This window comes from Vipera ursinii (genome assembly GCF_947247035.1).
Source record: "Vipera ursinii genome assembly, chromosome: 10".
Taxonomy (NCBI): domain Eukaryota; kingdom Metazoa; phylum Chordata; class Lepidosauria; order Squamata; family Viperidae; genus Vipera; species Vipera ursinii.
This window is the reverse complement of record NC_139520.1, coordinates 10193013-10337191: the sequence shown is the minus strand read 5'-3', so window position 1 is coordinate 10337191 and position 144179 is coordinate 10193013. Positions and strand designations below refer to the sequence as shown.

Genomic DNA, 144179 nt, shown 5'->3' with positions numbered 1-144179 from the left:
ATCTATACAGATAACATACAATCATCAGACACAATCCTGTAACTAATACCTTTTTTAAAAAAAAATCTGCTAGTTCACAATCAACAGCAAGATGTATTTGTAGTGTGGATTTAGTCTTCATTTCGGTTTTGCAATTTTCAACTGAGTTAACCTTTTGATTCTCACAAACATTTCTCCCAGTTTCACAGAAAGTTTTAGAGTGTTCGCAATTACTAGCAGGCAATTCATTTGTCATCAAATAATTTTCTAATAAGGAGCAACACCAGCCTGAGAGAGACATTCTTCCAAAATTCATCCCATCCACATTTTCTCCTGAATTTTACAGTTTCACTTTAGCTTATTCTGGGCAGTAAGAGAGGCATTAAGGATCTTCCATTATTCTCAGGGGTAGCCATTGTTGAGTAACTGACAAGGCCATCACCCTACAACCTTTACTGACGTTCTCTAGAGCCTCCTGGCCCTGCTTCTTCTCTTCTTTTATTATTGCTGTCTTTCACCATTTTTCTTCAAGCTACCACAAAATGAAAAGCAGCAGGTTTCAGACCCTTAGTTCTTTCCTTTTTTTTCTTTACAATTTCTCATGAAGGGGGTAAAAATGAGCACTGAAGAAGTGAGTGAATTAGCAGTGAGAACAGTGGAAAGAAATGAGCCAATCAACCCACTTTTCATCCCACCCCACTTTCTTGGGGTACTCATCTTTCCAGAGCCTCCCACTCCAAACTTAGAATTTCAGTCTGGTGGATTGTTTGTCACAGCTAGATTTTGTATACACTAAACATTTAACAGACTAATAGGCAAGCAGGGATGTCGCTTTAATCTAAATTACATTTTATGCATGTGTAAGAGGCAAGCAAGCTTTTACATGCTAACATATAGGATATGGACAGATTTTGTATGTTGTCTTTGAGGATCCCTAGTCAAATTCCATTAAATCAAGGCTTTTCTGCATTTATAAAGTTTGGCTGCTTTGGGGTCTTGCCATTTAGTTCTCTCTCAACTGTTGAATTATCAACAAGAACATGAGCAATGAAAACTGCCTTGATGTGCTTCTGGAATTGATTACATGAAGTATTAAATTGCATTGGCAAAATGCCATAGACAATATTATTGCTCACCTGCCTCACAGGCTGGGATAACCTCATATGAAAATACAGAAAAGGTGACCCAAGAACTGTAGCTTGTCAGAAATGGAAATTTAATTTAAGCTTGATAGACCATGAGGCTGGAATGTTACAACTCTAGAGATTTTAGAACACAAGATCAAGGGAATCCTTAGCAGAATGCGGGTCAATGATGCTTCCCAAGATGACTACAATCTTAGCTAGCATCTCCAAAATGGAGTGTTCTGGAATTTCTAAAAGTCGCCCTTAGATTCCCAGATGTCAGCTAGTGAGATGGGACACATTTGCAAAATTATTCTTAATGTGCCACATAAATTCATTTCTGGTCCATCCCAGTTTGATCTAAATCACATCAGATCTTGTTGGCTGTAATGTGTTTTTATGGGGCCCTCCAGTTTAAAAATTGCAATTAGTTGAAACCTAGGTTGCTAATTGGTACAAGATTCAGGACTGTACAATGCAACCACTGAAAGTTCTGCTTCTGGTTGCCATCCCTTTTTTAAACATAATTTAAGGCATTAGTGTTTAAAACTCAAAATTCAACTATTTGAGAAATTGCTTCTCCAAGAAAGAATCTCCATGGGCCCTAAGATCCTCAAGTTAAAGCTTCCAGAAAAAAGTTCATTGATCTTTCATAAAGAAAAGTTCTTTTTTCCTTGTAACTTCCAAGCACTGGAATGCTAGTAGTCACTATCAGGATCCACAACTTGGTCATTAAACAAAGCTATACCTAACTGAAACTATGATTGTGCTTACAATCTTATTTGCCTTTCCTTTGCTTTACAGACCTGAAAAGGTTATAAATGCAAGGATTGGTGCTAAAGTTATTTTTTTTCATCACCATAATAATGGAAAATATTTGCTAAATTAGGCAGTACAATCCCTAGCGATTTCCATTTAGCTCCTACTCTTTCTACCATTAAAAGTGTAGGCAAGGTTTATTTTTTCAGAAATTACTTCAGCCGTTAAAGAATAACTTTATTTATACTTTTAATTATGTTTTTTGTTTGTAAAGAGTTTGTTAGGAAAAAAAAGACTACCTAAAATGCATATGGACTTGACAGATATAATTTTACAGGTTTATCTTCAAACCATAACTTGGACCTTTACAATTTTGTATTCATTATTTGATTGGCTACTGAAAGCTAAAGATCCCCTGTCCAGAATTCCAATCTTCTACTTTCTAAATAGAGGGGGGGGGGAAATCTGAATTTTCTGAATTGTGACATGTAGAAAGTTTTTCAGATAGATGTGAACTTTTACCTTCCCATAATGGAAAGATCTCTGGGCCCCTTTGAAGACAAAATTACATTTTTCACTCTCCAGGCAGGTGGTCTCTGTTCCCAATGAGTTGTAGTTGATTAAAACTTGACCTTGTTCACAGGAGATTGGGCAAAACTGGATTGTTACTATATGTCCCACCAGCACTAAATACAACGTCTATTTGGCAACGTTTGGTGAGAAACAACAATGTCACAAAGCTTGCCTTTGTTTCTGCCAAATTTGACATCTTTCGGAGCACAATTCTCTGAAAAAGCAGATACATTCTGCCAACTGCACCATTTAGCTTTTCCCTCAAATCCTTTTGATTCAAGCCTCTTTCTAAAGAAAAAAGCAATCTTGCTTGAGGATTTCACTGCCCTGTTGGATGCCCACTCCAAGATCAATCACCTGTTCTCATTCCGTATTCCAGCTGTATTTTGATCTTTTTCAGGAACTTGCCTGTTTTATTAGAGCTTGGATTTTAAAAAGCCAGACAAGATAACAGTATTGTTTAATGCTACCATCTTTCTAAAGCAATAGAAAGCCAGAGTCAGCTGGAGAGAAATAATTAGAAATGTACAATGGATTTTTTTCCTCCTGTTTTCTATTTTTTATGCACTATTTATAAATCTATAGATCAGCCATATGGGAGGCAAACATGCATAGAGCTGGCATTGCTTTCCAATCCATCTAACATAAGCTACCAATATGCTACAAGATTTATTTACCTTTGGAGGAGGTGATGATGGGGATGGATGTATTCATAAACCAGATTCAAATGTACTTTAAATAATTTTCTGTCTCATATCATCCAGACATACTGGGATCATTTCTCAGGAACAAAAGAACAGTCTCACCCCATGTTAGTCATTATATTTCAATTAGTATTATCCAGATAAAACTTCTATTTTTATAGGCCTATTTTCATTCAGTTCAATGAATAGAAATTTTCTTTTCATGTTTTCTTTTCTCTTAAAGGAGAAGACAGTTTTGGAGAAATTTGCATGGGAACAGTGTGCTCCTCCTATGCCTCCTTGGATATATGGAGTAGTCAAGTCCTTTGTTTGAAATTCCTGGTTTTCATTGCCCCATCATTAATGGACGTCCTGTGTTACTTCTACAATTTCTCACCCATGTAAAAATAAGAGGATTTTTAGTGCACTATAAGAAGAATAATCAGTGTGAGTGGGGATTTAAGGATCTACTAGCCTTCTTAATGTAAGCCCTTTGTTGATCATTGGCTGGTTCTTCTTTTTTTTTTAAGTCCTCTTATTGTGAATCCATCTTGCAGCCTCCTGTGGTGAGATATCAAAGGTGGTGCTATTACAGCTCAGACCTGTTGGCACTTCTTCAACTCTTTGTGTCCCTTTTCTAATGAATGTAATTAGATCTATGAAGGGGTCAATGCATTATGACAATATCAGAAGTGAAGGTACCTTGCCCAGGCAACTGGCTCCTTGGGAGTTACTCAAACACATCTCAAATAATTTCATCCAGGCTGTTGTATTTTGGAAAAACCCAAACTCATTACATTAATCAACTTTGCCTATCCAGTTTTTCAAGAAAAAGTTTTGGAAAGAGAAAGTGGATGGAAAAAAAACTAGGCTTCCTATTACAGAACTCTCTTGAAGACCCACAACAATGAACGTGCTTCTTAAATAATGACTACTTACAGAGACAAAGCCACCATTATTACTCCCATCTGTTTGGTCAACAAGGACTAGTGAGGTCATAACGTTTTGCCAGTACAGTCCTAATGCAAAAGCTCATGCAACATTTTTGGGAGATTCCCCAAATATTGTTTTTTGAGCCAATTAATTTAAGTAGATGCTCTAATCTGTGTCCTAGAACAAGAAACAGTTTCTCTGCAGTTGTTCCTGAATATTTTTCAGTGCCAGAAATAAGACTTATTAATCCAATTTTAGGAGGCTATCATGAATATTAGGACATGCACTTGAAAAATTCTCATATGATTGCCAGAATTGAGTCTCCCAAGAATTGGTAGAAAACCCATCCAAAGTATATCAAATGTATATAGCTTTATATCAATTTTAAACTGAAATTAGTTCAGTTGCTGAAGTGTTTTTGCATTCCTGTTCCATCCATCTCAATAAATCTTAGTAACAAGAACTTGTGAGAATTATGATTGGAAAACATTTTCGCTGTAGGAACTTGCCAGAGAGTGGACATTCTTCTTCCCATACATACTGACCTAGTTGGAAAATCTGAATAAGGCAGGCATGAGATGCCTTAATGGTGATTCATCCCATGACATTGAGGTAGACAGCATTTAGCAATAGCACATAGATTTCTATATTGCTTCATAGTGCTTTACAACCCCCTCTCTAAGTGCTTTTACAGAGTTAGCATATTGCCCCCAACAATCTGGGTCCTCATTTTGTCAACCTCAGAAGGATGGAAGGCTGAGTCAACCTTGATCCGGTCAGGATCAAACTGCTGGACGTTGGCAGAATTAGCCTGCAATACTGTACTCTAACCACTGTGCCACCCTGGCTCTAGATGAGGAGTGTCAAACTCGCAAGTCACATGATGTGCTGCAACTTTTTGTCCATTGCTGGCAAAGGGGTGGGTGCAGTTTTGGCATGATTCATCCAGCCCGTGTTCAGGCAGTTTGACACCCTTGCTTTAGATGGTCAATAAGCTGCCTTTTGAAAGTGTTTCACACTATACCACATTCACAGCTTGGCATTTTTCTCAACTTAAGTTGGCTTGAGTGCTAAGCATGCAGGGAATCTCATTTCCTCCAGTGAATTATGCAAAGATGGCTATGCCACTCTTTAGAAGTGGGAGCTACATAATTTCACAAACTGGTTTTGAAACATCCTTTCAAATGTTTGCACAGTTCCCAAACTAATGAATTTATTTCATGTATTCTTCAATGGTCATTTATAATCCATTTATAAAAGTAATATTGCCATAAGTCAAATGACTTGAGCAGATTTTAAACATGGAGTAATGGAGTCCATATGAACTATTTGTTTTTCCCAGTCTAATATTATAACAGAAATGTAATTAAACTTCATGGTGTGGTGCCCAACATTTGAACCATGAACAAGCAATTATTAGAAATAATTTGCAAGGGGAGGTCCAATATCAAATATTTATTTATTTCTTAAAAACTCACTTCTGGATGGCCTATAAAAATGATAGATTATCCCTATGAAGTATGACCAGAAACCCAGTAAGTTAATTAAAATCTCTTTCTTCTAATAGCTCCTGTAATGAGAAAGAAGTTTGCTAAATTAACCATACCAAAGTTGTGGGCATTTTGTCACCAATTTGAGGCACCTTGTTGCCAAGCATTTAATATATGAGGGGGGGATACTTGTGTGGTTTTTAAGATTTGCATGTGTGAACATGAATCTAAACCAAGATTACCAATTTAAATCCTAAAATGCTATGCATGCAATATACACAGCCAGAAATAGTTACACAAACCATTTGTCATCCCAAATATTTTGGGAATATCTGATTACAGATTTCCCATGGAAAAACTGACACATTAATGAGAGAATAAATTACATTTAGTACAAAAATTTCAATTCAGCTATTCAACAGGATTCTTTCCGAAATCAGGAGGTTTTTAAGAAGAGATTGGACAGTCATTGGTCTGAAATGATATAGGGTTTCCTGCCTGAGCAAAGGGTTAGACTAGAAGACCTCCAAGGTCCCTTCCAACTCTGTTATTCTTCAAATCAAGCTTTAGGCAAAACAAGCTCAAAATTATCCACTGTACTTGAAAGCAGAAATAAATGGGAGATCAAATGGGAGACCCACCAAAAAAAGAAAATTTTGTCCCTGGGCCAAATCTCATAATTAGTACCAGTGAAGCTTTTTTCCTGTTTTTTTTCCAGATTGCTTTTCTTTTTCTCTCACTCATCTCCCCAGTTCAGATGACACAATATATATGTATCCGCAGGCTATAGTCACAACTTACGACAGTTCATTCAAATCTCAGATAAAGGGTATGACTGACTGATGAGAACAAAATAAGTTCGAAATGGCCATATCAGCCTCCCCAATTCTTTATTAGCAATTTGAATAATTTACACAAATAATGAACTGTCGTATGTTGTGACTATAGCCTGCGGATAGCCTTGGGTTCGGCTGAAACAGGAAAGAAAGATTTAACTAGCAAGGTGTTCAAAAGACTTGACAAATACTTCACACACACACACACACACACACACACATTTGTTAAATATATGAATATTTATTCTCATACATATTTAGAAAAAAAAAATCTCTGACTTTTTTTCTAGAGGATTGAGGAAAAGAACCCAACAAATTTCAAAATTATGTCAGGGCAGAGAACGGCTTTCCAGTAATTTCAGCTCTAATTCATTCTAATCTCCATTCCTTCTGACAATCACTTAATGTCCTTACCTAGCTCTCAGTTCTGGCCCTGGATGAGAAAGATGAATGAAGGCACAAAATGGTGGTCTCTTTCTGCCAATTATACAGTGGCATTGCCAACAGGAATGGCTCTTATGAGAATTCTGGATGCCAGCCGAGCTATTACACCAACATAAGAGTGAAAGGGGGAAAGAAAAGTGCAGAAATTACTTCAGTGATGATAAATAAGCAGACATCATTAATTTATCTCTTTTACATAGCCATTTCAATATCATTCAATATTTTGTCGGTGTTTTAGGATGGATTTACACAGTTATCAGTGGAGACAGCACATATTTAGCCATAAGCCATGAAACATGATGGCCAGACAGGTTGTCTGCATCAGTGTGGCAGGAAATACTCTACTTATTCACATATTATTTCCAAAAGGGGATAAACATGGATCAAAGCATAATCATATCATCTGTTTAATGTTCCCTAATGTTCTATGCTATTTCTTTCAGTATCGTCAGTGTCATGCTATGTATATTTCCTGAAGCAGATATTCATGAAAGGTTATGCTCTAATAAATTTCACTGTCTTTAGGTTGAGTTGACTTCAGTCACTTGTCACACTAACCACTCTTTTTTTAATCATGATTTATTGCAGGTGACCATTTTTTTTAAAAAAAAAAAGCTGGGGTATATTTTTTATTTTTGATAATACTTGTTCTTGAATGATCAAAAAAGACTATAATGTTGATGAACTGATTCTGATGAAAGCAGTAGGACTGAAATTTTTCAGGCCATATTTTGCAAGGTTTATTTTATTTTATTTATTTATTTTAATTCCATTTATATCCCGCCCTTCTCCGAAGACTCAGGGCGGCTTACAAGCTTAGCAGTAGCCTTCATTCTATGTATATGCCTGCTTATTAGGGCTTTCACACACACCCCAGCGGCATTATTACAAAGTCAGCTTAATTGCCCCCAACAATCTGGGTCCTCATTTTACCTACCTCGGAAGGATGGAAGGCTGAGTCAACCTTGAGCCTGGTGGGATGCGAACCTGCACTAATTGCAGGCAGCTGGAGGGAATCTTGGAGGAATAAATAAAATTAAACATACTAAGCCTTGTAGAGGATTCACATACCTCTTTCCAGTTTTATTCCCTCAAAAATACAACCCCCAAATTATTTTGGCAATGTGATCTGAGGTTTCAAGGGGCTCTGGAAAATGGGGACTCAAAGGTACCTACTCTTTACCTATTCAACAAACCACCACTGGCCACTTTGCCCAACAGATATAGCTTTCAGTCATGGTTTACGATTCATCGCACACAGTAGAGCCAATGTAGGACTGATATATTGTGCGATAACCAACCTCTTTGGTGTTGAATGATGAAAATAAGATGCTACAAAAGGCAAGAGGCTTGTAGGTTTGGGGCGGATTGAAAGGAGTTGCAATTTTCTATATAAAAAGCAAACATAGCATTATCTGATGCTGTATCTCTCATCGTGTGTCTTAAATGCTGTCACTTTACTTACTAGATGTTAATTTAGCTTTCACCTTAGATATTATTTTATAGCAATGATCACAAACCACCTCAGGTATAAAATGCTGAACAGGTTGTTGTTGTTTTTCTCCTTGCTCAAAAAGTATACTTTGTTCTCCCTTGCCAGTTTCCCCCTTTTAAAAACTCTAGTTACTAATGTCTTTGAAAAAACTATGATTATACAAGATACTGACAATATTCTTTTGACATTTATGCAGAAAATCTCATGACTGATCTTTTCCCTTATAATTAGTTCCAAATGAGATTAGATTTAATAAAGGCTTCTATCCAATTAAGAAGAGAATTGGATAAAATGGATTGTACCCCAAGTCTTTGAAAAAATTCAGATAGTCTTCACTTATAAAGGAGAATATTTGTAGCTCAGGATGGAAGTGAGGGATCCAGAGTAGGCAACATCATCAATGCTAGTAAGGAATGGGGTTTTCTACCCCATTCCTTACTAGCACTGATAATTTTACCTAGTCTGGGTAATGGAACATCTGCAAGAAAACAACCAAGAAGAGACCATCAAGAACCACTTAGGACCACTCATTCAGTTCAAAAGTAATAATAATAATAATAATCAGAATAGAGCTGGAAGGGACCCTGGAGGTCATCTAGTCCAACCCCCTGCTCAGGCAGGAAACCCTATACCATTTCAGACAAATGGCTGGCCAGTCTCTTCTTAAAAACTTCCAGTGTTGGAGCATTCACTACTTCTGGAGGCAGGTTGTTCCACTGGTTAGTTGTTCTAACTGTCAGGAAGTTTCTCCTTAGTTCTAGGTTGCTTCTCTCCTTGACTAGTTTCCATCCGTTGCTTCTTGTCATGCTTTCAGGTGCTTTGGAGAATAGCTTGACTCCCTCTTCTTTGTGGCAGTCCCTGAGATATTGGAACACTGCTATCATGTCACCCCTCACTCCACCCTCTCAAATACTGGAAGACTGCTATCATGTCCCCACTAGTCCTTCTTTTAAAGTAATTTATGAAGGGTCCTCACACACCTGTTGCAGCATCCCTTTGGTCATGTGACTCTAATGTGAACTGTTGGGAAGTGATATGTATATACAATGTACCAGAAATGGCATGAAACTCTGCCACAGATTTTTGGCAGCTAAAATACTAGCAGGTCTTTACTCTGGCGTGATGCCATACCTTCTCCTCAGCTGTCTATCAAGGCTGATACAGGAAGAATCCTTATCCAGAGAGGCAATGCCCCTGTGACTCTGCTGGTTATCACCTATAAAGCCCTACATGGCCTGGGTCCGGGATATCTGAGGGAACACCTGCTGCCGGCATCAAACGCCCTTCGCCCAGTGCGCTCCCACAGGGAGGGTCTGCTCAGGGTCCCGCCGGTAAGAGATTGCCGGCGGGTGACACCCAGGGATAGGGCCTTCTTGGTGGGAGTGCCTGCCCTCTGGAACCAGCTGCCGGTGGAGCTGAGAACTGCCCCCGACCTCCGATCATTCCGCCGGGGCCTGAAGACCTGGCTCTTCGAGCTCTCGGGCCCAGACTGAGGAGAAATTTTTAATTTGGGGTTCTTTTTAATTGAGTACAGGGTCAATTTAATATTTTTTAATTTGGTTCTTAATTTTTGTATTTGGGATTTTTAATTCCCTGTAAACCGCCCTGAGTCCTCAGGGAATAGGGCGGTATATAAATATAACTAAATAAATAAATAAATAAATAAACCTAACTATTACAATATGTGCTTTCCCAGTGCCTATACTGCAGAGACATTGGACTAATCCCACTGTTAAATACCTAAAGCACAGAGGACAATTCTGTAATTCTCTTCCGCTTTCAGATATTAACCCTAGCATGCACTGTTACCCGGTTTTGCTCAAAAATGCTCAACATTTATGGGATGGTGGCCTGTGCCTAGTTTGCCATATTAGAGTGCTGTGTCATTTGACGATAGTCTTGCACATGCTAGCCTTTATGTTACCCTACACCAGACATGTCAAACTCGCGACATCACGTGACGTCGCGTGACTTATCGGAACTTTTTCCCCATTGCCGGCAATGGGGTGGGCATGGTTTCATCATGACGTGTCCGGCCCGCGGGCCGGCAGTTTGACACCCCTGCTCTATACCATCTAATGCTTCCTATGCTACTGGAAGTGAATGCTCCAATACTGGAAGTTTTTAAGATGTTATAAAAAATGTTATAAGGCTTCCTGCCTGAGCAGGGGGTTAGACTAGAAGAACTCCAAGGTCTCTTTCTAACTCTGTTATTCTGTTACCCCTACTTTTAGATTTTTTTAGACCTTTGTTTTTTATATATTTCTCTGTTTCAATACATATATTTTTATACCTTCCAGCTTTTTGTATTTGTTGTTGTTGTTGTTATATCCTCATGTATTTTCTATGCATTTTGACTGAGTGTACCCCACCCTCTTCATGCTGGTCTATTGCCATAACAAAAATTTCATTGATTACCAGAGGTGATTCCAGTCTGCACCATGTAGTCTTGGAGACCGCATATAGCTCTGGGCCTTCTGATTATCTAGATGAAAATTGGACAATATAGCCAAAGACTCAGGGAGTCCCTGGGTTGCTTCATATCCCATCTGAAATAAATGCATTCATTGTTACAAAGTAAAGCACCAGCCTAAAGGATCATCTCGACTTTTAAAAAAAAGTCTCTGGGCCCAGTGTAGATATTTTCAGTAAATAAAAAGAAAGCTCAAAGGCTTCAAACCAGTGCTCTGGTTAGAAATATGGGCTATTTTTTATATAAAAATAAAATACAACATAGGCTAGCAAAAAGCATCCTAAAAGATAAGTACAATAGTGAGTTACATCACTAATTCCCTTTCTTGTAAACAGGTAATATTCATACTGCCGACAGTGGTGAGATTTCTGGAATAGCACCCGTAATATATTCTCAAAATGTTCAATGTGCCCATTGCCATTTGCAAAATGCACTGATCTTCTCTGATTAAGAACTAAGATGATCTTGTTGGATTAGGATTGGGAACACCCTGGATGAAGCCTGTTCTTAGTTTTAGAAAGTCACTGAATAATTTGTGCTAGACACTCTCTCAGCCCAACCTGTTTCAAAGCATTATTGTGAAGATCAAACTAAAACTAAAATATCCACCTGAATGATAAAATAATTTGTGTATGTTCTCACTTTTCTACAGTGCTAAAAATATGTTCATTTGATGCCCTAATGTTCCTCCCATAATGCCTGAGAAAATTGCCAATGATAATGACAGAAAGTGGTGCCCAGGCTTTTGACAATGTTGGCAATTTAAAAATAAGTTCCAGTTCCATTATTAATGACAGACTTTATTCATTCTTCCATATAGTATCAAGAAAAACACAGAGATTTTTCTACTTACTGTGGGAAGTTTTATATCAATATATATTTTATTCTTTATAGTGTTTCCATCTCCCCTTAAAACATTAACAGAATCCACAAAGGACTGAGAATCAGAATCTCCACTAGATAATTTAGAGTCAAGCTGGAACTAAGTTAATCAAGTAAAAATGGGGGAAATGTTTACTCAGACTTCCTCAAAACCTCAAATAAGTTATCCTGACCTAATCCACATATCAAAGGATGAGGTTCGTAATCACAAATAGAGTTAATTAAATTGGTCTCCCATAGGAACTGCATGTTCACAAGAATAAACATAATAAATGACACATACAGAAGTGTCCTCCTAAAATCAGCACGTAGACACTTCAACATCCAGGACAAGCTTCCCTATGAAACTATGTCACTTTGCTTCATTTCTCTGCAGCTATCCCTAAGGCAAACCCCTTTGCTTTCGGGAATAAATATTTCTCCTTTCCTCGCAGCTGTCTGGATTTCATTTATTCTTGCTCTCATAATCTCATTTCATTCCTTAAAAATCATATAAAATATTTCATTTCTAGCCACATAGAAACCTCTAACATTTAAATATTGGGATCTACCTTGACTCTAAAGAATTGTTTTCTGCATTATTTCAGAAAAAGGATCTCATAAGTAAACATACTAAATAAAATAGTTAATGTCATTCATTTGCATCTATCTCCTTCCTCTTCCAGAAGGAACAGTCATAAAATTACTTTTTAAAAAAGAGAGAGCAAGGTGGAGGGGGAGTATTCATGTGTGTATAATTATTCCTTGCTTGTTGATCATCGTTATTTTAAATTTATGGTTGTTAATCAGCCCTTGTGAAGCAAATGAAATACAACTGTCATAAATATTATCTGTTTGGTAAATGAACGAGCAAGAAATAATTTTAAAGGTTTATGCAAACACATGAAGTTATAATAAAAAGCTGTGCAATGATTATCTCCACTTTACCTTAAAAAAATTCCTCCTGATAGATGTCAGAGTGACAGAAATTTAAAATATAGAGCCAAGCAGAAAATTGCATGTTTGAATTAAACATTGGAATCAATTATGGTATGATCATAAAGGTTATAAATAAAAGACAAAATTGCCAGATGTGTAATACTTTTCTTTCCATTCCCACCCTCTCTCATTTGATATACATTTGCATTTGCTGCTTTTAGAAGGGCAAAATGAGGATCTTCCATTAATCAGTGAATTGCACAGATTCATGTAACAATAAAGAAGCAGGACCGTAGTAGCTATTTTTAATAGGACAGTTTTGCAAGGCAAAAGCGTTCAGAAATGTATCATATTATGCTCTGGTCCAGTTTACTTGTTCATTCAAAATAAATTCATTATGTCTGCATGCAAATAACTTTCAGAATCTCTCTTAGTTTGCAGCAACTTCAAATAAATAAATCAGTAAATATGGATAATCCTCAACCTACAACCATCTCTGAGAACAGAATTTCCATTGTTAAGCAAGGTCATCATTAAGTGAATTATGTCCAATTTGAGTACTTTTTTTGTTACATTTAAGCAAATCACTGCAGCCATTAAGTGAATCATGCAACTGTTAAGCAAATCTGGATTCTCTGATTAACTTTGTTGTTGGGAGTTCACTTGGAAGGTTGCAAATGGTGATCACATGACCCCAGGATGCTGCAACCATCATAAATGCAGGCTGGTTGCCAAGTACCTGAATTCTGATCACATGACCCCGAGGATGCTTCCATGGCCATAAGTGTGAGGACTGGTTGAAGTTAATTTTTTTAAAATGCCATATAACTTGGAATGTTGTCTAAACAAATAGTTGCAAGTCAAAGAATATCTGTAAGTAAATACTGTGGCCTTTTATAACTATTGGAATTTGTGTTAAATTCAAAGGCTGGAGAAGCACATTTCTTCAAGATTTAACAACATTCTTAAGGACGAATTTCAACAGCCACATATGCTTCCTGATGTCTAAATTTTTGGTACAGATGAAATGTAATGTCCAGTCCTTAGCAGCTCCTTGCAACCAGACAAGACTTATTGAAAGGGAAAGAGAATTAAATTACAGAAATATTAGCCATTCGATATATAGTTTAATCCCCCCCCCAATTGATCACTTAGATTTTTACAGTGATACCTTTTTAAATCTTCTTACTAGTCACTTGTTGATGCACTGCAACCATGCTTACCCATTTCCCTGGCAAAGGAAGAATGCAGATATTCTCTGCTTGTAATATTTTACAAACAGTCTTTCCTTTTCCCAGGCTCTTAGCAGCCCATTACATGTAGGCATCATTATCCCAATATATTGTGTTCATTGGAGCAAGCAACCAGAAGGATTCTCTCTTCTGAAATTTACATTCAAGATTAAAGCCTTCATCTATAGTCCAACTGAGGGGTTTAATTGTCTTCCTTTTTCCTCTGAGGCAACCAAATGGATGGTTGCCAGTGAAGATGATTACAGCAGCTTCTTTTCTTCACTCTCAGAGACAAAGTCATGCTACTAGTAAAACTGGCTTGAGTACAAGCAAATTGGAGTCTCTATTAAGGGTAGATGCCTACAGACTTTTGATATTCTCTGTCAAAGTTTTGAACAGAGAAAACTGTGTGTAGATGGTTTCTCCAGGGGGAAGAAATTCAACCATTTTCCAACCCCTAACATCATTATACCTCACAATTGGACTGAATAAGAAGCTATGGAGGCTGCCAACTGTTGATCAGATAATTGCTCAATAAGAAAAATCAATTTGCACATACAGTAGGCAGCCACCATATTGTCAAAGAAGTGTAAGGATGCCATATTCTGCCCATGACCTCAGATCCGTTTCTCTTTTAAAGTAATTTACACATGAAGTTCTCTTCCACTAAAGCGATAGAATGCCTACAGTGGAGGGAATAATAGCCTCTGTAGCCAGCACTAGTTTAAATACATATCCATGATTGTAACTGTAATTCTCTTTCCAACTAAGCTTGCAGGTTTGTTTATAATCAACTGCATTATTTGCCCAACACAATCCTGGAAGTACAATACACCAGGCTGGTAAATGAATAAAGATATTGATTGGATACATTCTCTTCATTAATTCATTGTTTCAACCATTATTACAAGTGATTTTGTTTACACATAATGCTAAGTCAGAGGTTATGAAACAAAATGGTTATAATATTCTAACTTGCTCTGTCAAACCTTGTTTTAACTATTATTTGTTGAATACAATAAACTGGTTTGTACAACACGCTGAACATCCGTTCCTGGTTTAAACAGCCCAATAATGAAAAACCAAAGAAACCACATTACAATCTAACACAATATATGAATTCATCCATATTAAATTGCCTATGGACATATTGCAATGAAGCTACAAATGTGACAAATTCATTTGCCTAAATAGATTCTTTAAATGCTTTTTGTTAGTAACTTGTACTCTGTCTGCTAAAATGTTAAAATTGTAATTTTGTTGGCTATGTCAAATTATTACTTACTTTCATATACCTGCCATATCACCCTGAGAGCAACCAGCACGGTGTACCATATCAATATAAGACCTTTAATATTACTTTCATATACCTGCCATATCACCCTGAGAGCAACCAGCACGGTGTACCATATCAATATAAGACCTTTAATATTCATTCTGGGGCTATCAGCGCTATTATCCCTTGTGTAAAAAGGAATCTTAAAAAGGTATTTTTTATGTTATTTGATTAAAGAAGAAGCTAGAAGGAAAGTGTCAACCTTTCTCCACCATCTATGATCTCAACTCACAAACAACACATGCTTACGGTCTTTAATAAAAATATATCCTAAAGTACCTGGCAAACAAAATATGTTTTTTTTTACATTGCAATGTCAGGCTAATAAATCCACTTTCATAATGACTATCTCAACCCACCCACCCACACACACACACACACACCTTATCTTCAAAAAGAAAGCTGAAGTAAATGATTTGAATATTTCATTCAAAACATATAATTTTTTTCAAAGCTTTATCTTTGAATAAAATATGGCAGTCCCACCGAACCTTTCTCCATGAGTTAGCAACTGTTCAGCTAAACAGCTGAACTGATTCATGAGATTTACACTTTTCTGCTGTCTCCAGAGAGCAATGCAAGACAGGAGAATTGGAAATTTCACAAGCTATTTTCTATCGCTCATTATAAAGACATCAAAAAGTAATTTCTATGGAGAAGTTATTGGCATAACTGAAAGAAAACTTCTAGAAGAACCCTCTGAAGATTAGGAAACCCTGTATGAATGGTTGCTTATATTTAAGTGTCACAGTGCCTTAGTGCTTTTGTAATTATTATATTGCTGTAGTAGCCCGTCTTTATTATTGTGATAGCATGCAGCAATATGCCCCATACATTGTTTCCTGACATGAACTCGAGGTTAACTATAATTGCAGCTTATCTATAAAATGTAAGATTGACCTTAGCAAATCAGGGATTTAGAAAACTAGGTCTTTTTATTCCTGGACTGCAAAATAACAACTTAGGTGCCCCTATACAGTAAGTCAAATTTTTTATCGAGTGATTAAGTACTACCAGGAAGCAATGCAGAACAAGCTCTTTGAAGAACAGAAAAGTAGCAGTAATATTTCCAAATTGATTCACCATCAGTTCAACTCTATTCTATAGATACAATAACTGTCCATATACCTACAGTCATTTAGAAGCTCTTAGGTCATCAGAAAACACAATGATTGGACACCATCAAAGCTGACACCAGCCAAAGCATAGAACAGCTCAAAGAAGTAATGCAAGATTAGAAGATGTGGAGAGACCTGGCCCATAGAATCAAGAGTCAGACACAACTGAATGGATATCATCATCAACATCATCATCATCATCATCACTATCACCATCTTCTAAGGATCCATTCTTTTAGTTTCAAGTGCTGTTGTGGAAAGACTGATTGCTGTAGTTAAAATTGGGAAGATCTCACTCTCTCCTTCTAAAGAAAGTTGTTGCTAGCAAGAGCTCATTGATTCCTGAGTGAATTTGCCAGTTGCAGTTTTTCAAGCGTTACAAAGCAGAGATCATAACATTTCACCATATGGTTTCAGTACTGCCTGTGCTGATTCACCATGGGTCCCCAGAATTTTACCCAAAAGCAGGATCCTTCCATTCTTCTTTAACTGCAGATGCCAGAAATCCCTAAGAATGCTTTTCAGAGATGAATTTGATACATAATGCCTTAATCTAGATCTTACTGACTGCAAAGAGGGAAGGATAAACATTCTATCCTTGGGTCTCAATGCAAATCTGTGCTCATATTAGAGCAAATTAAGAATTTACTTAATTCAACACTAGCTATACCTTTACAAGAATAAATTTTATTACCCTTTTTTAAAAATCCTAACAGAAGCTGTCAAAAGAGAACTGGGGAACTTTTGCATATAGTGGGTTTGATTTACAACGCAAGGAACTGCTATGGAGCAAGGCTGTCAGCCTGGTTAAGATCCAATTCAAGACTAGGCCTGTGGGCAAAAATATCCCAGGCTCCTGATATCTGAAAAGAGTTCAAGAACTGAGTATATGCTTTCTCTGTCCCATCCCGCCCTTGCAGAAACTGAGGCTACACATATCAAATGAAACTAATCCGTCGTTCCTTCCTTCCTGGCACCATTGTTCTGTTTTGCTCTTTCTGTGACATTTGAGTAGTGCTGACAGTTTCTCCCTGCCTGGCTGCAAAAGGAATTGTCTAGTAGGAGCATCTGGTTGCTTGGCAGATGCCATTGTGATAGCAGCTTGAAAGCTGCTCTTTAGGTCTGTCACAAGCCTTTGTTACCAAGAGAGTGAGCTGGCTTTTGCGTCCTTAGGTCTGCCATTTGCTATTTGAGGCTGTCTAGTTCACAAGGATTTGCCTATTGGGCTAAAGCTTTAATTCTGGGAAATAGAAATGGTCCCATCTCCTTTTTCAACCAGAAAGATTTTGTCTTCAATATTTTCAACAACAATTGATAATAACTTCTTCAAGACAGCAGCTGTTAGTGGAAATAATAAAGGTCAGGAATGGGAGGCTGAGGTTACAAATAATTGCACTGATTCTAGCATCTTTTAATGTAAAAGCGTGGACAAATTCATTTAGTTTGGTTTAATGGATTAGCAACTCACTTTTTACTCTCAAGAAGGGACAATTTAAAAGGTACAAAATGTATCATCAGAACATGAAAAGCAATATTCAATAAATAATTCATAAAAAGAAAAAAATATATTAAATGAAAGAGCAGAGGGAAAATGTCATCTTAAAACACACAGCACACCCAAATTAACTATATACAGACCAGGACAAACTACACTTAATTTTTTGCTCAAGGCTAGCAAAAACAATGTGGTGCATGAAGCCTTGGAAATTGCAAATACTTGAGGCTATCCCAGAAAAAATTTGTTGTTGTTAGCTGCGAAGGCGTGTCCAACCCATCGCAACCCTATGGACAACATTCCTCCAGGCCTTCCTGTCCTCTACCATCTTCTGGAGTCCATTTAAGCTCAGGCCTCCTGCTTCAGTGACTCCATCCAGCCACCTCATTCTCTGTTTTCCCCTTCTTCTATTGCCCTCGATCTTTCCCAGCATTAGGCTCTTCTCCAATGAGTCCTTCCTTCTCATTAGGTGGCCAAAGTATTTGAGTTTTAGCTCCAGAATCTGGCCTTCTAAAGAGCAGTCAGGATTGATCTCCTCTAGGACTGACCGGTTTGAAGTTTTCATTAGCCAGAGTTTGGTTCATCTTTAGTGGCTGGCCACACAATCAGATTATTTGGCTTCAACTGCACAAACTAACAAATAGCCACTTCTTGCTTTCTCCCAACTAGAGCTACAGTTAAAGTATATTCAGAAATTTTCACTGCAGTTTAGTGACAATTACACTGAATTTCTCAATGTGAAAAGGCACATTGAGGGACATTCTTCATTAGCACTTAGCATGTCTTTTTTTTTTTAGTAGCCTGAGCCTAATGTTGCTAATGTCATGCCCCCAACCATGTTGGACTCTTCTTCAGAAAAGAAATTGGAATCCCTTCAGTTGTGAGATCATAGAACTGAGCTGTGCTTTTAAATCCTAGAACTGATTAGGGAACTTCCATGACTTCAGGACAAATAGCTTTGGATCAATATTGTCTAAATGAGGATCTCTCTCTCTCTCTCTCTCTCTCTCTCTCTCTCTCTCTCTCTCTCTCTTGAATGAAAGCCAGTCAAATTTGGCATCTGCCTCCCTGATGCACTCTTAAAAAAAAACCCAAAGAAATACAGGAGTAAGACATGAGGACATTGTTCAACTGACTCAACTAATCCAGAAAAAAAGCTGAAAAACAAAAACATGGGATCAATAGAGGGAAAAGGAGGCAAAAAAGAAGAGGAAATGAAAGGAAAAATGGTAAACCTGATGAACAGAGACTATGGAACATACCAGGCCTATAGAATGGAAATTCATCACTGTTGCTTTAGATCACGGGTGTCAAACTCGTGATCTCACGTGACGTGTCATGACATATCGCAACTTTTTTTTCCCATTGCCAGCAATGGGGTGGTGCGGTTTTGGCGTGATGCATCCGGCACACGGGCTGGCAGCTTGACACCCTTGTTTTAGTTTAAGAGCAGCTCTATGCAAATTTATACAGCTGGACTCATTTTCTTTGGATCACATCATCAGGAATACACTGATGCATTAAAATACATTCCAACATCTAGGCTGGGATGGGAACTTGTAGCTGTCTAGATGTCAAACCACAGTTTCTAGCAGTAAATAATAAACCTTTATTGTCAAAGTACAACATGTGTACATTGAGATTAGCTGAGCCTCCCCCCGTGCTCCCTCCCCCCAACACACAGTGACAACATACCCTCCATCCCACCACACCATGTGAACCAACTACACCAGACACCGGCCTCCCAGGTCCATTCTGCATAAGTTCACAGAGATTGTATCCCATTCAAAAGCCTAACAGCCCACGGATAAAAGCTATTTTTCAGCCTGTTGGTACGGCTGGCTATACTCCTATATCTCCTACTGGGTGGTAGGAGAGTAAAGAGGTACCGTCCAGGGTGTGAGTCATATCAGTTGGAGTTACAGTTCATCAACATATGGAAGACCATAGGATGCACACCATTTGTCTAGACAAACCTGAGTCCTCCCTGGCCATACATAGTTCCTGAAAGTCTTAGATGAGCTTCACACAAAAGAATCTAAAACTATTTTATATATGATGGAAAAGAAAATAATTTAACTATATAGCTAAAGTTAATTAATTGTACATGGAAAAATGATTAAATTTACTTTTTATTCTGAACTCACTCGTCCCTGTCTCTAGCATATCATTCTTCAGTTAACTTCAGCAACGATAATTTGGTTTCCTATTTCTCAAAAATAATTTTGATTCTGCTATCCACTAAAGATTGGTGCTTAAGCAATTTTCAGCAGAAATGTTACATAGAAATCTTTCATCTTTCAAGCCTATGGAATGCATTTATTTTCTTGAAATACACGTTATTGCAGGCACTTTTCATGTCTGTTAAACTTTATTTTTCTACTCTGCTGCTGCTAATATTTCCCATGTGAAAACCTCTCAAAAGTGTTTGCGTTATTCGAGTAGCATGTATTCTGTGTATGTGTATAAATGATATACAATAAAATAATAGGAAAGTTGTCTCTCATAAATATATGACAGACAGCTTGACTTTTACTATTTCCTTATTTCAAATTATCTTTCTTTCAACATATCAAACCGCAATTTGTTTTCTTAAGAAAGTTGAACATTTTCCCCAAAGTAAATCTTAATTCCTTTAACACTTTTGGAAAATGCCATAGTCAAACTCAACAGCTTGAAAAGATTTCAAACATTCTTTTTCATTCAAGATGATGTTTAAAATATATATATACAGTAATACATACACACACACACACACACACACACAATTCATTTCAACAGCAGAAATTATTTTCATAGAATTGATTCACATGGGGCAAAAATGTCTATGTGTCTAGTTGCTTTGATGTGCAATGGTCTATAGCGCCATCCAGAGGGGAGGAGTTGAAACCATTTATGTCCAGGTTATGAGGGGTCTGTAGATATTTTCTCAGTCCTCTTTCTGGCTCGCACAGTATACAGGTCTTCAATGGAAGACAATTTCCTGATTTGTAGCTTTGCCTTTTAACTATTTTGCTCTTCTTAATCATTGCCATCTGAGAAAATACTTTGTGGAAATAAGTAAAGCACAAAGATCTGGCTCTATTTACAGTTGGCGGTAGGAGACTAATATTTTCAAGTTAAATACATTATGTTACTCCATCCCTTAGGGTACATCATCTCTCTTGCAGTCTAAGTTGCAACTGCTGTCTATCAAAAAGAAGAATCTTTCAAGAAAGCCTATAAAGTTCATCCACATCCAAATAATGGGGTTCTTTCTACTGAATTATGTCAATAATACTGATATAGTTGGAATAATTACCCGTTGTGACAATTATTTTGTATGGTATTGTTTGTCGCGGTCAGCCAGGTTGCACTTGGCATTTATGTCCACCTATCAAGGATTTGGGATAGATAAATGTCAATATTTGATGATGTTAGAAGTATCGCTGTAGAATGTAACCTGTTCCAAGTAAAGCTGCCTTTTGCAATTGATTGATGGTGAATTTGTCAATGTTTGGATATTATATTTGCATTAATTCTTTTACTCAGAAAGCTCAAGGTGCTAAATTTGATTGAGGTACTGTCACCAAAAAAGGCACAAATTCTAATAAAGCTCTTTAGGGCCATAGTTCAATAGTAGAATATTTGTTTTACAGACAAGAGAATCCCATGCAAATATGCTAAAGTCTTTTTTTACACTGTTTAATAGCTGTAGCAGCTATAAATTCACCTGGCAGGGAACATGTTAGTTTGGCACTAAGAACAGCCAAAAAAGCAATAGGCATAGAGATGAAAACAGTTTATTAAACATTAGTGTCAGTAGCCATGTTCTAGTTCTTCAAGCAATGGCTGAATCTAAAGAGGCAGGTAAAATGTAGACATTGTAAGATGGTTTTGGAGTCACAGGGTGAAAAATCAATATGCAGTGAGCAAAGCTTCCTGTTTTGAGTAACCATGACAGGGGACTGTAAGTTCCTTGAAATCTCCATGAAGATGAGGGGGGGCGGAGCCAACTGTCAGAGCGGGCGGCTGTGTGAACGGAGCTCTCTCCTCGCACAACCTCTCACCCAGTGTTCGCGGGGGCTTTTCGGAGCTTCAGGAGGTCCTGTAGGGACATCCGAAGTTGCAGGCAGCCCGGAGAACCTTCATGAGCGGCAGTTCGTGTTGAAGATCCGGAGAAAGTCTGATGCGAGCGAACCGGGGAGAAGGAGGCCAGTAATGGCCGACATGAAGATCTGACAGAGGGACGGAGCTAGCACGTAAGCAGCGGGACAACGGTAGAGCGGAGCTGACGGAGAGTGTATCCGAATATTAAATAGGAAGCGCTTGTGAAAGAGGTACTGGTTCGAAGTGGGAGCCTCACGGAGAGGGAATAAGCGGCGATAGAAGTCTTGAGGGAGGCGTTTGGCAAAAACAGCAAGGGAAAGAAAGCCGAAGACTATATGACTGTATTCTAGCTGGAGAAAAGCTACAACAGGTCAAAGTCTGAGCTTTGGAGCCTTAGAGACTGAACTCTGGATTGTCGGGCGTGGAAAGCGATCAGCTTGGTCTAGTCTGGTCTATCCTGGTAAATTTTGAATTTGTGAACTTTTGAAACTTTTGAAATTCTACTCTACTTGTCACGGGCGGCCATTTGATATAGCAATTTAGTAACTGGAGGTTTGTTTAGTGGGACACCTACTGGTCTTTGACAGCAGAGGAAGACGGAAAAGGTGCCAATTTCTGCGCCGGAAACGGGGGGGGGGGGGGGGAAAAAAAGAAGAAGAACGTGACTTTGATTATATTCATACTATAGAATTCTATTATATAAATTGCTTAGTTGGTAATAAGTATCTGGTGGTAACTGTTTTATATATCTTTTGTCATAGAGTTAAAAGGTTTATATAAGACTCAGGGTATTACACATTGATAAAACGCTGTTATAATTGGGGAAACATGACAAGTATCTCGGGAGCAACTAAGCCTAGCGCTGGCAAAAAGGCAGCAGCACAGGGACAGGGGATGGCCTCAAGTCCCTCCAATCAGAAATCTATAGAGGATATGCTGCAAAGGGAAAGATCTAACTCGAATTCCTTTAAAGATTTACATGCCCTTTTGCAAAACCTACACGAGGCAATGGCCAAAAACCACGAGGAGATGAAGAGAGAAATAGGCCAAATAAGAAACGACACTGGTGAATTAAAGGGGAAAATCCAAGCGATAGATGATAAATTTGAAGGGATTCAACAGCAATTAGTCAAAAATGAACAAAGACTTCAAGATATGGAAGCTAGAATGGAAAAAGAGGAAAAGAGAGTAGATGATTTAAATGAAACACTCCTTCAGGCTAATAAGGAATTAGAAACAACAGTCATTTTTCTGGAAGCAGAAAAGGCTGCTCATTATCTACGCTTCCAGAACGTTCAAGAAAAAAGAGGGGAAGATCTGTTGGTCATGATGGCAGAACTGATGGCAAAGGCACTCGGTGTAGGGAAGGAGGAAATGCTGGCGGAAATTGATGAAACATACAGGGTCCAAACTAATTATGCGAGAAGGCACAACCTCCCAAAAGAAGTACATGTAAGGTTAGTTAAAAAATCAATTCGGGATGAGCTTCTGCATAGATCTAGAGAGGAACCATTAGAATTTCGGGGCCAACCAATCACCATCCTTAAACAGATACCTAAAAGGATGAGGGATCTGAGACGCGGCTATCAATTCTTAACATCCAAACTAATAAGAGAAAATGTAAACTTTAGATGGCTAACTCCAGAGGGTATTCTTGTTACGTGGCAGGATAGAAGGCATAGACTGGACACGATAGAGAAGGCAGAAGATTTTTACAAACGCCACTTCCATAGCCAAGAGGAAGTAGATTTAGAAGATCAAGATGGAAGGGAGGTAAGAGAAAGAGATACAATACGTGTGGCAATGGATGGGAAGATCTTAGCTACAGAGGATAGAAGGAACAAATCCGGTGAGTTAACAGAGAAACATGGAACTAGAGACAAGGAAGAGAGAGAGCCCCAAATCACGAGATCCACAAAAACCAGAAATAAGTAAGATGAAGGGAGGTGAGTGTAGTATTATGTCTGTGAATATTAATGGATTGAATTCGCCAGTGAAAAGGCGGAAATTTTTTAATAGGCTTATTCACCAACAATTGGATATCGTGGCAATACAAGAAGTCCATATAAAGGAACAACAAAAATATTTGTTAGTACAACCAAGAATAGGGAACCTATTCGTTTCCTTAGACCGACACAAGAAAAAGAGAGGAGTGGCACTATATGTAAACCCAAAATTGACTGCAAAACAAATTTATAACGATAAAGAGGGTAGAATACTGATAGTCGAGGTTATAATAAATCACAGGAAGGTCATGATGGTAGAGATATATGCCCCAAACCATAAACAAGAACAATTTTTCAAAACACTTCACAATAAGATATGTAGCATTGATTATGAGGAGATTTGTTTAATAGGAGATTTTAATGCTATCCTAGATATAAATTTGGATTATATGGGAAAGACGCTTAGGAAAAAGAAGAGAAGAACTCTACCGAGATCTTTTCTTAACTTGGCTGAGGAACTAAATATCCAAGATGTCTGGAGGGAAAGAAATCGTAAGGCTAGACAATATACATATTACTCCAACCGACATAACTCATGGTCTAGAATAGACATGGTATGGATGACGAAAGAAATTAGTTCAGAAATAGACGAGGTACATATAGCGACAGGTACTTGGGCAGATCACAATCCTATTAAACTTATCTGGAAAGGTTCCAAAAAAATACCCAGATGGACGCTTCAAAGAGCAATTTTAAAAGAAGACGAACTCAAATCTAAGATGGAGAGAGAACTAAGTTTTTTCTTTAAGGAAAATAAAGCTATAGACACCTCAGTACAAAACAATTGGGATACAGCTAAGGCAATGATGAGAGGGGTAGCGAGGGCATATATGGTATATAAAAATAAGGGGAAAAGACAACAACGGGAAAGATTAGAAGAGGAATATAAGAGCTTAGAAGTTATACTCCAACAAGATCCACAAAAAGAGAATATCAAGCAATCTATGGATCTGATTAAACACAAACTTAACATTCTAGACAAAGAGAAATTGGCACAACAATTGAGAAACACGAAACAAAATTTTTTTGAAAATGCAAATAAACCGGGCCGGTGGCTCGCATACAAATTGGGAAAACAAAAGGGGAAAAACTGGATTCACGAACTACGAGATGAGGAAGGGAGAATATTCCACCAGGAGGAAAAAAAAAATTATAGCCCAGGAATTTTATGAACGTTTATACAAAGAAGATAGTCAGGCAAGTGTGGAGAAAATGGAGGAATATTTTCAAAGAGCCAAACTACCTAAGGTCACAGAAGATACCAGAAATATGTTAAACGAGGAAATTCGACTATCTGAGGTGATAAAAGCTATTAATGCACAAAAGAATAATAAAGCATCGGGACCCGACGGTCTTCCATCAGAGATTTATAAAGAATTACAAAATATCCTAGCTCAACCCCTAGTGGAGGTATTTAACGCAGTATTAGAAGGCGCAAGGACGCCTAAATCTTGGCTAGAGGCAAACATAACCCTTATTCCGAAAGATAACACAGACCATACATTAATCCAAAATTACAGACCCATATCACTTCTTAACTCGGACTACAAGATATTTACATCAATTATAGCGGAACGATTGAAACGATTTCTGAATGATTTCATACACGCAGATCAAAATGGTTTTCTCGCTAAGAGACACACTAAGCACAACATTAGAATAATATTAGATACATTGGAGTACTATGAATTACATAGCGAACAACAGATGGCATTACTTTTCTTAGACGCCCAAAAGGCATTTGACAATGTTAAATGGTCTTTTTTGTGCCAACAGCTTAGCTTTATGAATATGGGAGAAAAGTTTATAAATATAATTAGGGCAATTTATGACAATCAGGAAGCAAAAATAATTATTAATGGGGAAGCATCTAGCAAGTTTCAAATTCAAAAGGGAACACGGCAAGGCTGCCCCTTATCACCGTTGCTGTTTATATTGACTCTTGAAGTATTAACGAGAACTATAAGAAACGACCCAAAGATAAAAGGATTAACCATTAAAAAGGAAACCTTTAAATTGCAAGCTTTCGCGGACGATCTAGTTTTTATTATGGAGGATCCATGTCAGACGGGACCAAAGCTATTGGAAGAATTATCTAAATATGGTGAGGTTGCCGGACTGCGAATAAATAGAAATAAGACCAAGATGATTGTTAAAAATATGACCAATAAACAAAAAGGTAATCTGGCCGAAATCACGGATATAGAAATAGTCAAGAAAATAAAATATTTAGGGATTAACATTACGGCTAGATGCACTTCACTCAAAAAGGATAATTATGATAGTGTAGTGAATCAAATAAAAGGTGACCTGGAAAGATGGGGAAACCTAAAACTCTCATTATTGGGAAGAATCGCTGTCATTAAGATGAATATTCTGCCTAAAATCCTGTTTTTGTTTCAGAATATCCCAATTCAACTCGACTCTAAATTTTTTCGAAATTTGGATAAATTATCACTAAATTTTATTTGGCAGGGGAAAAAACCAAGAATTAAATTGAAATATTTACAAGACACGAAGGAAAATGGGGGTTTTGGATTGCCAGACTGGGAATTATATTACCACGCCGCGGCCCTGAGCTGGATTAGAGAATGGGTAATCTTGAGAAATAGAAGACTATTAACTTTAGAGGGTCACGATTTGCAATATGGCTGGCATGCTTTCCTATGGACGGAGAAACAAGGTCTTTTCTCGCATTTTCAAAGACACCGGATCAGGCAAGCGCTATTCAATACTTGGAAAAAAATTAGATCTCACAATTACACCAAAATACCGGTCTGGCTATCCACCCTTGAAGCGATAGTTTACCCAAATCTGTTTGATTTGGGTAACATAATCTCATACAAGGATATTCTGAATGAGGAGGGGGAATTGAAACTTAGGAATGAACTAGAATTACAAGGTATAAAACTCGATTGGTGGGCCTACTTACAAATCCAATCGAGATTTAGGAAGGATAAAAATGAATGGGGGATATATACCTCTGAAACAGCATTGGACAAAATATTATTGGGACCGGACTCTAAACAAATAAGGAATTTTTATAAATTACTTTTGGGATATAAGCTGTTTGAAGAGCAAGTGAAAGACCCCATGTTGATCTGGGCTAACAATTTAGGACATAACATCGACCTAGATACTTGGCAAACAATTTGGGATAGGAATAAAAGGATAACACTGGCCTCATCGTATAAAGAAAATTTATTTAAAATGTTTTACCGATGGCATCTTCCCCCAGCCCGCTTAGCAAAAATGTACACAACAGCATCTCCCAAATGTTGGAAGTGTTCTGAAGAGATAGGCACATACTTCCACACGTGGTGGTCTTGCAGTAAAACACAAAAATTTTGGAGAATGATTTGGATTTGGCTGAAAGAAATATTGAAACAAGATCTGGAGTTTAGTCCAGAACTTTTCTTGTTGGGAATCACGAAAGAGAAATATCCTAAAGATGTGCTATACTTAACGATCCATATTATCACAGCAGCTAGAATATCATTTGCGCAAAAATGGAAAAAGAATGAGATCCCAGGACAAAAAGAGGTTATTAGGAAAATTTGGGATTGCGCTGAAATGGACAAATTAACTTTGGAATTAAAGAATAAAGATCAATCAGACTATTATAGAATTTGGAACAAATTGTATCTTTGGATGGATAAAAAGAAAGGTCTCTATTAGGTTTTACAGACTAGCTCACTGTTTTAAATATTGTGGTATTTCACCGATTTGTAATCTAAGTGTATTTAAGTGTATTTTTGATGTACATATATACATGTATATATATATATTTAAACATTGTAGACAAAAAGGTTTGTCAGCTCGCTGGTACTGTGTCCAATGTTTTTAAATAATAAATTTAATAAAAAATTTTTTAAAAAATTTAAAAAAAAAAAAGAAATCTCCATGAAGATGATATCCTACCACAGATTCTGCTTAATAACTCAAGTGGATCAGTCCTGTTCCTGACATTTCTTGACCTCAGCTGCATACTGTATCTTATAACTCCACTTCAGGAGGAAGGAGGAAGAGGAGGAGATGGATTTTCCAGTAGGTCTTCATTAGAGCCTTGGTGGAGCAGTGGGCTAATGCCTCCTTAAGTAACACCAGCTGCCTGCAATTAGTGCAGGTTCGAGTCCCACCAGGCTCAAGGTTGACTCAGCCTTCCATCCTTCCGAGGTAGGTAAAATGAGGACCCAGATTGTTGGGGGCAATTAAGCTGACTTTGTAATAATGCCGCTTGGGAGGGGTGTGAAAGCCCTAATAAGCAGGCATATACATAGAATGAAGGCTACTGCTAAGCTTGTAAGCCGCCCTGAGTCTTCGGAGAAGGGCGGGATATAAATGGAATTAAAATAAAAAAAAATAAAAAAAAAAATCTCCAGCTGTTTTCCCTTCTGGAGAAGAATTTGACTCCAGCTCTTCTCCTTTCTGCTATCAGTAATGATTATGAAGAAGCTCCTCATTAAAAGATACTTGGGAGACCATCCTGAGAGTCCGGACAGCTGTTACGAGTCAGTCTAGATAAATGATCTGATGAGCTAAATGATCTGCTTTATTATAAGGCAATTTTATTTGCTCTTATTCCTGGCCTACTGTATTCATGCATTTGCTTGTAGACCCACAGATGGTTAATGATGCATATAAAGACAACCTTATTTCCAGAGTTTGTAATTTGAAATTTAAAATATCCATCACTGTTTCACTTCCCACCCTTTTTTTTTTGCTAATGGTCTTCTTTTTGGCTTTTAACCAAGATGTTTTTCTGTGATGGTATTTAGGAAAGTGACAGTTTCATGGGCTCTTTGTCCCTTCCTAATCTCATTGTCTCCTGAGCAGCTTCCTTCTGGAGGTGTTCTAAAGGAGGAAAATGTCATGGAAAAGAAATGTGTTTTGCAAATTTAGAGGAAGCTTTTCTTTTGAGGCCCAACTCTCACTAGTAAAGTCAAGAAAGTGAACTTGAAGACACCAACAGTTGGAAAAATAAAATGTTTTCAACAATATACTTATTTCTATTTCATATGAATGTGAACGTAAGAAGTGTTGCCTTCTGGAAGGGGAAGGAGTTGAGAAATGAAATCCCTTTCAGAAACATGGGTCACATACTGTGAGACTTTACTTCTGTTCCTTTGGTTTTTATGCTAATCTGAAGAATTTACATTGAGTGAATACCCTGGTGCACTAAAAACATAATCTTCAAGAATTGCAAATGAGTATAATAAAGTGGAGGGGGAAAGAGTAACCTCGTATATTACCAACTGGAAAGATCATTCAGTGTTTTGGATTTGAAGAAGAAACACATTTGGGGGAATTACACACCTGTTGACACCTCAGACTTAAGCATGATTTTCCACCACTGGAAAAGCCTAGAATGTAAGCCTAGAAAAAGGCATACATTTGCAGATAAATCCATATTTTATATCACCTTTCTCCCCTTGCACTCAGATTGCTGAAAAGTTCTTCAAGTCATATTTGATCTAGCTGACATCTTCTACAGGCATGTCAAACTGAAATCACACCCACCCCATTGCTGGCAATGGAGAAAAAGTTGTGATATATCACACAATGTAACATGATGTCATGAGTTTGACATGCCTGCTCTAGCATCCTAAAGCAAGACAGTACTAGTTGACACTTCTAGTTCTACCACAGCTGAAGAATGACCAGTAGACTCTTAAGAAATATTTTGCACCGTATATCCTACAAATAAGGTCTCTTTTGAATTGTTCAACTCCTGGTGACTTCATGGCCACATTATCAGGCACAAAGAATCAAAACCATTGGTTAGACTGAAGTGTAGATTTATTCAAGCTTATACACAAGAATCTAGTCAACTAAAATTCAATAATAAATTGGTGGCAGGTAAGGGTCAATAGTTTCAAGAGGGGCTGGACTTGGAACATTTGTGGCAACATAAGTTCTCTAAGCTGATGACACATTTAACTCAATTTCCAGCTTTGCCTGCTCTTCTCCTATACACATCCAGGTTAAGATTTTTGGTTGTTGTTGTTGTTGTTTTAATCATTGCCTTCTTTCACAAATGCTTGACCATAGTTCACTTTTATCATTTTTGCCAGACAGAGGAGCCTGTATCCTCAAAAAAGGAATGGGCTACCATCACCTGCCATTTTACAGTCTAAAATCTCACTGGTGTTTTGATGCTGGAGGCCAATACCTTGTTCTACAGGATCCCAGCTTTCTATGTACCTATGTTTAATTAAAGGAACATGGAATGGAAAATCATAATGATTTTATTTGGTTGTATAAAAACAGTTTGCCATTTATTTTTGAGGTATGCATGAAAATTAATGTACATAAACTTGTCTAGCTCTAGCATTTTCAAAAACATTTTTTACTAGATTGATAGAGGAATGTGAATTATGAATAGCAAGAATACAATAAACCACAAATATCTGATCTGGGAAGGGTCCCCAGAAGTGCCAATGATTTCCTTTTGGAAGGCATTTGTTGTCCTATTTGAATAACAATGACAGCAACACTATATGCAGTTGCTTTGATGTAATCAACATTGCATCTATGTATGCCTGCTTTCCATTGTAAAACATTGGGGAGCGTGCAGTGTGCATGATATTAAGAACATTTATAATTCAATCTCTATTGTAAGATGATAACTAAAAGTGAAATATGAAAAAAAAAATATGGGAAGGGGCAAAAGGTGTGTGGCTATTCAACAAGAATGTACATTTGTGGAAGAGAGACTGTGCATGAAAACTATCATAGCTTTCAAGGCCACTTATGCACAACTTAATTTTCACAAACACCTTTCTGAAATATGATACTCCTCTATATGCAGGACTCTGTAGGTAGGTCAGTTCACACATGAGACTTTTTACCTAGTCTGAAACATATTGTATGACTGTAATTGAGTCCAGAACTATGATCATAAGTCAAGCTAGTTGTTAAGCAAGTCATCACATGACTGTAGCAGTTGTTAACCAAACACGGCAATCATTAAGTGAATACATTGTATTTAATGGTTTTTGCTTCTTCTTCTTTTTCTGGAAACCAGAAGTAAATGCTCATTTCTGGTAAAAAAAAAATATATCTTAAATCACAGACACATGAATGCAGGATCCTGCAAATGGCTGTAAATGCAGGCTGATTGCCAAGTACACAAATTTCTAAGTTCCAACAGTCTCTCTTCACATTTACAAAATGCAATCATGTAAACGTGAGGAGGGACTGTTGGAACTTAGAAACTGGGTCCTAGGTAGCTCTCGGGAAGTCTGTCATAACTTCAAACAATCATCACTTGATCAGTCGTAAGTCCTGTAAATGTTATCAGAAGTGATACAGGTCTAAAATTGTGCAAGAGTGAAATTAAGTCTATGTCACATATAGAACAGCAAATCTGACTCACTCCTCAGTTCACAGATAATATTTGCTATAGATACAGCTGACACTATGAGAGATTTCCTTGTGTTTGTTAGCAATATATTTTTGAACCTCATGACAAATCCTTGGATTTGTATTCTGTCTGCTTGAAAACTTTGCTTTGTTTGTTTCATTGCATCCCAGTGCTGAAGATGTGTGGCAGAACAACCTGCAACACAATAACTCAACAGCATGCACAAATATAGGTTTGTTTCATTCAGTTGTTTGGTCTAGTTTGTTCAGAAAATGAATAATGTTGGATAATAACAAAATTAGCAAAGGTGTCAGGAAGACATTTTATGAAAGCAATTTATCAAATAACAAAGGAAGAAGAGTAAAGGAAACTTCCAGTAGAGTATTCTAATCAGAATTCTGTATATGTTTTGTATTATTCTTTTTCCTACATAGCAATTGATAAATTACAAATCTCTAATTATGTTTATGAATGATTTATTTGACTATTATACAAAGGCTAGTCCAGATGTCTCTGCTGTACACTTTTACTTGGTGCAAAGAAAAGAACATATAAATGCATTAAAATAATCTTGATGTGGCCATATATAGAATTAGAGGCAAGGTGTTGTTCCTGCAGAGTTTTATATTTGTATATATGTGTTCCTGAGCATTGATTAAACAATGCAAAAGTAGCACTCAGAACTAATCTCATTTATCTCATTTTATTAAACCCATTTCTACCCTGCTGTAAACAAAACGATTCTCGGTGGTTGACAAAAAGTACAAACGGAACAAAATAAAATCTCCACAGTCACGCAGAAAACAAAAAAAACAAACAAACCACCAACTAGCAACGGTTAGAAAAAACAATCAGCCAAACAAAGCAGAACAAAAATAAAGCAATAAAAAGGAGGAAAAAAGGAATGAAAAGATGGCATCAGATATAAGCTGAGGGGAAAGGCATCTAAAACAATTTTGTCTCTAACAATTTCCAAAAAAGGAGATTCAGCGAGGGAGGGAGGGTAGCCTGACTTACGGCAAAGGCTGGAAGAGAGAAGGCAGAAAGCAAAATCTTGAGATCATGGGTTTTGTGGGACTCTTTGCTAGACATTCTAACAGGTGAGACAGTGGTGTAGAGAGTAAGGTAGGTGACCTTGATAGAGATCTATGCAAGAACCTAGGGGAAAGGAGCTGGAATTTGTTTGAGGTCCAGAGGTAACACTTGAAAGTGATTGATTGATCCTAAAAAGCAGACACTATCCATCACTTTGCAAGCTTTGTTGGTTTATTCTACCTGTTGTCATTAGTTTCATCTTTGTTATATGTTAGGAGCCAACGGTTGGAATGCAGTATTGCAGGCTAACTCTGCTGACTTCCAGCAGTTCGATCCTTCCGAGGTCAGTAAGAGGAGGAGCCAGATTGTTGGGGGCAAAATGCTGACATTTGTAAAGCGTTTCAAGAGGGCTGTAAAGCACTATGGAGTAGTATCTAAATCTAACTGCTATTTTTAATTTTATTTTTTTATTTTAATTCCATTTATATCCCGCCCTTCTCCGAAGACTCAGGGCGGCTTACAAGCTTAGCAGTTTGCTATGTAACTTTAGACCCCTTTTTCATGTTGCTCTTTACATCTTTCATTACCAGAGCTTCAAGTAACATTATTACTTGAAAAATCCTTTTCATTTTTGGCTTTTAGGGTAACGTCATCAGTACTGTGATATATACAATCTAATGTAAGGCTTGAGTTTTCATGCCCATACTAAACAGATATGGCCATCTAATCTAAGGCTTGAGTTTCCCATCCCATGTTAAACAGGTATGGAATGGGAAACAGGTCAGCTCCTGGTTAGATTTGCACCAAGGTCAGGTAGATATTGCAACCTGTCATTAGTCTTACCTAAAAAAGCATTCCTTTTGATGTTTTTCAGAAGCCATAACCACTGGGTGACAGCGCTATTTGGACTGCTACTGTGCACTCGAACTGGGACTATCTTTGAAGACTACTCAGAAACTAAAACTGGCACAAAATTTAGTGGCCCATTTGCTGGAAAGTATGTGCTGCTCAAACATTTTACACTTAAAGCCCTATGCTTTTCAGTGGTTTACAGGTACAATTTAAAGTAGTGATTTTACATTATAAGGTTGTAATTATAAGGTTGGAAGGGACGCGGTGGCTCAGTGGGTTAGGACACTGAGCTTGTCGATCAGAAGGTTGGCAGTTTGGCGGGTCGAATCCCGAGTGCCGCGTAACAGAGTGAGCGCCTGTTACTCGTCCCAGCTTCTGCCAACCTAGCAGTTCGAAAGCACGTAAAAATGCAAGTAGAAAAATAGGGACCACTACGGTGGGAAGGTAACAGCGTTCCATGTGCCTTTGGCGTCTAGTCATGCCGGCCACATGACCACAGAGACGTCCTCAGACAAGCGCTGGCTCTTCGGCTTTGAAACGGAGATGAGCACCGGCCCCTAGAGTTGGAAACAACTAGCACGCATGTGCGGGGGAACCTTTACCTTTACTAATTATAAGGTTACATTATAAGGTATAGATTATAAGGTTACGTTATAAGGTATAGATTTTAACCTTCTTAGTTCCTTCAGAAATAAGTTTTCCAGACATAATCCCTTTCCTAATACATGCTTTTAGATGTTCCTTGTGTAGCCAACTTTCATCAGGCAGAGTCTAATGAGCCCATGGATGTTTCTCAGGAATAGTTCCCAATTTATTGAATAGCCTTCCTCCAGGAATTGTTAGCCCCCTATCTTTTAGCTTTCCAGAAGTTGGTTAAAACTTCTGAAGAATGTTTAGGGAATAGTTTGAGATGATGCTGTCTGCTGCCCTGTATTATTGTTAATTTCACCATTGATGTTTAATGTTTATTTACTTGGATGCTTTTCATTTGTTTCGACTGCCAGGAGTCCTTTGAGATGACAGCAGTAAAAATAAATAAAAATAGACTGGAGACTTTGGGCAGGAAGTGAGAAGTAGTCATATGTCAAAGCTGCACATTTTTATTCAGACGTACCATAATTCAACAATCCCTACATAAAACACTTTTACTGAATTTATGATTGAAATAGGAAACAAAATCAGCACATCTCTTTATATGTGTGACACTTCAAGTCACACAAGAATATATTGCCAAAAGATTAAATAACTACCGTAGTTTCTATTAACTGATCTGTTTTCAATAATTCTAAAGATCTTTTGAGAGAGTGCATTAACTTTCTGCCATGTAACATACACAACAGAACTACTACTAAACAAAAAATGTTAAAGCCATTCTACATTGGCATGACAGCTCACTTTTGTACTTTCCATAACCTGGTGTTACAAAAAACAAGAATATTCTTGTAGATACTTGTGTCCCAGCAGAATCAAGTCCTTTCTTGTCTTTTTCTCTTTACCAGCTTTAAATGACAATCATACCAGTGTCTACTCAGCAGACTGCATGACCCAAATTTAGATCTTGGAAGAAGCCACTAGACCTTGAAAGTGAAGAATGAAACTCTTCTAATTGAAAAGCTATCAACACCCATCGTCCCCTAGCATGATTCCATAAAGCATGACTCCACAATGATAGACCCGTTCATTTTATGGTCACTGATCAATTCCAGGTAATTTACAACCTTTTTTCCCCCAGATTCTGGTGTAGTATCTTCCTCCATTGCTACAGGCACTATTGATAAATGCATTACTTAAAGCTGGTCCTTTTGACAGAGAAACCTCTTCAGGCGTGGCATGGCATGCTTAGTCCCAATTCAGAATTCTATAAACCTTTGATCAGATTTTATTTAATCTTTGGCTAAATTAGAGTTCAGTGACAGTCTCTTAAGATCTGGTATGGAACCAAATGAAATAATGTATCTGACAGTTATTGAATTTTGGCGTGGTAGCATTTTCATTTTATAGTTCACCCTGGCTACCAAAGGCTTTTCAAACATGGGAGTTGGAAGGCAGGGAGAAGGGGTGGAGGGTGGGGGGAAGAGATTTATTTTTTTTTCTTTGACCCCCACCCCCCATTGCTATTTTATATTGTTACAGTTCATCTTGAAGCACAATGACACCAAAATGACAATGTGTGGATCATGTTATCATGATGCAAGCTCTGTGCTTTCCTACTTGTGTCGCAGTGTGTTGTTTTGCAATTACAGTTCAGGTTGCAGGTACAGTTCAGGCCTCCCTTCCACTGCTATAGATTGCCTATGAAATAAGATTGATACATCTACATGTGCCAAACAGAAGAATTCAGATCAGCTTATCTCCAATTATTATTATTTATTTATTTATTATTATTTATTTATTAATTTAATTTGTATACCGCCCTTCTCCCAGGGGACTCAGGGCGGTGAACAGGGCAATACATAAAAACTAGATACAAAAATTAAAATTATTAAAACATGATTAAACAATGCCCATAAATACAAATTTAAAATTAAAGTCGTTTATAAAAATCCCACCCCGTCCCATCAGGCCAGGCCAGCTTGTTTAAAGAGATGGGTTTTAAGATCGCGCCAGAAGGAGCAGAGATCGGGCGCCATCCGGAGCTCAACCGGAAGATGGTTCCATAAATCCGGTGCACCCACAGAGAACGCTCTCCCCCTGGGGGCCACCAGTCGGCATTCTTTGACCGGTGGCACCCTGAGGAGGCCCTCTCTGTGGGAGCGTACTGGGCGGAGGGAAGTTGACGCCGGCTGCAGGTGCTCCCCAAGGTATTCTGGACCCATGCCATGAAGGGCTTTGTAGGTCATCACCAACACCTTGAACCTCACCCGGAAGACAACTGGTAACCAATGCAGCTCGCGGAGCAAAGGTGTGATTAAACACAAGCAGAAGCAAAATCTTAAGATCAACAGATGGAAAGTCTTGGTTTCTAACATCCCCAGAAAAAGCACATGGCATCCCTTTTACCCATTTGTCTTCATCTGCAAACAGAAAGGGGCAACAGGACATAGTCTACTGCTATGTAGTTTTCTTCACATTAGTTTGCCCCTGACAGTAATTGTTTCTTGTATAGAAGACACGTCCAATGATATTATCCATTTTCATTTCCTACTAAACATTTCCTAACACTTTACAAAAATGTTTTTCAATCTCAGCAACTTTCAGATGTGTGGACTTCAACTCCCAGAATTCCCCAGGCTACATCTATGTATTATTTCAATTCTCTCTTTCTACAATTCATTTAAGAATTTAACTGTGATGTGGGAAGGCAGAACCTGTCTCTGAACAGGTAATTATACAAAAGGATACTTGCAGACATGCATCCCTGGGTCACCATGGAGTAAATGCAAAGTTTGCACCCAGCTCAGAAGAATATCATGGAATAATTCTTTGCAAAAATGAATAAAAACAAGGTGAAACCATCATATAATAAACTTTTGCAAAAAAATCTGAGTATGCTGACTTCTGATCTTCAGAATTCCCGTTCTGATAGTTTGAAGTAAAGCTCCAGATATTTACTCCATTGTTTTAGTAGATGTGTCACCTCTCATTAACACTGTTACATGTACACTAAGGCAAGGAAATCTGTCTACAATTTCATGAAAGTAATGATGTTCTCTTTAAAGTTTTCCTTTAAGAACAGAGCCCATTTAATTTACTAAAACTTTCAGCTCAAGAATAATTGTCCAGAATGTGATTACTAACAAGACAATTTTAATGAAAGACATTTTCAGAGCTGTAAAATTATGTTATGTCACAATCACTGTTTCATTATAAGAAGTAGCCTTTTACAGATTTTAAATTAGAATATCATCCATGGGCCCAAGACAGAAGCTGGTGAAGAACCACAACAGGCACATGTCATTATTAGGTTTGGATGTAAATAGGGGGGAAATGTGGAGGATTTTTGTGTGTGTGTGACATTCCTCATGTTCATGATGTCCAGAGAATAGTTTGTTGATAGTTTCTATATATTTTTTACTCATTCATCTTTATTCAGTAATTAAAAAAGAGAAAAAGACATCACATCCAAAAAGCCTAATTCAATCATCTCAAGAAATCTCTACTGAGCCGTGCTGGAGCAATGGTTAGAATGCAATACTGCAGGCTAACTTCTACTGACTGCTGACTGACTGAAGTATGGCAGTTCAATCCTGACTGGCTCAAGGTTGACTCAGCCTTCCATCCTTCCGAGGCTCATAAAATGAGGACCCAGATTGTTAGGGGCAAGATGCTGACTCTGTAAACTACTTAGACAATGCAGTAAAGCATGTGAAGCAGTACATAAGTCTAAGTGCTGTTGCTAGTGCTAATGGCTTCAGAAAAGATTGAATAGGGCTACAGTGCATGGGCTGCAAAAATCTAGGTGACCAAATGGTGGTAACAAAGAGTTTATTGTACCCCATTAGCTTCTATTTGATGATTATACATCTTTCTTTAGCCCAGGTGTGGTAGCTACTGCTAGAGAAATTCAGCTTTTAACCATGAATGAGAATGATTGAGGAAAGTATATAGCAGAATCTTTTCTTTCTGTTTTTTTTCTTTCTTTCTGTTTTATATATATATATATATATATATATATATATATATATATATATATATATATATATATATATATATATATATATATAGATTACTTCATGGATTACTGCCTTGTCGTGGCGAAGGGGCTTGCGTAATTCAATGAAGCTATGAGCTATGCCGTGCAGGGCCACCCAAGACGGACAGGTCATAGCAGAGAGTTCTGACAAAACGTGATCCACTGGAGAAGGAAATGGCAAACCACTCCAGTATCTTTGCCATGAAAACCCTATGGACAGTACCAAAAGGCAAAACGATATGACGCTGGAAGATGAGCCCCTCAGGTCGGAAGGCATCCAATATGCTACTGGGGAAGAGCAGAGGGCTAGTACTAGTAGCGCCAGAAAGAATGAAGCGACTGGGCCAAAGCCGAAAGGACGCTCAGCTGTGGATGTGTCTGGTGGTGAAAGGAAAGTCCGATGCTGTAAAGATTTTTTCTCCATAGGAACCTGGAATGTAAGATCCATGAATCAAGGAAAGTTGGACGTGGTCAAACAAGAGATGACAAGACTGAACATCGACATCTTAGGTATCAGCGAACTAAAATGGACAGGAATGGGTGAATTTAATTCAGATGACCATCAGGTATACTACTGCGGGCAAGAATCCCTCAGAAGAAATGGAGTAGCCTTCATAGTCAATAAAAGAGTAGGAAAAGCAATACTGGGATACAATCCTCAAAATGACAGAATGATCTCAGTTCGAATCCAAGGCAAACCATTCAATATCACAGTAGTCCAAGTCTATGCCCCAACCACCAGTGCTGAAGAGGAAGAAATTGACCGGTTCTATGAAGCCCTACAGCACCTTATAGAACTAACACCCAAAAATGATGTCCTTATCATCATGGGGGATTGGAATGCTAAAGTAGGAAGCCAAAAGATAACTGGAATAACAGGCAAGTTTGGCCTTGGAGTACAAAATGAAGCAGGGCACAGGCTGATAGAATTTTGTCAAGAGAATACGATGGTCATAGCAAACACTCTTTTCCAACAACCCAAGAGACGGCTCTACACATGGACATCACCAGACGGTCAACACAGAAATCAGATTGACTATATGCTCTGCAGCCAAAGATGGAGAAGCTCTATACAGTCGGTAACAACAAGACCAGGAGCTGACTGTGGCTCAGACCATGAGCTTCTCCTTGCAAAGTTTAGGCTTAAACTGAAGAAAGTAGGGAAAAGCACTAGGCCACTCAGGTATGAATTGAATCATATCCCTGTTGAATATACAGTAGAGGTGACAAATAGATTTAAGGAATTAGATCTGATAGACAGAGTGCCTGAAGAACTATGGACAGAGGTTCGCGACATTGTACAACAGGTAGCAACCAAAACCATCCCAAAGAAAAAGAAATGCAAGAAAGCAAAATGGCTGTCTGAGGAAGCTTTGCAAATAGCTGAGGAAAGGAGGGAAGCGAAAGGCAAGGGAGAAAAACATAGATATGCCCAATTGAATGCAGAATTCCAGAGAATAGCTAGAAGAGATAAGAATGCCTTCTTAAATGAACAGTGCAAAGAAATAGAAGAAAACAATAGAATAGGGAGGACCAGAGATCTTTTCAAGAAAATTGGAGAGATGAAGGGAACGTTTAATGCAAAAATGGGCATGATAAGGGACCAAAATGGCAGGGACCTAACAGAGGCAGAAGAGATTAAGAAGAGGTGGCAAAATTACACAGAAGAACTATACAAGAATGAGCTTAACGTCCCAGATAATCACAATGAGGTGGTCACTGACCTCGAGCCAGAAATCCTAGAATGTGAAGTGAAGTGGGCCTTAGAAAAGCTGAGCAACAACAAAGCTAGTGGAGGTGACAGTATTCCAGCTGAGCTATTCAAAATCTTAAAAGACAATGCAGTAAAAGTGCTACACTCAATTTGCCAGCAAATTTGGAAAACTCAACAGTGGCCACAGGATTGGAAAAGATCAGTTTACATTCCAATTCCAAAGAAAGGCAGTGCCAAAGAATGTTCAAACTATCGCACCATTGCACTCATTTCTCATGCTAGTAAAGTCATGCTTAAAATCCTACAAGCTAGACTTCAGCAGTATGTGGATCGAGAACTACCAGAAGTACAGGCAGGATTTCCAAGAGGCAGAGGAACTAGAGATCAAATTGCCAACATACGCTGGATCATGGAGAAAGCTAGGGAATTCCAGAAAAACATCTACTTCTGCTTCATTGACTATGCTAAAGTGTTTGATTGTGTGGATCATAACAAACTGTGGCAAGTTCTTAAAGAGATGGGAGTACCAGACCATCTTATTTGTCTCTTGAGAAACCTATATGCGGGTCAAGAAGCAACAGTGAGAACTGGACATGGAACCACTGATTGGTTCAAAATTGGGAAAGGAGTCCGGCAAGGCTGTATACTGTCGCCCTGCCTATTTAACTTATATGCAGAGCACATCATGAGAAAGGCAGGGCTAGATGAATCAAAAGTTGGAATTAAGATTGCCGGAAGAAATATCAACAACCTAAGATACGCAGATGATACCACTCTAATGGCAGAAAGTGAAGAAGAACTAAAGAGCCTCTTGTTGCGGGTGAAGAAGGAGAGTGCAAAACTTGGGTTGAAACTTAACATTAAGAAAACCAAGATCATGGCATCTGGCCCTCTCAATTCCTGGCAAATAGATGGGGAAGAAATGGAGGTAGTGACAGATTTTATTTTCCTGGGCTCCAAGATCACTGCAGATGGGGACTGTATCCAAGAAATTAAAAGACGCTTGCTCCTGGGGAGGAAAGCCATGGCAAATCTAGACAGCACACTAAAAAGCAGAGACATCACCCTGTCAACAAAAGTGCGTATAGTCAAGGCTATGTGTTGTGACTCAGGGCCAGCCTGTGGGTCCGACAGCCGGGTCCGATGTATCGGAGGACTCAGATGAGGGGGAGGAGGGAGACGAACCGGCTGATGATGGCTTGGAGGCTTTGCAGAGCCCTCAGCCGGGGACCTCTTCTCAGCTGCGTGAGCCCGATAGTGCGGAGGATGATGACCCACAGCTGGCCCTGTTCAAGGACGCCCGACGCAGGAGGCAGTCGAGCAGGAACAAACAAAGAAAGGCTGTGGGACTCCTCGGGAGGAGGCACAGGGAGACCACGCCCTGAACTCTAAATAAAAGGAGTGTTTGGGGAGGGGCTGGTTGCTGAAAGCAACCCTTCCGCTTGAGGATTCAAGTTCCAGTGTTTTTGTTTCTTGTTCTGTTAATTGAGTAATAAATCTTGGCAAACGCTTTTCAGCCTTGGACGCTCTCCAGTCTCTTCTGTTTGAATAGGGGTTTGCCTTACTACAAGGCCGGAAGAGGGCTGGTTCAGAACACTATGGTTCAGAACACTATGGTCTTCCCAGTTGCAATGTATGGCAGTGAAAGTTGGACCATAAGAAAGGCTGAGCGCCAAAGAATTGAGGCCTTTGAACTATGGTGCTGGAGAAGACTCCTGCGAGTCCCTTGGACTGCAAAGCGATCAAACCGGTCAGTCCTAGAGGAGATCAATCCCGACTGCTCTTTAGAAGGCCAGATCCTGCAGCTAAAACTCAAATACTTTGGCCACCTAATGAGAAGGAAAGACTCACTGGAGAAAAGCCTAATGCTGGGAAAGATCGAGGGCAATAGAAGAAGGGGACGACAGAGAATGAGGTGGCTGGATGGAGTCACTGAAGCAGTAGGCGTGAGCTTAAATGGACTCCAGAAGATGGTAGAGGACAGGAAGGCCTGGAGGAACATTGTCCATAGGGTCGCGATGGGTCGGACACGACTTTGCAGCTAACAACAACAACAACAATAGATAGATATATAGATATAGATAGATAGATAGATAGATAGATAGATAGATAGATAGATAGATAGATAGATATAGAGATATAGAGATATAGAGATATAGAGATATAGAGATATAGAGATATAGAGATAGAGATAGAGATAGAGATAGAGATAGAGATAGAGATAGAGATAGATAGAGATAGAGATAGAGATAGAGATATATAGATATAGATATATAGATATAGATACACACACACACACACACACACACACACACACACAAACACACACGTGGTGGCTCAGTGGGTTAGGACGCTGAGCTTGTCGATCGGAAGGTCGGCAGTTTGGCGGGTCGAATCCCAAGTGCCGCGTAACAGAGTGAGCGCCTGTTACTCGTCCCAGCTTCTGCCAACCTAGCAGTTCGAAAGCACGTAAAAATGCAAGTAGGAAAATAGGAACCACTCCGGTGGGAAGGTAACAGTGTTCCGTGCGCCTTTGGCGTCTAGTCATGCTGGCCACATGACCACGGAGCTGTGGTCATGAGTAATGGGTATTAACATAGGAAGAGGTTGGAAATGGTGGACTCCCAGAATTCCTCAGCCAGGCTCTGGATGTACACAGACTGCTGTTCACAGAATTTCCTTACCAACATAAACCATAAAACATCTGAATGAACCAAGCTGAAGATTAATTTAGTGACAGGCAAGAGAAATGACATTGATGAAAAGTAATGACCCATGCATCAAAAGAAGAAAAAAAGTAGGCAAATGAATTACACATAATAAATCTAATAAGTTAAGGCGGGGGGGGGCAAGAAAGTTTCATAATAAGATGCTTGGTTTTTCAGCAAGAGTGAGTAGCTTTTGAGGAATCAGGGACCCAGCTTATTTCCCCCAAATTCTGTAGGACTACAGGAAGCTTTTGAGAATGTTATGATTTCACTGAAAAGGACATAAACCGTCAGACTTTGATTCTGATCACATATACTCCTGCCCTGTCTCTTCTTCCCTTTTCATTTCAGAAAATTTTCAGCTTGGGAGCCAGAATGAAATAGCAGTTGATTGTGTTTTCACCGCAAATGGAAGAAGTCAAATTTGGATCCCACTATTTTTCTAAGATGGTAAACAGATCTGTTTTCTAAATTCCAGGACATTTCCTTCCTGGAATTTCTTAGGATGGTTTCTGAATTTACCTTGCTAAGGCCAAACACCAAAGATTGATCTTCGTGTGTATTTATGTGTGTGCCTATGAATGTAAAATTCTCCATCATTCCATTTCTTCTAAAGCTATCCCATATTTCTTGCTCTGAAAAAAAAATGTGGACCTTCTTACTGGGTACTTGTCATTACTAGCTGATTACTAGTCGGTTGCCATTAGTCTGCATCATGATAAAGTGGTGAAAAAATTGGAATTTTAGTCACTGTGATTCGGCTTCTTTTTCCCTTTTCTCCCTCACTATCCCTATTTCCTGGTGTTCCCTAGTTCTCATTTTGTCTACTGATGCTCTGAAGCCATTGAGATTAAGAACAGGATTAAAATGTTTCAGACACACAGACATAAAAAAATAAGACATATACATGGTTGAAGTTACTAAGGACCAACAATTAAAAAAATAGGCTTATCATGTTTACAAGTCAACATACAGCCTGACATTTTCCATAAATCAACATCAAAAGTCCTGCTTTTTTCTTTAAGGAAAACACAATCAAGAAAAGTTGATTACTTATTGCCCAGCACACAGGATATGAAATTGGAGGTGATATATTTAGGTAGATGATGTAAATAGCATGAACACTTCTGATTGTAGGATTTAGTTTTCCATGTTTTTCAATCTTTTCTTCTGCTTCCCGCCCCGCCCCCCTTCACTGAAAGCTCAGCTAGAAGATTTTGTTTGTGTATTTTTATGTCAGAGCTTCACATCCTAATGGGTTTCAATTTTTGACAAATCTATTTCCCTATGTTGCCAGTCTGCTATCATAAATCCATCATAATTTCTCTGGCTGATGGTAGTTCAACTCCATCGAGATTTCTTATCTGCCAAATATTTTTTTTTCTATCCCTAAAGTAAATTCACACTTAGTCTGGCTCCTATACATGGGGACGTGCACAGTCAGAAGAGTTAATATATTTTACATACACTTGCAGTTAATTTCTTTTTAAAGAAATTACCTTGGAAACTGCCCTCCCAGTGTTAATCAGAAATCGTAAAAAAAAAAAAAAGATAGATAGGAAACCGGAACTTATTTGAGCCTAGATTCAGAACAATTGTGGGAATAAAAATATCCATGCCATGACCGAGACATATGTAATCACACATTAAGCCTCTGGATAATGAAGGTCCTTTGATGGTATGACATGTTAATGCAGAGGCTTGTAACAATTTCTCTCTCCCTCACAGCATGTTATAATAAGAATAAGGCCTCTAAATACAGGAGTGGACAGTCCAGGGAGGGGAGAGGACGTGAAATAAAATCCTATTTTATACCAAATTCTTGAGAAGGTCTTTGCTGAAAGTTAACTGACAATTACAGATTCTTTTTCGGATTTCTAGAGTTCGTGAATGTATTTGTTATATGCCATTAGCCATCAGGTGAAGCCCTGCACTTACAGCCTTCGGTTTCAGCTCGAGAGAATCTAACAATGATTGATGGCGAGTCACCTGGAATTGGTTGGCAGAATTTCCAATTTTCTGTGGGGAAATTGCTTATTTCACTGAGTCTCTTCTCATTTTTACAAGCGGACAGCAAGCTGAGATTATACATTATTACGTGTCTGACTAAAATGGTGATGGATGATGTCACATGGTTAAGGAGAATTAAACATTTCATTTAGGGCTAGGTTTCAAAACTTAGGGAATGTGGCTTGGGTTGGTCTCTATGATTCTTGCTTTGTTTCTGTTGCTTCATCCAGATGTGGAATGACATTACTCTATTTTCAAATGATGCTAAATAATGAATTGATGCATATATTGATATTTTTTCAGCTTGTGACCTGCTTAGAGGTAAAATGATTGAAGAGGCATAATAGATTTTGCAATAAATATGTTTTTAGCATATTCATTTAAAACAAAACATCTTTATACATATATTATGTTTCCTCTTTTGAAAAGTTTTTTTTCAAGGACTGCCTGGATACCACAGCTCTGTATATTTTTATCCTGATTTTAATTAAGATGCAATAAATTAATCCTGTTTACAAGCTCACAAGGGAGAAATACACTGTAAAACTGTTTGGTTGTGTTTGGTAGTTTGGAATATTGATTTATGTAGCTCAGTTTTATCTTTAGGATTTCAGTCTGCAGGTAAGGATGTAAAAAAAAGAAACGGTGGATCTCAAAGAGAGCATATTTGTGGTCTCCACTGAAATAGATTGTCATGACCCCGATTCCAGCATCAGGTAACATCTACATTCCTATTGCCTTTCTGTCAAAGAACTACAAAAAACCCCACATCTGAAAAAGAAAGGTGTGTCTAAGGGGGGAAAAATGGAAAGATTGAAAGGACAGGTTATAAAAAGAAAAAAGAAGGTTGCGCATGGAATTAATATTTTAAAAGATTGCATCAGGGATAGGGAACATAAAATACAAGCGATACAATGGTATCAGGAGAAATTGAAGTTGATATTGTATGCTGCAGAGGAGGTTTGACACAAGAATTCTCTGTGTTAAGAAAAATTTTAAACAAAAGCAGTCATGGATATTTTTAAGTAGATTGTTTTGAAGTCATAAAATACTCAAATGACATAGAATAATGTCCTACTAACGTGGACAGTAATATAGATAAGTTTTTTTTACTGATTTTCCCTTTCAGGACTCTCCTAAGCATGTCTGTAACCTACTGAACTCTTTGGGGTTCTACTCAAGATCTGTGGATACTTAAAGCATCATTGATTCTGCTTGGTTTGAAAACAGACTCAGTCATAAATCAGAATGATTGACCAGCACTCAATCACAGAAAATCTGCATTCACCACTGAGATATAGTCACTTTTCTGGGTGGCTTCCATCTGAAGCTGATATATTCATAATGGTCAATCTTTCAGCAAGTTCCAATTTAGGGACTTAAATCCTGATAGGAGTTAATATGAGTGATTCATCGGGATATCGTCATACACTGGTACATTGTGAGACAAATGTTAACCTGAATGAAATCTCTTAGCATTTACCCTAAGCCAACATAATATCTCTTGTTTCATAAACTAATATTTACATGCACCCAATCTTCAGATTTCCAAGATTGACTGTATGACTAAGCATGGAATTAGTCTGCAAAATTTAGCTACACTAACTTGATTTGCTGACAAATGTAACTTTTAAATGTGGTTTTAAATACTTGTTTTAAATACCTGGATAATGGGTTAAAGAGAATGGCATATATATGTTACTTTTCATCAGAAGATTTGACTCATGTCAATAAAAACTTTCACCTGCCTGTTTTATTAGCAGGGCTTGCTTCTGTTCTGTCCTATTTCTTGCTGCTTCTCTTTTATTCTCTTTTGATAATGATGATGATGATGATTAAAAAACAACCTTTCTTTTTTAGAACAGTCACAACAATTAAAGCAATCAAAAAGAAAGAGGGGAAAAAATAGATTCCAGCTGCAATCTTCTTTCTAACAGTGTAGTAAGGTAAAGGTAAAGATTCCCTCGCACATGCGTGTTAGTCGTTTCCAACTCTAGGAGCCGGTGCTCATCTCCGTTTCAAAGCTGAAGAGCCAGCGCTTGTCCGAGGACGTCTCCGTGGTCACGTGGCCGGCATGAGTAGACGCCAAAGGCGCACGGAACCCTGTTACCTTCCCACCGTAGTGGTCCCTATTTTTCTACTTGCATTTTTACGTGCTTTCAAACTGCTAGGTTGGCAGAAGCTGGGACGAGTAATAGGCACTCACTCTGCTATGCGGCACTCGGGATTCGACCCACCAAACTGCCGACCTTCTGATTGACAGGCTCAGCGTCTTAACCCACTAAGCCACCGTGTCCCTCTTAGTAGTACTCTTACTCAAACTTAAGAAAACAAATTTCCTTTCAAAAGTTCCTGATAATATTATTTCTTTCCTTTTGTTATGAGAATATTATTTCTAAAAGTTCAGGCTTAATGAAATTGTAGCTCTGCAGGGAGGAAGAGGCAGTTACACATTTATCCATTTTCATCTCTTTTGTTAAGATATAATGAAGGTGAAGGTGAAGGTTCCCTCGCATATGCGTGCTAGTCGTTTCCATCTCTAGGGGCTGATGCTCATCTCCGTTTCAAAGCCGAAGAGCCAGCGTTTGTCCAAGGACGTCTCCATGGTCATGTGGCCGGCATGACTAGACGCCAAAGGCGCACGGAATGCTGTTACCTTCCCACCGTAGTGATCCCTATTTTTCTACTTGCGTTTTTATGTGCTTTTGAACTGCTAAGTTGGCAGAAGCTGGGACGAGTAACAGGCGCTCACTCTGTTACGTGGCACTCAGGATTCGACCCGCCAAACTGCCAACCTTCTGATTGACAAGCTCAGAGTCCTAACCCACTGAGCCACCGTGTCCCCATTAAGATATAATATGAGGCATGAAATGTGAAATTAGGGTTTGGGCTCAGATGTTTATTATGCTTCCATCTTGAAGCTGAACACAAATGTGCTTTCAAAATTCTCTACTCAGTCTGAATGCCAAGAAGTTGAGCTAGGAATTTTTCTAGGGAAATTTTTTAATAATTTCTCAAGGACAAGACCCTCCTTTAGCAATTACAGTAACATCATCACTGCTGGAAAAAAGATAAGACATTCATCCTGAGCCATCTTGATGATAAGTTGAAGAAGCCTACTACATATGTGAGAATCTCTCTAATCTTAATTAGGCTGTTGCATAGTTTGTTTGGTTGTCTGAGTTGGTAGTTCCTTAATGGAGATATTGTTTATTTCTTGATTATTGGTTTAGTACTAATCTTAGTGTTAATCACTGCTCATTTGGGTATTGATTGCTGGTGTTTTGGGTTGTTGTTGTTGTGGGTTTTTTTTGCTTTCTTTATGGCTTTTTGATTGAAGTTATCTACACTTAAACCATGATGGTCCTTCCTCACCACAAGGTCAATGGTAATTTTGTCACGCTTGTATTTACATGGACCAGCCACACATTCTCACATACCAGCAGCTTTTCTCAACTATTCACTTCAGTGGTACTCTATCAAGAACCTTTTGATGTACCAACTGATGCTTCAGCTGGTACTTCAGAGCTAAGAGCTACTTTCTGTATCATGCTTTCAACAGCATGTGCTTAGGAGTATTTAGCAGCAGAATGATCTATGAGTCAATAATAATTGAACATGCTTATTAAATGTCACTATTTGAACACTTAATATTTTGATTTGCCACAGGTTATTTTGATAAACGTTAATTATATATCTGCACATTTCTTGCAAAGTTCACACACTCATAAGACCAAAATAAGACAATTTTGCTTCCTGTATTTTGGGAGCTAATTACATGAATAGTAGATTTATCTGCAAAATGTCCAACAAAATATGTGTGCATGTTTTTATGTGTATTTGTACAGGGTGGCTGAGTATTGACTAGAGTAACCATACCTTCCCAACACCTTAACTGCTAGACCACCCTGGATTTCATCACCTTTAATAGATAACTATAGGGATTCTTCTGCTTGTTTCTGACCTAATTCAATTTATTGTGCAATTGTGTATTGAAGATATTATCTATGATTAGGATGCAGGTTTCTAGAAAAGCTTCCAATTATGCCATCTAACAACCCCCCCCCCCAATGTAGCATATCTTTGATCTGGCAAAATGATATTTTCCCAGAGCCCACAATAGTCAACTGGGCTTCCCTCCATGTAAAGACGAATAAACTGAAAACAGTTTCCTTTCTCTTTGTGCTTCAATACAATGACAGCCAGCAAACAGTCAACAATTATCAATTTGAACAGGCAAATGTTTAAAAGTCTATGCTTTATAGATCACAGTTCTATTATTCTTTGAGAAATTTCATTGGAGGCTTCTGAAAAGAAAAGGAAAAAATGCTATTAGCTGTTTTAAATGGTGTGTGTAATATGCTTGGTGCAGTATTATATGCTGGCTTAATAAGTCACTGTTTCATAGTTTGGCTTCTAGTGTGCAGAACACTAGATTATGTTTTCCGTTTGTTTGCGATCAACAGCACTGTTTCTAACCTAATCACAAAAATCTAGCCAGCTACAATTACTGTTTAATTTGCCACAAACCCCAGAGTTGTTTTATTTGCATAAGTAAAACTGTTCTCTGAAGCATAATAAATGTTGTAGAGAGATGAAAGTGTCGACAGAAAGAGAAATGAAGGCAAATGTTGCTTGAGCACCACTAGATGAAGAGCTCAGTGGAAGCAGCCAAGTGTTAAATGATGGCATAAATATTTGCATCCATTTTCATTTGGGGTGAAATTTAACAGTGTATTGTGAAGAATGGAGGAGCCTGAAATTGGCAGGGACATGATGGCTGAAACGTCTTGTTGGCAAATTGATATACTGGATGATGATGAAATTCCTTTACTTGGCTTCTGTTCATTTGAGTAGGCTTCCTTTTACATCTTAAAGCTTAAGTAATAGGAGTTAAGAGTTTGCAATGGGAACTCCTACAACTCAATGGTTCAAAATGTAGGGAGGTCTGATTCATAAGTTAAATTGAAAGTCACTCAACATGATCCTCACTGAGAAGAAACATTATTTGAAGGACTGTATTTCTTCCTTTGTTTCTGCCCACTGGTAATTTTGGTCAGAGTGGATGTGCTCCAGGTCCCTTCTATTAAAGTTATCCTCTTATGAGACCTAGAAATTGTGCCTTCCATGTTTATCCCCCAACCCCTGGAATGTTATCTTCCCAGAGATGCAGATAGTGCCCTCTCTCCCAGGGTTCTGAGAAGCCTTAAAGCCTGGCTTTGGCCCCAGGCAAAGGGGGATGATATGTTGGACAAGGAGGTGAAGTTGTTATGCTTGGTATTAATAATTGTTTTTAATCAAAGCTGTCTTGTTTATTTTGGTTATTGCTGGAAAACACCCAGCAGGCCAGGATTAGGGCTCAAGCATGGAATTAGTCTAGAATCATTGCACAACTATGAGACCCAGGACTCACAGAGAGAGAGAGAGAGAGAGAGAGAGAGAGAGAGAGAGAGAGAGAGAGAGAGAGAGAGAGAGAGAGAGAGAGAGAGAGAGAGAGAGAGAGAGAGAGAGAGAGAGACCAGGTTTCATGGAACTTTATCTATCTGTTCCTAAGAGAAGACAAACAGTCTGGGGAGATTCCTGTATTATAAGCAGAATACAATAAAATAGTTAGCTTGAATTCTACATGCTGGATCTGGTTTCGTGAGTCTGACCATTATGCTTTTAATAATAGTGATAATTATTATAGCTTGTAAGCCACCCAGAGTCCACTTAAAACCATATCAGAGTAATCTTTTTCACTTAATTATGTCCCTGAGTGAATCCTAGGAATTAGTAGACTTTTGGTTCCATCTTTGAATGGAGAAGGGGGGGTGTCACAACTTCACCAGGGGCATGACCATAATTCTTTGAAGGACCACTTTCACAAGCTGAGTACAAGATGATTCCAGAATATTTATTCATTCATTCATTGAATCATTCATTCAATCCATGTTTAGTAGCCTCCTGACTCCAAACAATTTTGGATAGCCTACACCTTCAAGAAACCAGAAAAAGGAAGAAATAGAATATGTGCATCTAGATAGGAAGATAATTGCCTTTTTTGTAGATGCAAAAAAAGAGTTCATGCATTGGCAAAGATCAGCTATGAATGTATTTACCTCCTCCAAGGGTTAAACCCTTCTCTGCCCTTCTTGGGATAATGGGCTTTTTGCCACCAGTCCCCCAGCCTTAGATATTGAAAGTATCTGTGTGGTGTTTCAATAATGGTTTTGTCTTGATTCTGTTTCTGGCCCTGATGGCTTCTCTTCTGACAACAAAAGGCTTTCTACAGCTCATGGAAGTCAATCCAAAAATTTCTATTTGTCTGGAGGCTAAAACATATAGGGAACGGTTGCTGGAATTGGGTATGTGTAGTTTAACAAAGAGAAGAGTGAGGGGTGACATGATAGCAGTGTTCCAATATCTCAGGGGCTGCCCCAAAGAAGAGGGAGTCAAGCTATTCTCCAAAGCGCCTGAAGGCAGGACAAGAAGCAACGGATGGAAACTAGTCAAGGAGAGAAGCAACCTAGAACTAAGGAGAAACTTCCTGACAGTTAGAACAATTAACCAGTGGAACAACCTGCCTCCAGAGGTGGTGAATTCTCCAACACTGGAGGTTTTTAAGAAGAGACTGGCCAGCCATTTGCCTGAAATGGTATAAGGTTTCCTTCCTGCCTGAGCAGGGGGTTGGACTAGATGACCTCCAAGGTCCCTTCCTCCTCCTCCTCCTCCTCCTCCTCCTCCTCATTATTATTATTATTATTATTATTATTATTATTATTATTATTATTATTATTTTGGGCTCAAATGCATCATGGTAGCTTCAGATCTTATTCAAGATAAGAGACTTTCACAAGAGGGTTTTTTAGAGATATAAAAAAAGAATAATCCAAAATCCAAAAGAAATTTTTCCACATGCCAAAAGGATTTAGAGAATGTCAGGAGTAAGTAAGGAATTTTATTGTAATAAATGTGGAATTCATATAGGCAACTGCAGACAAGACAGGGCTAATCCCTTAGACTGAGAGCAGCCAGAAAACGCTGGGGAAGTCAGTGGGTGGCAGTTGAGAAAGTGGAGAAATGAAGAGTCTCTTGGGGAGAGAGAGAGAAAGGGTTTCAAAACAGGAATATAAACTTAATCTTTCTGAGGGGAACAGGCAGTCGAGTTTTGACTTTAAAAGTTTTTTAAAAAGTGACAATTCTTTCCTAAGAAGAGACAGAAAAAAATGGAATTTATCTCCCTGGTGTTTTAGGAGGCCTAATCTCAAGAAGGAAAAGTTAAAAGGGAAAGCTTAAGAAACTCAGGAATAAGAGAGTTTGGATTATCATGATATTGTCAAGAAACCAAGTGCTGGAGAAACTATAGCATAAATTATCTAGGGTTCTCATCCATAAGAAAAATAAGCAAAACGATGCATACCCCTGCATATCTCTTTTTTGGGGGAAAGGAGTTACTATAATCTTACTGTTCTTTACTCCTGATACTGTATGTTTCATTGACCCTGCTAGATCTGAAAATCCATGTTGATATATAGACTCATCTCTATTTCCTTCACCACCAGAGAAAGTCAGGCATTAATGAACAGCAGTAAAGGTAGGACAAGCAAATAGGGAATAAGGTTTTGAGGGGAAGTTCTAGTTCTAAAGAGAACAAAATTATTGGGTTGCCACCAGTATTTGAAAAGCTGGCTTAGATCTATCTATTGGACATTCACTGCTCACACAGATTTACTTCTTTCCTAGCCCATTATCCTGCAGTATTGAGGTAAAGGTAAAGGTTCCACTGCACATGCGTGCCAGTCGTTTCCAACTCTAGGGGCTGGTGCTCATCTCCGTTTCAAAGCTGAAGAGCCAGCGCTTCTCCGAGGACGTCTCTGTGGTCATGTGGCCGGCATGACTAGATGCCAAAGGCGCACGGAACCTTCCCACCGTGGTGTTACCTTCCCACCGTGGTGGTCCCTATTTTTCTACTTGCATTTTTTATGTGCTTTCAAACTGCTAGGTTGGCAGAAGCTGGGATGAGTAACAGGTGCTCACTCTGTTACGCCTCGGGATTCAACCCGCCAAACTGCCGACCTTCTGATTGACAAGCTCAGCGTCCTAACCCACTGAGCCACCACATCCCTTAGTATTGAGGTAAGGAAGCTAAATTAAGAGGCTCCTCCCTCTTGACTGGTAACCACTGCTTACCAACTGCTCATTCCATAACTGTTCAAAGTCATGGTGCTTTAAAAAGCAGGTTTATGACCAGTCCTTGAACTTGCTGTGATTGCAGATTGTGATCATGTGATGATCACCAGGTGCTTAGCGACCAGTACACATGTACAACAATCATAAACCGCTCACTCATGCAATTGCATTTATGAACTTCCTCACCCACTTTCGACAAGCAAAGTCAATGGGGAAGTCAGCAGGAAGTAGCAAGCCGTTGTCATGTGTTTAATGAACAAAGGCAATCTGCTTAACCACTGCTGTCAAAACAGATGTCGGGCATGGTGGAGTTACTAGTCCCAGCCACAGTCAACACTACCTGTAAGACATTATAACGCGTGAAGCTTTCCCTCAGTTTGAACAGGCTGGCTTCCAAATCTAAGCAAAATTTGGACCTCAAAATCACTATCTAAATTCAATAAGCCAGTACAAAAAGAGTTTCCTTGCAAGCTAAACTGATGTCCTATGCTTCCCAGGATAGCAAGCCAAGTGCCCCTTACATTTATTATGCATTAATGGCTCTCCCTTGGAAGAGAAGAATGTAATGTTTCAGAGCGATAACAGTGAGCTCAGCCCCCAAACTATCTCACATTCTTTCACAAAGAAGGATAAGCCAGCTCAGCTCTCTGGAAGCTGCCGATCTGTAGACTCAAATTGCCTGCCTTGAATTTCTCCCCGTCTCTGCCCCCTCTGCTCCTCCTTTCTGTGCAATGCTAAGGAGCTCATCAAGATCCCCACGTGCCTTAGAAATTGTGGCAGTTATATCTGACAGATGTTTGTTTCTTCTCTGAATCCCCAGGTTGGTTGAGATTATTGCTACTCCAGGAAAGCAAGGTCAAAAGGAGGCAGCTTTACATTTTGTTTGGAAAGCAATGAGATTTGTGGTCATTCTCATCCCTTCTGGGAGCAAAACTGCAGTGTTCCCTTTCAGTGTGTTAAAGAGTTTTGCAAAGAGGAAAGTAATATGTTTAGATGAATAAGGAGCATCACACGGAGAAAGCAAAAAAAAAAAAGAATATCCCTTTTTCATAGGTTTGGATACAGGGTTTTTTTCCTACAGGCTTGACATTATACAGTCTCTTGCCCTACACTGACACTGCTTCGGTGCAAACCTTTTGGTGATTTTCAGGCCCATTAAACACCACACAGCAAAGAGTCTCACTGCATTACCAGCACAAAATGAAACATCTGAATCAAACTGCACGCATTTGCCAAAGGTCTCTTGCAGGTCTTGTTTATGGGTTGTGGCTTTGGAATGATGGTGTATGTGGGGCTCCACCCTCATTTCATCAAGACACGGCCTCATTTGCTTTTCATTAGGATCTCAGCAACATTGTCGCCCTGATTTGGGTTGTAGGGTTCATTCAGACAATGGAATAAAATAATAAAACATCAGGGTAGCACTGGGATCAGATTGTTCTGTACCAGCCTACTACCGGCCCTGCAGAAAAGGCAACCCCTTTATAAACGGCAAGAGGCTGGAATGATGTCTGCCAAATTTATTACTACAAAAAACAAACAAGACACGTACCAAGATACAGGAGCTTAGAAACACTATCTGAGCGGTTGCTTTCAGCAAACCAGCCCTCCCCAAACATTCCCTTTATAAAGAGTTCAGGGCGTGGCCTCTCTCTGCCTCCTTCCGAGAAGCCCCACAGCCTTCCTCTGTTTACTCCTACTTGACTGCCTCCTGCGTCGGGCGTCCTTGAACAGGGCCAGCTGTGGGTCATCTTCATCCACACTGTCAGGCTCACACAGCTGGGTCTCCATGGTGACCAAGTGGGAGGGGCCTGCCTGAGGGCTATCATCAGCAAGATCTTCAACCCCCTCAGCAAGGTCTTCAACACCCCCTCCTCCTCTGATTCGTCCGACCCAACTGCTGAACCCACAGGCTGACCCTGAATCACAACACAGATTGTTAAAACAGAAGTGGGGAGACCCAGATTCAAGTCCACTGTCAGTCATAGCAGTGTCCTGAGTCATTTTGGATCAGTTCCTCTCTCAGCCCAATTATCTCACAAAATTATCGTGAGGAATAATGGGAGGAGGAAGCTTCCTTGAGTTCCTGGAGGGAAAGTAGAATAAAAATCACATAAATAAGCAAGCAGGAAAACATGGCCTGAAGTAAATAAGGTTTGCAGTGTATTAAATCAAGATTGAATAGTAAGGTACAGAGGAGCTGTTCTGACAACACACTAACCTAAAACAAAACAAATTATTTTATGAACTCCATTCCCAGCTACAGTCAACCCAGAATCAAACCACTCATCCATTTAATTATTTATAGTCTACCTTAAACTGGTTCACAATTTTTCATTCATTCATTCATTCATTCATTCAATTTCTATAGCCGTTGAACTCAGTCAAGTGACTTTGGGCAACTTACAATTCTAAAATTATAAAACAATCAAAACAATTAAAAAAACAGTAAAAACATCCAAACAAAAAAAAAACCAAATAAAACAAACAGGAGCTGAGATAATTAAGCAACTAAAAGTAAAAGTAAGAAACAGGGTCCTTAACACCTTCCAAGCCCCAGACCTGGGTACATAGCCAAGTTTTTAAACCTTTGCGAAAGGTTAACAGGATTGGGGCCATTCTAACCTCCAAGGGGAAAATATTCTACAAGGCAGCGCTACAACAGAAATGACATATACTGAATGACTGTTTTGTATGGAAACATAGTCTGCATTGGTTTATTTACAATATTCATACTGAATTTCAGTTTTCTATTACGCCAATGAATAGCATTGTTATCAGAGTGTGGAATTTCTCTCTTTATAACACAGTGTGGTTGGAGTGCAAATGGATTTTTGCACGACTGTCACAGAGCTCTATAGTTGGGTGACTCCAACTTCTACATCAATCTCAAAAGGTACAGTGCAGATTTTAACCCAGTTGTTATGGTCTTTGTAAGAAGTTGCGAACATCTTATTGCTAAGCACATTGATTTGTGCTTAGATTGTAAGCCGCTCTGAGTCTTCGGAGAAGGGTGGGATATACGGTAAATGGGATTTTTTTTAAAAAAAAAAAGTACATCTTAAGGGCAATCAGCAAGATTTGAAAGTCTTTTTTCTACCATTGTCCCATTATTAGTTGAAAAGTACTTTAAAGACATGCCCTGAACTCAGTTCCTTCTGCAAGAAAAAAACATGTAATAAGGAGGAGGAGGAGGAGGAGGAGGAGGAGGAGGAGGAGGAGGAGGAGGAGGAGGAGAATGGAGAAGACAGAGGAGGAAGAAAGAAGGAGAGGGATAGAAGGAGGAGGAAGGGATGTAGTTTTATATTTAAAAAAAACAACCTCCCACTTATCAATAATATACTGCATAATCTGTGAAAGTAAAAGACAAGGCTAAAAGCTATAGCAAGGATACTTCTGTTCTTGAAACAGATAATCCAGAAAGACTACTTTGAAGCACCATCTTCTCATGAGTTCAGAAGCAAAATCTTGTCACTCCCATATCATTTTCCCCTAGTAAATCTGCCTAAAATTAACACCATTTATTAATCCCCAAATGAATGGATCAAATCAAATAATACCACAGCATTTTGATTACAACTGCTTATATTTAATATGTTTCCATCATCTTTTCTTAAAGGATTATAAATTATTCAAGCCTGATTCAAAAAATATTCATTACTTAAGCAAATTTTACATATTTCATTGATTGGCAAAATCTGCATAGTGTTGAATAGGAATAACACATCGGAGATTTATTGAGTTATTAGAAATTACAGTGACCTTTTCTTCTTCAAGGGGTCAGTGATTACAATGGGCTGTCCAGGAATCTGGGGATGGGGGTGGGAAAGGTTCAGGGTGGGTTATTATATTTTAATCAGGTCCATCGTATTGTAGGGCATATATTTTAGTCTGTCTGTTTTTCTGCTTCAAAATGCACTGCCAATTTTGGGCAATCAATGAGCTGTGGTGATGTGGTTAGAATGCAGTACTGCAGCCTAACTCACTGCCCACTGCCAGGAGTTTGATTCTGACTGGTGCGAGGTTGACTCAGCCTTCCCTCCTTCTAAGGTCAGTAAAATGAGGACCCAGATTGTTGAGGGCAATATGCTGACTGTAAACTGATTAGAGAAAGCTGTAAAGCACTGCAAAGCGATATGTAAGTGCTATCGCTATTGTACAAATAGCATCTATGAAAATTTAAGTCACCCATTATCATAGCTTTCCCAATGTTTCCACAAATAGCTACTTTGTACAAAACTCATACTCACCTGGCAGTGATAGTCACTACAGCTGGATTAGCAATACTCATTTCAAGTGCAGAAATGTACCAGAAGTCAATTTTCTTCACAGTGAGCATGCAGTGCTATCACCCAGTTGTGGAGGCTAAAAGAAAAAAAGAAAAAAAAGGTCTTTGCATTCTCTTCCAGTGAAGCTTTTTGGACCTGTAACTCATACACTTCACATTTTATCAGAAAGTGAAACCTCAGGATGAATTTGCAAGTTTTCAGGGTACTTTTCTAGGTTTGTCAAGGAAAGTGGAAAGTGTTTCTAGGAGAGGGATGAAATTTCATGGGAGTGGTGAGCGTGGCAACTTGCCCACTTTAGGTCATGGGTTGGAATAATTTGTCTTTTGAAGAACATTTGTAGTTTAGCTGCGACAGGAAATGATGTGGTCGCTTATTCAGCATTGAATGCTGAATCAGAAAAAAAATACAATTCTCTTGAAGGGCACAGCTGCCATGAAACTGTCGTGGTATCTTATTTAATACAACATACAACAAGGAGCCTTGGTGGAGCAGTGGGCTAATGTCTCCTTAAGTAACACCAGCTGCCTGCAATTATTGCAGGTTTGCATCCCACCAGGCTCAAGGTTGACTCAGCCTTCCATCCTTCCGAGGTAGGTAAAATGAGGACCCAGATTGTTGGGGGCAATAAGCTGACTTTGTAATAATGCCGCTTGGGGGAGGGCGAAAGCCCTAATAATAAGCAGGCATATACATAGAATGAAGGCTATTGCTAAGCACATTGTGCTTTATATTGTAAGCCGCCCTGAGTCTTCGGAGAAGGGCGGGATATAAATGGGATTAAAATAAAAAAATAAAAATGAAAACATTAATAAAATTTATAAAGCTTTTAGAAGACCACTCTTTATTTGGGTAGGTGTTTAACCATAGCTGATAAACAACCCACGACTGAGTGCATGCATTCACTATGAAGCGGTATATAAGTCTAAGTGTTATTGCTATTGCTATCACTTTGTTGCAGTAAACCAGGGATGGACAACCTCAAATTTCATAACGAACCTTAATTTCATTGTGAGTTACAAAATGACAATAAATATGTTCTATTCTATTCTATTCTATTCTATTCTATTCTATTCTATTCTATTCTATTCTATTCTATTAAATACATTATATACTACTATTTCAATCACCTATCACTGTTTCTTTAAAAAGTGCTTTTTTTCAAAAGGCAACTGGACTTTCTTGGGGGTTTTTTTTGAAAACATTTCCCTTCTTTTCCAAGAAGCTTCTTCAGTTCTAACTGATTAGAGCAGTGTTTCCCAATCTTGCCAATTTTAAGAAGCGTGGACTTCAATTCCCAGAATTCCCCAGCCATCAAGGATGGCTGGGGAATTCTGGGAATTGAAGTCCACATATCTTAAAGTCGTCAAGGTTGGGAAACACTGGATTAGAGAGGAATGGAAGGGAATAGAGGGTTAGAAGTTCAGTTTGAACGAAAAAGCTTCTTGGATGAGAAGTGAAACATTAAAAAAAAAATAAGAAAGTCCAGTTGTCTTTTTAAAAAAAAGCACCTTTGGGACAACCATGGCCTGGATGATTAAGAATCTCCACTGAAATATCTCTATCTATATTTTAATTAGCATAAACTCCTTTTCCTGTTGACCCTTCATTCACGACTGAGCTCTTGATGATTTTATAGATAAATCCCAGTACTGCAGAGTTTATTTTTGGTTTTGGCAACCTTAGAAAAGTGGTTTATCATTGTCTTTTCCTGGGATTTTTTTTCTCTCCAGCTCTTCCATCTTGCATCCAGCCCTGGATTCCCTGGTGAATTTCCATCTCCATCTTTTAAACAGCCAAGGTAAATTGTTCCTGAAGATGTGGACTTGCCTTACGTATGGTGCAATTAAAAATGAGTTACATTTCCGATTCCAAGAGAAATTGCTTTAGAAAACTGAATCGTGGTTGTCTTTTATCTCTATTTGGAATATCACTGTAAATTGGCACTCCTTCGTTGAGCTGTAATTGTTTGTGATACAGAAAATGTGTGTCCATGTGTGTGTGAGAAAGAAAGAGTATGAGGGGGTATTGTCGTGGTCACGTTTTTTCTCAGAAACAAATTAAGGCAGAAAGCCATTTAAATTACTTGGATATTTCTTTTCCCATCAGCCGCTGAATTTATATACCCTAGAAGCTAATATAACTCTTTGATGGGAATTGCTTATTTTCTGTTGACAGGTTTTTAGTGAAAAGATAGAAATCAGATTGAATTTCAACAGTGAGAAATGGAGAGCAGCCTCTAGCAGCAGGAACCTCAAGACTCTTAATTTGGTCTCGGTGAGCAAAAGATAGAACAATAAGGAGTGTTGCATATAATATGTCTTACTATAGCAAGAGAAATATTTAAGGAAAAAAATAGAATCAAAATATTATAAGAATAAAAACCTGGGATCTGTAAATTTTAAGGGATTTCCCCCCTCTTGATTTAAAAAGAATCTACAGTATATGGCTTTCTTCCTAAAATTCTTTTAAAAATATTTATATCTCTGTGTGTGTGTGTGAAATTTTACCCAAGTCACATACCAACGCACACAATTCAGAGAAACAAGGAATGGTTGCATCTCACACCTCTAAAACCACAAAAACAGTATTCCTAGTTTATTTCATGCCCTGGTCAATAATTTAGGCCAGAGAACAGTTTTGGTAGATGCATTAAAATCATTGAAATTATATAAATTATGTAAAGTTATCTAAGGGACTCTCAGATATACAGACCATCTTTAGACCGCAAAAAAATCACTGCTTTGGTCTTTTAGGAAAAGCCCAAATCCCTAGCACAGTGATAATTTGAAATATATATTTTACTACAACTATACCATATCTTGATGGGATGATTTAATCCTACATTGTTTTGATCCAATCACCCTAATACACTGAATTGTTAGTAGGAAGTGACAGTTGAATCAAGTTGACCTCCTTCAAGGTTTTGATTCAAGGCACTGAATTAGATCATTTTATTATTTGCATGATAGCAATGATACAAATAGGATTAGACGTCTTTGCATAGGCTTCTGTTCTACATTATTATATTTTGATGAGGTAGGCATAGGTAATCTTCTATCCAGACACAGAATTGAAAAGACATGACAAAGATACCAAAAGGATTTTTAAAGAGCACAAATTTGCATAATATTTGAATACAATAACACATGTATATGTATAAATAAAGAGTTCAATATAATTATGTCATTTAAATAGATGTTGGGCAGAATGAGTTTGTTACTCAAATATTAATTGCTGATGGATAGCATTAAACAATATTCTTTAAATGTAATTTAGATGAGGCAGCCCTTCAACAACTGAATATTTCTGTAAAAAGTGAAGACATTTGGATATTCTAGGATGATTTTTTTTTGACATAAGTTGTATCTGAATTATGAGTTTATATTAATACAAAGTATACCTTGTGATATATTTCGTGTATTTGGCTTATACTTATACGTAGATTTTCATCATAAAATATTTTAAAGTATTTGACTTTTTAATTTGTATCAAGTGATTTAAGATGAAATGTTAAACTTGTTGAACAAGAGTCATCCTATGCAGGTTTTACTCAGAAGAAAAAAATATGTTTGTGCACTGGGATTTAGTCAGTTGTATGCATAGTTAGGATTGTAACTTAAAGTTGAATTGTAGGAGGTTTTTCCTGGTGAATCCAGCACAGGCCAAAGAGAATGTTTCCTTTCCTCCAAATTACTGGAACCAGGGGTCATCCAATTAAACTGAATCCTGTAGGACGAGGATTACAGTATTTTTTATTATTATTTATTAACATTTTATGATTCTCATCTTCCTTACAAGGTGACTCTGGGCAGTTTTCAAAATATAAAACAAGTAAAAAATAATTTAAAAAAACATTAAAAGTACAGTATTAGCCTTGATAATGCTGGGAAAGATCGAGGGCAATAGAAGAAGTGGACGACAGAGAATGAGGTGGCTGGATGGAGTCACTGAAGCAGTAGGCGTGAACTTAAATGGACTCCAGAAGATGGTAGAGGACAGGAAGGCCTGGAGGAATGTTGTCCATAGGGTCGCGATGGGTCGGACACGACTTCGCAGCTAACAACAACAACAAATTAGCCTTGATGTTAATGTGCCTGCTCCTGCCATTTTCTGGATGGCCAGTAGATTTCCTTCCAAAGATGACTGGCTACCGTGAGAACAGACTGCTGGACTAGATGTTATCCAGGAGAGCATGTTCTTAGTTTCTTAACATAAAAAACATGGCAGAGCTGACCAAGTTAGCTTATTCTCATATAATTAACAACCTTCACATACCACAACTCAAGTCATATCTTGCATCCAGAAAAAAAATAGGCCAAATTTTAGAGCTACATAAGTGTGTGCTATATGTACCTCCAGAGGAGAATAGCTCTTCTCCTTCATATTATCCTGTTTTCTCCTTGGAGTCTGATAATCAGCCATATTACATTAATTTCTTGCTGACCCATCATCCCATCCTATTGTGTTTTCTGTTATTACTCCTTCAGTTTCCTCTCGTTGCCTTTAAACTTTATCAACTCCTATCTTCATCATATTGCTTTATTTCTTTTAATGGCATCTTTCTTCCTGTTGGATCGTTCTATCGCCCAGCTTTTCACAAAGCTAGACGGCAAGGTTGCTTCGCAACTCATCTCCAATGAAAAAAGTACCTCCATAATTTAATCTAAGCACTTTATAATCATATACCTTCCCCTCTCTTGATACATTGTTCATATTGTCTTGGCCATGAAAATATAGTTTCAGTTCTCATAAAATCTTTGTTAGCTGTGAAAATAGAAATAAAATAAAATATCAGAACTCAGCCGAACACATCATATGCCAGGGATGTAGACGCATTTCCTCCTTTAGCTTCTCAGTTCAGAGTTAGCTTTTTGGTCACAGAGCTTCACTCTGGGCATGGCTATAAATCTCCTTTTAGAAAAGCAAACATGTTTTGCTCTGGAAGATTCAAGAGTGAGGTTCAGCTGCATGGGTTGTTTTTTGTTTTTTTTTTGCAGTTGTGACAGAAACTTGTTGAAACAAAGATATGGTGGACGAGGGGAAGAATGCATGGATTCCCAGAATGCTGTTTATTGTTTTATGGTCTATTAATAGACTCTTGAAAGCCTGTCCAAAACTTTCACTTTTGTGAAGGACAATAAGATCAAGGTTGCGCTGTTCTCTTTCTTGCGGTTTCTATTTGCCCAGGATTGATCCACCTACTTGGATGATCTCCAGTAAGATGGAGAGACAGACTATGAAAATATCTCAGCCCAAATTGGAACATTATAATCAAAGACGGAACAGCACGGAAGTATCTAGAGGAATAAGCCAATAAAACACAACACAAGCAAATAATTTGACTTCCCCAACTCTTCACAAGGTCAAAACTACCTTCACTTCAAAAGACCAGCTTCTGCAAAATGTAGGAATCTAGCCACATGTATATGTCACCCCAACGATTTAAACTCTTTATGTCTTTCTCTTGTCCTTTCATGGTAAGGAACTTTCTGTTGCCTCTTCTCAGCCTTGAAAGAAAAATCGTTGCCTAGTACTTGATAAAAATGGCTAAAGCTTTCCTCTTCTTCATTTATTTACCCTTTTTGTACATGGTATCATGCCAGAAAGTTTTTTAGGTGATTTACAATTAAAAAAAAGCCAGCTTCCATCATTGCCCAGATATAAATAATCCATTTGCCTTCTTTACTAATTCATTTCCTGTTTCGGATACTACATCCTTTTAGAGGTATGCATTGTTGGGGGGAAAACAATCTTTAAAAGTATACCATAGTCTAACAAACTGGTTAACTGAAAGTATTTAATGAAGAATTTTTGGATTGTAACTTTGCACAATGCCAGTTAAATGTTTTCAGAAAACCTTTTCCTCACAAGCACTTCCCTCCCCCATTTTTTTTTATTTCCTTTAGTGTTGAATAGCTTTCACTCCTCCTGGTGGAAGGAAAATATCTGGAGATATATATATATATATATATTCAAAAAACCTTGACAAATACTTAAACATACATTTGCCTTGCCTTCCAGCTAATATAAGAGAGAAAGAACCCCGTGGCTCAGGAGGTTAAAACACTGCCTGATATATATAATCAGCCCGGGTTTGAATCTCAGATAAAGGGTATGACTAACTGATGAGAACATAAATAGTTCGAAATGATCATCTTAGCCTCCCAAATTCTTTATTAGCAATTTGAATAATTTGCACAAATAATGAGCTGTCATAAGTTGACTAGTTCCTGTGGATAAGCCCTGAGTCGGGCCAAAACAGGAATGAAAGAGTTAATTAGCAAGGTCCATTCAAAAAACCTTGACAAATACTTAAACATATATATATATATATATATATATATATATATATATATATATATATATATATATATATCCAGATATTTTCAGATATATATACATACATACATACATACACACACACACACACACACACCATTCCCATAAAAAAGCAGCCAGATATCAGGATTCAGAAATGGCCTAAGATGTACAACCATTCTTAGAACTATTTTTCTTTCTTCTCTCCCAAACTATCTTTTCCTTCCTTCCTTCCTTCCTTCCTTCCTTCCTTCCTTCCTTCCTTCCTTCCTTTTCCTTTTGGTTACTAGCAGTCTGGTACCTGGTCCTTTCCAACTTCCTTATTTAATAATTGCATACCTTGAAGCGGTCTGGGCCTGTCTTTCTTATTGTAGTGGAATGGAGTCTGGATTCCCAGGAGGAAGGGATCACATTCCAGAGGACCAAGAGACAGCAAAGTTTAGATAGTGGCTGGGACAAAGAGAGATAAGATGGCTCCTCCCTAGAAATTATCCATGTCTATCTTTAACAATGCAACTAGTTGCTCTGTTTTGGCAATATTTCTATCTGTAGGTCAGAAGCAATAAAGGAAACTGCTTAGAAGTAACTCTATGTGCCTTTTTTGGTTTGGGGGACTTGATACTTATCCATGTTGGTTTTACAGTGAGTGTATAGTTACCATAGGAACACAGTTATGTGACTCATATGATGGAAATTCCATTCTTCCAATACTATTGTTCTAAGTAAGAAAAAAAGGGATACAGGAGGGAGAAAGACCATTAACATGGCTATCTTCTGGAGTTGCCAATACATCCACTTAGTTTTAAACAAACAAGCAAGCAAACAAACAAACATCTTAATGGAATTATATCCTTCTCCAAACAATTTTTTATATTTTACTTTCACTTTTTTCTGCAATTCTTAATAACCTCAGGCTGTTGCAAATTATAATGAAACAAAGAGAAAAATAAGGAAGGGCCAGTAAACTTGGCTTCAGAACTGCTTCCTGTTTTAAACTTAAAGCATCTAGTCACACTAGAATCAGCCCTATATAGAAAACAAACAGTTTCCCAAGATAAATGACTTGTTTCTCTGAAAGGCTATGGTTTTTCACAATGGAACAGCAGTCAGAAATGCTATTAAACACATTTCCCCGTTACTGCAATGTTCTTGCTCATAGAAACTGTCCCTGTTGAACTGCTGCCAATCATACAGATGTTCGAAACCACAATGGTTTTGCAGAGAAATGAAGAAACAAAAGAGGGAAATCCCAAAGGCAGCCACTTCAGTAATGAAACTACCTTATCTAGAAGGCAGGTATAATGAAGACCAGCTCCCTCATATGTCTTACTTAAAGTACTTCCAATAATTTGTATTTCTGGTACCTTGAACTGATATCAGCTCGACGGTGGTGCGAGAGAAAGTTGAGAAAGATAGGCCTCAAAGTAAAACAAAGATGGCAGATTGAGCTGATACATTTTTCAAACTTAGGATGGTTTCTAAAAGAAGTCAAGACTTTTTTTTTTCCCCTCCCCATCTTTCTACTCCACAAACAATTACATTTCCCAGGTTCTCACATTCTCCTTTTAATTAAAATGCTGACAGTCAGGGACAATGCTGACTAAATACAAAGGTAATTATGTACCAAAAACATATTTCATCAGAGCCTGAGCTATTACCAGTTTCTCGGCTAGCTGATCAACTGACAGCTGTACTGGGGGTGGGGAGGGGGTGTGAAATGATGTGAATTTCAAATCCTGAATGATTCCCTAAGGAACCTCTGTCTCACACAGTTTGCAGCCTAGCAAGACATTGAAATGCAAAAAGGGGGGAGGGGAAGGGGAAGGGACAAAACAAAAATAAAACGTAAACCTATTTTACAACTACTTCTTGTTTTTGAAAGATAGGTATTGAGGTCAAGGGCCACAGAGTTCTCAATCCATACTAAGCTAAAAAAAATCAAAGGATCTTGGCCATATGAGCCAAAGTCATAAACCCACTATTTTTGGTATTTTGTTTCACTGGATTCTCCAGATGTCTGTGGAGATTCTCAGTCATCCAGGTCACAGCTGTCTCAAAGGTGCTTTTTCAAAAGGCAGCTGGAGTGTTTTTTTTTTCCCTTGAGGAAGAAGAAAACATTCCGCTACTCATCGAAGAAGCTTCATCAGTTGTGATGGATTTTACAGAGTTAAATGTTGTAATGCAGGGGTGTCAAACTCGCAACATGTCATAATGCATCACAACTTTTTTCCATTGCTGGCAATGGGATGGGTGTGATTTTGGCATGACACATCTGGCCCATGGGCCAGCAGTTTGACACCCCTGCTCTAATGTCACAAGCCATTTTTTTAAAAAAGATGCACTGACTTTAATGATCTGAACTGAATCTGTGACTTGAGGTAGATCAAGGCCAATTCATACAACCATTTTTGCTATGTCAACTGTCACACTTCCCTCTTAGGGTTACCAGATATCTGAACTGGCAAAGAAGGCCACAGACAATTGGAAGAAAATCGGGACATACTGTTTAATTTTCTTGGAATCCATGACAAAATTTACAATAAAAACCAGCAAAAATGTACTTGGAACTAAATGTATATGAAATTTTCCAGCATCAGAAAGACTGGATTTTCAATGGCAGCAATGTGCTAGCAGTATTCGTGTGTAACTAATTAAAGTTTTGTCAGTTTCAGGCAGCAGCATTATCAGGGAAGCCCTGCACATGGAGAAAAGCTGCTCAGGAAGAGAAAGCTTGTTTGATTCTCAAAAACCTAATAATCCTTGATTGTAAGTCTATGCCTGGCCAGGAAGGATATGGGGACAACAAGTAGGACATGTCCTCCTTTTGCCAGACATTTTGTTACTCTATCTCTCTGTGAAAATTGAGGTCTTCTGAATGTCATCAATGCATTTAAGCCAGAGACAACAGTGTCTCTTCAAATGATATTGAGTTGCAATTCCCGACATGTCTCACCATTAGTTATGCCTGGTAGTGCCCCCAGGTCATTGTGAGATACTGTATGAGAGGACTTACCATCCTGAAATTGGTCAATTTTCAGCAGAAGATTTTTGTTACAATGGGAGGCAGCTGCTATTTGTAAGAAGCAAACTTTACTGTAGGAGTTCGAATTCTGATAAATGTTGAACCAGAAATTTTTTGCAGCATTGGAAGGAATCTATCATCTCCCAACCTGATGATTAAACAGAATAAAGAACAGCTTCCCAAATAAGCAGCTTGCCACTATCATGAGCATCTTCCTTTTCTTATAAAGGAAAAAAAGGATTTTAGAGGATTGTTAAGAATCAGAATAGCACTGATTTCTTGACACACTGTTGTTGTTGTTAGCTGCGAAGTCGTGTCCGACCCATCGCGACCCTATGGACAATGTTCCTCCAGGCCTTCCTGTCCTCTATCATGTTCTGGAGTCCATTTAAGCTCATGCCTACTGCTTCAGTGACTCCATCCAGCCACCTCATTCTCTGTTGTCCCCTTCTTCTATTGCCCTCAATCTTTCCCAGCATTAGGCTCCTCTCCAGTGAGTCCTTCCTTCTCATTAGGTGGCCAAAGTATTTGAGTTTTAGCTTCAGGATCTAGCCTTCTAAAGAGCAGTCAGGGTTGATCTCCTCTAGGACTGACCAGTTTGATCACCTTGCAGTCCAAGGAACTCGCAGGAGTCTTCTCCAGCACCATAGTTCAAAGGCTTCAATTCTTTGGCGCTCAGCCTTTCTTATGGTCCAGCTTTCACTGCCATACATTGCAACTGGGAAGACCATAGCCTTGACTATATGCACTTTTGTTGACAGGGTGATGTCTCTGCTTTTTAGTGTGCTGTCTAGATTTGCCATGGCTTTCCTCCCAAGGAGCAAGCGTCTTTTAATTTCTTGGCTACAGTCCCCATCTGCAGTGATCTTGGAGCCCAGAAAATAAAATCTGTCACTACCTCCATTTCTTCCCCATCTATTTGCCAGGAATTGAGAGGGCCAGATGCCATGATCTTGGTTTTTTTTAATGTTAAGTTTCAACCTAAGTTTTGCACTCTCCTTCACCCACAACAAGAGGCTCTTTAGTTCTTCTTCACTTTCTGCCATTAGAGTGGTATCATCTGCATATCTTAGGTTGTTGATATTTCTTCCGGCAATCTTAATTCCAACTTTTGATTCATCTAGCCCTGCCTTTCTCATGATGTGCTCTGCATATAAGTTAAATAGGCAGGGCGACAGTATACAGCCTTGCTGGACTCCTTTCCCAATTTTGAACCAATCAGTGGTTCCGTGTCCAGTTCTCACTGTTGCTTCTTAGCTCACATATAGGTTTCTCAAGAGACAAATAAGATGGTCTGGTATGCCCATCTCTTTAAGAACTTGCCACAGTTTGTTATGATCCACACAATCAAAGGCTTTAGCATAGTCAATGAAGCTCATTTATTAGACAAGATGGACAAGTTCTGGTAGACTATGAACTTCCTATGTTTGCAGAGTCACAAACATAAATATTTTCATTTTCAGGGCATCCTGAAATCCTAAAACCATACAGTCCTTTCAAACCCTAACTTGTGAATTCTCAGTTTTGGGGGAACAGAAAAGAGATGATCTGAATGTGCCCCATGTCAATGGGTAAACTGGAGACAACAGTGGCTGTTTTGTCTAGCCTTATGAACTGGAATTTTCTGCTGTTTTATAATGAAGATATATTATCAGTTACCCACACACTACCTAACATTGCTTTCATCTTATCCATTCTTTCTAGAAGTGAATTTCTTTTTCTGAAACAGATGCTTTGAGGTTCTAACTTTACTTTTACACTCATTTCCCACCTTCTGACAAAAACTGGATACCTTGATCCACAAGGGATTTATACATTTATCTTCTTTTATGATCGAGTTCTTACAGTAGAGCTGTGTAAGCTAGCTTCAATGTAAGGGGTCCAAACATGAATGTTTTCCCTTTCTTTCTTTATGTATTAATGCTATGCCAAAACACGTCTTGTTATTTTTTTTTCATCCACTGTAACAGAGTATTCAGCTTTGATAGTTAATGCTGCAAATGCTTGAGAATTTATTTCTAATTATCTCAGAGTGGCTGTTCATGAGCTTACTTTGGTATGGATGCTGATGCTCTTGTTTTCTATTATGTTTATTTTATTTGAATTTGGCTCTCCATGGCTTCCAAAACCTCCAAAGCTGGCTGGAGGGGAATAGGAATATGACTTTCCTTGGGTTTTAATAGAAGTAAGATCTAGGAAATCCAAGGAGATGCAGATTGTTCAAGAGTTTATAGCACAATAAAAGGCACATTCCTGCACATCCATTGGTTATCCTTTAATTTTTATGGATTCTACTGTGATTTTTTTTTATTGTTGTAACTTGCCCAGGGTCATTTGGAATTGGGTATCATAGAAGTTTAGTAAATTATTAATTATTGTCCTATGATTAATAGGTGCAATAATCTGCATTCCAGCTACAACATTTTATTAAAATTCTTTTTCTCCATTAAGATAGAATGTTAATACAAGTTATCCTTTCCAAATGGAATGAAAATATGTAGAAAGAATGCAGATTTTGTTTCCCACATGGCATAATTCACATACTATATTATGTGGTATGTGCAGAGGTGCATATAATTTTAATCACCTCGATATAGGTCAAACATAAACTCTTAATGTTTAAAGGATAGGAAAAACTGTACATCAATATATTGCTACTAGTTTGAAGATAAAAGCTTTATACCTTAATAATATTTAACAAATTCCATCCACTGAATAAAAAAAATCTTTACACCTTGAGTAGGATTTTTTGGTGCATATCTGTTCTCTAATGCACACAAATGTTTGATCAGATTTGAAACCCCCTAAGGCATAATGTATTTGATGAAAGATGGGGAGCAACTTGATTTTGTCACATTCTTATCAAATATCAAACTATATTAAAGGAATTGTTTCCCCATCATCACTGTAATGTGTCAGCAGAGTGATTGACAGCTTGTTATCTCTTCTTTGATAAGGCTTCTCACTTGCTGTTTTGTAGATGTAGTTTCATAAATGAGTTGCAGTTTCTCACCAGGTGAGTGAAAATCAGAAAAACTGCATTGGAAAGCAGTGCTTACTACTTTACAAATTCACAAAGAACAGCATAAATACCTCTTTTTATGTAAATTTGGGGGTTTGGGCAAAAGATGAGATCATGGTTAGGGAAGAAAGAAGGTGATCATAAAGGCAGTGTTTATTTATTTTGTCATTAGAATGCTAAACGGTCCAACTGGATTGTTTTCACATGACATCACTTAGGAGTTGAATCTACACTTCTCCATCAAAAACACACTGAAAATAAGTGCATACTTTAAATTGGTTATTAGATGTGTACTTCATGGCTTGAAGACATTGAATTGAAAGGTATACTTTTCAATTCAGTAAGTAGCTAACATGTCACAAGTCTTTATTTAGAGGTCCTATAGGCAAAGATCATGTTCCTTCCTGTCTTCTCTTGATGTGGGAAAGAGACAGATAAAGAAAGAGAATGTTGTTCAGATGAACACAGCTGCAATTCTGTTTTGGTGGGCGAATCCTGCTCTGGATTCAAGCTGTGACAGACAGTCCAATTAATATTGTGCAGCACATTGAGTTAGATGAAAGCAAAATTGCATGCACTATTGCTTTCAAAGGAGAATTTAATTGTCACGGATTATATTATTATTATTGTTGTTGTTGTTGTTAAAATTAATCTTTGAGTCACCTACCTGATTTCCTTAAATCCTAAGGAAAGAATTTTACCAATAAGAGTTACAATTGGACAACTATTTTACTTTTTTTTAACAATTTATCCTGAAGGAAATCTTGGAAGGAAATCCTCAAAGGGGATTTCAATGCAGTCAATGAAAAGTTCATAATGAGAGATACGTACAATATATTTTCCAGGGTGTTGGCTATATTCGTATTTTTATATCTATCAATAGAAAGAAAATGTATGTGGAAACTTTGGTGCTCTCTGAGCTTGATTGTTTGCTTCCAGGTTTTTCGTTACCCAACTAGGTAACATCATCAATGTAATGAACATGAATATCAGCATTGATGAGATAACCTAGTTGGGTAACTAAATGTCTGCAAGCAAACAACCAGAGCACCAAAGTCTCCAAAAAGCACCAAAGACTCCAAAATTTCATATCTCATTTTTTTTCCTCTCTCTGTCTCTCTCTCAATATATATTGAAAAAGGGTAAATATTTTAGAATGTCAAAAAATGTAATGTATATTGAATGGGAAAAAATATTGTTTAGACTTTACGGCAGGCATGTCAAACTGCCGGCTCGTGAGCCAGATGAATCACGATGAAACTGCGCCCTCCACATTGCCGGCAATGGGGAAAAAGTCGCGATATGTCGCATGACGTTACGTGAGTTTGACATGTCTGCTTTATGGGGACCAGTGTTTGGATTTTTTTTTAAGGAATGTGAAGCCAAGAAGCTGAAATTCTCATTGGAGGAGATTTTTTTTTAATAAACGTGGTTCCCTCAACTTTGTTTAGACAACTTAGTTTTCCAGTTCATTTATCTGAGAATAAGACTTATTCTCAAAACACAGGAGCAAAATAGCCTTCTGTGATTTCTTATTAATCTCCCAATCACAGGTTACGCTTTGAATAGAACATGATTATTTGTTTATGATGTCTTATTTAATATCAGGATAAATAGTAGCTTCATATGCTGTTGATCCTTTTTGTTCAGTCCCTTTTCAGACAGATCACTCACTTCTGAGTCATTTTAATGAAGTAGTTATCTTTTATTTTCTTGCTCTGTTAGGCATCTAATGTGAAGCACAAAATTGCTAGAGATATATTGTCTCATTTACCTTTAGTCCCCCTCTCATTACCTCTAAATAACTTTTCACTTTAATTCAGATTATTTTCCCCAAAACAGCCACTCAGAAAGAACAAAGGAGTGGGGGGGGGAAAGTCTTATTAAGAATGTTAGGGAGTATAATAACACTGAGATTACATCATTATGCCATACAAGAGCCTCTCCATGTCTGTATCTTTCTGCTAAATTGATTTTCGTTGCTGTTGACAAGCTATGTCTAATAAGGTATCTCTTCTGTGTGCAGACAAAGTTCCCATGGCTGCCATTTTATGAGAATAGTAATAACACGTTCAAGAAAAGTAGAGCTGTGCCCATCAATTCAGCAAGGTTGCCTGATTTAAACTCTTTGAGAACAAAGAGTTCCTATCCATGGGCCCAGGTTTGAATCTCAGAAGGGTATGGCTGACTGATGAGAACAAATAAGTTTGAAATGAGCATATCGGTCTCCCTGTATTCTTTGTTAGCAAGCCAAAAAAATTTACACAAATATGAGCTGCAACTGCTGTGGCTACTGCCTGTAGATAGCACTGTACTTTTTTGGACAGAAAGCTCTGGTGTTTTTCCTGGGATCTGTTGCAACCACTCTTCCTCTTCCTTAGGAGTAACAGACCCAATTGCTCCTACCACTGGTACTTACTTTGGCCTTTACTTTTCACATCCTTTCTGGTTCCTCCTTCAGGCCATGATACTTCTCCATCATGTTTTCTGGTTTTTCTTTCAAATATATGAAAGAAAAAAGGTTTTCTAATTTTTTTTTAAAGAAGTCAATGCACACAAATTTCTTATGACAAAGAATCTGATATTCTTGCACTTACTTAGTTTATAAGTGACCAAGATGTATGCATAAATGTCCTATTTTCACTGAAATCTCTGTTTCCAGTAGTGCACTTGTCTTTTCTATCCATGGTCTCCCAAAATCCCAAGGGAACAGTATCAGGAAAACACTCCTGACAATCAGCTTTTTTCATTGTGGAAGTGGAAGCAGCCAGGGTGGTTTCAGAGTGATGGATAAGTATGTAAAAGAAAACAACACCAGCACATAGCACACATTCTACCATTTTCAACAATAAAGGGAGTTGAGAAGGAAAATAAAACTTTTAAACAACTGCAAAAGATGTTCAAAAACACACTGAAGGAGAAGTTAGCATGCCGCTCCGTCTTATATTCAAATAACTTTTTTCAAGTTGAATACGGTGAATGTTTCCAGTATAGTCAGAGGGTATGGAAGAGAATTCTCAATGAAGAGTAACAACTGAGCAAGGAATGGCACAATGAATTGCCATCCATTAGAAGAAAGCAAAAGCAGGAAGAATTGTAAGCTTACATTCTGCAATACAATTGAAAAGGAATGTTTTAGTGTGCTGCCTCCATAGATACCTTCCAACCTCATCCTATTTCTCCTTTCCTTCTTCCTCTGCTTGGACTTATATGTCTTTCACTGGTAGGTAATCAAACACAAGTTAATAGATCTTTTATGTCAAGTTCAATCTGAAATCAACAGAACATGTCAGTCACATGTTGTAGGCGAGAGATTGGCAGAGCCAGGAGGAGAAGTCAAATGAGGAATCAGTTTAGAGTTTTTTTTTGTTGTTGTTAGCTGCGAAGTCGTGTCCGACCCATCGCGACCCCATGGACAATGTTCCTCCAGGCCTTCCTGTCCTCTACCATCTTCTGGAGTCCATTTAAGCTCACGCCTCCTGCTTCAGTGACTCCATCCAGCCACCTCCTTCTCTGTCGTCCCCTTCTTCTCTTGCCCTCAACCTTTCCCAGCATTAGGCTCTTCTGCAATGAGTCCTTCTTTCTCATTAGGTGGCCAAAGTATTTGAGTTTTAGCTTCAGGATCTGGCCTTCTAAAGAGCAGTCAGGGTTGATCTCCTCAGTCACAAAAGGACAAAGTCTGCCCCCTCCCTTTGAATGCCATCAAACCTTATCTACTTTTACCCAGATGCAAACAGTTAGTTAAGAAGCTTCTAGTGCAGAGGCTTAAGCAATAAATAAGTAAATTTGAACCTAAATCTGGACCTGGTTCTTTGAACTTGACATATATACTACTTTGGGTTGGAAAATATTTTGTAAAAAAAAAAGAAGAGTGTCAGGACATTTGGAAAGGATAATAACCATTGGATAACTAAACATTTATTTCTCTGGTATCTCTTATTGTAAAAATTGTCTCTTTTTTCTTACGTTTTGCTTTTTTCCTGACTCATAAATGCATGCAAGCCTCAAACAAATGTTACCACATAGGTCTTTATTATTGTTCCTATTAAATTTATAAAACTTGTATTTTCAGCTGTGCAGAAGCAGGGCTTCAATTAATGGTAAAACTTGTAATTTAGGGAGGAAAGAAAGAAAAATGAAACTTCTTTCAAACATTAAAATGAATAATGAGTTTAGACTTAATCCAAAAGCAATTTAATGTTAAACATTTATATGAAATTAAATGAGCCATTGAATTTGCTATATAAGCAAGAATTAATCTTATCAAGCACTGAAGACTGGAACACTATACAGTGACCCATTAATTTCAAACTTTAATACAAGGTCTGTTTAATGCCTGCAGTCCATTAAAAAGTCTGATTCCACAATATAACAGCTTTTTCATAAACATTTAAACCCTCATTCATTTGTTTTAATTGCCCTAATCTCTTGATAATCTCCTCTGACATGATTACAGCTACAAATCTAAACCCATGGAAAGTGAATTTGGTGTGTGAACTTTTTGTGTTTGTTTCACATCACAACTTTTAAAACATTTTGAAACAAAAATTATCCTGAAAAGTTGAGGCAAAGCTTTCTGGAATTGGGCATAATAATCTGCCAAACTAAAACTGGATAAAGATTTCAGATAACTACTCTGCACTGTTTCCTAGAGTATACACAACAGCTTGTTTTTAATTGACAGAAAAGTGTTGTTGCAGTAGAAAGCCATTGGAAATCTATTTATTTATCAATCAAATTTATATAGCTGTTCATCTCACCAAAAGTGATTCTGGGTGCTGCACAGCAATAGATATGAAATATTCCAGGGGTTCTATTTGCAGATAATGAAATCTCAGGAAAATTCTGTGGATATTTCCACATACAAAATATATATAATCAAAGAGCCACTTTCAACAGTTACTATGTTGCAAGTTCAGTAGTAGCAATTTATACATTCATTGTCATGGGACCTGTGACTTATATATCTTATAATATCTTGCCTCACATTGAGGAGCCACCACATCAGCACAAGAATTATTATGGCTGGTCCTACAGTCAGCCAGATGTTTAGACTAGATTTGGCATTTTATCTACTTACCAAGTCCTTCCCAAGGGCCTGCAATAGACAGATGTTGATGTATTGTCGTGTTAGAGATATCGTAGGATGTCAACTGTTCTACGTAAAGCAATCTTTTGCAATTGACTGATGGTGAATTTGTCAATGCCAATGGCCTTCAGGTGGTGTTCCAGTTCTTTTGGGACTGTACCCAAGACACCCATGACTATTGATACTATTTTTGTTTTATTTTGCCATAGTCATTCTATTTCTATTTGTATGACAACAGTGTGAAAACATGGCCACCAGTTCTTTAGCTAGTGTTGGCTTTCATTCACATCAAGTTCTTCCCAAGAACCTAGGATATTGTAATCTATCAGCATTACAAGCAGTGTGATCTTTTGTAATTGACAGATGGCAATTTTGCCAATGTGTAGATTTTCTAAGTGCCATCCAAGATTTGTAGGTCTGGCACCCAGTGTGTTGATAATAGTGTGGGACCACTATGGATGGTTTATACCATAATCTCTTCAATGTTCTGATCTTGATACTTTGTGATCTTTAATTCTGTGTCTTCTATTCTACTATCCTGTGGTATTGCTACATCAGTTATCCACACTTACTTCTTGTCAACCAAGTTAATCTGGCATATTATGAACCAAGACTTTAATCAGTTTATATTCAGAGATTCCACAATATTGTTCATTTTTTACTATTTTTTCAACTCTATGTTCTCACCAATTTTTCATTATGGACACATGATAATTTTTACGGATGTTCCAGTGAATCATTTTGATGACTGTGGTATGCTGTTGTTTATAATCAGTTTGTGCAATCTTTTGCATGAGGTGAATATACAATCTACTCTTTGCACAATCTGCACTCTGAATCATTTGATGAATTTTCAGTTCTGGCCTTGATTGCATTAGTTTGAATAGCTTGTTCTTGAGCTGCCAACATCAAAACTTTCAATTCTTTTTTCAATGTTCCAATTGTAAGCCATTGCCAGGTTTTATTTTTATCCACTTTCCCCTCGATCTTTTGTAGAAATTGACCGTGTAATGTTTTTACTTGCCAGCATTCTGTTCTTGTCTTAATTATTTTATTTCAATATTCCTATTTTGTTTCCTACACATTCAGTAAGTTCCAATGTTTAATTTGTGTCAATGCTTGGTTTTGGCTGTCTTTTATGTAATCAGACAATGGACACTTTTCTCCTTTGACACAACTGAAATAAATTTCTGCCTCCATTTTTGTGGGGAAATATATAAGCTATCAATATCACCTTGGGGATGTAATGCATTGTGGATAATGATTAGCTTTCTTGTTTTTTTGATCCAAACTGCCCATTTCAGTCTGTCTCCAGTCAGTAATTCCAGTAGTGTATCATATCACAAGTGTGACCCAGATACTGATGGCCTTGATAATGTTCCATGAAATGGAAATGGGCTGGTCACATAGCAAGAAGAACTGATGACAGGTGGACCAAGGCAGTCATAGAATGGATCCCACTTGATAAAAAGCATCTATGAAAGAGATCTAAAACAAGATGGATGGATGACATCAGCAAGTATTGAGGGCCTAAAATGGCTAAAATGATGAATGATGAGGATTAGTCCACTGTGTTTTCATTTCTATTGTTTGAAAGGTCAGATTGCAAATAATGGGAAACTTTTCTTCCTGGGCCAATGGAGAAGTGCAACTCAACTCAATACAATAAACAGTTCCAATGATCTAACTAAAATAATGGTATAAGGTGGGTTTCTATGACCCAGAAACCTGGCTTTCTTCTTCCTATGATATTCCAGAAATTGAGGAATGATGCAAAAAGAAAAAAAAATAAAGCACAGTAATACACTTGAAAGTGCCCTTTTAGCTAAATGAGCTGGGGGTGGAAACAAACATTACAGAATATTACCTATACTCTAGTTGTTGTTTGGAAGGTCATGGAACCTAAATGCCAATTCCTAATCAGCAATGTAGTTCTCTTCTATAAAAACCAATCAAGAGGGAAAGGTTGATATTTAAATATATTTATCTTTTAAACAGGTGTTCTGATCTAAGTACAAATCTTAATTCTAACAAATTTTCATAAAGCAAGGTTTAGCTCAAAACTGTTGTGTTTAAAAATAAAGGAGGGAAAACAGAACAATAATGTAATTTTTGAAATAAAAATGCAAAGACTAAGCATGTCACATTTCATTTAACTTTAGATTTTGGTTGACACATTAGATGCAATCCAAGAAAAATCATTGTACTTTATATATGCCTGCAAATATAGTTTCATGGGGTAAATTGTTCAGTAAATAAATCATTCTAAAAATTAAAACTGTATGAGTGTCCAATACCCAGCATGAATTCAGATGAAATTGTACAATAATGTCAATTAAATAGGCAGATACATTTGATTCACTGAACTACATTGAGTTCTTTGAATTTATTCAGACTGAATTGGAAGCTTTCTCAACATGCACACATGTAATGTAATAACTCAGAAAGAATCAAACACAATTTGAAAATTTGAATTGAATTGATTCAGACATCATGGAATTGAACTGGATTAGTTTCCTGAATATGTTAAAAAGTTGTATTGAGTTGTATATCTCTGATACAAAGCTTCCTGGTTTTCATTACAATTTTCACTTAAAGCTACTTGGAAATACACAAGCATCTAATTGGTTGCTATTGCAAATAAATAGGTAATAGAGCCATAGATATAAAGAGATTCAGTCTGGAGGTGCTTCAATTGGATCTGCTAATAAATTCATCTATGTATAGAGTCAGATCCATCTGAAGGATTAGATGAAATAAATGCAAATCAATTCATCTATTCTATCCAATTCCTTGTGCAAGGTACTTTTTCTCTAAATTCAGCTGAATTATCTATGACAATTCAAATGCTTCAAATAAAATCTACACGGTGATAAAAAAATTGATTGAGAATGAATTGGTTGCAATTCACTAGTTCAGTGTCCTAGGCATCTTTTCTATTTCTGTTAACATGGGGCATTTATGTAGAAGAGTAATCTGCATACACCAAACCAGGGGTGTCAAACTCAATTTCATTGAGGGCCGCATCAGCATTGCGGTTGCCCTCAGGGGGCCGGGTGGGCGTGGCCAGGGTGGGCGTGACCTACTGGGTGGGTGTGGCCAGGGTGGGCATGGCCTACTGGGTGGGCGTGGCCAGCTCTACATCGTTCGCATCAAGGGTGCCTATGGGGGCCTGGGCAGGAGTGGGACAGATCTGAGGGTTTCTGGCAGGAGGAGGGTCTCTGGGCCAGGGCCAAGGCAGTGGGGGCCGTTCCCTCACTGTTCCCAGGATGGCTTCGTGGGCCGCATGAAACCACTTCGCGGGCCGGATCCGGCCCCCGGGCCTTGTGTTTGACATGTCTGAAACAGACTGTATCCATAGTAACATTTACTCTCATCCCAAAAGTTATCTTCACCTTCTTGTAGCAACTGCCATGAGGTGATTGAGAAAACAGAAAATGCATGAACCTGTTGATTGGTCACTGAATGTTGTGGCTAAAGTGGCTTAATGAACTTTGGAAAAAGAATTATTAATTATAATTCACTGGGTCTCTTGAATTCTTGTATACTCTTGCATGTCTGCCAGCTATTTTTATTTTTCCAACAGTTGCAACTTAGGCAACTGCATATGCATCATAAGGATGAGAAAATGTGTCACAGAGAGGGAAAGAAGGAAATATGAGGACAGCATTTAATGTAAAATTAGCATTCTCATTTTTGGCATAAATGAACATTACATTTTTTAAAAAGAACTCATTTAGTGAGAAAGACCACAAGCACTAATATGCATGTCTAATTTGGTCCATCTGATAATGCAATTGCATTTTTTCAGACTATCATTCCCTATTTTATAAAATAAGTCAAAAAGCCATATGACAATATTTGTGTCCCATAAAAGTTTTTCCCCCCACTACTAGGAAGAAGACAAATCGAACATTTGCAAAGAGATGTACGTGGAAGTAATTGCATTTGGTGCAAAAAAAAAGCATTTAAGGCCCATACTTTGCATTTAGCCTTTCAGCTTGTGTGTGTTTCTTGAGATTTTGAAGAAAGAAAAATAGGAACTTAATATGAGTGGTAGTAAAAGATATAGTGAAAGGACAAGTGAAAGATAGAGCCCTAACTCTACCACATGTATCCTTCTAGAAATTATATCTATATAGATCTATACCCTTTCAAGTACAGAAAGTTGTCTTAGCAACTAAAGCCACTGTTATCTTCGTTGTTGGTGTGGGTGTTACCTGTTACTGAATTGTATGTATAAATTTAATTTAATTTTTAATCTAATAATATTTCTATACCGCCCTTCTCCCGAAATACACATAAACTCCTCCAGGAGGCAACTATAATGTTAAGTTTCCCTGAATATTTCTAAATATGCTTGTGGAAGAATCAGGCACATACTCAGACTTCATCCTTAAGCTACAATTTTGACATTGTAGTAACTAGATAAAGAGCCAGTTCAGTGTAATGGTCTAGAAACAGGGAGACAGTGAGTTCTACTTCTTCCTTATGCACAAAACCAACTGAGTAATTGGGACTCGTCCAGGCCATCACCAGTAGTCAATACAGATGCAATGCCAAAAAAAAAGTATTCAGACAATATAATTTTAATCCCATGAATAAATAAATGCACACTTGTATTTATATTCATACATACCAATCAGATCTTACAGTACTGCTATGCCTAAATGTTCTACAACATTGATAAAATAACCCAGGGAGGGGGATTATAAATTACATCCACTTCTCAGCCACTTTGATTGACATTTTTTCTACCCAGTTATTTTGTAAATCGACTGTGATCTTTGCCTCAGAGTTATTTCATACTAGCTCCAAACATTCACTATACGACAATTTGTTCCTGGGATAATGGGTTTCACTGAGGAAGACTAATTCTGGGTCTTTCTCCTATTTATCCAACTTATTAACATCCAACAGCCTATTTATGACCCATTTGTGAATCTGGTACAAGCCAAGCATTCAAGTTATGTTAATACCCTCTTCTGAAAAAAAAATAAAAATAATCAGAAGAATAAATTAAACAAAGGTTGTACATAAAAATATCCTACTTTCCCACTTGGGGAAACATTCCATATGTCAATTTTTATTAATACTGTTGAAGAAGCTGTATTTTTTTCTGGTTCTGAATGATAAGCATATGTGATTTTATGGAGCCTCTGCCTTCAAGGTGGGAAATTATATTTCCACTGGGTTTGCTGTGCTAATGGAATATGTTAATTTTTAACTGAGAAAGAACTATGTAAATAATTTTGAAAGGAAGAGAAGGGAAGGGATGAAGAAGGAAGGGAAGGGGAGGGAGGGGAGAAAAGGGGAGAGGGAAGGGAAAGACCAGCTTCTCAAGTCTGTACAGATTTTTTTTTTTTTCTGTACACAAAGAATCAATCAGGTTGAAAGTGACAGTACTGTGAGTAAAGCCATTTCTCAATCATGTTTTTCCACTGTCTCTTGGAAACATGCCCCAACTTCAGTTAAAAAGAGAAAGAATGAATCAATGTATAATCCTTTCCTACAGCTCTCACATTAGGGATGCCTGGAAATGCTTCCAAAATTTCCTCCATCTAACTGTCTCTCACGATTGTGCTCTTTCACATTACATTATTCAGTCTTCACTGTAAAAACTATGAGAATTTTGATTGTTCCATTTCAAACATCTATTTCCCAAATTCCACACTGGACAACAAACATGCTTTATTTAATTCCTGGATTAAATAAAGTTGCCCCCTGCTCTCTTTTTTTACTGCACAGATTAATTCAGGGACTTACGTAGCTCCTAGCTACGTTAGTAGCTAGGAGCTCAAAGAATGTTATATTTGATAGAACTCCTCCACAATCTCCCCCAATTTCTACCCAGATTTTATTCAATATATGCAAGTGATTGAAATATGAAATGACAAGGAGGCTTTGAGGTGATGTGCAACTCTTTATGGAGGTAAATCTAAGCCACTTAGCACAGTTGCTGTATGAAGGTCTATTTCAGTCGCACCTAGGACAACTTGTCATGGACATCTCCCGATGGCTATCTCATCATGGCCAACTTGCCACAGCCATTTTGCTGTGGACAAACTGCCATGGTCATCTCACTGTAGCCAATTCTCCATGGGACCACTCAACACAACCAACTCACTTCAGGTCAACTCACCATGGACAATTCCATGTAGCATAACTCAATGCAATCACTGTTTCTTTGACATTATTTCCATTCAATGGAAATAATGCTAAAGAAACAGAGGCAGATAACATTTATCATTATTCTGTTATTCTGTGTGGAATTATCCCCATTGCAAGTTGTCCCATGGTGAGTTGGCCAAGGTGAGCTGTCTCATGGAAAGTTGGGCACAGCATTTTGGCCCATTCCAATTTCAATTAACTTCCTTTGCTGCTAAAAATCCTTCTAAATTACACTGCTTTGATTTAGCACTCTGGGCTAGATTTCAGCAATGTAGTTTGAGGATTTAAGGTGAACAAAAATGGGCTGTTTGGAGTAGATGCAGGAATTTAGAGTTGGAGATGATTAAGTTGCTACCTCTTCTGTAGAGGTTTTTTGCTATGTTTATTTCCATCTCTCTGCAACCATTGATACTGTACATTGCTTCACTCTTTCATTCTTTCTTTTCCCAGTCTGAAAAGTCCAAGAAAGAAGTTCTTTCCTGAGGTCTTCAATTGGGATTTAATTATATCTTGGGAGTCCAGGTCGATCTTACATCATTGCAAATATGACTGTATGAAAGAGAATATTTGCACACACATTACTCAACTATTTTGTATCTAGGGAAGTGCAAGAAACCACATTCCACCTATGAAAAATTCCTTGATATTCTCTTCTGAAAGAAATTTCAAAAGCCAATTCTCTTTCCTCAAACTGAATGAGAATTGGTAACCAGTTATATGGATGAATGTTTATGCATAAGACAAATTGGATTCTTGGACCAACTTCTTTCCATAAAATCAGTGGTGCTTAACATCCTAAGATCTCAACCACATTTTAGGAAATGTTGGAACACTATTGTAGAGGAGAAAATGCCTGCTGAGTTTGAGATAACAGGGAGGGAGGGAGGGAAGGAAGGAACGAAGGAAGAAAGGAAGGAAACTTTGGGTTAAGAAACAGCAGAAGATCATGAACCAAAAGAAAAATTGTGACTCTCAGCCATAGTTTCAGGTTATAATGACATTTGGGCACTATATTTTGTAACAAAAGCTTTGTTTTCAACATGCTTAAAGACATAAAGGCAAGATTATTGTTATTGTATGCCATTATATTGCATGCCAAGCTTGAATTAGTGCCCCTTTAGTGGTAATAAAAACAAATTGTAAATTCAATTGGTTTTGGTAATATGGATTTTGTCTGCAAAGCACTTTTAGTTCCATTAAAGCATTTGTAAAGAAAAGAAAAGGATACTTTTTTGGCATTCCAAACATGGACCCTGATGGAAGATGCATCTTTTATTTGAAATCAAGTTCTTTCATTCCTTTCCAAGTCAACTTTTCCCCTAAAAGTAGATTTGCCAAGATGGCCTCTCTACTTTTAGGTACCTTACTGCAGTCTCAAAAAGTAAATCTTAGCTCTGAGTATAGGTATATCTCTATCCATATGAGGTACTTAAAAAGTGTGTATGCAAAACAAGAAGAGATGGAGACATGGGCCAAATCAATATGAATATGAACTAATTACAAAAGTGAGTAACTAACCTGAAACTAACACATTGTGGTGGTATTTAAAACAAATGAAGATCAAATTGCAGAAAAAGTACATGAAGGAAGAGTAAATGTATCAAGAGGAAGGTTTTTTTTAAAAAAAAACGTGATTGAATAGAGTTCACCAGAAGGTTTAAATAACAAAAGGCAATGTAAGAAGTGATATATGGACATGCTGAAAGAATTATAGTTTACCAAGAAGGAAACAATGGATATTACCAGTAAAAACAGATTTGCCTAGTTTTTTTCCATAATTTATTTCACTCAATATATCTTACTCTCTTCCTACTCTTTGTATAATGTTGCCTACTTTTTAAGAGAAGATTTAAAGGATAATTATAGGTAGACAGATACTATGCTAGCTGAGACTTGTATACTGGAATGACCAAATCTAGGTAGCCAAGGATCAGAGCTTTCTATGTTTCTTGACTACTATCTAGTAATCAACTGGATTTTTACATTGCAGTTTTGATAACTCTGTGATATTCACATGTAGCTGTAGTTTACCCCAGAGAGAGAGAGAGAGAATTATGTCTTGCTGCAAGGGTTTTTTGGTGGCCTAAAGCATATGGCTACATATCCCAGGTTCAGACCTTCTGATGATGGTTCAGATGGAAGCCAAAAGAAAAATATTATTCTTCCTGTTGTCCAGAGGTCATCTTTTTTTCAGCTCATCTCTGTTGACCTTAACAGAGGCTTAGAGTCACCTAACAAGACAGGGTTTTAACACCAACATCTAAGCAATTGGTGAGGAAAAACAACTAACTGCAAGGCTAGATCAACACTGAGCATCATATACCTGGCTAGAATAATCAGTGTAATAGAGCTAGTATTCTAGCCAGAAACTAAATATTTCATGCTCCGGCTATGGATTTAACTGCTGCCTTTTTCAGATTTCTATTCTCAAGGAATTCCAGCTTGCAATCTAGTACTTCTTTGTGTGCCAGATCTATAATTGTGTATCCTTAGAGATCTACACTCCTGCAGGCTAAGTGCAATCTCATTTTCTAAGTTAGAGTCAGATGTCAATCTCTCTCCCCTCCTCTGAGTTTCTGCAAAACAGTCCTCATGACCTTTCTTCCTTAAGTTTGGGCTAATGAGTTCCTGATCTCTGCTTTATCCTCTGAAAATGCTTCACTGAAGGGTAAGTACTCTGTGGAAAACATTCTTATTTCAGGGAAGAAAAGAATAGATTGACTAAATGAAATAATCCTATTTATTAGTATGCCACATGTTACATAGCTATTTATTGGATTATGGCCCTGCATTAACAATAGCTATAAGAAAGCTTGCAGCAACCAGCCTTAATCAGGCATCGTGTTAGAGCTGATTTAACAGTAAGGTTGAATCTGATTTGGAAAGAGAGGTTGATTAGGAGCCATGGGAAGTAGCTTGACCTCGACATAATGATCTCATAATGTTAAATTTAAGCTTTGAACTATTTATGGCATGCAGAACACTGATGTAATCTGTATGTATTATTTGTAATTTATTGCACCACAGCGCAGTTTTTAGATTATATATATATATTTAGAATATATATATATATATATATATATATATATATATATATATATATATATATATATATATAGATGGAGTGATATATTTTTGAAGTTCACCCAACAAACTGGCCAACTGTCCACATGGAACCATCCTGCCATAACTAAACAGTCCTGCTGAGTGCCTCACTGGAGACTATTGGCAGGGAGGTCTACATAGCCATTGAGATAGATGTATGACATCTTTTGAAACTTTTAAAACGATAGCTAGAGCCTTTTCTTTCTGAAATTAAATATATTTTATTTGCTTGTTTATGCCCAATGCACATCTCACTCTCACTTCTAAATCAGAACTTAAACCTAAGGCTACTTGCCCATTAGATCTTACTTTAGAAGTGGGGCAAATGCACTTGATATATTTTCAGTTTCCATCTTAGTTTTAAATCAAATCAAGAAGGCAGTGTGCTGGATAGGTTAAGAAGACTGTTGATCAGATAATCACCCTTGTTATCCACAGTTATTGTTCATAGTATAGACAAGCGTGACTGCCTCTAGCCCAGAGTTCTTCAACTAATAGTTGAGAACTCACATTCACTGTAGAGAGTAAGGCAGGTGACCTTAATTGAGATGTTGAGTACAAAAATGGTTTTTGTAGACTGGATAGCACCATTTTTCCTCCTGAAAAATTCAACGTTGACCAACTTTTGGAATCCTCACAGATGTTTTGAAAGGGATACTTTATCAGTGCATCTTTTTTTTCTTACAGAAATATTGTGCATTGGGCTAACAGGATGTACTGAAACTACCAAACTGAAAGGGAAGAATTAGGATCTTGTGCCCACTTTTTCTCTGCAAAAACTAATGCAAGGTATGCAAAGGGTACTATTACCCTGGCCCTGTTATTGGAGAAAGGAGGAATAACTCTGAAGTGTTATTTTTCTTACTACCTCAACCAGTATTCCATAAACATCCATGAGTTGCTTCTTTAGGACCACAAAGATGAACAGAACCAGTTTCATCTTATTTGAGCAATTCTCAAACAACAGGACACATAAATATAAATGTCACCATTCGGATCCATAATAAGAATCTGCAACCCTGCTTATTCTCTATTTAAAATTCTTCGGTAACATCTGGAAGTTCAAAATTGATACAAATCTTCCTGATTATTCTGTTGGCATGGCTATAGGAAGAGTAAACACAATCAACTTTTGCAGCAACTTTAGCACCATGCATTCAAATTAGAATGGCAGATTTTAATTTATTAGTCACCTTGATTAATCAATTATAGTTTTAATTGCTGATTAAAATTGCTTGGGGTTGCAACAAGAAAAGATTCAGAGACATAAAAATTGAAAAAGGCCAGTAACGGAGCACAGTGAATCTACTGTATATGTTCATTCTTTCTTCCCTATACCATAGAGAATTATACATTTGTGACATTGCTATGAAAAATTTCTTCATTGACCCTGCCACCCATGTCTACAGTTAGGACACATGGACAAGATAAATTCCATTTGATTTAACAAATTTTCTTCTTACTATAATAAATTCAACCTCTTATCATAAATTCTTCATTTATCGGTATTTATAGAGGAGGAGAAAATGGACAGATGACACAATATGCACCATGTCATTCCCCAACTTTCATAGTTGTGTCAGATTTAAAAATACAAGTACATCTTTATGACATGTACAAATTTATTTACGTTATTTATTTCTGGTCAAAGATTTAGTGAAAACATCTATGTAATGGCATGCATTTATTTATTAGACTTATAGAATATTATATAACATTACCTTATGTATTTTGTGATGTAAGCATAATCGCAGTTTGCTGCAGATGCCAGTAAGCAGGCTGTTCTTCCACAGAGTTTCACACGTAGTCTTAAACTTTTCTACTAATAAAAATCTATCAACTGGGAGAAAGTTTTGTGATGTTCTTCCACTAGATTAGTATAAATAGGAGTCATGTGATCACCTGTTACATAAGCAAAGTCAATGGGGAAGCCAGATTCACTTAACAACTGTGGCAAGAAAGGTCATATAATGGAACAAAATTCACTTAACAACTGTCTCACTTAGCAACAGAAATGTTGGGTTCAATTGTGGTTGAAAGTTAAAGACTACCTTTATATGTGGATCCAAGCAGTGTGGTCTTTTGTAATTGACAGATGAGAATTTGAACAATGCATAGATTTCTGCTGTCCAAAAATTTTTGGTATGGTACCCAATGTGCCAATAACTACTGGGGTCACCATGGATAGTTTATGCCATTATCATCATTGTATACCTATTATTTTAAATAATAAATAATAATCTATTATATACCTGCCATTCATAAAACCATATCCACCTCATGACCTCTGACAAACTATATTTATGACACTTTTACACAAATAAGCCTACAAAAATGAAGCAGCAGTTAAAGAGTCAAATGAGATACAGAAGTGGTTTATTCTTGTAAAAAGTGTTCGTCTCATATTTTTATTTTATTTTTATTTTTATTCCATTTATATCCCGCCCTTCTCCGAAGACTCAGGGCGGCTTTACAAACTTAGCAGTAGCCTTCATTCTATGTATATGCCTGCTTATTAGGGCTTTCACACACACCCCAAGCGGCATTATTACAAAGTCAGCTTATTGCCCCCAACAATCTGGGTCCTCGTTTTACCTACCTTGGAAGGATGGAAGGCTGAGTCAACCTTGAGCCTGGTGGGACTCGAACCTGCACTAATTGCAGGCAGCTGGTGTTACTTAAGGAGGCATTAGCCCACTGCTCCACCAAGGCTCATATAACAAACATCCAGCAGTATTTAAAGTAGAGAGTTCCTTAACCAAACCTTATGTAATGAGAGTCACAACTTGACTTCGTTGTATTCTTGCCAGCTGTTTTCCTTTATGCACAAATATAAATAGAGATTTTATACTACTTAATTTTTATTTTTTATGAGAAACCCTTAGCAAGGATATGGCATGTGCCTCTTTTGCACGGATGCCTTTTTATTTTTCCTTGTCTTGTGGAAGCTTTCTGTGTTTTACGCAGTTAGGTTGAAACCAGAAGACCAAAGTGTCTTTTGTTGATGCTCAATAAGGAAATAATTTTACTCAGGTCACTATCTGACTAGAACAGCTGTTATCCCAAAGTTATTACTTTACGGTCATTACATCCACAACCCCTGGGAAAAAAAGACAGTAATTTGAGGTGGCAATAGCAATTTTCTAGATAACTAGCACCTTGTGATTGAATGAAGCTTCAGAAGATGACAAAGGAAATAAAAGGGAAAAATTGCACTGGATTTCAGCCCTTGAGAGATTTGTAACTTTTAAAAGGTCTGACAATCCCAGGAAAATGATAAAATCTTTCCAGGTATTGTCAGCAACCCATGGTTCATGGAGGAGAGCATTCACTTCACAAAAGGCAGAGGCCAAGTCAGGTTCATTTGAAATCAAGAGTGAAATTCTTTCAGAATTAGTGTGGTTGAGCGAACAGCATGACAAGGCTCAGAAAAGAAATTCTCTCTTGCTTTACTGAGTTTTGCCATGATCAAAATATGAAAAAAATAATAGGCTTTGAAATAAATCTTCCCTAATAACAAAACATATTGATTTGTTTTGCTACACAAATTTTAACCCATATTTCAGGCTGCATCATCAAGCAGATTCATATTTTTTTTCTTGCTCACTGAACGGATTCCACTTTTCCTCTGGGGTCTTAAAACACTCCCTTAGTACTTTGCCTGATGCTCAAACCAATCAGCTCTCAACAGGCATAAAAAGATAAACAATATCTACGTACTATTAAAAAAAGAACACTTAAAAGCTAAAAAGGAAACAAAAAACCAGCATAGCCCTTTGCCAGAAATCAACATCTAGATAAGCAGACAGTAACCGCAAGATAAATATTAGACCAACAATCAAGCAGTAAACAATGCCTCAATCAATGAACTACCAACTCAGACAAACAATATAATAGTAAACAACAACCTAATCAAGGAGCCACCAAGAACACTCGTTAACAGGGCAAGTATATATTGTATATAAATTGGCAACTGGAGAAGTTACCTAGTTGGGTAGTGAAACATCTGCAAGAAAACAACCAAGCTCAGAGAGCATCAAAGACCCCAAATTAATCACTCTGCAAGTTTTATACCAATCAAACACCATCCCCTTTGTTTAGCTTGAGCTCCCTTTCAAAGAGTATCCACAGATTCAGAAAGTAAGTAATGCAGTGATTTCTTCAGGCCTCACAACAATGGAAACCTTCTACACGATGATGATAACTTTATTGTCACTTTGAATGTACACCAATTGGCATACATCAAAATGAAATTTCGTTGCATACAGCTCTCAAAGGGTCACCACCTCTGATATATACTTCTTGTTCAGGGCCCGCTCAAATTTCACATTGTCCATTTTAGCCTCTAGGGAGTGAATAATGACAAACAGGACAGATGGAAATGGGGCTCCGTTTGGATTAGCCCTCAAATTCGCTTGTATTCTGACAACCTCGCCTTCTTTCCTTTTTCTGATCCTGACTCTTCCACCTTTTCCTTAAAGAGGCCTTGCTTCTTTTCGCCCCTGGAGCACGCTGCTGCCGCCACCACCACCAACTCCTCCAAAAGCCTCTCTCTCTTCCTCTGGGCCTGCCGACAGCCTCATTCCTACATGAGTCTAACAGTTCAAAAATGGCATGTTTAATGGAAGATTTAATCAAAACTCCTGACTAATAAAAGTACAGTGAGAACAAGGTAAAGATAACAGAAGCCCTCTAGCCCAGGACCCAGCAGTCTCCAAAGCAGGAATTTGGATCACAATCATCAGAGTAGCATTGTCTCATGCAGGTAATCCGGTACCCATATCTCAGCCCTTGACAGGGATAAAGCCAATACACAGACACAGAACTTTGAAAATAAACTGTCTTCTTGTTGCTAAATTGTCCCGGTAAGTCAGACAAAAGAAGATAAGCAAAATCTTTCCACAAGCCAACTTATTCAACTGAACTTTCTACAAAGCTTTCTATTTAATGGCTATTGCTTAGAGGCTTTGTGGTTTAACTTTAAAATTTGTTAAATAAGAGCCTATCACTGTCATAGGATGCTGGAATGCTCTTTATGTATCTCATGTTGTCCGATTAATTTTAATTTTGTTCTGTTTTCCTTTACTCTGCTATCAAATAAACAGCATGGACACTTCATATTCTCATTATTTCTTTTAGGGTTGGATGGTCTATCAACAGGCAGAAGCTGAGAGAACCAACTGAAACTTCTCAATGTTTCATTTGTTTTTTCCTGAAAACTAACTATTGGGGGGGGGGGGGAATCCAGCAAAGGAAACTTGGTGCAGTTGAATTTACAGATGATATATCAATTAGCAATTGTGAGAATCCAGGAGTTCAATCAAGAGGGCCTTGGTTTGATCCAGAAGTTTTCTTATGTTTTTTATCAGGTATAACCATTCTTCTGGGTCAAGCCAAAGTCCACCTAAGAAACATGTATCTGTAGGAAAAATAAATAAAAATGTGTAATTAAATTAAATTAAAACTGTTTTTTTAAAAAAGTAAAACAAACTGTGACAGTAATCGTTCTCAACTTTTTAAACAAATTATTATTTTTTTCCTTGATTACACTTTTTTTTTGTGACAGCCACAGATTCTGTATCTTAACCATGCTTATATTCATGCTATTAAGTTTCGATCCACCAGAACATTGTATTCAACCTCCCCAAAAAGAAATGGCTTTTAATTGGGTGTTTCATATTCATTAGCTGTTATATGATTGTAGCATTATTTTCACACCAACTCCTGTAAGCATTTGTCTAATGGGACACTGAAAAGCAGTAACAATAGCATATTCTTATATAAATCAAGCCATAAAGAAAGAAAAAATCCTCCCCAAACAAAACACTGGCTTTCTGTTTCTAATTAAAGATGACATTGAAACCTCAGGACGTGGAATATATGGAAAAGAGTACATTTCTCTAAAAAAAGAGTAAACCAAAATTATGTGAGTGGGAAGGGAGACTGTGCAACCAGGATATTTTTAAATTATTTTTATTTCTTTTGCTTCTGTTATGTCATTAGAGGGAATCTTAAATGATTTTAATGGAAAACAGAGGGGTGTAACAGCATCCTCCAGCAGCCACTGAGTAAGATGTGAGACAACTCAAGCTGTTCAGAATGACTAGGGACCTTTTGAAAGTCACCCATGATGCAATTCTCTTTACCTTTAGAGACGGCAAGACAGATGGCATGAATATATTTATACACAGGGACAAAACTGATGTGACACTCCACTTATTTTATTGAAGCTAACAGCTTATTCACAGAAAGGACTGGACTAATCTAGCTCGGGGACAAAAACTGCAGGACTGTGCAGCATACCAGAAGCACTCTTAAATCTAGCCAGGTTGTTTTCTTCTTTTGAGTCCTAGATAATCTTCTCAGATCAAATGCAAACTAGAATCTCTCTCTCTCTCTCTCTCTCTCTCTCTCTCTCTCTCTCTGTGTGTGTGTGTGTGTGTGTGTGTCTGTGTCTGTGTCTGTGTCTGTGTGTGTTTCTTGCTATTCTGTTCTGCTTTTGTTTTTTCAATTTAGTAAACTGTTTGTATAAACACCAGACATGTCACTGGAAGGAAAAGTAACAAAACTTTCTCACTTATTTTGGCCATGTCGTGTGGGGGAATTCACTGGAGAAAGCAACTATGTTTGGAAAAGTTAGTGGTAAAAAGAAACCAGGCTGCCAAAGAATGCAGTGGCTGGACCCCATCAAAGCTGACACCAACCAGAGCACTGAAGAACTCAAGTAGCGCAAGATCAGAAGATGAAGAGAGACTTGCTAAGAGTCAGACACAACTGAATGGATATCATCATCATCACCATCACCATCATCGATAAACTACTCCAGACTGGGTAAACATTTTTTCCCCACTCTTTTCCATTAAACAATATTAATTATCCCCAAATAAAGACACACAAACAGAGACACACACACAGTCTAGTTTGTTTGTTTTTACAAAAAGAATAAGCTACCTTTTTGTTCTCAAATGTGGTCTCAATCTGTAACAAGCCATGAAATTGGAAGCATCAGTGGCACAAGGTGCAGTTTATGCACATTAAAATCTAGTTTAATCCACACGTGCTTATAAATTGTAAATGATTGTAAATTATTTTAAAAGTCAAGTTGGACACAATAGCAAATAACTTCCTAAAAGGTAAAGGTAAAGGTTCCCCCGCACATGCGTGCTAGTCGTTTCCGACTCTAGGTTTCCAAGTGCTGGTGAAAATCAAATAGATGAGCATAGCAATGAAATTAAATGTAATAATATCATGAAATACACATATTCGTATGCAATTAAAACTTGATTTTTTTTGTTTCCCCAGTTTTCTTAGAAACAGTCAGTTTAAGGATCAAAGTACCAAGAATACAAATACATGAAATATCCTTCTAAATCAGTTTGCATCCATTGGACATCTTCCCTTAATCCTAGTTTACAAGATTCTTAGTAATAGCAAAGCTGCTTGAGAAAATCCCATTCACAAATCTGAACAATATTCAAATTTAAGAAAGGCCTTCTAAACAGTTTATCTTCCAGGATTCGTTGCCTTGAGATGTTATATTACTGAGAGTGAATGTGCAAAATATTAACCAGTTGTAATTGCTCAAGATTTTATAGATGGCATAAGGTCTCCTACCTTTGAAGTCCTTTCCAGCTCTGTGATTCTGTGTTATATATGACCGAATTCAGAAGAATAGTTATATTTTGTCTAATATTACGGGAAACCTAGGGAGAAATAGTTGGTACCAGAATGTCCATCACAGCATTCCTTTCACACATACACAAACACACACATACAGAGAGAGAGAGAGAGAGAGAGAGAGAGAGAGAGAGAGAGAGAGAATGTTTGAATTCTTGACAAGACTGTTTGAACCTATGTCAGATACGATGACCTAACTCTATTTTCTGATTCATGAAATGATTTATTACCAAGGACAGTGCCTTTACCCTAGTTGTTCTTTCTCTTTGATTAACTATTTTATTTTAACTAATCATTCTGGCTGTCTGACTGCTCCTGTTTTTCTTATTTTAAAATGATTGACAAACTGAATTGTATTTATTACCTTCCCAACTGGGTTGTTTTCTTTCCATGTTAAGGTTTTTGCGTGTGCTAGGACATTCTTCATATTGCTTTACTTAGAAAAGTAGACTAGAAATAAATAATAGAGAGAGGGAGATATCTTGTGAAGGCAATTTCTGGATATGAAATGCTTCCATATGAAATGTATATACTGTACATATGTACATATATGTGCGTGATGTGTATTTGTGTATGCATATGTACATACACTGAACGTATATTTTACCCAATGTTGAATGCTCAATATTTTTTCACTTGTTATTCATCTGAAAGCAATATTTCATTCAACTGCTCTCTGAAAGCAAATACTCTTTTCATTGTTCATCACACAACAAAAGCTGAGCATCTTTTAATGTCCCATTTTACTGAAAAATTCTGGAAAAAGAAACCCCTGACATTCCTGATAAAACTCATATAACAGTTCCCTTATTTGTAACTTTCAACACACTTGGCATCATCTTTGTGTCATCTGATGGGTGAATAAGCATCTACAAACAACTTTGATGCGTGTCATTTTCAGTCCCATTGAAATTAATCTGAGCAAACTCTTTTTGGCTTGTTTTACTGAAATTATTCTTTTTTTTTAAACAGGTTTAACAGGATTCCTGTCTCTTTCTTTCAGATAAATGACAACAATGGTCTGTAAAGAGGCTGTGACTGCTGTCCAGTGCTGGTGCTGTCAAGTGTTATTGTATGCTGACAGATTTACAAAAGTAAACTTTGAAGATTTTTGTAAACAAAATAATCCCGGCATTGAGGTAGTGGCTGTTGTTATTATTGTTGCCATTAAATTTACTAGATGGAATATAGATGATGTCTTTAGATGCACATCAACATGTTAATGTAATTACTGACATGCAGGCATTTGTGGGAAAAGTGTCAGATGTATTCAAGATTGTAGGAAGGAAGTGAGAATGAAGAGAGATTAACATTTCACATAGCACATGTATATTACCAAACTGACAAAAAAAAGGGGAGGGAGGACAAACACAAACAAAATGACATCATTTCTTCCCAGAAAGTCCAGTGTTAGATAAATTGAATAAATACCATGAGTTTGGTTAAAAAACACTCCCAGAAATTCATTTTAAGGAAATAAAATGAGCTAAATTTATTTATTTATTTATTTATTTAAATTTATATGCCACCCTTCTCCCTAAGGACTCAGGGCGGCGCACAACAATAGCTCCTTAGAACGGAGAGAAACCCACTGCATTTTCTGCATGGGAGAGAAAATTTGAGGAGCTCTCTCTGTTAAGGGAGAGGTGGCAACATGTTTAAGGGATAGTTGTCAGGAGCAAGACTATGTATTAAATTGCAATTCAAAACTTTAGGAGGACTCGAGCCTATATATAAGAATTTGTGCCAGGTAAAAGTGAATGGAATTCAAGGGGAGTTGGACTTGGACAATTGTGGCAACTAAGCTCTAAGCTGATGGCACACTTCACTCCACCTGCCACCCCCCCAGCTCAGCCTGCTCTTTTCCTACAAAAGCTCTTCTTTTTCCTGCTCCCTCACTTTCCTATGATGTATAGCTTGTCCCAGCAAAACAGTTTAAACAAACCAGCATGACAAAAATCACAACCTGAATGCAGCCTCTCAGTTGATGCTAGGGAAAGAGGAACAGCAATATAAAATGTTGTTTATGAGCAGGTGGGGGACTTTAAAATCTGTAATATAGCAAATGGAGATTATTTATTCAGGGATATGGATAGATTAATGAATAGATACTTCAGAACATTGTCTTTTCTCTTCCTTTTAATGTGCACCATAACTCAACCATGAAAACAGAGGAACTATATATTCTTTTCTTTATTACCCAGCAACCAGGTCTTTCATAGTTATCTATCTAACCAGCTGTTACTTTCACATTTCAGAAAGAGTGACATATTGTCAATAGCAGCAATGTAAAGTTTTCCTATCTGTAGACCATTTAGCAATTGGTATTGACAAATGAAACCCACGGGCTCCCACTGTGATTTCTTAGTGCTAGAAAAAAAGATCTGTCTTTTGGCTGCTGTTGTTGCAAACTTGTCACAGAGTTTGGTGAAAAGCAAAATTTCAAGATGAAATCTCAAAGTGCTCCACTGGAAGCTCTCCCTGGATAGACTGATATTCTTTAGAAATCTTTTGCATTTCACTTACCTGTGATAGAGATTAGAAATAATCCCAATGACATAGGCAAGAGAAAGGAAATTGCTCCATCTGAAGGTATTTCTTGAACTATTTTATCTTACTTTTCAGGCAAGAATTGTCTCCTCACATTTTTTTTATAAAAAGACAGACAGGCCCAAATTCCAGGACACAGGAAGGGAAGGAAGGGAGTAAATTATTCAAAATCAGAGCTAAATAAGCAACCTAAATTAGCATTTGTACTTAGAACCAGGACATACTAGTACCTAGGAAAGATGTGGGGTTTTTTTAATTAAAAAAAAACCTGAAACTCAGGCTAACAGAGTTCTACCTTAATGCAGTTATTGAAGACAGAGGCCTCTTTCAGAAAATCATGAGAGAAAACTGTTTTTAAATCCTAAGAATGAACCTACCAGTAGCCACTCCCAGAAAAACATATTTTGGAAGCTATCAAAGGCCAATAAATGGTTTCTTAAGAAATTTATAACCATTGAATTTTCCTGGGAGAAGAGGAGAGGCACCTACATTTTATTTTGCCCAAGAGATGGAAATAATTTGAACAGCCTAGTTTGCAACCTGACCTTGATTTTCTGTTCCTATTCTGCTTCAGGCACTGAAGTATCTTGGACCAGCCCTGTTAATTCCGGTTAATTCCTCTATTACACCCGTCCATGTGCAGCTATTCCATTTGTGCACAGTTGAGAAGACTAAAAGGGGCATTCAAACTATCTGTAGGGCCCCAGATGTGCTTCCAATGGAAGATGTGATCGGGAATGGAAAGTTGGATATGCCTTTAGTTAAGCACATAGCTTTAAAAAATTCTTTTTCTCAAAAAGGGACATTGATCAACTGCCTCCCCAAAAAAAATCCATCTCTTAATGGAAATAACAATCAGAGGTAAGAAAACAAGCTTGAGTGCATGTATCTCTCCTCAACCACACTTTTAACCATCATGTATACAGACTAAATTTAGAAGGCAATTTAGGGGAAAGATGTACAATCGTTTGGAGGGTTTACAAATGCTGTAATCAGTGTGGTATTCCAACAGGTGTATACAACCCTTTCCAAAATGGGAAAATAAAATGGCCTTGGGACTGGAGGCTATACCACGATGATTTAGGGGATTAGAATCAAAATATACCTAAACTGCAAAATATTACAATTTGTTCTTCAGGTAAAGAAAGGTGTCTATATTTTAATCGCTAAGTATAACACATTTACTTGGCTACTTTAACAGATATATTTGCAGAATACATTTTAAGAAAAACTGGATGGGAAGATGACCATGGTTTTAAAACTGGGAGAAGAAGCATCAATAACGTGTATTATGCTGACGACAGTACTCTAACAGTTAAAAATGAAAATGATTTTGAAGTTCTGCTAATGAAAGTCAATAAGTGCAGTGAAAAAAATGAGATCAAGATTAAATATAAAGAAGAGAAGAGCCAACAGGTACAGGCAACAGGCTTAGATTTGACAGTGAAGATACTGAAGTGGTGGATAGCTTCAGAATAGAATTCAGTAAAGCAGCAATGAGGACCTTGGAAAGAGACTCAGATACTGGGGTATCCCTACATCTGCAAAGTTCAGAACTGTACAAGCAATGGTAATTCATGTAACACTCTACAGAAGCAAAAGTTAAATTTCTGCAAAGCAGGAGAGAAAGAATATTAATGCTTTTAAACTACGGTGTTGGAGAAGCCTACTGAGAATACTATGCATTTGCAGGAAAACAAAGACATGCATTATCAAATAAATCAATCCAGAGTTTTCATTTGAGGCACAAATGATTAGGCTCAAATTATCACTTTGGACACATTATGCAAAGGCCCAATTCTTTAGAAAAAGTGCTAAATTTGGGGAAGGTGGAAGGAAGGAAAAAAAGAGCATGACTAGAGAAAGGTGGATGAGCTCAGTTATAGTTGGAATGAGTCCACTGTTGCAAGATCTGAAGGACAGATCATCATGCAGAAAATCTACGGCTATGTAGTCTCTGAGCTGACACCAACTTGCTGGCACATAACAAATTTATCAGGTTTAATTGACATTCATTTAAGTGTGTTTTTGTTGATTTTTAATTAGGTTTGTGCATGTATTATAAGAATTGTAATTTTATTGCAAACTATAGTTAATATCGTATTCCTACAGTAAGCTTAGTAAGTTAATAAAGATGGATTTAGAGTAGCATGGGAATGCAAATACAAGCCCTATCATTCACAAGTAGTTTTCTCAGCAACAGGAAGGAAGACAACAAACAGCTGACAAAATGACCTGCTTCATTACAGTGAAAAATTGCTTCTATTTGTTTACACCAATTCTGAAGGTTAGAACTGCCAAGGCCATCATCCAAACCCTGGGCAGGTGTCTCAACAACCAAGAAGTGGTGCTTGCAACAGGAGTGTCAAGTGATGGGCACAACTACTGATGGACATCCGACTACTACCTGAGTCACACTGCATGCATGTCCAAAAGGTACTTATTTATAACCCACCTTTATTATTTTTTCCAAGAAACTCAAGGTGATGAACTTATCCAAAACACCTTCCTCTTCCTATTTTCCCCACAACCACCACCCTCTGAGAGAGGGACTAGCCCAAAGTCACCCAGCTGGCTTTCAAGGCTAAGGCAAAACGTGAACTCATGATCTCCCATTTCCTAGTCTACCATTGGACCAAATTGGCTGGGTCCTCTTGTTCTCCTTGACATCCAATCTAAGAAAAGAGTGGCAGAAAGTTTATTGCCATGGAAACTGATGGAACAAGAGAGGCATAATTCCAACTCCTGGATGTGCCATATAAAAAGAGTCACATCCCTAGCTAAGGCTGTGGACCTTTTAAGGAGTTTCTTTAGCCTCTGCAATAAAATCAACTTATCCATCTGAGACTCATTCTCGAGTCCCTAAAGAGAGATTCATTGTCATGCCCAGGGTGGCGCTCTGACACGCATTATATATTTTCATTCGCTTGCTGCAGTGGGTGCAGTCAAGGTATTTGAAGCATCACTTGTTATTTAAGTTTATTGTTATTTCATGCAAGTGGCAGCTTGTGAAGCTTGTTGAAACTACCAGGCACCACAGTGGCACAATTAAGGGAAAAAAGAAATACCCAGCACTACCAATAAATGTCAACACAGAGAGGTGATATTCTAGTCAGCACTGTGGAAACAGTAGATTTTAAGTGTCTCATTGCCCCTGGTTTATATGTGGGCTGCTCCTGCTTATAAGGGCAGTTAGCCAATTATCAAACATATGCTCAGATGGTTCTCTTGATGCTGCCTACCTGCCCCACTGGCTCTCAATTAATCCAAGAAAGGGAATGAATTTCTTTTTGCACTTTAATTTCCCTGTTGTGGCATCATACAATTTCAATAAGCAAAAGGTTTCACCAGCTTCTACTGGGTAATAACCCTCGAGTACTGACTAAATATTATTCAACATCAGAATACATTTCTGCACGTATTCAATTCTATATGGTTTATGCTGTGGATTAGCAAATCAATGTGAGATTAAAGGCAAGAGAAAGCAGTGATTATAAAGCAGACATCACTATGAAGCTTGCAATGAAACCATTTTGGGTACCATTTATAACCAGTATGCAATAATCCACTGCCCCTCCCTCCTTTTCATTACCTCTTTGCCCTGTCCTGCTGATACAGAAGCATCTGGTGTATCTTGATGTTAATTCAGTCAATTCTGCAGTCCTTTCTTATGAGCAGAGCATGCTTCCATATTACTCATATATGGCAAAAGTAGGATGTTCTTCACACCTTAGCTCTGAGGACTGCATCCTAGTCTTTTGGTGTGCTTGTATTTGTGCACAACCATGTTGACTCCATGTTATTCCTGTTAACTATTTTAGGAAGGGAGGGATTCAATTAACATTTAATTTGATTTTTTCTCATTATAATAGGTTGTAGCTATTCTAATCTGCAGGACAGATAACCTAAGCAGAAATGGATGTGACCATTACTTAATTATTCCATTTGACTAAGTCAGTCCTTGCTGTAATTCACACATGAATGGCACCAATTTGCATGTAAATAGAAACTCTACATGCTTCTCTGAAGCTAAAAAGCTGCTTTTCAAGGTTTCAAGGTGGAATTAGCAGTGGGCACATCACAACTTGATAGCTCAACCTTGTAGAAAGACATGCCAGCTAAAATAACTGTAAATATTCTTTTGTGTGCTTCCTAGCAGGATTACATATTAGTTTAACACAGGATGGAGTATCAATGACCTGGCTGCTACAGACCATGGCAGATCCTACCTGGCATGTCTTCTCAACCTTGGGCCAAGCTGTATATTCCTTAAGGTAAAGCTTGAAAGATCTGCCCAAAACATCTTATTCTTGGGAAGAAAGCTCATTTTATTTCAATACTGAATGAGGAAAATGTTCTTTCTCTAGCCACATAAACAAAGCCAGGTGCTAATGGGAGAATAGATCATTTTAGTCTTCAAACTCAGCAGTTCCTTAGTGGACACAAAGAACTGTGTGTTTTACTTCTTCTCCATACAGCATGGAAACAGAAGAGCCTGCATCATTATGCATCATTTTCTGTTCCTCATCCAGCATGGATGAATGTGTGTATCAATAGGTTGTGATTCTGGGATACTTCAATCATTATAAAAGTAACAGAAATAGTTTGCAAGAATAAGAGCATACTTAACTACTGTGAACACTGCAGAAGATAGATAATTTTAAGCAATGGGTAGAATAGTGTAACAAAGAACACCCTTTGCTGAGACAAATCACAGAACTCTGTCACAATGTTGTGCTTGTTGATATCACTATAAGAGAATAGACAATGAATGGCTCTGACTTCACCCACTACAGAAAGTTGGGCATAAAAAAACAACTTTCAAGGGAAAGTTAAGAGATCATTGACTTATGAGTTGTACATCATCAAGACTATTCTTTTAGAAGAGACAGATCAATTTCCTAGTATGAAGATCTCTACTGTTCTGTGTTTTCAAAGGCTTATTTCTCCATTTATACAAATCCCTCTCCTGTCTTTGTGATGCTTGCTAGAGCAGTGTCTTCAGGCAAACCCTTAAATGCATCCAGTAACATAAACAACATTTCTTAGTGACACTCATCTGTCTCACCGAGTTTTAGAAGGATGACTGGTCTTACTGTTCTTCATTATGACACTTTAGTTTTATATTATTGATGACCATGTATTGAGAGGCTGTTTGGTGTTGAGGTTAAATTACCAAGCTGGAAACTGGAAACCCTGGGCCCGTCACTCTCTCTGAGCCCTGGGAAAGAAGCAAGGGCAAACCACTTCTGAGAAACCTTGCCAAGAAAACCGCAGTAACTTGTCCAGGGTAGTCACCAAGAGCCAACACAAAATCACCAAGAGTGTTACTTGAAAGAACACAAGTGCGCCCTTCACTCATGCACAAACACACATTATTAGACAGTTGGCTTTAGGATTTTTCTGTTGTGATGTGATGTTATGGAGCTTTTATGGTGCATGGTTACCTTTGTAGGCTCCTGTAAAGCTTGGTGACTAAAGTGCTAATTATTATTTAATGTTTCAAGAGTTATCTGCATAGGTGAGGGAAGGAATATGTTTTATTGTTTAAAGCAGAGCCAGAGAAAAAGGGAAGAGATAGAGGAGTTTTTGGTTTGCAAGAATTATCCTTGCAGAATCACAGTAATATTACACTGTTCTAATAAAACCAATACAGCTTTAAAAACCTTGCATTCATGAGGTCTGAGCATTCGCATTTCCACCTGGAAGATTCAACAGATGTACTTAAGATCTTCTGTTGTGGCCCCGACCCCCGAGCCTGTCCTACCGGAGGAAGAGGACTCTGAGGATGATGGGGAGGAACTGGCAAGGCCTCCCTCTCTGGGACCCTCCCCTCTGGCAAGGCCTCCATCTCCATCTGAAGGCTGACAGGAGCAGCCTGTGATTAGCCAGGCTGGGAGTGAGCCAGAGCAGCTGCAGCAGATGGAGAGCAGCGGAGATGAATCATGAATAGATCCCCAAGAACGGCACAGAACCTAGCGTTTACAGCAGCGTAGGAAGAGTAGGAGGGTCAGGGATTAGCTGAGTCACTGAGCCACACCCCACAAGGTACAAAATGGGTGTGGCTGTTCACAGGACTTTGTGACGAACAATAATTTAATCCACTTCTGGTCACATCTTTGGAAGTCTGTCGGATTTACTACCTGTTTGAAACCCTGGCCTGAATTCTTGACAACGCTTCTGTACTTCTGTTTCTGGACTGTTTGCTTGGACTCATTTTGAGTAATTGTTTGGAAGTTATTTCATTCCAGCGGATGCTTGAGGTAACGAGCCTATTTTGGCTGACTGTTTGTATTTTGCTGCCAAGGCCTTATCAGAAGGCAATTACTAAAGCCTGAGGAATTAACCCTTGCTAGTTGTGCCTGCTTGTCTGTCTGTTTGTAGGGGGGGGAACAGAACATCTTTAGAAGCCATGACAAATCATGGTTATCACCTTGCAATAGGCACCATTCACATGTCATCATGTTGAGCAATATATTGCTGGGCTTTTTTGCTCCATATGTTCTCTAAAACTAGGCATTATGATCTGTAAAGCATAGCAAACTGCAACTCAACCACTGTATCTATGGTTTTATTCAGTCAATCCTTTTACTCAACAAAGAAACTATAGCTTAACATGTGTTAGTTCCTTGGATGTTGCAAGTTCATTCTTAATCATTCTCCACAATGTCTGGGAATGATGGAAAATCAAGCCAGCAATATCTAGAATTCAAGATTGGAAAAGGCTAGGGGGAAGAAGCACTGATCTGGATGGAAAATTTATCTGACTTGATAGAAATACAATGTAGAATCAGGAAAATGTGTTTTCTAACTCCCAGAAATGTGCTTCAATTGAATTCTACAAACTAATACTGCTGGCTATCAGAACTGGCATCACTTGGAAAAATAAAGCTCATTCATCAGGAAATTGTGTCAGACACAGACCTTTGCATTTTAAAGCATTCACACTGAAAACCGAATGGGAGGCAGCTAAATATTCTACCTGAATTGATGCATTAGCAAAGAAAGGTTAATGAAAGTTCAGGATTAACAACAGAGGCATTCAACCCAATTGAAATCAGCCACATTTACTCAAGTGCAGCTTATTCTTTAGTGTGTACATTTTTTTTGCAATAACTTTCATGTTCAAATCCATCAAAACATAGAAAGGAGAAGAGCCTGGATGCAAACTTTTCCCACGGAGCTTTTCCAGTAGCTATTTTGAAGAGAGTATTGCCCTTGAGAAACAATGGGAGGAATGTTGCTTTCCTTATGCAGATAAAATCACCCAGCTCATTTGTCTCTCCACAATTTGGCAGAAATGTTCAAAAGGCAATGGCTGCTCTTCATTTCATTAAAAGAGTTATAAACTGTGTATCAAGAATTATGAACAACATGCCCTGCTTTCTTTCCAGCTACTTGAGGGCAATTTAAAACAGAAAGGAAAAAAAAACAATGATAAGGATGTGTGACCTGCATTGGCCATGAGAATTAAATAGGATACTAAGAGATATTTCCTGGCTCCAATTTTTCGAAGTGCTTTTCATTGGTCTCACAAGGCAAATTTTTAAAAAAGAACACCTTATTGTTCCCTGGTTTTATCTCCTGCTCTTTTCAAAGCAACGAAGTTCCATCTGCTGCATTTAGAACTTAAACTGTCCACGAAAGCAAGAAAATTGAAAGTATTCCTTTTAGAAGTGCCACAGAACTTATAAAACCTTGACTTTGCATTCTTCCAGGACCTGTGCATGCAGCTCTATTCAATTTATCTCAGCCACCAAAGACCTATTTCTTCTTTCATCTGCCATCAAAAGTATAAACATTCAAACAGTATGCACCCTCAAAACTAAGAAGTGCTGTACTGAATGCTGTTATTATCACTTAAAAAGAGCCATATCCCTGCATGATTCATGCTCAAATTAAATCATTTCAGCCCCCTTTCAGCTCAGTGGGAAACTCTTTAATGCAACAAAAACTAATCATATTTCAGTTATATTGGATGAAGCTGGATTATAGCTTAGTCTCCAGCCTTAATATCTGTGTAGCTATTGTGTTTTGTGTGTGTGTGTGTCCTGGACAATCATTTATCCAGTGCTTTGCATCAACCTGGTGTTTCAGGATTCAATTAAATCTCAAGGGTAGACAGCAGATGAGATACACACATGTGTGTGTGCACGCACACACACATTCTTTGATCTCCAAGTGTAAGAGTAGCCAAGGAAACAGAAAAAGGGAGAAATAAAACAGAAAAATAAAAAGAACCCTCCAGCAATTTCAACAAAAAATTATGCCTAAATGGACTATGGGATGGGTCCCGTCTACTTGAGGAAATGTCTCACCCAGTTGGGACTGGCCCATCCCACCCATGCTGACAGATGGGACATACTGTGGATCCTATCAGCCTTTCTTGCCGTGGCTCCAGCCCTCTGGAACATCTTAGCCCTTGAAGTGAGATTGACTTCCACTCTCCTGATTTTTCAAAAGAACCTTAAGATGGCTTGGGGACCCAATGGGGGAGCTTCATGCTGGAGGTTGTTGACTAATTAAAATTCACCACCACCACGTCCTGCCCACCCCCTGTGTGTCTGGCTCCCTTCTTTGCCATCTTGTCCTCCTGATTTTATCTATCAATGTTTTTATCTGCTGTATTTTTATAATGGATGCTTTTGATGTTCTCAGTGTTTTTATTTTGTAAGTCATCCAGAATCATTGGATACAAGATGGGCAGCAAATAAATTAAATAAATAAATAAATAAATAAATATGCAAAACCACAACAACCTAAACCACCCTGATAATGAGGAAGAAAAGCAGAAGCCTCTTTTCTAATTCCAGAAATTAAAAAAATAATAACATCCTGTGTGGGACGTGGTGGCTCAGTGGGTTAGGACACTGAGCTTGTCGATCAGAAGGTCAGCAGTTTGGCGGGTCGAATCCCGAGTGCCACGTAACAGAGTGAGCGCCTGTTACTTGTCCCAGCTTCTGCCAACCTAGCAGTTTGAAAGCACATAAAAAATTCAAGTAAAAAAATAGGGACCACTCCGGTGGGAAGGTAACAGCGTTCCGTGCGCCTTTGGCATCTAGTCATGCCAGCCACGTGACCACGGAGACATCCTCGGACAATGCTGGCTCTTCGGCTTTGAAACGGAGATGAGCACCGGCCCCTAGAGTTGGAAACGACTAGCACACATGTGCGGAGGAACCTTTACCTTTTTAACATCCTGCAAGAAGGGGAGCCCAGATGATCCCATGGCTCAATTAATTCTATTCCATCAATAGTTCTCTTGTAGAAGTACCAACAAACATGAGAAAGAAAAAGGCTGAATCTCCATATGTTGTCAGAAGCAAGAACATCTGATGTTAGTAGCATTGACACATTCTTCTTTTCTTTAAAGTTAACTTGTTAAAAAAAAAAAGTACCAGGCCAATTGAAAGAGATTTTGTTTTTTCTCCCACAAGTTCTCATTCAATCGAAAAGAAGACAATCGGTTCTCTCCTCTGCCAGGCAAAATGATTTTGATGAAATTTTCAGAAATGAAATATGGCACTTGTAGACTTGTTTATTGACAAGAGAGTGCATGTAAAAACTCTCTGTTTCATTCCATAATTACCTCTTCAGTGATTTATACCTTCCTTGGTTTCCTTTGCTCCCATTAAATCTCACAGAATGACATTCCGTGACTAATGTGGGAAAGGTCTTGGGAGATGGAGCAAAAAGATGCTCTCTAGGAAACAGTCCGATAAGAGACAGCAGAGCCTTCAGCTGCATAGTGGGTAGAGCAACAGAATCCGAAAGGACGCTCCCGAAATTCTCAAGCTGTAAAGGTGACAGTGGGAGATCTGTACTCAAACTTGCAAGAATCTGTTAATGTGGTAGAATTAATTTATCTGGTCATGTTTCCCTGGTCTGGTCCCCCTGGCATCAAGAGACATTCCCTACGGAACTGTTTTAGGTGCAGACAGTCAAGACATAAGAGAAGTGAAATCTCTGTCTCTCTAAGACACAAGGAAGAAAAAACCCACCAGCCGTGACACAAGAAATCTAGGCATCTGAAAAGGCCACCAATTTGAAATCAACCTGAGAATTAGAAAAACAGAAACCTTGGTAGCACGGGGGGGGGGGGATTTCTGAAGAACCACAAAACCTTTTGCCAAGGCACTGATTTAAGACTAGGAGGAGGAGGAGGAGGCATCTGCTAGGCATGAAAAGATAGCAGTGTTCCAAATCTATGGGATGGCTCGCAAAGAAAAGGGAGTCAGCTTATTCTCCAAAGCACCTGAAGGAAGGAGAGAAGCAATGGATAGAAATTAATCAAGGAGAAATCCAACTCAGAACTAAGAAAAAAATTCCTGACAGTTAGAACAATTAATCAGTGGAACAGCTTCCCTTCAGAAATTGTAGGTGCTCCATCACTGAAAGATTTTAAGAGATTGGATAGCTATTTGTCTGAAATGGCATAGGGTCTCGTGGTTAAGCAGAAGTTTGGGCTAGAAGTCCTCCAGGGTCCATCCCAACTCTGTTATTTTGTAAGTCTCTAATTCTAAAGAGCATCAGAGAGCTGTGCAAGATAAAATGATAGTGCCTAAAACTTCGCTTGTACCTCAAAGCTGCTGAGGCTCTTGAAGGGATCTCAATGCTACTAGTTATGCTAATGCTCCTTTTTCTGCTGAAAGGCAAAACAGTGACACCTAAGAGGGGCAGCCCAGGAAAGGACTGCTAGCCTTGCAAAGTTTGTTCTATTCCACTCAGCGGTCATGCTGGCATTTCCTTGTAAAAATTTAGAAAGGATGGGGAAGGAGATTCTCTCTTATTGACATTTCTCTTGGCAAGATGTTAGCAAGCCTCACCATTAACAAAACTTCCTGTAAATGCATTTGTGCTTATTGATGGAGTCCTTCAGTAATTCTCAGCCAACCAAGCTTCAGGCCTCGGCTTTGTTTTTTTGCAAATCCCAACAGAGCTTGCCTCTTTTCATAAAGCAATGGATTGCAAGTGCTGTTGAAGAGGATTACAGAAATGAGGAGTTCACACACTATAAGCTTTTAATTTTTAGTGTCTTAATACACACAGGGAAACTTTGCCTAGCCCTCTCAAATAAATAAATAAGACCATCAATCATCCTGCTAGGGATAAACCCTAATTCCTAACCTGGCAAGCAGATTTTAAAGGTCAGGGATGAACAGAAGTGTTTAGCTTAATTTTAAATGCCATCGTTATTCTTGCAAGAGATCGTGGCCATTTATTCCTACTCTGCTTACTTTTAGGAAGCGATTTAAAATGGGCTACAAATTTAAGATTATGAATGCAAAGCAGTATCCAGATACTGTATTTTTTTTTAAAAAAAAAATCTAGTTTTAGTCCAGGAAAAGAGATTTCTCAGGTTTGCTTTTCAATCAACTTTCTTTGTAATGTTTGGAGATTGACAAAAGTTCTTCTTCTTCAGCTACAATTTCTGAAATCAGATTCCATGCTGGGGACAGCACAAAAGCAGAAATGACTATCTGAATCATCTTCTACCTTTTTTACATACAAATGGAGGACATTAATTGGAGTGGAGGCAGGATGATTGTAGCAAGATGATATTGCTGTAGTTCAACAGAAGCAATGGGAGAAAAAACTGTGCTTTTTTTCTTTCAGCCATGTACTAATCATAATAAACCAAATATCTACCCTATGATATTTTATAATGCCACAATTCATTGCAGAGCCTGAATATACCTTAACCTGCTGATCTCAAGGTGCATCCATGTAATTTTCTTGGTAACTATTTTCATGGTTTGCCTCTCCTAGAATGGTTTTCAACTTCCTAATCTAGCCTACACTTCTCCTCTTTCCTGCTACTCTTCCATCCAAGTATCAATCAGGTTCAGCTAAGGCTTAAAGGTAAAGGTAAAGGTTCCCCCACACATGCGTGCTAGTCGTTTCCGACTCTAGGGGCCAGTGCTCATCTCCATTTCAAAGCCGAAGAGCCAGCGCTTGTCCAAGGACATCTCCGTGGTCATGTGGCCGGCATGACTAGACGCCAAAGGCGCACGGAACGCTGTTACCTTCCCACCGTAGGGGTCCCTGTTTTTCTACTTGCATTTTTATGTGCTTTTGAACTGCTAGGTTGGCAGAAGCTGGGACAAGTAACAGGCGCTCACTCTACTACGCAGCACTCGGGATTCAACCCACCAAACTGCTGACATTCTGATCGACAAGCTCAGCATCCTAACCCACTGAGCCACCGCGTCCCTCGCAGCTAAGGCTTAAGGACACTTAAAAATGCAGTGCCCCACTAACACTGACAGAGCAAGCCACTTGCAAATAAACAGAGGAATTGCCTATGGTCATTCCTTGATTAGGGTATTGTTCCTTACTTGTTTGTCTGATGTTAATTCCCATCCTCTCCGGCATGGATGATGTCACACAGTTGGGTGATGAAATGTCTCTGTGAGAGGTCAGGCTGCTTGCAAAATGTCCAGAACTTGAAGGTTATTGTATAGTTTTGAAGTTTCCATATTTTCTAAATCACTGGAAGTCAGCAGGAGATACATGCTATAAATGAAATGAACACATAAAAAGGCTTCTTCCAGATTATGTTCCCTTCCTGCAGGATGGTAAAACAAAGCTAGTGCAGCTGACATGTTAAAGCAGAATACCCACTGTGATGGGATGCATTTAGGCTACTGAGTAAAAGGTATGACGGGATACAAATTAGATCTGGCCATACTTCCAAAAGGATTTTCAATTTTGAACTTCCTAACAGCACAGAATCTTGCAATTGTTCATACATGCATAACTTTTTTCAGGGTTCCCAGGTCAAAAAGTGCAGCGGCATTAAGGCTCACATTAAAGATGTCTGCTTTCATTATTTGATTCATTTAAGATGGCTCTTTTGATTTTTAGGTTTGGGCAGATACCTGAAAAAAAATTCATACTTTAATGAGGAGCAGGAATATTTGCAGGAAGTCTGAAGAACATTGCCTAATTGTCCTTCAAGTGTACAGAGCTATATTACCTGATAACACTCTTCAAATATTTGAAGAGCTGTCACACAGAGAAGAGCAGACTTTAGCTTGCCCAGCATCTAAATTTAATGTTTGGTTTTGTTATTCAGTTGCTCCTCATTGCTTGGTACTAGACGGGCATAGTTTCTCCATGATTCTCTCTAAATCACTAATTCTCTGAGTTCTTGGAAGTTCATGCTTCCCTCATCATCATCCCACCAAGCCTTCTCCTCTGTCGGCTTCTTTTCAATTGCCTATAATTTTTCCAAGCATCAGGTCTTCCCCAAGGAGTCTCATCTTCATATTATGCGCCCAAAAGGATTAAGCTGAATTTTCATTATTAGTGCTTCCAATTGACCCATCTAGTTTTACTGCATCTCATATCAAATGACTCTTCTTGCAATCCAAGGTATTCTCAACCATTTTCTCCAGCACAATTCCAAGGCATCAGTCAGCCTTTCCAATGCTCCAATTTCCACAACAGTGTATTAACACCTGGTAATACTAAGGCAATATATACTTCTGCAATAGTGGCGAATATCTTTAGTTCGGGAGTAGGATGAGGATGAAGGTTTATTCTCCGAGCTTGTGGGTTGGTTTCTGAATGTTTGTTAACAAGCTAGATAACATCCTTTGCAGACTCAACACAGACCCTCACTTGACAAACCCACACCCGAAACCCTTATAAACAGAAGAACATTTGACACTCCCTAAATTCTGATGAAGATTTTATCTAGCCTGGTAACAAAGCATTCAGAAACCAACCTACAAGCTTGGAGAACAAAACTTCACCCTCAGTATATACTTCTACTTTCAGCATGATGTGCCTGTATTTTATGAGATGGTAACTTTCAGCAGAAATGCTAGGAAAATATATTAAGTACAATATGAGGATGAAATAAATGGTGGTCTCTCTGTCTCTAAGTATTTTAAAAGGTTGGGTGGTCACTTGGGATGCTATAGCTCTGAGATTTTGGTATCCATAAAGGTTTCAAGAAGAGGACTTACAATGGCCATTTATGCTATTATTTTTATTTTATTAATTTGTTTCATTAATATCCAAGCTTTGGGAAAAAGGAGTACCAGCCAAGGCAATTGAATCTCAAGGCAGTGCATGCATTAATCCTTCACATTTATTAATAGATGAAAAAAGTAACATTTCTGTCAAAACCCAAGGCTGCTTGACTTGATGTGCAAATGAAAAATAGCTTTTGACAAAAATGCACTGGTCTAGTCAGCTATAAATAAAGTATCAGGTAATATTGTGTTCAAAAACCATCCAAGAATGCATTGGAAATGAATGTTGGCTTGTTAATGTAAATGAAACAAAAAAACTGTTTTCAAGGAGAGTGAGAAGATTTGTATATTTTGCTTGCTAATGTAACAGGATGGAAAAACAATTTGAAATGTTGAAAACTGAATTATCCAGTTCAGGGATGACAAGCTACTGTTTTAGTAATGTCAAAATCTTTTTCATTAAAAGAAAAATGTCGCTTAAATCAGAAAGACTGTATTGCAAACTTCAGACTTCATTCATTAAACGTTACAATCATTTTCAGAAATAGAAAAGTAACTCCTAGATGTTTTTAATGGAAGCCATGTTTAGAGTTAATTAGCCCATTAACGGATTAATTTAGTGGGCGTAAGAGTCAATAACATGGGTTATCCTAGGTAAACTGTCAAATACTTAAGTGTAAATGAGAATCCAAAATAAAAATCAAAATTAAAGCAAATGATATGGAAACAAAAATAGGTTATTTACAGGTGTGTAGAGACCTCTAGTGTCCTTTAAATATGAAATTCAAGGATGGTTCATTGCTATGCAAATCTGGTTTTCATATTATTACAGGTAACTATAATTATCTATCTGAAGACAAATGGAGAAACTCTCATGCTGAAGTTCTTCCCTTTTTGTTATATTTTTTCCCCTTCTGAGAGGCTACATTAATAAAAACCAAAGGGACGGAAAGAGAAATATATATATATATAGGATAGACAGACAGACAGACAGGCAGATAGATAATAAAAAATATTAACTGAAATAGAATCTAATTAACCCAGGATCAAGATGCCAATGTATGTATGTATGTATGTATGTATGTATGTATGTATGTATGTATGTACAAGCATCTTGATCCTGGGTGAATTAGATTCTATTTCAGTTAATATTTTTTTATTATCTATCTGTCTGTCTGTCTGTCAGTCTATCCTATTTCTTAATCACCCATCTACCTCATTATTGGGTGTAAGAAATGACAAATTCTAAATAAGAAACTTCATAGAACCTTAAGACTACACCACATTTTTTTTCTGTCACACAGGCAAAAACATCATTAATACATATCCCCAATACTTCAGTCTGACCACCCCTGAAATATTTCCAATATCAAAACAAAGACCAGATATGTTGCAAATATCATGCAGCCTTGCCCCAGCTTTTTTACTTCAATTAAATTAAAATTAATTAAAATCAAAATAATGTAATTGTTCCAAAACCCGAAAATACTATAGAAATATAAAGCTCCAAATTACGCACATTACTCCTCCTTCAACCAATTTCCATTAACTCTGCCATTCATGCCTCATCTGCCATTTTGTTTTAACACTGGACCTCCTGAGGAAATAAAAGTAATATCAAACTCTGAGGTAAATAATTTATCCTTACCTTGAAAATCCACTCCTTCATCTCTGAAGAGGCCCACATGAGCTGGGAGAATTAAGTCCCCAAAGTCACAGTCTTTAATTTTTTTGTATTCAGAGGCCATGTTTCAGAAAACTTTGTCCTGACCTAGCCTTGTGCTGTTAATAGCTATTTGGTAATCAGAAGGTGAAACTGTTCACAGCTGTGAGCAAAGTATTATCACCTACAGACATCTCTAGATGAAGTTGCTGTTAAGGGCTGGGAATAGAGCAGTTTTAAAAATAATAATAGTAAACTGGGCAAGCCTGCTTAGAGTGTTAAGAATTGCTTTGCTGAATCAAGCAAAGGATTATCTAATTCTTAAATCTTATCTCAAGGGCTATCCTCAGCTGCTGGGAAATATGCCAAGAGAACATGATGGCTTGACTTTATCTTTCATCCCTGTTTCTTTTTATTCCAAAGAACATTCTGCTTGTACTGAGATAGAAGCAATGCTGATGGCAGAGTTTAGTGCATTTATTGTCCTATCCCGTGGCAATGCATAAAACACAACTTATGGTTTGCAACGTTCCATGAAGGCAGTTTTTATGTTGAACAGACATGATTTACCATATATACTTGAGTATAAGCCGACTCGAGTATAAGCCGAGACCCCTAATTTCACCCCCAAAAACTGGAAAAAGTTGGTGACTTGAGTATAAGCCGATCCGCCGTTCTGCAAGCCTCCGCCGCCGGCTGCTTCGTTCCGCAGCGGAAAGAAGCAGGCAGGCAGGGGGCGGAGGAACGGAGACCCGGCGACGTTTGGGGAGGTTTGGGCGCCTCTCCAAATATCCCCAAACGTCGCCGGGTCTCCGTTCCTCCGAGCCCTGCCTGCCTGCTTCTTTCCGCTGTGGAAAGAAGCAGGCAGGCAGGGCGCAGAGGAACGGAGACCCGGCTTCGTTTGGGGAGGTTTGGGGAGGTGCGCGCGCACCTCCCCAAACCTCCCCAAACTTCGGCAGGTCTCCGGACGGCGGTGGCTTGGGAGAGGTGAGCGCGATCCCGGAAGCTCCAAAGCCTCGGCCGCGCACAAGTCCTCGGTAAGTTTTTTTGTTGACTGGAGTATAAGCCGAAGTGGAATTTTTCAGCCCAAAAAGTGGGCTGAAAAATTCGGCTTATACTCAAGTATATACGGTAATAAAGAAGGGTATGAATCACCTGTGTCTTATTTGCATTGGAAATTCTGTTTGTTTATTTACATCCTGCCTTTATTATTTTTTATAAATAACTCAAGACAGAAAACATATTCAACACGTCTTTCTGTTCCTATTTTCCCCACCATCACAACAACAACCCAGTGAGGTGGGTTAGTTTGAGAGAGAGAGAGTGAATGGCCTATGGGTCACCCAACCAGTTTTCAGGTTATGATCTCACTTCAGTTTGAAATGGTTTGAATGTGGTTTGCTCAATCTAATTTTCTGGTTTCACACAACCAAATGAACCATTATATGGGCTGAAACATTTGGGAATGCCACTGGTAAATAGCCAAAGGATATAGAAAAAGCTGTCTTTCCTGCCCTCTAGTGTTTCGATGAGATTTTGCAACCAAGAAAAATAGAACCCCGTTTGTTGAACAGGCAATCGTTGACACGGTCTTACAAATTCTCTCTCCTTGCCATCTCCTTCAGTAAGCTATGTGTAATTGAGAGATAATTCTGTCTTCTAGTATTGTACAACCTCATGGCAAGTAAACCTAGCAGAAAGATTGAATAGCACACTGTAGTTGACTATCTCAGGATCTTGTCGAAGTGGCTCAGCTAAAGTATTATCAAATTGAACTCAAAAGATATTCAGCCAGTTCTCTAGGCCTTCCTCTCTGATATAAGCTTTCTAATTATTAGAATTATTACTAATAGTTCCTGGAGCAGGCATCAGTTTGTCATGTATGTATATTTTAACAAGTATTTTAAGAAATTGTTCCCCTCTGCACCACATTTTCTACAGTGAATAACACTAGTGAGGTTAGACTGCCACCTACTGGTTTTCAGTGAAATAGCTTTAACAAGGATGAGAAAAAAATCACTTTAAAACCTCTTTTTGCAATATCTAGGTGGGGAAAACAAATTTGATTTTTATTTTATTTTTTGTATTCCAATAGGAAAACAGACCTGATCTGCATCTCCCCAGGAGCGCTGTTTAGTGTTTCAGATCTAACATTAGAGAAATATACTCCTATGTTCTTTCTACATTCTTTCAAGCCTTGAATTGAAAATAGCCTTCTCCGTCTGCTTTTTAGCTCATGATCACCATAACCCTGTGTTTCTCAGCTTCAACAACGCTACCGGGTGTATATTTCAACTCCCATAATTCCCCAGCCTTGCTGAGGAGGAGGGGGAAATTTGCTGAGTCTAAGTAACAAGGCCTTAAGCAATCCTTATTTTAATTGCAATTATTAAAGTATCAGGATTCACCAAAAAAAAAACAAACAAACCAATTCATAATTAACAAACCACTGCTTTCAAACACTCAAGAGGACTGAGGGTACATTTAGGTCAGGAAGAGCCCATAGAGGATGAAATAACCACATTTTCATCCTCTGGAAAAATTCACTGCAGTTTTTAGAACCTTTACAAGATAATGTATTGGTAGAAATGTCCCAGGTAGCAAGCAGCCTGCAAATCATCAATGTCCCAGCCTGCAAATCATCAAAACCATCATCGATGTTTAATTAAGGATGTTTTTAACTTCAACATATCCCTATTTGAGGGGACACTATCATAGTTAACTGTCATAGTTAACAGGCCACACTGTTACAAACACTCAAGAGTTTTGAGGGCCTACCTAATATCATGAAGGGCCCACAGTAAAAAGCTATTTGTCTTCCTTTGAAACCCACAGTCAGACCTGGACAAAAAAAACAACAGGTGTTTAGTGATAATACCCACAAAGTCACTTATGAGCAGAGAAGAGCCCTTGAGTGAAATTCTCAATAAAGAAAGAAGGGGCAAGCTGAACATCATTGTTGGGCTCACTCTTCATAAAGAAGCATTTTCAATGTCATGAAATATGTCACTGTGCTCTAGTAACAAGAGCTCTATGGCTTCATGACCCTCCTGAGTTTTGTTGAAAGAGTCATTTGGAACAGTTACCGCTTACTCAAAAGAAACATGAAGCATAAATCCATCCATTTATTGAATTAAAAGGAATACATAAAAATCTGTGTGTGGTTGAGAAACAGAGATGATCTACAGGTGAGAGGGGTGGGTGGAAAGAGTTATCACTGAGTGCTTTTTTTGTGTGTGCATCGGTTTACTACTTCTTGTATTTTAATTTGTGTGGAAAGTTCACTTCTCTTTATTGGCAGCCATCATTTACCAAAAACTAGAGATACAGTATGCAAACCCCAGACATTCAGGTTTTCCTGGATGTCACTTCTTTTGATTTTTTTAAAAAAATTATTATTATTATTATTATTATTATTATTATTATTATTATTATTATTATTATTATTATTATTATTATTATTTTATTATTATTATTATTAATATTATTATTATTATTATTATTATTATTATTATTATTATTATTATTATTATTTTAACAGCAGATTAAAACATGCTTTTGAAAACACAGAGAGAGTAAATAAAAAGCAAAGAGAGTGAGTGGAAATTATTCAAGTACTGGAGGAAAAATTGCTGCAGGCAACACTTTTCACACATTGTTGCTCAAATCAGGATTACAAGATGACAGTTCTAACTCTCCTGCCGACATTCATGGTGACTCTATTACATTATTTACTTCTCGTAAAATAACATTCTATTACAGCTCCGGCAAGTTGCTATTCTGAGTTCAAGGAGAAAAGATTCTCCTTGTCTGTAATTTAGGGCTCCCAACTCACTCAGATAGATCTGAGGAGACCTTTATTAAGAAGATATGTGTACAGTCTCTATTTTTCTGCCTCAAAAAAAGGGGGGGAGACTAATTCTCAGATCATTGCATCCTGTGAGATGTGATTAAAATTGGTTCCAATATTGGAGGAAGGTCACTTGTGCCCTAGTCATCTCTCGACTGGATTACTCTAAGGTGCTTTAGATGGTGCTGTCCTATCTAGAAGCTTCAGCTGGTGCAAAATGCAGCAGTATGAGCAGTTATGAGCAGTATGTGCTTGTAAAACAGCACAAATTATAAATCTGCTTTGTGAGTTGCATTGGTTGCAAACATGTTTCCAAGTCCTATCAAGGTGCTGGTTTTGACCTTTAAAGCCCTACAGGGCAAATAACCAGGTTACAGTGGTACCTTGGTACTCATTGATAATTGGTTCCAGTAGGCACAACAAGTAGTGAAAATGACAAGTAACAAACAAATGATGTGACTAAGGCGTAACCCTTTGTTTTGGCTGGAAAGAGTAGTGAGTCACTTGTCACTGACAAATTCTAGCCTCCATGTCAAGTACCAAACAAACAATGAGTACCGGGACATTTTCTCATCAAAATGCTTCAAGTACCAAATTCGATGAGTTTCAAAGCAGTTGAGTACTGAGGTGCCACTGTATTTGAGGAACATGATTATATATGTCTATTCCTTCAGATCTGGCAGAAAAAGGTCCCATCTGCTAGTTACCAACCCTTGGTGGGTCCAAGGAAGCTGGCCTTCTCTGCCATGGCCTCTAGCTTATGGAACAATGACACACACATATACACTGAAGTGAAGCTGGTTCCATCCTTATTCATTTTCCAGAAGTCCCGCAAAATCTGGTTATGCCATCAAGTTTGGGGAATCCCAGGGGACCAAAAAGTTACTGAAGGGGCTCCATTATTATTAACATCTGCTGTACTGTCTTAGCTTGTGAATTTTTTCCTCAACTGATTGTTTTTTTTATATGTAGTGGTTTTAATGAACACCACCCATATTACTTTTTTGTGTGAGATGGGCAGCCATATAAATTTGATGAATAAATTAATTAACCTGCTAAACTGGATTAGCGAAACACCCCTTGTGATCTTTGCTGAACGGGTTACAGCTGAACAAAGCAACAAAGCTTCAACTTCTTGTGATGGCCTAGCTCATATATCATGCTAAGACAATAAGTGGATTTCTCACAACATGATGAGCTACAGACTGCCTCATCCCATTTTAGCCTAGCCTGGTGTTTTGTGCAAACCCAGCCATTAAATCGGAATGAAACGTTGAATAGATTGTGATACATCCTTGACAAGAGATGGGTGCTTGCCAGCATGGTGCACTTTAAAGCTTACATAATTGACTCTTGGCTGAAACAATTCAGAATGTATTTGTAGCATTCACTAGCATAAGATGCCCTAGATAATCATTACCTCCACTTTCCATCATTGTTATCTGAGTTGTTCTCTTGAGTAACAGGTATTTTTTTTAAAAAGGAGCAAGGTTTGAGAAGCAGCTGTCCCCATTTCCTTCTGTTTTTCTACATTTCTCATTCATTCATTTTTAAAACAGTTTGTGGAGGGGTCAACATCACCCAGTGTGTTTAAAAAGCCTGCTGAATAGTGATACTGTAGACAAACCTTCAGATAACATTTATGTAATTTTGTATGTAAATGCTAGCAACAGGAATCCTTTTTTATTTATTGCAAAGGCTAGCACATTCATCAACTTGCCTAATTAAAATTTAGCTATTAATGAGCAGGGGCCAAATGCACAGAGAGGTCAGAAGCAACCTAAGCAAACTTATCATCAATGTAGAGTACAGTGGAGTTTCTAAAAAGTTCAGACTTTGTTTAATTAACCAATCTAATTACAGTCTTGACATCACCAAATGTAAAATGTTCTCTTCAAAAGACAAAAAGTCAAAGGTTTAATAGAGCAAATAACCTTTTTTAAAAAATAAAATAAAAGCAAGACAGAACTCTGAGTGGATGGCAAGAAGCTTTACCAAGCAACCAACAGAATTGTTGCAGTATTTTTTGACAGAAATTAACGCTAAGCAATAGAGACGAATCCCAGCTCAACAAAGGAACTATGAGGGAATAAAACCTCATGCGTATCCTGGGACATGAACTAACACCAAGTCAAGGCATTTAATAATCATCTTTCTTTGCAATGTTAGTTTTTTATCCCATGGCCTCAAGCAGCTAGTTGGGAGTGGGGAAAAACCATGTCCATCTACAAAGAAAGCAAGCTTTGTAATTATCGTTTCATTGATCCAAAACGCAAAAAAAAGCAAAAGCAGAAATATTGTTCTTTCTCTCTTTTCTGAATTAAATAAAGAATCACTGGAGACTGGGGTGGGGGATGAAAAGGGAAGCACTGATGCTTGCTGACTACAAGGATTCAAAAATCTCATTCCAAAAGAGATTATAATATATTCAGTTTTGTCCAAATTTAGGTGTATGGTCTGGGAAAGAGAAACAAATGCTAGTTGAAAACTTTCAGAGTCAAGGAACAATTTTTGGTTCAGCTGTCTTCATACAAACCAGATAGATATATGGAGAGAGAATAGATAGATAGGTAGATAGGTAGATAGATAGATAGATAGATAGATAGATAGATAGATAGATAGATAGATGATAGATAGATAGATTAGAGCTATCAGAATCATGAATATAATGGAAATCTGAACCATGAATATAATGGAAATCTGATGGTTGATGCTAAATGTATAGGTTGGTTGTAAACCTATAAAAGCTTCTTCATGACCAAGCTATCCCTCTAAGCTTTTTTGGGGGGAAATCAAAAGATTGGCCAATTAATTAGAGATGATTGAATTCCTAAGGAGAAGGATTCCTGTAAGAGAATGTCAATTTAACTGATAAGCATTGGAGCACAGCTCCTCCTCCTCCTCCTCCTCCTCCTCCTCCTCCTCCTCCTCCTCCTCCTCCTCCTCCTCCTCCTCTTTTCAGATTAGGTACTGAAGTGAAAATCCCAAAGTGGTGATTTGGTTCTTTAAAGATAAAGATTGCTGGTAAAGAGCAATTTATTACCTTTTTTGGCATTTATACACAAGGAAGATTTCTTGCCAATTCTCAGACAAGACAGCCCATGAAAATAAAACGTTGGTAATTTTATACAAATCCTTCACTTTTAAAGGGAATATTTAATAATGAGTACTATTTAAAAACATCAGATCGAAACATTCTAGTGGAAACACCTTGGGAACAAAGAAAGACATTCCCAGATCATAACAACATGGTTTTCAAATGAATCTCCTTTTGGAGAACATCCTATAGTTGAGAAGGCAAAGCAAGTACAACAGTTGTCAACGCTGCTAACATCAGATGTTCTTGCTTTGACAACAGATAGAAATGCAGCCATTTTCTCTGCTGCTTTTAGAATTAGTTGCTGCTGGGGGGGGAATGTGGATGAGAGTCCAGCTAGTCATAACAATAACAACTTAGTCATGGACATTGTGCTTTGGCAGGCTGGAGAGCTGGGGAGAAAGCCTGTGCTTCAAGCTAATTGGGGAATGTGATTTATGTCTGTTTATTGGAGGAGGAAATTGCACTTTGTTACTTTGTATCCAGGAGAGGGGGATTTAGTTTCTGTTTCAGCTATGTAGTGCCCATACTTTGTTATTTGAATAAAAGATTCTTTAAGGTAAACAATGCCTTGAAGTTCTTTGAAGAGTTTCATCTGTCAGAACCATGACATTTGCAATACTTCGTTACTTATAAAAGTAAGGCAAGAAGCTGATGCTTAAGATTCAAACCCAGAATGCGTTCCTATTCACTTTCTCTATGAGTTGTGGTGATGGGAAAAATAGACTGACCTCTTTTTTGAAGTTACACCAATTTTATTTTCCCTATCCAGAGTCCAAAAGGAGATTTATTTACACACACACACTCTTCAGTTTTGATGGCATAATTTCTATGGTTAATGTGAGTAAATAAACTATGTTTTTGATTACTGTCTAAGAAGCCCTTCCTTAACCACAATAGAACATGGTTTGGTCATAGACAATACCATATGCCATGAGGTTGGGGTAGCAAAGCCAGCTAACGTTGGAAGCTAGCCCTTTGGAGATTTATCTGAGTCCAACACTGTCCACTTTCCAGAACAATCTGAAGACAGTTTTTGTGAATGGCTTCTGGGACCCGATAGGGTTTCATTTGTTTTATTCTTATGTTTCCATATTTCCATAGAGTCTTATGATTGCAGCAGAATATTGTTTGAATAAGAAGAAAAACACTATTCCTCAAATGATTTTGCATTTTGTGGGGGGGGGGAAACAGCTCTCTATCCAGAGATCTGTGATTCATGCTTGAATTATTTTCCTTCTTCAAATATCTGTGTACTATCTGAAGATGCTAATCACTCCAGTTATAAATCTAGGAGAACAGCTATTTGATATCCTGAATTTCTTAAAAAGCAAAAAATAGCCAGTGTTATCCTTTCTCTCCCCCCTTTCTTTTACTCGCTTTATTTTTTGGTGCTAAAGAGTTTTCAATCTTCAGATAAGATCATTTATTAATAGTAATCTAAACAAACAAAGTGGTTCACCATAACAAAATAGCCCAGAAAAGCTCTATGAAAGGGCAATAAATTAGTCTTTGATGAAAAAATACCAGAAGAGCAACAAGAAAATCTTCACATTTAATGATCCAGCGCTTGAAATTTATATACTGACTTTGGGCAATAAAGCAAAGATAAAGCATTTGATCTCCTCGTTGACAATCCCTTTTATAAAGATGCAAACAGGAGGAGTGTACAGAAGAATGAAATGTATTATTCGTTTCTCATTTTTCATTTGTTCTCCCCTTGAGACAAGGGAAACAGAGAATAGGAAAACAGGCACAGAATGCCTTCTCAAAAATATAGCCTTGATTTTAGAACTCATTATCCTTGCACTTGAATGTCCCAAACAAAACAAGTGCAAGATGTTTTGTTCTTTACAAGATGTGCCTTTTTGTAAAGAAAGAAGACACAACAGTGGCACCTTTCTAATTTACTGAAGGAGAAAGGTACTTCAACACATCACAGTCCCTATTTCTAATTCCTCCAGACCGTTACAAATTTGGTTGTTATAATTGCCTTCATTCCTGAAGCTGAGAATGGGCAGAGGATGCCATGAACTAATCAGGAGTTGTTTGAGAGAACCCTGTGTTCTGTCTTTCACTTGATTTGCTCGGCCTGTTCTTTGACTCTGTGAATGAGGAGATTGTGGAATAACAGTTCATTATGTTCCATGCAGTTATGTACAACTGTGTGCAGAGCTTAAAGGTAAGCGATCATCAGCGCCTTCAAGAGGTAGGAATTACCAAAATCTGATGCCATTGTCGCCAGACCTTGCAGCAGTTCCAAGACGTTTCCACAACCAATTGCACCCTGATTCAGGTGACTCCGAGGGTACAGATAAGCCCCCAGGTCCTCAACAGCTCTCAGAGAGAGCTAACATTCTGCAGAGGAATACAATCCTTCTATCCCCCTCTCCACCATCCTATCAGAACCTATCCTTGCATCCCCCCACCATCCAGTCTAAACTGTCAGTACCTATCCTGCTGTGAAAAGTCAGCTCCCCAGAGAAGGAAATATTAAAAGGGCAGAAAATATATTTCCTAAAAAAGATTTTGAAGAACCAGGAAAGCATGCCCAGTTTTCTTAATAGTCCCAGGTCTCCTTCCCCCAAGCACAAAACCAGTTCAATAGACATGCAAATGTAAACCATCAGGAAGGTTGGAGCTGGAAGCTCAGGAAGACAAAGACCTAAAATCTACATACCCCAGCCCCAGGAAAGCAGGATATGACCTTTGGACATAATAGGATTGACCCACAACCATCAAGAATACAAGAAAGGCACACCCAGGCTCAGGCCAGAATACGTGACACAGAAAATACAAAGCCTAAAACAGGCAATAACTCCAAACAAAAGACTCCAGGGGGTATAAAACCCACTCCCTACATGTGCTCAGGCCTTTTTTCTGATGGAACCATCTTTCTGTCTGGCTCTCCTCTGCAATAAACTGTAACCTTCTTCCTAAAGCAGTCGCCATCTAGTTTATCCCCAGCTTGGACTGGACCATGATGAAGACTTTTCTTCCTACACTTCCATCTCAGCTGGCATCAGAACTGACACAGCTTCTTGGATGAGAAGCAAAATGTTTTTTTCTTCTTCTTCTTCTTCCTCAAGCAGCCATTGCCTTTTGAAAAAACACCTTTGAGACACCAGTGCACTCGATCTGATATATCCTGGGTGAGCCAAAACCCTGAACCATGTCAGTTCTACAGCTTCTGCCAAAATGTGCCCTAGTATTCCTACTCTGAGTGCTATCTCAAACAACAACCTCTTTGTCGCTTATGTAGAATATTTTGCAACTTCATTGATTTTGGACTAGCATGTTGGGAAACCATTTATGGCATTGATGGGTGGAAACTAAGTTTTCATCTCACTCTTAGCGCAGAAGAAGGCATCCGTTTCATTATGCTTTCTTTTGTCCTTTAGTGTTTTATTCCTGGACCATCCTTTATTTCTTCTTTTTCTCCTTTTTATTTTTCTCTCCCTCCCTTCTTTTTCTTTTCCACTTAGTTTTGGCAAAGCCGAAAGTTGTCATTCTTTCAGCTCCAGTTTCTCTCTGTGTGTTTTTGCCTCCTGCAGGCAGACTTCTTCCAGCCCAAGAGCAATGACAGATAGAGGCAGAAAGGACCCAGAGACCTTAGTGCCTCTGATGTAGAACTGTTTTGCCATTTAATTGAAAGTATTACAAGACAGAACCAAAAATAATCTCCAGGAAAAGGAGCATTGATTTGCACTGCCCTTGTTCATTTATCTTCTCGAGCTGTTGTTCAGAGTCTTCTTCCAGGTGCAATTTTTTAAAAAGAAGAAGAAAGATCCACAGCGTTATGACATTTAAGCTGGGGAAGGGGGAAAAAAAACAATTACACCTTTGTTCTGTGTCTCCCAACCATGATCTTGAGCAGGGTGTAGAAAAGGGTATATAGGCTGAAGATAAAAGATCAGAGAAGAGTTTCTCTTTGTCTACCCATCCATTCATTTTATTGCTCCAGTCCATCTGCCTTTTAGTGCCTTCCTGATTGTATCAGATGTCACTTTAAGTGCCGCTGCTAAATGCCAGAGGATCATTCTGCATAGGACTGTGCTTGCCTTACATTGTTTTGCGCTGACTTGTTAAAGGAGCTGGTGAATTTCAATTTCTAAGTATATGAACAAAACAGTTCTGGGGAACCTAGGAAGCCTATGGTGTAAACATGTATAGATTGCCCTGCATGACATATTTATTATTCATGCCTTTCTAAAGTATTGTGTGAATCAATTCAGCTCAGGATACTGTGCAAACCAAAAAAAACTGGATTAAATAAATCATAATTAAGTTAACCAGGAGTGCAAGCATTACATAAATAAGAAAAATCTTCTCTGAATTGAAGCAGAGCTGAAATCTTGTAAGACAGGTCATCCTGAGAAATTGCTCAATTGGTCAGATTTCAGGTTACCAGAGTTTATATTGGATCAATCTTCAGGAGATGCTTTTGAGAAGACCCTTTGAGTGTAGCAACACGTATCAGATTTAGAAAAAGTATCTGAACTATCTCAATTTTTTCTCCCACCTGAGCCTCCTTCAGATATTTGGATTTCAATATCACAATTCCTAGCCACCATAGGTATTACTGAGTATTCTGGGTTTTGAAATCCTAGAAGATGCCCACATTAAGGAAGTATGGCCTCAATTGTCACATACAAATCATCTGGTTTAAGTTTTTGCATTTTGTGGTAGTGTTGGTAAAGCTCTTGCTGTAAATGCTGGAGATCTGCTGCTATGCCTAATTCACAAATTGTTCTAGGTTGTTGTTTCCTATTGTCTTGTCAGCCAATGGTAGATTAATCAATATATCATGTCTAAGCTAATCATGCTTCAGTGTAATATGTAAACCCAAACAGTGTCAACCATGTTATGAGATCTAAGTGTAAGGTAACTTTAAATGTATTTTACTAAATGGAACTAATGTTCTAATGGTGCTTCAGCAGTTCCCATCTAATTTAATGGAAGAGAACCTACTTTTGAGATTTCCCTTAGAGGTGGCTTTTTTAGACATTTTTAAACATTCTCAAGTTATAAAAACTGAAAATAACAACCCGTTTACCCTCACCCTTTTGATTTATCTACCATGATCCCTGCAATCTGTTTTATGCTAAAAAAAATAATCTTCATTTGCCTTTCTTACATAAACAAATCAATCTCCGTGGTAGTGGATATGTTGTAGCTCAAGATTGAACTGTTTGCTGAATTACTGGTGTTCTCAAGAGCTTGGCTATTTTTCTGCAGATGTTTTGTTATCAGACTAGATAACATGGCAGAGTGAACTTCCAGAGGTTGTTGATGATGGTTCCTAGCCTGGTCACTAAACATCTGCAGGAAAACAACCAAGCCCAGAGAATACCAAGAATCCAATAGTGCAGACATGTCAAACACAAGGCCCGGGGGCCGGATCCGGCCCGTGAAGTGGTTTCATGTGGCCCGTGAAGCCATCCTGGAAACAGTGAGGGAATGGGCCCCACTGCCTTGGCCCTGGCCCAGAGACCCTCCTACTGCCAGAGACCCTCAGATCTGTCCCACTCCTGCCCAGGCCCCCATAGGCACCCTTGATGCAAACGATGTAGAGCTGGCCACGCCCACCCAGTAGGCCTTACGCACTCTAGCCACACCCACCCAGCAGGCCATGCCCACCCTGGCCACGCCCACCCGGCCCCCTGAGGGCAACCGCTGATGCGGCCCTCAATGAAATTGAGTTTGACACCCCTGCAATAGTGAATCAATCTCCTTAGCCTGCCCTTACAAACAATAAAATTTATTTAGGACTGTACAAGTCTCTGGCAAGATGTGGGCTAAGCCATCTATTAAATGAGTATAAATATAAATGTGACTTCATGGAAATGAATCAAAGATGCTATCCTATTGTCTGCACTGAAGCACAATTCAGTTATTCATCCAACTTCTATATATGGATCGAAAGAGAGCCATTTCCTCTTCAACTGCTGAAGTATTTTGTCTCTATTTTTTATTTTTTTATTTATTTTTATTACATTTATATACCGCCCTTTCCTGCCTTGTCTCATACCACAACCTTATTTCCTTTTAAGTAAATGAAAGGAGTGGGGGAACGCCTCTGCATCGAGTGAATGTATGGATTGAGCTGATGGTTTGTGATTGCCATGTAACAGTTGTTCACCTTGCCTTGTACATCTGTAAGTGAACCTTGAGAAAAAAGCCTGATTAAGTTATAACTTTTGGCACAAAAGCATTGAACAGATGGACACAAGTATCTCGCGCCTGCATAGAGGGGTAAATCTGGAACATGAAAATGCCAGCACATCTGTCTGGCTGTTGTGAGCTTGAAAAAGAAATGTCACCTGTTATCTAACTCCGATTTGCTTTCACTGGTATCAGGAAAACAAAAAATAAAACAGCATCTGCTGTAACACAAAGACAGGCCAAGGCACAAGAATGGAATGAATAGAGAGAATTGACATTCCTAACAAGATTAACAGTTGCAGCTTGATGGATTGCATGTAGAACTGGATCTGGGGACATCAAGGGGTATTTTGCAGCTTTGGGAAAAGAGACAAAAATACTAAAAAGGAAGGTGAAGGTAGCACTAATCTTTTTACTGCTGGGGCTGTGTGGCAAGACATTTGTTTCCTTATTTTTCTTTTCTTATTATTATTAATTTAATTTGTATACCGCCCTTCTCCCGAAGGACTCAGGGCGGTGAACAGGGCAATACATATTAAAAAACAAAATACAAAAATTAAAAGCGATTAAACAACAGTGCCCATGAATAAATTAATACATATTAAAAAGTTAAAACCGATTTATAAAACCCAACCCCATCCCATCAGGCCAGGCCAGCTTGTTCAAAAAGGTAGGTTTTGAGATCGCGCCAGAAGGAGCGGAGGTCAGGCGCCATCCGGAGCTCAGCCGGAAGGTGGTTCCATAAATCCGGGGCGCCCACAGAGAACGCCCTCCCCCTGGGGGTCACCAGTCGGCATTCTTTGACCGGTGGCACCCTGAGGAGGCCCTCTCTGTGGGAGCGCACTGGGCGGAGAGAAGTTGACGCCGGCCGCAGGTGCTCCCCAAGGTATTTTTCTTTTGCCAAGGCTGATTATTAGTGCCTTGAATACTTCCAACTATCTGATAACATTTGATAGCACAGCTACAGAACTGATATTAAAGTAATGTCGAAATTGGCCTTTGCTTATGCATGGTCATGGACAGGATAAGTACAGGGAGTAATCTTTTCAGTGCTGTGGTAACTTTTCAGCACTGTGGTAGCTTAGAACAGTCACCAAACAAAGCAGTTATTAAACAAGGATTATCTATAACAGAAGGCTATTGTCCAGGATTAACAGCTGCTAAAGCCCACACATCAGGGGAAAAAAACTAGCCGGTTTTTTACATCCTATATCCATTTTGTTTTTGTTTTTGTTTTCCTTCCTTGATTCTGCAATCATTGAGAGTGTGTGGTACTATAGATAAAGGAATGAATGATGAAGACCAAATATTGAAGTAACTCCTGGGATTACATATGAAGCATTTGATTTTACTACCTTCTATGAAAAAAAAAATCCAGGTATCTCATCAATTTGAAATGTGGAATCTTACTTGGAAATCTCCCTCCACATGTAAGCATTGGTGGAGCAGTGGGCTAATGCCTCCTTAAGTAACACCAGCTGCCTGCAATTAGTGCAGGTTCGCATCCCACCAGGCTCAAGGTTGACTCAGCCTTCCATCCTTCCGAGGTAGGTAAAATGAGGACCCAGATTGTTGGGGGCAATAAGCTGACTTTGTAATAATGCCGCTTGGGGGTGTGTGTGAAAGCCCTAATAAGCAGGCATATACATAGAATGAAGGCTACTGCTAAGCTTGTAAGCCGCCCTGAGTCTTCGGAGAAGGGCGGGATATAAATGGAATTAAAATAAATAAATAAATAAATAAGATCCAGGATTGTGGTTCCCCTTGCTTTGTCTAAAAGACGTTGGCCATGTTGACTACCAGAAACCCATGATCTTTGAGCTAAACGATGCTCTTAAGGTTTATTCAAAACATAAACTTTGATTCCCAATGACATTTGACCTACCCATTTGAGTTGAACATCAGACAAAATTCTTGTCTCTTCTTAAAATTGTGCAACCTATTATAGTCTTATTCCCTCAGGACTTATTTATTGTCCCTAAAAGTTGCAGAAGCAGCATCTTCAGTTCTATAAATACCATGAAAGCTGTATACATACTTGATAATCTCAAAGGGATGGCAGGCATTCTAAAAATACAAATATAAGGTTATGTCTCAAAACATTCTAATGAGTGTGTGACAAAGACAGTGTGTGTCTATATATGAATGTAATGCTAAATCATCTTCAAATGATAGCAGGGTTAGAGCCATTCTGCATGCAATTGGTCTATGAGCATTTTACTTTATCTGGTTATTTTGTGAATATATTGACTATATCTAAGGCAATAAAGAGTTGCCTTTTTAAGTCTGGTGGTCAACCTTGCAATTGTATTGTATTGTATCGTGTATTGTGTCGTGTCGCATCGCATCGCATCGCATCACATCACATTACATTACATTGTGCATTTGTACCCCAGGCAATCAGGAACAATGGTCAGTAATTTTGAAACTTATTTAGGGACCTGCAAATAAATAAGAGGTGAGGTATAACTGAATGGTTTTCAGGGGAATTCTGTCATTAAAAAATCATCAGAGAAGTTTTTGTTTTCCTGAAAAAAATCGAAGCAAACTGTCATTTTCTCTGCCCACAAATGTGAGAAACAATTTGAAATTCTAATTTGTTAGTTATGACAATTGTGTCAGGGAGAGGTAGATGTTCCCTGTGATTCTAAATTACATTTTCTTTGATTAGGACAAAACTTCTGATCAAGGTTGATTTTTTTGGCCCTATTGAATTCTCAGTATACTTGTCATTCCAAATACAGTTGCAGGTGAAAATTCCTTGCTGTTATTCCTTAGCACGACCACATGATAGCAGCCTAGGAAAACCAATGACTTTTTATCCTAAGCTGGAATGAAATTGAATGTTTTAACTTTTGTTTTTTCCATTTGTACGGTAGAGGGCAGCAAATGAATGGACTGGAAATATTATGGACTCATACAGGTAGTCAAAACTTCTGTTGCTAAATGAGACATTTGTTAAGTGAGTTTTGCCCCATTTTACGAATCTTTTTTTGCCACAGTTGTTAAGTGAATCACTGCACTTGTTAAGTTAGTAACATGGTTGTTAAGCAAATCTGGCATTACCATTGATTTTGCTTCTTAGAAGGTTGCAAAAACTGATCACATGACATTCATGCAACCATCATAAAAACATGCCAGTTGCCAATTTTGATCATGTGACCATGAGGATGCTGCAACAGTGCTAAGTGTGAAAAAAGGTCATAAGTTACTTTTTTTAGTGTCGTTGGAACTTTGAATGGCCATTCAATGCAAGTCAAGAACCACCTATACTAAGATGAAGAGAATCAAAAAGCAAAATCAAATATTTGAGGGAAATCAGCATGTTTTCAATTTGAAATATAATAATAGTTTAGGACTCCTACAAAATTCTTCCTATATGCTCTTCCTATATTAGTGCACATCTTTATTTAATATACACATGCTTGTATATTGCTGTTTTACCTTAGCAATCAAAGCAGAATATACAAAACTTTAGTTCATAAGGATACTTACTTATGTTCGCACACCAGTGTGACAGGAACATATCACGTATGTTTATATAAAAATTCAGAAGGAACAAATGAGTTGCTCCATTCAATATGCCTGCTAATTCATTTATGGATCTCTTAAAATGAGTTTTTTATTTAATCCATTTATATCCCGCCCTTCTCCGAAGACTCAGGGCGGCTTACAAGCTTAGCAGTAGCCTTCATTCTATGTATATGCCTGCTTATTAGGGCTTTCGCCCCCCCCCAAAGCGGCATTATTACAAAGTCAGCTTATTGCCCCCAACAATCTGGGTCCTCATTTTACCTACCTCGGAAGGATGGAAGGCTGAGTCAACCTTGAGCCTGGTGGGATGCGAACCTGCACTAATTGCAGGCAGCTGGTGTTACTTAAGGAGGCATTAGCCCACTGCTCCACTAAGGCTGCAGTAAAATTAACTCCTGTTTCAAAATTTAAGGAAGAACTTCTTACACTATCAGCGATTTAGAGGGAAATTCCTAAGAATATTAATAATTGAATTGAATTATTTCTCCAGAGAATACAACTTCATAATTTCTTATGTCTCACTAAGCAACAGAGAAACTAAGCAGATGGTCATGTCTGGACCTTCAATGAATAGTGGATTGGGCCATAACTAAGAAGAGAGCGTGACCATGTTAATTTCATTTAATTCTCTCCTGATCTCTAGGATGTATAGGAGAAGTCCTTGATTGGTTTTCCTGAAAAAGCTAGAAAGATTTTGAATAAAGCTACACCACACTTTAGCTAGCTGTTTTCCACCATTCCTAAGCCAGGAAACTTGTGACAATCCGTGATGGCACAGTAAAATCCAATGGAATTCAATTATTAATTTGCTTACATCAGTGGACAGAATCTTGCTGGACTAAATATTGAACCTACTATATACTGTATATCCTGAGAGATTCTAGGTTGTGGCCAGCCTGAACCTCTTTCTTCTTCTCCCATCCAGTTTGGGTCTGTGCAATCTCTTAATTTGGACTTTTCTCCTCTCTCCTCGGAGAAGAAGAATCACATAATAGCTACTGTATCTAAAATGCAAAATCATAAATTATCGCTCAATAGGAGCAAAAAGGACTCTGCCATTCTGTACTTCCATCAAATGACCACCAGATTTTTAATAAACAATAAATATATTGTTGACTAATCTGAATTTGATTGCACGATCAATAAGGAAGGATATGGGAAGTTGCCGTTCATCAAGATCTGGAAAGATTAAAAAATCTTATCCTGTCCTTCTGCCTCTCGCTGGATGCCAATTTGGTAGGAGTAGGTACACACATTTTACTGATTAAACATCCTCAGGGTATGTTCCTGTTTGATGTGAATTTTCTCCCAATTTGTACTGCATTTGCCCTCTGTGGCCATTGTGTTGAACTGAACCAAGCAAGTTTGAAATAATCATCTTAGCCGCCATCTACCAAGTGGATACTATCTCCTACAAAGTCATATTTAGGCCCATTTGCTGATTAGCTGAATGTCTAAACCAGTTGGCAGGACATCCAATCCACCTAATGCTATAAACTGGTTAGATACATATGTTGATCTTAAGAGGAGGATCATAGTCATTTGTTGCATGTGTGCTCCAGTCAGGAAAGTAATATTCCATAAATAGTTTAGAACAAAAGTCTCTTATAGAATTTTCAACAGCTTCTCCCACCCCCCACTGCCCCTTATTCTCAGAGTATTTGAAAAGTTGCTTAGGAGCCTTTATTTAGCAGTTAAAGGTGACCAAGAGCATTATTGGCAACTAGTTTCTGTTAAACATTTTTACATTACTCCAAAACTGCCCTCACTGAAAGATGCCAAAATGAGGAACTCCTTCCTTAAGTCTTTCTGTTGGATTTTAAACATGGAAAACCAAAGAGGATGCAGTCAGCTGGAAAACAGGAATACAGTAAAATAATCTGCATAATCCTGCTATTTTCTGAATTGAAGGTCACCACATGAAAGAAAGAAAGAAAGAAAGAAAGAAAGAAAGAGAAGAAAGAAAGAAAGAAAGAAAGAAGAAGAAGAAAGAAAGAAAGAAAGAAAGAAAGAAAGAAAGAAAGAAAGAAAGAAAGAAAGAAAGAAAGAAAGAAAGAAAGAAAAAGAAAGAAAGAAAATTCTCTTATCATATAAAAGAATTTTCAAAAGCAAATTCTCTTTTGTTAAATCAAATGAAAACCTGTAGGAAAAATATGTAGGATCATTTTTCTGCATAGCATTGATATTGGACATTGGCTTTAAAAAAATAGTTGCACCACTGGCAAAAAAAACTGCTGTTCTTGGCTCTAAAGCTGGTGGATTAATATGAAAAATTAAGCCATGATATTGCAGTTGATTAAACCCTTCTGAGACATCACTTGAGGGGAATGTTTTCTCAGAGGAGTCCTAAAATGTGTTCTTAATCTTCCTCCTCCTTCATTAAAGATGACTGAAGAGCAGCAAGCGAAGCAAGACTTACGACGGAGCTTGAAGTTCAGAAGGTAGCGGCTAAATTGTTGTTTCTAAAGCTATATATTTGGAAGCAGGAGAGCTTGCCTGTCAAAGGGGATTAATGCAGGCTTGGGAGTAAAATCTTTCCCAAGAAAGAAAGAAAGAAAAAAAATGTGTCCGGGAGGAGGAACAAGGCAAAAGAAATAGAGAGAGGAACCAAAAGAGAGCTTCACTATCTATTTAAAATATTTCCCGGTGGAAAAATCTGTTTATTAGGCTCACGTGCGTGTTATCATAAAAAATACTCTACCAAAGGGAAGTCTATGCCTTTGCAAGTGTATCTTGTGGGCAAAATAGAGTGTTTGAAAAGCCTGGCATGATTCCAATCAACATTTGGTTCAGGAAATTTCAAGACAAAAAAGATCAAGAAGAGACATGTATGAAAATCAGCCTCAAGAATAACAAACTTCTTCAGCTACTCTCTAACCAACTCCAGGAATGAGAAACAGTTACCATCTCAAGATCAGGGAAAGCAGGGTAATTAGATAATTTCAGAAGAAGGGAAATATGAGATGTTATCAAAGAGATAAGAGCATGGCATCTTAACTCTTCTCTTTTTTTAAAAAAAGTAGACTCATTTTAATGAAGCAAGAGTTTTCTACATCGCATTCCTAGGGAGGGTTGGATGTTGAGAGTTCACAATCCTCCTTTCCTTTCCTTTCCTTTCCTTTCCTTTCCTTTCCTTTCCTTTCCTTTCCTTTCCTTCCCTTCCCTTCCCTTCCCTTCCCTTCCCTTCCCTTCCCTTCCCTTTCCTTTCCTTCCCTTCCCTTCCCTTCCCTTCCCTTCCCTTCCCTTCCCTTCCCTTTCCTTTCCTTTCCTTTCCTTCCCTTCCCTTCCCTTCCCTTCCCTTCCCTTCCCTTCCCTTCCCTTCCCTTCCCTTCCCTTTCCTTTCCTTTCCTTTCCTTTCCTTTCCTTTCCTTTCCTTTCCTTTCCTTTTTTTTTGGTTTTCCTTTTCACTACTTTTCAGCACCAGAACTGTAGTCTCTTTCTTGGGCAGGTGGATGCCAAGAAAAAGAGAGGAATTGGAATAGGGATTTCAAGAACAACTTTAATTCCCGGAGATGCCTTGTCTTTCTCTCTAACATTCACCCAAGCTCCATTGGATTCTGGAAGTCCAAATCCTCCATTGGAGGCTGGAAGAAAGAGGCTTTTAAGGGCAGGTTGTCTCCATCAATCACAGACTGTCTGCTGGGCCTGCAAGCTGTAGGGCCTGCCGAGGAGAAAAAAAAAGGACAGAAGGGGGCCAAGACATCAGCATATGAACTGAATTCTAAACTAATCAGGGCAGAGAAAAAAGGGTGTATTTTTACACAACACATAATTAAACCTTGGAATTCATTACCACAACATATGGAGCTGGCTACCAGCCTAGCTGGTTTTGGAAAAAGGATTGGATCAATTCATGAAAACCATGGGAAACTGTAGTATTGGCCTTGATGGCACGGTGATTGCCTCTTCAATGATAATATGTAAGGAGATGAGTAGGTTTCTTGTAAAGGTGGTTGGCTACTGTGAAAATGAAATGATAGACCAGATGAATCAGGAGTCCAATCCAACCGGACACTACTTATGTTCTGATGACTGAAGTCTCATCCCTTCTATTTGTCTGCCAATGCTAGACAGTCAGGAAAGTAAATTGCAATAGATTACAATGCTGTGACCACTATCTTGTTTGTTTTCTCACATACACAAACAAAGCTGCTGCTACTCGTCTGGGAACTTAAGGTTTGTCTTACAAATTTCTGCCCTCAGAAATGTATTAGAAGTGTTATTAGGCTTACATTAATATTCCACCGTCTGAATTATCTTTGACTGGTTTATAGAATTTATTCAAAGAAGTTGGTGAATGGATTGATTGGATTCACTGAAGTGAAGCAGTTCAATCACTTCCTATATATACAGGGAGTGCAGAATTATTAGGCAAGTTGTATTTTTGAGGATTAATTTTATTATTGAACAACAACCATGTTCTCAATGAACCCAAAAAACTCATTAATATCAAAGCTGAATATTTTTGGAAGTAGTTTTTAGTTTGTTTTTAGTTATAGCTATTTTAGGGGGATATCTGTGTGTGCAGGTGACTATTACTGTGCATAATTATTAGGCAACTTAACAAAAAACAAATATATACCCATTTCAATTATTTATTTTTACCAGTGAAACCAATATAACATCTCAACATTCACAAATATACATTTCTGACATTCAAAAACATAACAAAAACAAATCAGTGACCAATATAGCCACCTTTCTTTGCAAGGACACTCAAAAGTCTGCCATCCATGGATTCTGTCAGTGTTTTGATCTGTTCGCCATCAACATTGCGTGCAGCAGCAACCACAGCCTCCCAGACACTGTTCAGAGAGGTGTACTGTTTTCCCTCCTTGTAAATCTCACATTTGATGATGGACCACAGGTTCTCAATGGGGTTCAGATCAGGTGAACAAGGAGGCCATGTCATTAGATTTCCTTCTTTTATACCCTTTCTTGCCAGCCACGCTGTGGAGTACTTGGACGCGTGTGATGGAGCATTGTCCTGCATGAAAATCATGTTTTTCTTGAAGGATGCAGACTTCTTCCTGTACCACTGCTTGAAGAAGGTGTCTTCCAGAAACTGGCAGTAGGACTGGGAGTTGAGCTTGACTCCATCCTCAACCCGAAAAGGCCCCACAAGCTCATCTTTGATGATACCAGCCCAAACCAGTACTCCACCTCCACCTTGCTGGCGTCTGAGTCGGACTGGAGCTCTCTGCCCTTTACCAATCCAGCCACGGGCCCATCCATCTGGCCCATCAAGACTCACTCTCATTTCATCAGTCCATAAAACCTTAGAAAAATCAGTCTTGAGATATTTCTTGGCCCAGTCTTGACGTTTCAGCTTGTGTGTCTTGTTCAGTGGTGGTCGTCTTTCAGCCTTTCTTACCTTGGCCATGTCTCTGAGTATTGCACACCTTGTGCTTTTGGGCACTCCAGTGATGTTGCAGCTCTGAAATATGGCCAAACTGGTGGCAAGTGGCATCTTGGCAGCTGCACGCTTGACTTTTCTCAGTTCATGGGCAGTTATTTTGCGCCTTGGTTTCTCCACACGCTTCTTGCGACCCTGTTGACTATTTTGAATGAAACGCTTGATTGTTCGATGATCACGCTTCAGAAGCTTTGCAATTTTAAGAGTGCTGCATCCCTCTGCAAGATATCTCACTATTTTTGACTTTTCTGAGCCTGTCAAGTCCTTCTTTTGACCCATTTTGCCAAAGGAAAGGAAGTTGCCTAATAATTATGCACACCTGATACAGGGTGTTGATGTCATTAGACCACACCCCTTCTCATTACAGAGATGCACATCACCTAATATGCTTAATTGGTAGTAGGCTTTCGAGCCTATACAGCTTGGAGTAAGACAACATGCATAAAGAGGATGATGTGGTCAAAATACTCATTTGCCTAATAATTCTGCACTCCCTGTATATATCTGTGCATGCATTTAATTATTGGAATGGATGGAACTGGAGTAGAGGTGGAGATTTGTCCAAATCAATTCAGACTTCTGGATTCGATTAACTGTGTGAATCAGTCTGAGCGGTCAAATCACATTGATTTGAATCTTCAAACTGAATTACATTTGTGGAGCTTTTCATACCTCTGGTTTCTAGAATTGTATTCTTTCTCCTTCATGAAGGGCAATATTAAAATTTTAAAAGTTCTTCAAATTCCTATCAAGATTCTGGAGTGGAGGACTTTAGTTAATGAAGGAGAGAACTTTCCTAGATCTAAGGAGAAGTTTCCTGACAATGAGAACAATTGATCAGTGGAACAAACTGCCTTCAGAAGTTGTAGGTGTTCCATCACTGGAAGTCTTTAAGAAGAGACAGTCATTTGTCTGAAATGGTATAGGGCAGGGGTAGGCAACCTTGCTGAAGGGAAAGGGAGAGGTTTCCAAGCTGAGCCATGCTGGCTCAGGAATTCTGGGAGTTGAAGTCCACAAGTCATAAAAGAGCCAAGGTTGCCTACCCGTGGCACAGGGTCTCCTGCCTTAGCAGGGGGTTGGACTAGAAGACCTTCAAGGTTCTTTCCAACTCTGCTATTCTACATCTAGATAAAACTAGAAAATACAGATAACAAAATTAAGACAGTGACTTGGGCAATTTTATCCTATTGCATTTACAAAAGAGACTTGTTAAAACCTTAAAGAACTCTGTGTGATGAGTCAAAGAAGAAATGAAGATAAATCAAATCCTACAACAAATTTGAATTAAAGTTGAAACAGGTAAAGAAAAAGTGATCTAGTCAAAGACATAGATCTCTGGAAATGTTAAATATAACTTACCACCTTGATAGATGAGTAATTTTAGATTATTATTTTTTTCAGGATAAAACATAGTATTTTAGAAATTGACAGAAAAAAGCCAGTTATAATAAAGTGGGAAGAACACTTTATGCATGGCTATATTTAAGAAATCTGAGCCTCTAGGTGTGGTTTCATGTATACCAGTTACACTTCCACTAAACATTGTTGGTTTTGAAAATAATAGCTGTGCTTTATTTTTAAGAACAAACTTGCATGGTTATTTGTTCTTTAAAGTACTAGTGACACTCCCTTCCATGTGTACACAACATCAGCTGCAGAAAACAGGCCCACAAAGTAAGGTTTCACAATTTAAGGCCAGACACGATCCCTTTTTGTGGGACATATAATTACAGTGGTGTTCTTTGAATGGTTGCCTTGAAAGTTAAATGCCAATTAATGAATCCCAAACTGGAGGGGTGTGGCAGAGATGATAGAGGGGATTGGGGTTTGGTTGTTCAAGAAGCCAGAGACACAAATGAACACATCTCAATTTCTGTAAAAAAAAAGGAGATTTAGACAGCATTAAGAAGACAATTGGGGGGACAATGAATTGGATAATGAAACACATAATCTCAGAATGGGGTGGGCTCTCCCTCAGTATAGATTTTATGAAAAAACTGAATAATAATCTATATGTAGGAGCAGAAGAGAGTGGAGTTAAGAGAGTCATCAGTCTGGAGTCATTATGTTGCCACAAAGAATCCAAGTACAGTCCCTGTTGAATTCCACTGACTCTTATCTAGCGCCAGTTTGGTACAGGGTGTTAGATGACTAGATTCTTGTGTGTAGGCTTGAGCAATAAATCCTGTGAACCACAACTTCATGTATGGACCTGATTCTTTGTGCCTGACATTATAGGAGGCATTGTAATAGTTAGTGGGCATATATTTAATCCTTTTTTAATGTTTGTAATTTTGTATTTTTATTCTTGCCCTGTTCACCGCCCTGAGTCCTTCGGGAGAAGGGCGGTATATAAATATTATTAAATAAATAAATAAATAAAAAATAAATAAGTTCCATATTTTTGTCAGAATTGCAAAACAAACAAACAAACCCTGTATTTCTATTATCCTGTAAAGTGACTTTCTACTAACTCTCCTTCATGGATGGCAATTAAAAAAAAAACCCCAAAAACCTAGAGATATCACCAAGGATCCAGAAATACAGATAGATCCCAGAAGGACCTCTAGAATAGAATAGAGCTGGAAGGGACCTTGAAGGTCTTCTAGACCAGCCCCCTGCTCAAGCAAGAGAACCTATTCTCAAGAATTGAGAAATGGCTGTTATTTGCAAGCATTGTGAATTCTATTTAGGTTTGCATTGGAATTCTTTGTCCCACTATATGCTGTAGTGTATATATAACTTTTCACAGCCACACAAAATCATTTCATCAATACCAAACAATTAAGGTTTGTACCGGAAGAGACAATCATTGTCTGTCTTTAATTTCAAGTGAGCTTCATTCAAGCTTCATTCATGGGTTTTCAGGTTCCTTCTACCAAGGTATAAAAGGTAATGGCACTTTTGTGATTTCACCATGTCTACATAGAAGATTCAGTGGGTTTTCAGCTATGTACCGGAAAAAATCAGGCAGCTACAGAGAAGGTTCATATACTTCAAAAAGCTATCATGTGGTTTATTTGGTTTTTGGCTTTGTAAAGGAATGCAAAAAAGTATAAGGCAGGACCACTTGTTGTCCCTTGGAATCCATTTGTAGCCCTTTTATAGCCATGTTCTTTTCACTCTGTGTGATCTTATGGCCAAACTACTTGTTTGTCTGCCTTAGTCTGTGACTTTGTGTCCACGTCGTCCCTTCGTAGGATGTGGTTCTTCCCCCAAAAAAATGTTGCATTGCTTTTCTTTGGGTTTAAGGTGAAGCCCATGTCTATTTGCCTTGAAAGAACAAAACTATTCGCATCCGAAAGAAAACATGATAAGCAAAAACTAATACTCTATCATTATTTCCCTCGTGTTAATACAATTTATTTAGTTGAAGCTATGGATTGCCGCTTCTTCGAAAGCTTCAGAAGTTTCATTTGTTAAGCCCAGAGCACATGTCCTTGCTTCATCTATTATTTAAAATGTTTAAGTTTTAAGAATATATGCAGCTTCATGGCTTCAAAGAAATGCGCCAGTTTCCAATCTTAACTTCCTCCTCTAATATGCTATGAGCAGCTATCATCTAGTTCTTCCTTTAGAAGTGCCATCAACTTTCCCACCCGCCAAAAAGAGATGAGAGATCATCTGATAATTCTGGGGAGCAGTCTCAACAGTCCTGTAGTAAATTTGACTGGTTACACCCAGCATTACAGCTCGTGGGTGAGAACACCTTTTTGTCTTCTGCAGCTAATACAAACCAGACAGCTGGCCAATGCAAGTTTAAAAAGTTTATCAAGAGGAAGACCCTCCAGAGCAACGGGCCAGAACACTAGAGAATTCCAAATACCGATTCAAATGCAGAGCAAAAGCAAAAGGCACAAAGATCTAAAGTTGGACACAAATGACTGGAAGGTGGTTTAATATAACCCTGGCTGCTGACAAAGCTTGATTAAGGAAGTTACTGTCCTCACACAGACATGCTAGTCATCTTCGTTCAGTTCTTCATGGCTACTGGTGTGTTCATGGGCTCGGCAATCTGTCAGAATCCCACCCTCTTTATCTGAATTAGGTCTTATCAGCTCAAGCTCTTTGTCTCTTGAAGCTGCAACAGGTATATGACTGCAATAAGGGAGAATATCGGTATCACAGGGTGGATATGAGGGGTCTTTGGTTTCTCTGAGTTCTTAGCTAGACTAGCACTGATGGTGTTACCTAGTTGGGTAATGAAAGCATCTGTAAGAAGACAACCAAGATGAGAGGGCACCAAGGACCCCTCATATCTGGTTGCCTTCTGGCTTTACAATCTGGTCTGCCTCTTTAGTCTCATAGAGGTCAACAAGACCTCAACACCATGATAATCTTCTTGTAATTAGAATATGTTTCTATCTCTCAAACATTTGTGACCTAGAGTATTTTTGGTACAATTTCCTTATCTACCTTCATTAGCCATCTACTCATTCACATTTAGCTTCTGTTAATGGAACAGACATTGTGATCTTTGTGGGTCATGTAAACATGATAAAGGTAACATTTCTCAGTTTTGTAGCTAACCCTTTTCTCCTCCACTAATCAGTAACCTGAAGTGGGTAATCCAAAGATCAAACAGTGATACTCTCTCACTGGATGTCTAAACCATCCCTTTTTTATGAGGGTTTTTTTTTTACATTGAACGTATTTATTAAAGGTATACAGTTTCCAACAAAAATTGTGACAAAGACACTCAAGAGGTTACCATAAGAGGGAGGTTAAGAACATCCAGAGTACCATGTCAATTTGATTTATCACCTGCTTTCCAAATGATGGCATATGCTTTCTTCACCTCTTGAGAAGTCCAATGGAGTTCAGGAGTGAAAAAAGGAGCTGGCTTTCCTAAATTGGTAGAAAATATAAGAACACTGCTGAACTTAAAAATTAATGGAAGGGAACATAAAACAGTGGTTTGCTATGCTCATTTGAAGATGATTAGATGATTTTTTGAGTCCTGCATTTATTTGAAAGGAAGATAACCCTAAATTTCCCCTCAAAAGAAAGAACAGAAAAAAGAAATACACCAAAATATACTTTATTTCCCTTGCAAAGTAAAAGTTGTAGATATATTGGAACCAGACCTGAAGATTTTTCCTTCTTTCCAATAAATGTGGCCTTATATTACATTTGGGTCTAAGTATGTCTGCACACACATAAGTATTTAAGTAAGTAAGTATTTCTGTCTTTTTCTCTCTCTTTCAGAAGCAGGAGCAGAACAAAAGCAAAATAATTACGGCTTAAAATTGCCTTAAAACCAGATAAAGGTAAAGGTAAAAGTTCCCACGCACATGCGTGCTAGTCGTTTCCGACTCTAGGGGCCGGTGCTCATCTCCGTTTCAAAGCCGAAGAGCCAGCGTTTGTCCAAGGACGTCTCCGTGGTCATGTGGCCGGCATGACTAGACGCCAAAGGTGCACGGAACGCTGTTACCTTCCCAACGTTGTGGTCCCTATTTTTCTACTTGCATTTTTACGTGCTTTCGAACTGCTAGGTTGGCAGAAGCTGGGACGAGTAACAGGCGCTCACTCTGTTACACGGCACTCGGGATTCGACCCGCCAAACTGCTGACCTTCTGATCGACAAACTCAGCATCCTAACCCACTGAGCCACCGCGTCCCTCTAAAACCAGATACCCAATTTATAAAAAAAAATATTCATCCCATCTGTATATGCCAATCTTTCTCTCATGTTCAAACATATAAAAATATATAGATACTAACAAATACATTTACTCTTAGCTTCCTTCCAATCAACACAGTTAAAAATAAGGGAGGAAAAGCAGGGAATAAAAGGGTTAAGTAAAGGATACCTTCCTAGAGAAGAAAGTCTGGGGATTTAAAAAAAGGGATAGAAAAAGAAAAGCAAAGAGTTATATTCATAAAATGCATGTTATTCTAAAAAAAATACTAATCTTGAGACTCATCTTCAAAGAAAATCAGGTTTTTCAACAGCAGTGATGTTTGCAATCCGTGGCACTTCCGGCCAATTCTTTTGTTTTTAACAAGTTATTTCTAAGATGTAAAACAACCCTCTCTCCCACTCCCCAGTCCCCCTCCCAATTTAAAGATAATTATTTGGGGAACCAACTCATTTATGCCCAATAATGCTTTTTTTAAACTGCACTTAAAGAGCTGTTTACTTGAATGCACATTGGCTAAAGATTAAACTGAACCTTAATTGTGTTTATGCAATCACAATATACCTTTTTTTTGTGCATGAAGCAAGAGAGCCGCATACTATAGTAGTTTCTGGGCCAAAGCAATGAGTTAAGGGGAATTTAATGTCTCCTTTCTTTTCCTGCATATATGTTTCTGAAACTGCTGTTAAACAAAGCTTCCCTGAAGCCACTGGGAGTTTTCTATGAAATGCAAACGGCAGTTTCGAATGAAAATTTTAATCAGGATAGTGAATGAGGAAAAAATGATGAACTTTTCCTCCCAAAGGTCTGCTAAGGTTCTGCTCAGAATATAGCAGTTAACCTCCCACTGTGTTTGGCTTCAAAACTGTCGTGTCAACCCAAAGTGGAATTTCATCATTCCCCCTTTTTAACTTTATAGATAGGATCTAAGAAATCAAAAGAGTTTATTTGCTCCGTGTTGTGATAATTGATTAACTGCACACAGTAGGCTTGAAAGTGGAAAGGAGCACTAAGTAACCCTGATTAGAGAAATTGGTTAAGTTTGTTTAGCATACATTTTTCTTAAGCTAAATTATAACCTTTTTGGTGGCCAGTAATAAATAGCTTTGTCTATAAACCAATATGGTTGGAGGCTAAATAAAGAAGGAAGGAAGGGCATGGCTTCTCCAGGGCTGTGGTTTCCTGACCATGTTGTGAGGCCCAAAAAAATATATGCAACTCATCATGATATTGGAACGACTATATCAGCAGAGAACTCAAAAAACATCAATGTCTGGAAATGAATTTTTTTTTGCCTAGATGTCAATGGGGGACATTAAAAGTCTCATTAATTTTTTAAAATGTGCTCGCAAATGAGCAGGTTTTAATACAGATAGCCCTCAACTTGCAACCACAATTGAGCCCAAAATTTAGGCTGGTAGGTGAAACATTTGTTGAGTTTTGCCCCATTTTACTACAACCTTTCTTGCCACAGTTGTGGAGTGAATCACTGCAGTGGTTAAGTTAGTAACACGGTTGTTAAGTGAATCTGGCTTCACTTTGCTTGTCAGAAGGTTGCAATGGATGACCCTGGGACAGTGCAACCATCATAAATATGAATCAGTTGCCAAGTGTCTGAATTTTGATCACATGGGATGCTGCAAAGATTGTAACTGTAGAAAATATTCATAAGTCACTGTTTTCAGTGCCATTGTAACTTTAAATTGTCACTAAATGAACTTTAAGGGACGCGGTGGCTCAGTGGGTTAGGACGCTGAACTTGTCGATCAGAAGGTTGGCAGTTTGGCGGGTCGAATCCCGAGTGCCGCATAACAGAGTAAGCGCCTGTTACTCGTCCCAGCTTCTGCCAACCTAGCAGTTCGAAAGCACATAAAAATGCAAGTAGAAAAATAGGGACCACTACGGTGGGAAGGTAACAGCGTTCCGTGCGCCTTTGGCGTCCAGTCATGCCGGCCACATGACCACGCAGACGTCCTTGAACAAGCGCTGGCTCTTCGGCTTTGAAACGGAGATGAGCACCGGCCCCTAGAGTCGGAAACGACTAGCACGCATGTGCGGGGGAACCTCTACCTTTAAATGAACTGTTGTAATTCAAGGACTACCTGTCCTGAAGCAGTGCACCCAAAATGGGTCAAAACCTGATACAAAAGGGATCCAATTAGCAAACTTGTCTTTTTTTTCACTGACTCACATTTTTCAGTTAGACTGATGATTTGGCCTGAATTATTAAACCAGATGCCTTCATATCCTTTGATGATTTGGAAAGGCTTTTGACCTGAGAAAAATGGAATGACTCAATTTTTTGAAGCAAGTTGGAATGATCAATCCAAGTGATGATCTAAATCAAACCATTGGTCTAATCTGAATAGGTCCAAAACCACCTTGCAAACCCTAGTAAAGACTAAGAGGCACGGGGGGGTGGGAGGAAGTAAGACACATACCTTAATTGATGGAACCACAGAGGAACAAGATGGACTACAGGGAGTTAAATCAGGGTTTGCTTTAACAGCAACCTGGTCTCCAGACAACTTTGGTTGTCATTACAATAGTGAAGATGCTTGAACAAGCCATGCATTCTTCACCCACTTTCATAATATATGTGTTATTGTTAGCAGACTGAAATACAAAAAAGATAGGAAAAAAGCACCATAAAACAAAAAAGACTACATTTAGATCTAGCAAAATACTAAAAAAAAAGAAATTGCTTTCTGATGATACTTCAGTCACTCCCTTCCATTTATATTGCCAACCTCTAGCCATTCTTTAAATATTTAAGCTTTGCATTAAACCTTAGTAATGATTGCTAGTTTCTATTTAAGTCTTAGAAACCATATTGCAGATGTCTAAATCTGCCTTGCTCTGTGATATATGTTATACAAGAGAACCAATCCTGCTTCAATTTGGTTAAAAAATCTGTTGTGGATATATACTATCAATTTTACCATTGAGGCATAGTCTCTAGTTTGATATAGTAGGTAAAGTGTCTCTTTTCCAATTGGTTTAAAATATGGCTCATTAATTTGCATCCGGTGTGACATGGGATTGCAACACGAAACAAGTGCCATGATTTGATACTCTATGAAATAACCAATAAGTCTGAAAAAGCACAAGATCATAGATATGCAAATATCATTGAGTACAGCTTCCATAGTTTATTCAAGACTTGTACAGGTACCAAAACATAATGAAATAGAGTATTTTTATTACAACTTATAAAACAATTAAATAGTACAATTTATGCTTTAAGTTTCTTCTTTTTTTTTCCTTTTACATCACAATCTATATTTCTATGCAACATTTATTTGCATTGCCATCACTTACTTGGGAAGCCAGTGATGAAATTAAAAAGAAGGGAGAGCTATGCATTAATAAATTAATATTTTTACATCAAATAATAAAATATGACAGTTGTAGAACACCTTGTTGGAGAGAAAGATCTCTCATTTTAAAATGTTCAAGGATAGTCTACTCAAGATTGTTGGAATAATCATTTCTTAATGCATCACATTTCATGTTGTTCCTTGCAAAAAAGAAACTGCTAATTTTGACCGACCACTTTCTGACATTAATGTTGATGTGTCTAATTTTAGATCAGAAATGATAGTTTAGATTGCCATAAAGCTGAACTTCATTCATCCAAGGATGATGTGGGACTGGCTGGAAAGACAAAAATGTCCAGTATAGCCATGCCCCAGAAAATTACATCAAAATATAAGCTTCTTTAGCCATATTGGTTTTAGCAAAAAGATCTTGTATTCTAGTTCACCATCTGAGCATTCAAAATCTATTCTTTTTCTATTGGATACAAGTTGTTTTTCTACTTATTCCATGAATGGTGAATCCACAAATATCCAAAAATGGGCTGTATTTGTGTGCCAACTGTCTAGATCAAATATTTTCCAGCAGAGAAACACAAGTGTACAGGACCAGCAGTTTGACTAACAGAGAACTATACATAATATGCTTCTTTTTTTGATAAAGAAAACACAGAGAACTTAAAAAAAAACTAGTCAGCTGTCCTTGGCTCAATTGTCATGTTCATCAACATCCTTTAAGAACAGGTTTTTGACTTACCATGGCACACTTAATAGCTGTATTTGCACAACAACCAGATGACTGTATGGTGTGGTTAGTTTATGGCTTAATGTGTTCCATAAAGAAGTTGGATATGTATTATATGGCAAATAATAAAAAGAACACAAGACAAGGGTAAAATTAACCAGATGTAGCATGTTATCTGAATGCAGTTGGTAGATCTTTAAATAACCTGTTCAAAATATTATACAAAACTAGCCAGTGCATTTAATCCTTGAGCCTATAAATCCGTGCTTGTATTTAGCATGACTGATCATACCTGGAAATGCAGGTTCATTTCCTGGCCCAGTTCATCTAAATGATTCCATAAAGAAAGAAATATCTTTCAAGTGGTTTGCAGATGGAATGGAGAAAAGAAATATAGCTATTTGTTTGCATAAACTTTCAAGTCATATTCATAGCATTTTGCATTTAAGTTTGAATTCAGCAAGATCAATCTCTGCCACTGCCTGAAACGGATTAATGAATTTCATGCAATTCCTACTATTTTGACAATTTCCTTCTCATTTCATTTAATGTTTGAATAGAAAAAGATCTGGTTTTCACAAGTAACACTCAAATTCTAAAACAGCGAAATCAATTTCAATGTTTAATGTAAACAAGAAGATGGTGGAATTTTCGAATGATAATGAGGCATAGTCCCATATCTAAGAGGTTCACATAGAATGAAACTTTACTTTGCTCATCCAACGCAGAAATGCTATTTTAAAAAATCTCAATGGGCTTTTCTTGGAGGATCATCCCAAGGCATGCCAGCCCATTCAAGTGGCTAGTAAACTATGACTGATTTATTGCTTATCCTGGGAAAAGGAACACAATAAAGCAAGGAATTCCATTTTGATACCGCTCTTAATTTCCCAGCAGCACCTTTAGAAAACAGAAAAGCACCTTTAGTCTTGGATAGTGCAGCACTGTCTTTGTCTAGATATCACACCTTTGTTTTGTATAGCAATTCACAGCAGCCATCATTGTAATTAACCTAAAGAACATTCTCCTTCTTACGAAGGGCTCAGCTGACAAACACCATATTAGCTAACATGTCTCCATAGTATGTTTTACTTCCCTATTTTAGGTTCTCTGTATTGACTCTGTAGTGAAAAAAAAATGGACCGCTATGCCAATCCAGTGTAGTTGGGGTCATTTTTGGCCATGAAGAGTGAAGATTACTCAATCTTATTCCATCCTACGTTCAAAATCCAGTCCTTGAAGATTCATCATAAGGTTTACCACCGCCATTACTGCTCCATGTGTTAAGAATGTCACTGTTTTCCTTGGCAATTTAGGTTAACATTTGGCTCACAAGTAACTTTGACAGAGGAGGATCAACCTGTTGGGAGTGGCAGCCTGAAAGGATCAAATCAATTCTTCCATGTGCACGATTTGCAGCACTGTTTGCCATAAAATTTATGATTGCAGACGCCATGTTGAGGAACCAGGTGGCACCAAGCAAAGAAGTCCACACAAGAAGGATCGTCTGTTTTGATGAAATTATAGACAGTATATTTAGTTTACAATTCAAATTAAGCACAATTAACATTTCACTCTGTGTATTGTATAGCCTTTCATGTCCTATCAGGTTAAACATTTGATGAGAACTGTTAAGAGAATGTTTCAGGGACTTAGCCTTTGAATATGCAACCAGGCTGTTTTCTGTGGACTTATTTGCTAGAAAGAAGCTATCAGCTAACAGTTTGTGAAATTAGAATTTTGCATGATACAGTATTTAGCAGAGTAGTGCTGATCCAGTTGAGGAATGGAGAGAAAAGGATCTCCACATGCAAAAAAAGGATGCCCATAGATTGTATTCATTTTATAAATTATCTTTTCAGATCAAATCAGTTGTTTTAAGACACTGCACAGCCAAATAATTGATTTGTGGTTCACGTTTCCTTCTTAAAGCACATAATCATGTAGGTCCTCTACATTAAAAAACAAACTGTCAACGCTGCTAACATTGGATGTTCTTGCTTTGACAACATGTGGAGATGCAGCCATTTTCCTTCTTATGCTTTACTCTTAGAGTTAGAATTAGATGATACTGGGGGGGGGAGGAGAAATGTGCATGGGAGTTAGTTAGACATAACACTATTGTAACAGTGTGAGAACCAAGGATTTTTTAAATAAGAGATCATAAGAATTGGCAGGCTGGAGAACTGGAGGGAGAGCCTGCATTTCAGATTAATTGGAGAATGTGATTTATGACTGTTAATCGGAGGAGGGAATTGTGTTTGATACTATGTGCTCAGGGGAGGGGAATTCAGATTTTGGCTTTGACAGTGTCAGCGCTGATGTTATGCTACTCGAATAAAGATTATTTAAGGTAAACAATGCCTCAAACTTCTTTGAAGAGTTTCATCTGTCGGAACCATGACACAAACTACCTGAGCATTAAAGTACTGAAATGAATTAGGAAAGACTGTAGCAAAAGTCAGCTGATTCTGAAATAAAAAATAACAACCTTTTAGTTTATTCTTAATAGCTCATAGCAAAAAGGCAAAGGAAATTGCCAGTACATATCAGAAGATTTAGTATTGTCTATGCGAGAGATGGGGGATCTTCTGGATGGAGAGATACCCCACAGTTATGGGAATGAAAGAGCCCCAGAATGATAATGATGGTGATGGTGATGATGATGATATATAGCAGTTAGGGCACTTCACTCAAATCCCACACAGCCCCTTTTCATGAGCATTTGGAGTATGTTTGACCATGCACTTCCAATCCCCAAATGGTATTGATTTTTAGCAAAATGTAGTTTTAAAAAATGTGACGTGGCTCCAAGCACATGGGGGTTTGCTTTCCTGGGGCCACATGATGTCAATTTCTGCTTTCTAATAACCAATTTCAACTTTCCATAGTTGCAGATTTAAAAAAAAACAGCCTTATCAAGACTTGTCATTGACCCTGGGAACTTTTGTGGACAAAGTGGAGGTAACATAGCTGTATAACTTTCCATCTTTTGTTTAGAGAAAGAGAATAAAAACACCTGGCTGATACAGCGTCTCCAGGGGGAAAAGCCTGACGTTCTGAATTCATTGCAACTCATCTTCCATGTAGGAGCACTCTATAAGACTAGAAAATCGAACCATTTTGCACCAAAAACTGTTTGCTATTTTTCCAGTTCTGGAGAAGCA

At 38.1% G+C, this 144179-nt stretch overlaps 1 protein-coding gene across 1 annotated transcript in view; it reads right to left on the bottom strand.

The window, feature by feature from the left end:
- Positions 1–142300: 142300 nt before the first annotated feature.
- The window catches only part of ADAMTS18 (ADAM metallopeptidase with thrombospondin type 1 motif 18), a gene marked incomplete at its 5' end in the record, with an annotated part of 85302 nt that continues 83423 nt past the window's right edge, over positions 142301–144179 (bottom strand). The window contains one exon of the mRNA XM_083370508.1: positions 142301–142519. Within this exon, the coding sequence (XP_083226634.1) occupies positions 142404–142519 (116 nt within the window). The 3' untranslated portion in view covers positions 142301–142403. The remainder of the gene's footprint in view (positions 142520–144179) is intronic.